At 43.7% G+C, this 144,179-nt stretch overlaps 1 protein-coding gene across 2 annotated transcripts in view; it reads left to right on the top strand.

Moving 5' to 3' along the window:
• Window positions 1-140,538: 140,538 nt before the first annotated feature.
• Window positions 140,539-144,179, top strand: part of LOC141132721 (leukemia inhibitory factor receptor-like) — a 150,127-nt gene continuing 146,486 nt past the window's right edge. For both annotated transcript variants that reach the window (XR_012242959.1, XM_073621483.1), the window contains exon 1: window positions 140,539-140,684. The gene's annotated coding sequence lies outside the window, so the exon portion shown is untranslated. The remainder of the gene's footprint in view (window positions 140,685-144,179) is intronic.

Genomic DNA, 144,179 nt, shown 5'->3' with positions numbered 1-144,179 from the left:
GTAAAAGTGTGCCTATTCCAAAATGCAGATTGTCACTTGCCAAGTCACTTGCCACCATTTGCAGATTGTCACTTGCCACCATTAGCAGATTGTCACTTGCCACATCACTTGCCACCATTTGCAGATTGTCATTTGCCACGTCACTTGCCACGTCACTTGCCACCATTTGCAGATTTTCACTTGCCACATCACTTGCCACCATTTGCAGATTGTCACTTGCCACGTCACTTGCCACCATTAGCAGATTGTCACTTTCCACCATTTTCAGATTGTCACTTGAAATGCCAGCCAGTGCCACCAAATGTGCATTGTCACTGGCCCATTTAGTGAGGAAAGGAAAGCAAGGAGAGTAGAGATGATGTCATTTCTCTGCTCCCCACCGCACCTCTGACATTTAAAAGTGCTGATGTGTGGCGGGCAGTGAGAGATAATGTCATCTCTCTGCTCCCCGCCACACATCGCTCCCACATTGAAGTGGCCCAGCTGTGAAGGCGGAAGAGTGGTGATGGGCGGGTGGAGAGAAATGATGTCATCTCTGCTCGTCCGCCCACTCATCTCTCCTCCACCTCCAATGCGGCCCGCCTCAGCCGCGACCCGCTCGCTCGTCTCTCCTCCACCTCCAATGCCACAGCTGCGACACACTCAGACTCGGGGCTATGGGCTCCACATTCGGGGCTCCAGCCTCGATAGCCACACCCTGGTGACGCCTATGCATGGGCTTATCACTATTTAAAAAAGCAACATGCACAGGAGAAGAGTGTGGAGGGTATGGCAATGAGCAGTATGTGAAAGAAAGGCATGCGGAAGTTATGAAAGCAGGCAGTGTGTTTAGGAGAAGTGTGCGGAGGGTATGATAGTGGGCAGTATGTGCAGAGGAGGAGTGAAGATGGTGTGACAAAGAAATTTCTGCAGGAGAGAATTGAGGAGAGTATGACACAGGGAGGTAAGTGCAGGAGAGAACTGAGGAGAGAATTACCATTGGCAGTATATGCTATAGAGGAATGCTGAGGGTATGCTTTTTTGTTTTTTTAGTTTTTATTTAAACTTGTTTTACAGTATAAAAAATCTTTAAAACATACATATTATTCCACATCATTAATTCTTTATACCTGATCTTCTTCTCTACTATTTAGATCTTCCATATTGAATATATAGTCAATTTTTTAAAACTATTCTTTTATAGTAGGTCTTTCTGGATCTAGACACTTTTTTGGGATTACTCCCTTGGGCGCTTAGGTGCAAGTTCACACGCTCTAAGGTGAGCGCATACACTAAAGGGGGAGCACAAGAGTGGGCACGAGCACGTTACTGTTTTATCATCTGTTTTATCAGCTGCAATGAGCACCAGAAGAATGGAGTAGTTATGAATGGACTTTATGTTGCGATTCTGTGGACACAGAATAATGCATGAATTTGTTTGGCACTAGAGCACTTTCAACACGGGTCACTTTATTTCTATATTGATTGTTGTATATTGAGGCACTTTTATGAAGATTGATGTAAATTACAGATTGTCACTGCAATTATCGCACAGGGTTGCATATTTCTATATTGCATATGATTGCAACATGTGCATAGAGGTGTGTATGCTACACAGGTTGTCATGGGGAGGATCGCAAAGGATTACAATTTTTAATTGTTTATGATCGCAACTTTTAATCGCATAAGATTGCCTTCATTTTATTCACTAGATTTTTCACATAGGAAGGCAATATCTCACCACCACTATTTAACTACAGTCAACAAAATTAGGATTAAGTACGATTACCATATGATTTTATTTGGAAAGAGCAGCATTATATTGGTATAAAACGTTTATTTGGCATGAGCACATGGGACGTGATTAATGCTAGCAGCTGTCCTTTAATCATCTGGATTTTCACATGGTAGCTCAAGACTTTGTTTGTTTTTTAGACGCTCTTAATATTTTATTGAGTTGGTACTCTGTTAACCGTGTTCCTAATTCCCTGTCCCAGTTTTCAATGAATGGAGGTATTCTCGACCATTATATCTGTAATTATTTTATGAATCTGTGCAATGCAGTGTTTAATCGGTATCCAAGAATAACATTGTTTTTTCCATTACATTTAATTTTTCCTCTGATCTTATCAGTTCTGGGAGCCCGCCCACAAAGTGTTTTTAGCTGTGAATATCTCCATTCATTCAATCTTATCAAGTCTCCCCTGTGTTTCAAATCTTGAAGTGAATGTATTTCTCCATTTTTTTTTATAATATCTTTTAACTGAGTGTTTTCAACCCAATCTCCAAATTGTAATTTGTTCCCCGGAATAAAAATATTTGCGATATTAAAGGTGAGTTATATTCCCATTTTGCCAAATGACACATTCTATCCCAAATTCTAAAAACATTCTTAGTTAATGCAGGTGCTGTTTTATTTAACCACTTGCTTACTGGGCATTTAAACCCCCCTCCTGCCCAGACGAATTTTCAGCTTTCAGCGCTGTCGCACTTTGAATGACAAGTGCACGGTCATACAACATTGTATCCAAATGAAATTTTTATAATTTTTTTCCTACAAATAGAGCTTTCTTTTGGTGGTATTTAATCACAGCTGGGATTTTTATTTTTTGCTAAACAAACAAAAAAGATGAAAAATTTTGAAGAAAAAAAATCATGTTTCATAGTTTGTTATAAAATTTTGCAAACAGGTCATTTTTCTCCTTCATTGATATGCGCTGATGAGGCGGCACTGGTGGGCACAGTTAAGGTGGCACTGATGGGCACAGTTAAGGCGGCACTGATTGGCACAGTTAAGGCGGCACTGATGGGCACAGTTAAGGCGGCACTGATGGGCACAGTTAAGGCAGCACTGATGGGGACAGATAAGGCGGTACTGATGGGCACAGATAAGGCGGCACGGATGGGTGGCACAGATAGGTGGCACTGATGGGCACTTATAGGTACCACTGGGGGGGCACTGATGGGTGGCACTGATGGGCAGTGATGGGCGGCACTGATGGGCAGTGATGGGCGGCACTTATGGGCACTGGTAGGTGACACTGATGGGCACTGATAGGTGGCACTGATGTGCAGCACTGTTGTTGTGGCACTGATTGTGGGCACTGATGGGTGGCACTGTGGGCGCTGATGGGTGGTACTGTGAGCACTGGTAGGCGGCACTGCTGGCTATTGCTAAGTGTCACTGGCAGGGGGCACAGATGATCGCTGTGATTGGGACTGATGTTCCTCTCACGGCCGCCGGTGATCGGATTTTTTTTCCTCCTCACGCTGTCAGTGCGAGGAGAAAAAATAGCCGATTACCGGCTCTGTTTACATCACATGATCAGCTGTCATTGGCTTTGCGTCCCGGCAAAGCAGGTCCGCGCTGTTGCCATCATTCGGCAAAAGCGCGGATCTGAAGAGGTTAATATGCTATCTTTATGTGTTACCCATATATTTCTAATTATCTAACCCAATGGGTTAACTATCCCACATTTGGAGGGACTATCCCTCTTTTAAGACCAATTACCTCTGTCCCTCATGCAGCCTCAGTTGTCCCTCATTTTGCTCTGATGTGTGATGAGGAATGTAATGGAAATTTGTAAGTTCTGTACATAATTGTATTCTATTTTGTATGTATTGCACACTGCCCTCACTGTGCACACGGCACTAATAATGTTTTCAGTACATGTTTACATTCTTCCGAGTCCTGATTAGAATTAGCCTGCCTATGTAACGCCCCTTGTTACCATAAATGTACAATTGTAATATTAATGTGATACCTACGTAATCATGTGTATAAAAGCCTTCAATTGCGTCATAATAAAGCAGAACAGTTATTTGGAAAGATGCTGAGCGTATCTTTTGTGTCTGTTCCCTACTGCAGTAGTTATTATTAATTTGGAACCACTAATCAATATGAGGATAGGAGTTGCCTATCATCAAAATGTCCAACTCAGGAATCAGTTCAGTAGCGGGTTGTGCATGACCCCCTGATTGAGTCACAGTGCGATGAAAAAGGCACAGCAAAATACAGCAGGATCTGGGGAAAACACAACTGTGGTTTATTTACAAGGTCTGTATTTACAAAGTGTAGCTATCAAAATGACAATATAAAACAAAAACAGAAAATAAACTCTTGCCCTGCTGGGTGTCTAACACAGGAACCTAACTACCTGTCCTGGAGCAACTTACTGCTGCCCAGGCACATGGCTATCACACAGAATATATCAGAGTCTTTAGTCACACAGACTTACTCTCACCACACAGAGAAGCTGCTCCTCCCCAGTTCCAGGATGAAGCATCTTCCCTTAGCAACCTGGGAGCTTTATAGAGCCCAGAGTACTAGACCTGTTTCAGCCAGGGCCGGTGCTACCACTAGGCAAACTAGGCACACTGCTGCCTAGGGTGCCCGGCCACTGGTGTTCCTACTCTCTTCTCTCTGCAGCAAGCAATTAAGACTCAGCATCAGCAGGCAGCCGCAGCTCCATTAGCACATAGTGTCAGAGGCGCAGCATCGGTGGAGGACTGTGTCTTTGTCCTGACTCCAAAATGAATGGAAGCAAGCAAACATTCATTGATGGGCACTGGTAGGCTGCATTGATGTGTGCAGGTGAGGCTAAATTTGATGGGCGCTGGTGAGGCTGCATTTGATGGGCGCTGGTGAGGCTGCATTTGATGGGGGCTGGTGAGGCTGCATTGATGGGCACTGGTGAGGCTGCATTGATGGGCACTGGTGAAGCTGCATTGATGGGCACTGGTGAGGCTGCATTTGATGGGCACTGGTAGGCTGCATTTGATGGGCGCTGGTAGGCTGCATTTGATGTGCGCTGGTAGGCTGCATTTGATGGGCGCTGGTGAGGCTGCATTGATGGGCGCTGGTGAGGCTGCATTGATGGGCACTGGTGAGGCTGAATTGATGGGCACTGGTGAGGCTGCATTGATGGGCAGTGGTGAGGTTGCATTGATGGGCACTGGTGAGGCTGCATTGATGGGCACTGGTGAGGCTGCATTGATGGGCACTGGTGAGGCTGCATTGATGGGCACTGGTGAGGCTGCATTTGATGGGCGCTGGTAGGCTGCATTTGATGGGAGCTGATGAGCCTGCATTCATGGGCACTGGTGAGGCTGCATTTGAGCGCTGGTGAGCTGCATTTGATTGGTGCTGGTAGGCTGCATTTGATAGGTGCTTCATTAAGAAGGTGGGGTTTACATGGGCAGGGAAAAGGGGGGGATCAGGGTTGGAGCCAAGGGGGGGGGGGGGCGCCAAAATGAGGTTTCTCCTAGGGAGTCAAAAAACCAAGCACCTGCCCTGGTTTCAGCTGAGCTCCTTCACCCCTCGGTGAACCAATCAAGCTCACCACCCCACACAAAAAGAAAAACAATCTGTGTATTGCTTGAATCTGGGACAATTATAACTCCCATCCTGGACACAGCCAGTGACTTTTCCTGGCACCCTGTCACAATCTCTACACAAAATGTACTATTTTACTAAAAAAAAGTGTTATGCTGCAGTAAACTTTCTATCCAATCTCTACAATACTTTATGTGTTATTTTGAGTAGCCAATATAAAGACAAAATAGAGGACAAACAAACACTTGAGTGATTTAGCCAGTCATTTTTTGCGTATTAAATCTTTGTGGTCCTGGTAACCATGGCAGGGACGTGTTCATTGCATACTTGCTGTGTGCTAAATGGTGTCCCTGTTTATTGTTTTAGAGAATTAGGAGATATGACACCCTTCTCTTCCTTAAAAGCAATGAGAAGCTTACTCCTGCGGGGGAATGGTGGTGGTGGTGGGAAGGGAGGGGGGGTTGGCAGTATCTAAAGGGGGGGGGGGGGGGGGCACGGACACTGTTCAGTATGTAATTTGTGTGGTGGAAGTGTGAAAGACCAATGTGTGTATTCTGATTCTGGAGATGGAAGTTTACAAGAAAATGTCCAATGTGTATGCTAGAGGTGGGATCTCACTGGGGAAAGGTCAATGTGTACTGGGGTTGAGAACTCACTGGGGAAAGACCAATGTGTCTGCTGGGGTTGGGATCTTACTGGGGAAAGAGTAGTGTGTGTGTGCTGGGCTTATGATCTCTGGGGTTAGGATCTCACCAGGGAAAGTCCAATGTTTTGCTGGAGTTGAGATCTCACTGGGGAAAGACCAATATGTGTGCTGGGGTTAAGATCTCTGGGGTTAAGATCTCACCAGAGAATGTCCACTGTGTGTGCTGGGGTTGGGATCTCACCGGGGAAAAGCCAACGAGTATGCTGGAGGTGGGATCTCATTGGGAAAAGAGCAATGTTTGTACTGGAGATGTGATCTCACTGGGGAAAGACTAATGTGTATACTGGAGATAGAATAGATCATGTAAATTAGGAAAGGAATGGAGTCATGGTAGCAACATGTATACTCTGATCATCATACCCCCTACATATATAACTAATTACCCTCCCCTATTGGAATCACTGAAATATTACCCACTGTTATTGTTCTTGTTGCAACCTATTATTGTTCTTAATGTCATACTTGTCACCTAGAATTTTTCCTTTTTTTTCTGATAAGATCTGGTCGTGTTTCTATGAATGTAGCACACCTATTTGATGTTCTTGTAACCTTGCTTACCTTTTACTAAATAAAAGAATTTTGGAACAAAAAAAAGAATAGATCAATCTCTATGCTGGAGGTGTACATTGCTCCCAACTGTCCATAATTTGGAAGGTGTGCGTCTCTTGTGCAACCAAATCTCTTTGTTCCTCCTTCTTCCTTGGATGCCACCTTTCTATCTGATGTATAGACCTCTATAAAAAATATTTATTTAGGCACCAAAAGTGTTATACTGTGTTAAAAACTTTCATCTGACCTCTATATGATTGCATTTGTGGTTTTGAAAAGCCTGTATAATGTGAAAATCAGTGGTGAACAGAAACACTAACTGGGCTTACTAACCTTTTTTGCGTATGAATTCTTTATGATCTGTGGCCATGGCAGGGGTGTGGCCTTTGCCTACATAATTTGTTCTAAAAACGTTCCCTCTTTATTATCTTAGAAAGTTTGGAGGCATGGGTGTAGTGTTGCTGGCAAACGTCCAAGAAGATGCAGAATTCCCCCCATGTCAAAACAAAACTCTGATTATCTGCAATGGAAAGTGAAATTGTACTATAAAAAGAAAACTCAGATTCAGGCATTATAATGTTAGGGATATTCATTTGATATGTTTGTTGGCTGCTAGGTTATAATTTTGTGTAAGTTATACTACCCTAAGAAGATACAGTATAATGAATATTGATTTGTTTTCATGTAGGCTCCAGCCATTTCTGAACTCCAAGCAAGCAGCTGAATACACATAGATTGTTCGTAGGTGAAGAAAACATGACATTCTCCCAGGTATGTGTACCACGAAGAACTAATACACTACTTTTTTTTTTTATACTCTCTTTCAAAATAAAAAAAAATTTGAATGCAAAAATAAAAAACAGGGTTACTGAATTAAAATTCACGGAGGTTCAGCCAATAGAATTTTCTTCCAGCGGCAGTCCAAGTTTCAAGTTTGTACTATGATTCAGATTTTTCACATTCGGGGCCAGTGCTACCACTAGGTAAACTATGCAGCCGCCTAAGGCACACTGCCACCTAGAGTGCAGCCATGGCATGTCCTAACAAGACAGAGGCATGTAGAAAAACTGATCTCCTGCAGCTGCTGAATGCCAGCTTCTCCTCCTCTTCCTCCAGCAGGCAATCAGAAGCTGCAGGAGGGAAATGGAGGGGATCAGTTCCTCTATATGCCACCCCTCCTATCTAGGTCCCGCTGCCCTGCCGTGATCTCCCACTGTCCTCTCTCCCAGCCACACTTTGATCACTCCCAGCCCCACTATTTCCTCTCTCCCAGCCCCCCTCCCCTGCAGCTTCCCCCCTCTCCTGCCAGCTGCTGTGGGGGATCTGTCAGGATGGAGAGCGGGGAAGGGGCTGGGAAGGGGCTGGTAAATGTGTAATATACCCAACCCTTCCTTGTGTGACCAATCACTGACTCTTTTTTTTTTTTTCATTCATAACTGGGGTATAGTAAACTGTGTTTACTGTGCCTCAGTTTATAAATGAATAGGAAGCTTCTGTACAGAGTTATTCATGTTCATTCATTCGGTGCTGCTGAGACTCCAGAGATGGAGATTGAGGGCTTTGTCCTCAATCCCCTTTCTTTGTCTCAAAAGTGAAACATCAGAGGTCTGTTTAGACCCCTAATATTTCATCAAAGCCCCTCAACGGGAGTCCTAAAAGGATTTAAAAAATCAAATTGTAAAAAAATTTAGATAAAACAATAAAATGATAAAAAAATAAATAAATAAATAAAATAACAAAAATAAACAACTGCTATCACAAGTGGAGTTAAGCAGGCTAATAATAACTAAAAGACATCAAGAAATCAGTAGGTGTCATCATTTGTAATTCGTTTTTTACCAAAAAATGGGCTACTCAATCTAAAATGCCCGGGATTATTTTTTGTCCCAGTCCGGGCCTTCCCACTGTTCCCCACACACTTCGCTAACGTTTCCGCATACCGCTGTGTGCTGCAGTATTGGATTATGTTAGCTGGATAAAGCAGTTACATGTTTTGTTGTTTTAATATTTTCTATGGTTTTTAAAAATTTTGAAGTTTCATTTTTTTTGGGGGGGGGGGGGGGGGGGGTGGATACCAGTAGCTGGTCTTGCCTGTTCACGTTAGAGCCTACTTTACACATCATGGTCCCCCACCCTTTAGGGCCTGGTCACCCTGGCTCTCACGGTAAATTGCAGGGTTCTACTGGGTGGGCACCAGTTAGTGTGAGCTCCAGGAAGTGGCTCATTTAAGTGTGTCCTTTTTCTTCTTTCAACCTTATTGAAATGTTAAAATTACATTTCATTCATTTTTATGCACCACAGCTCAGTTGCAATGCATAGGAACAGACTGCAGACCAGGGGTCAGCAACCTTTTTCTACTTAAGGGCCGGATTCAATGTATGGGAATGCATGGAGGGCCGCATTCATCTGCTAATAAATGAAGATAATAATAATCCTAACAGTAATGATAACAGTACAGGTTTACCTCACTTTAAGGTGCTTTACTAATACAAAGTAATACAAAGCCAGTACACCCTGAGGGAGCATGTGGCTGGGGATTCGGATTTTACTGCCCCCTCCCCCATCCTGGCACCCAAGAGTGGCTGATGCCAACCCTGCCAGCCAGCATGGTCTCGAGATGGGGTTCGTGTCCCTAGGGAAAATGGGGTTTCTTCCCTTAGGGAACATGGGGTCCCTGTCCTTAGGGGAGATGGGGTTCCCTGTCCCCAGGGAAGAAGGGGTCCCTGTTCCCAGTTGAGAAGGGGGGTCCCTGTCCCCAGGGGTGATGAGGTCCCTGTCCCCAGAGAAGATGGAGTACCTGTCCCCGGGGGTGATAGAGTCCCTGTTCCCAGGGATGATGAGATCCCTGTCCCCAGATGTGATGGGGTCCCTGTCCCCAAGTTAGAAGGGATCCCTGTTTCCAGAGGAGATTGGCTCCCTGTGCCCAGGTGAGAAGGGGTCCCTGTCCCCAGGGGTGATGGGGTCCTTGTCCCCAGGTGAGAAGGGGTCCCTAACAGGGTTCCCCCTATTGCAGTGTCCTCTGTACCCCCATAGCAGTGCCCTCTGTCCCTCTTCACATCACTCCCACAGTATCCTCTGACCCCCTCCCCCACAGCAGTTTCCTGTGCCCCTCAAAGCAGTGTCCTCTGTCCCCTGCACCCCCCCCCCCAATGTAGTGTCCTTTGTACTGTACTGTAAGAAGAGAGTGGCGAAAAGGTCCGCAGGCCTTAGGTTGCCAACCCCTAGAGTCTTTAGATGAGCCCCAGTGAGTTACCAAAAAGTGTACTGTGAACAGGGCACATAGAAAACAATTGCATTGTAGTGCAGGAAAACATATATCTCTGCAAAAGTGTGAATGAGCCCTTACATCAATGTCTTTAGTTGCCCCTTCACATCACAGTCCCCCTTCAGACCAGGTTCATACTGTTGTGGGTAGTTGTGGGTGCGGAACAGTGTGTAAATTGAACCTAATTCCACACCCACAAACACTTGCAGTCACACCCACACTGCATTTTTGGGTGCAGTAAATCACATGGGGTAAAAGCACCATGCAAATTCCCAGCAGCTGCATTTTTAAAAAAAGGTGCAGCAGCCATTTTCCTGCATTTCCCGCAGGTACAGCAGCCCAATGAATAGGCTGCTGTGCCCGCGCAAGCGTGAACTGCAGCAAGTGCATATATGTGAAACTAGCATTACATTACAGCCCCCCATTTACACCACTGCTCTCAGTCCCCCTAGCCTTACACCACAGTCTCCTTCACATCATATTCCCCCCCGCCCCCATCCTTACATCACAGTGCTCCTTCAGATTACCACCCCTGCTTCCCCCTTACACCATAGACCCCCCCCAACTCTAAATCACTCCCACCTTCCATACTGCAGTCCTTTTTTCATATTGCAGACTCCTGTCTCATTCCTGATGGTACTCCCTTTATACCAAAGTCCCCTTCATATCACAGCAACCACCCAGTTAGTCCGGCCTGACCCCTCCCCCCTGCTGAGTGCTCTCATAGCAAGCTGCTTGCTCTGGGGGCACTTGTGTGTGCTCATTTGCCAGCTGCCTCTGTGTGTCTCTATTAGACACACAGAGCACAGCTCGGCGCCGCCCCCCACTACTTCCTCACTGGCTGTGATTGACAGCATCGGAAGCCAGTGGCACGCACTGCTTTGTCTCAGCCAATGAGGAAGCAAAGACTAAGGAGAGTTTCTGCCCTCATGAACATCGCTGGATCGGGCTCAGGTGAGTACAACTGAGCAGGGGTAAGGGACCCAGAGATTTGGTTTCAAAAGAAAAGGGGGCTATGTTGGAACCTATGTTGAATTGTCCTTGGACTCCACTGTAATGGCAGCATGGCATTCTTTTGAAATTTTTGTCTCGGTGTGACGTCCCCCAGACGTGGCGTGGGTACTGCTGGTGCTGGTGGGTATTAATGCTGGCGTGTGTACTGCTGCCTGGCTCCTCTGAGACGCGGAAGTGTGACAGGAAGCATGTGGCAGCAGTAGAGTGCAGAGCCGATGCTTCCTGTATCTGTCACAGGCAGAGTGCATTTCATATCACTCCGCCTGTGAAGAGTCGGAACTACACAGAAAGAAAACATCGGCTCAGTTCTTCACAGTGACAGCTGACTCACACTGCCCGCCGCTGAGTCGCTGACTGATATCGGGACTGATCGCGTGGCACTCTGTCTCTGTGAGGGAGCCGCACAGCACTGGCACAACGCGGCAGTGAACTTTGTGACATCTGAATGATTCTTGGCTGGGGTCGCTGGGCAGGTGGGGCCCTCCAGGCAAATGGGGCCCCCGGGCAACTGCCCAGCATGCCCATGCGAAAAGACGCCCCTGCAGGCGCTACTTACATATGCGTTCGCTTCTGCATGCGAGCTCGACGATACGGGGGTCATTTTTTTTTCTTATTTATTTTACGTTTTACTTTTTATATTTACACTGTTCTTTAAAAAAAAAAAAAAAAAATGTGTCACTTTTATTCCTATTACAAGGAATGTAAACATCCCTTGTAATAGAAAAAAAGCATGACAGGACCTCTTAAATATGAAATCTGTGGTCAAAAAGACCTCAGATCTTATATTTACACTAAAATGAAAAAAAAAAAATGACATTTGAAAAAAAAATTAAAAAAGAATATGTCCCTTTAAGAGCTATGTGCGGGAGTGACATTTTGACATTGCTTCCTTCCTGCAATGGCATGGACCAAGGGTGGGAGCCATCTTCTCCTCACTCGGCAGCCAGCCAAGCAGGGGACAGGATCCAATCGCCTCCGCCGCTGCCGAGGCGATCGGGAGAGTTCGGGGGGCACTCTCCCACCACTGATAAAAGTGATCTTGCGGCGAATGCGCCGCTGAGACCACTTTTATCTGATAGTGGACCGCCCGCTGAAGAAGTGGATACCGGGGGTTATGGCAGCTAGCTGCTGCCATAACAACGATATTCCACTTCAAAGAACTGCCGTATAATGACGGTGGGCGGTCCGTAAGTGGTTAAAAAACTGCTGCGTAAACACTGTGTGACACAAAAAAATGCAATGATCACCATTTTATACTCTAGGGCAGGGGTATCAAACTAGGGGTCCTCCAGCTGTTGTGGAACTTCAGGTCCCATCATGCCTCTGCCTGTGGGAGTCATGCTTGTAACTGTCAGAATTGCAATGCCTCATGGGACTTGTAGTTCCACAACAGCTGAAGGGCCGCCAGTTTGACACCCCTCTAGGGTCTTTGCTAAAAAATATATATGTCACGTTTGGGGGTTCTAAGTACTTTTCTAGCAAAAAATACTAATTTAAACTTGTAAACAAAAAGTTCCAGAAAAAGCTTGGTCAGCAAGTGGATATTATTTGTATTTATTTTTTTCTTTTTTAGCAGAGGTCTTTATTCCTATTTCACATTTCTACAGTCTTTTTCTTCCTGAAAGAAAAAACATAAAATAATGATAGTGTTTTATTATGGTCTTGTGATAGTTTATGTTTTTGAGGTTGTATTCGATATGTGTAAAGAAAGATCACATCAATAATACTTATAAGTATAACATTTAATTAAATATGCAATTTTAAGAAAATATGAAACATGCTATTTCCCATTAGATAGTTAATAATTGGCAATAGTTTTTTTGGAACAAGAAAAGTAAAAGGGGTTTCTGTAACTCTCTTTTAAATCGGCACCCTTACAAACCATCAAAACCACCTAAATTTCATATTTCCCTTTTCCTCTCAATCCATTTTGGCAAATTTTGCAGACAGTTTGGGGAAAATAGAAAATTTCAGTTTCACTTATCCGTACTGTTTGTACATCTGCATGGAGTATAGTGTTGGCCTGGTTACATTGTTATTACTGTGTAAAGTAAAAGTAGACCGCAACCATTGGAAGCAGCTGCTTTCTGATAAATTTTGCATAGAAAATAGCAGCCTAAACAAAATAAACAAACTATGGTGCGTTATTTGAGCTGCAGAGAATCTTGTGACTTCAATTAATAGCTTCTGTGTTCCTTCTGTTGCTCCTTGGGTTACCTACAGGTGTTCAGATTCGGCCATGCAGGGCAAAAAGAACAAAATGAAATAACAAAAGAAAAAATTTGGGAAATGTTAGGCTTTTGGTGGTCCTCTCTTGTTGCCCTAGACTCTGACCCATTGGGCACCTTTTGATAGAATCAATGTTTTCTTGTTGTCCAGCAGGTTTTCACAAAACCTATAGTAGGATCATAAACAGTTGCAACTGATACTCATTCTGAAAGATCATCCTTTTTAGTCTAGTACAGGACAGAACAAGACTCTTTGATATAACGCTACAATCTGGAGTGACTCATGTCTGCTCAGATTATATTACATTTCATTCGTTATCGTTGACCTAATACACCATTAATCTTCTCAGGTGACTGGCTCTAAACAAAGAGGATGCAATAACTGCATACAGTTTTGTGTTTGTGCCTAAGGTGTGCTCTTAGAACCCTTTGAATGGAGTCAGTGTTAAATTGCGTATTTGCGTCCACTGTAATTTTCCTGTATTAAATTGTTCCTTCTGCAGAAAAACAGAACATAAATAGCATAGTCTCCAGACCTGCTTTAATTATTCAGCATCTCAGAATCAGAAGCTTATGGTTAGATAGAGTAGAACTTAGTGATGTGTTTACTTATTGCGTTAGTGAACTGCCGCCATGATTGTTAGTCTCAAAAACACCAAGATACCAGGACATGATAGAAATAAGAAACAAACAAAGTCTTGGTCATTATCATTTAAAGGGAAACTGTAATGGCTTTGATCAGTTTTATTTTAATATATTTGTTGAATGTTTAGTAGGTTAGATACTGATCTTTTAGAATTGTTTATTACTTTTTAAAAATCTTTATTTTACAAATAAACATTTAATACAAAGAGCCTGCTTGCTTTTTGAATGTCTCTCTCTAATTGAAAATCCATATGGATCCATATTATCAGCTAGAGAGAGTGAAGGGGCATGTCCTCGCACTGACTACATTGGCGGGGGAGCGCATGTTGTAAATATAAAAGAATATGGAAAGATCAAACTTAAAGTGGTTGTAAAGGCAGAAGTTTTTATTATCCTAATGTATTCTATGCATTAAGGTAAAAAGCCTTCTGTCTGCTTCAGCCCCCCCAATACTTATGTAGCTGACAGCGGAATACAGTTATCTGGCATTGCAGACTTACTCTCTCTTTTCTTAGACTGTCTCTGTGTTCCTCTAGTGCTAGGCTTGGATTAAATGCTTCATCTTCCTGAGCCAAGCAGAGAGCACTGTAGGAACTGTAGTCTCTTGAACATCCATCCTTGATCTGCAGAACTATCCCTGGACTACATCTCCCAGCAAGCCATCTGCTCCAGGAAAAGAACTCTGGGAGAGGCTTTAAAGGGGTCTGCAAACCACGCCCGGCTCTCTTGCTTCCCGGGTTCCATCAAATAGACACCCATCCGCTGCTGTATGAGAGGACTGCGGCCTACCATGCGGCAACACGGCAATCCCAGCTCCCACCCAGGCGGGACCAACGCTGTTGGTATACGAGGGTCATCACCACAGAGCCACTGTAACTAGCAGGATCAGATGACTCACAGTCTTAGTAGGCAGACTGTCATCTCTGCCCCGTTCTACAGAAGGAAGAATCAACTCGGATTGCTCTTCAGGAGGTTCCTATGCTCCAGTTTGGTGAGAGGGTTTCTGCCCGCAAATTCAAACCCTGCCACCATCATATTTCACAGGACACTGTATATAGACACCTTACACCTGGAATTGCCTTATCATATTTTACAGGACACTGTATACAGACACATTACACCTGGAATTGCTTTAAGAATTACTGCTGGCCAGGCTCAGCTGCTTTGCTTCGACTACATATCACCGTACCACACTCAGAATTCTTGTTCTTTGAGCCCCAACTTACCAGTGAAGATCATTGCAAGGCCTTGCATCCTGGACACTGCTATTCTGTTGCTATTTAAAAGGACACACCACTAATCCCTGTATTACCTCATCTCTCAGGATGATCTCTTAGGATTAAAAGAATAATAGGCCGGCCTGGGGTTCCCCTTTTAGAAGTGGTATTATAGACAGCAACTAGTAGCTTTTCCTAGAGATCCACTCATTCATTGTCTGTTTCTGTGTACATTGATATTCTATATCTGTGATTTCAAACTGTCATTTAATTACCTTAGAGGACCTTTTCAACTGAGTCTTGGCTGTTTATCCAGGACTTAGCTGACTACTTCCCTGTTACAAGACTCTCCTCTTGAATAAGTAAAAACCAGAGAGAGTTAATCAATCTGCATTGTGTCAGTGTGTTATTTAAAAGTATACAGAACATGTCTGAACCTAGAGTGTCAGGACGGCTGGAAAGTTCACAGGGTCAAGATGGCGCAGATGAACATGCAATTCTAAGCAACCCCAAAGCAGGCAGTGCTACACTTATCTAAGCCCCCTCTCTATCCAGCAATGTCCACGAGTGCCTCGGCCGGCCAGGACTCTCCCTCCTGATTGGCTGGGACACAGCAGCGGCATCATTTTCTAGTTTTGGATAGAGTGGAGAGGGATTAGAACACCTGTCAGGTCTTTATTGCTGTCTGTGCCCCCGTTAGGGAGATTCACTCTCTATTTGTCCTGTTTTCCCATAATTATTGAAAGTAAAAGAAAATCCCGAATTTTGGGTTGCCCCAGAAAAGTAATAGAGGGGAAATCTTTCAATGGGACACAGATGGCAAAAAAAAAAAAACTGACAGGGGTTACAGCCCTCCCTTACTTTATCGAAAATGCAAAAAACAAATTGTACCTATAGTTCTATACTTTAACCACTTCTAGCCCACGGACATCATATGACATCCTGGGCTTTGAGCAGATATATCTGAATGATGCCTGTAGTTACAGACATCATTCAGATATTGCCGGTTTCAGCCGGCGAATCTCTACACCATAGGAACGATCATAGCAGCCGTTCCGCCGCTTGATCGTTCCTATGGGAGGCGAGAGGGGACGTCCCCCCCTCCCGCTGCCCTCTGGTGCTTGCTCCGACTCACCGTTATGATCAGTGAGGCGGAGAGTGGATCCGCCGGCGCCGGATGTAGATCATAGAGTCTCTATGATCGTCGGAGGCCGGGCGCGATGTTATGACGTCACGCCCGGCCTCTCCATTCAAAAAAACGGCGCCGCTTCGGCTGGGAAGCGGCGACCGTTTTATTTTTTTTTTTATTTCAGGCTTCCCAGCCTAGTGGTGAGATATGGGGTCTTATTGACCCCATATCTCACTATTAAGAGCACCTGACATGTCATATTGCTATTACAAGGGATGTTTACATTCCTTGTAATAGGAATAAAAGTGATCAATTTTTTTTTTTCAAAAAAGCGTCAAAATAAAAAAAATAAAATATAGATAACAATAAAAAAAAAAAAAAATTTTTTAAGCGCCGCTGTCCCCATGTGCTCGCACGCAGAAGGGAACGCATACGTAAGTCCCGCCCACATATGAAAACGGTGTTCAAACCATACATGTGAGGTATCGCCGTGAACGTTGGAGCGAGAGCAATTATTTTGGCCCTAGACCTCCTCTGTAACTCAAAACATGTAACCAGTAAAAAAATTTCAAGCGTCGCCTATGGGGATTTTTAAGTACCGAACATTGGCGCCATTCCACGAGCGTGTGCAATTTTGAAGCGTGACATGTTAGGTATCTATTTACTCATCGTAACTTCATCTTTCACAAAATGCAAAAACATTGGGCTAACTTTACTGTTTTGTTTTTTTTTTTAAACACAAAAAAACGCGTTCGAAAAATTCCTGCGCAAATACTGTGTGAGATAAAAAGTTGCAACAACCGCCATTGTATTCTCTAGGGTCTTTGCTAAAAAAACATATATAATGTTTGGGGGTTCTATGTAATTTTCTAGCAAAAAAATAATGATTTTTACATGTAGGAGCAAAGTGTCAGAATTGGCCCGGTATTGAAGTGGTTAAAGGAGAAGTACAGCCAAAGCTCACTTGGCTGTACTTCTCCTGTGAATCACAGCAGTGCATTTTGTTCTGCACTCCTGTGACCCATTTTAAGCAGGCTGAAGCTCACCGTCAGCTGATGTCACAGAACCGCTTCATCCAGATGCCTGGAGCGGCACTCGGCTCAGCCTCTCAGCGAGCTGTTGATTTTGACAGAGAAGTCAGGGGCAGAGGAAAAATTATGAGCTCAGTTTTGGATAGATTGAGCTTGAGAAAGTGGTGTGACATGCAGACTGATGATTCTGTTAGTAAACTAGTGATGCGTGAGGAGACTGATGGGGTGAGCTGAGGGGTAGAGAGATAGATTTGGGTGTCATCGGCATGGAAATGCTATTGAAAGCCGTGGGTGGCAATCATCTGTTCCAGGGAGGAGGTGTAGATTGAGAATACAAATGGTCCAAGAACAGAACCTTGGGGCATCCCAATGAAGAAAGGAAGAGGAGAAGAGGGAGTAGAATTGGAAGTAACACTGATGCTGGATTCACACCTATGAGAATTGGATGGGGGTTTTCCCGCGTCCAATTCACATGACAGGAGACTGTGACCGTCTCTCTATGGAGCCGGTTTATATATCTCCAGGTTGGCTGCGGAGCGGATTGCACAGGAGTCTTGTGCGTCTTTGGCTCCATTTCAAGACCAAATTCAGGCAAAAATTTGGCCTGATTCGTACCTGAAACGGAGAACAGGGATGAACTGGACCCCCTGCTGCGAGCCGCATTTGTCGGAGGTGTGAACCCAGCCTGAAGGTGTTACTCCCATGCAAGTGTAAAAATGCATGCCCAGATCAGTGATCAGCATAGAATGCATGAAGGTAAAAATAAAACCTTGTGCCTTTACAACCACTTTGAATACTATTTTGAATTTGTGTTGCTCAGATGCACTTTAGTTCTGTTTTATCGTAAAAAGTAAATGTGAATTGGCCAAGGTGAATTTATTGGGCATATGTCGCAATCTATTTATCAGTGTAATATATAGTAGTACATACAATTTTCAAAGTTACTGATTTAAAAAAAACATCAAGTTTCATTAATATTTTATAAAAAAATGTAACAGTATTATTATACTATAGTGCAATGGGGTTGATTTACTAAAGGCAAATAGACTGTGCACATTGCAAAGTGCAGTTGCACTCTGCAAGTGCGAACAGACAAGCAGCGCCAATCTGAGTGTAGCAATAGAGTAACACATTTAATTTTTCCAGTAATGCACTCACTGAAGGAAGGTTAAATTCTGGCACATCGTGCCCAGTGGCGCCGGTGGTTTCAGGTGTCCCGGCTGGATAAGGAAGGCGCAGGAGGAAGCCGTCATATAGGAAGTCCCTGGTCTCTGGGGAAGGAAGCTGGAACGTGCATGCGTTCGGAGCATGCGTGCTCCTTTATCAGGCTTAACCACTTCCCGTCCGGCCTAAAACAGATTGACGGCCGGGCCGTGGTTCAGTTATCCTGACTGGGCGTCATATGACGTCCAGCAGGATAACATGCCTGCCGCGCGTCCGTGGGGGCGCACATCGCGGTGATCGGTGGGGCGGTGTGTCAGTCTGACACACCGCTCCACCGATCTTAGTAAAGAGCCTCCGGCGGAGGCTCTTTACCACGTGATTAGCCGTGTCCAATTATGGCTGATCACGATGTCAATAGGAAAAGCCGTTGATCGGACAGATGTCAGATGCGAGTAGAGGAGAGCCCCGATCGGCGGCTCTCCTGACGGGGGGGGTCTGCGCTGATTATTTATCAGCGCAGACCCCCCTCGGATGCCCGTACTAGACCACCAGGGAAGCCGCCAGGTCCACCAGGGAAGGGGGCAACATGTGGATGGCCAGGTATGTACCTCATGGCCATCCACATGTGACCAATGTGCCCAGTCTGTGCCCAATCTGTGCCAATCAGTGCCTACAAATGGGCACTGATTGGCACCATTATATTTCAGTGATGCCCAGCAATGCCACCCATTAGTGTCATCAGTGCCACCCATTAGTGTTGGTGCCACCTGTCAGTGCCCATGCGTGCCCACCTATCAGTGCCCATGCGTGCCCACCTATCAGTGCCACCCATAAGTACCCATCAATGGCACCTACGAGTGCCCATCAGTGCCGCCTATGAGTGCCCATCAGTGCCACCTATGAGTGCCCATCAGTGCCGCATACCAGTGCCACCTATCAGTGCCACCTATCAGTGCCGCCTATCAGTGCCCATCATCAGTGCCCGTCAGTGCCACCTTATCAGTGCCACCTCATTGGTGCCACCTCAACGGTGCCCATCAGTGCCGCCGTATCAGTGCCCGTCAGTACAGCCATATCAGTGCCCGTCATTGAAGAAGAAAACATACTTATTTGATAAAATTTTTAACAGAAACAAAGAAAAACTTGTTTTTTTCTAAATTTTCGGTCTTTTTTTATTTGTTGCGCAAAAAATAAAAACCACAGAGGAGATCAAATACCTCCAAAAGAAAGCTCTATTTGTGGGAACAACATTATTAAAAATTTGTTTGGGTACAGTGTTGTATGACCGCGCAATTGTCATTCAAATTGCGACAGCGCTGAAAGCTGAAAATTGGCCTGGGCAGGAAGGTGTCTAAGTGCCTGGTATTGAAGTGGTTAAAGATGTGCCAGCCTTTAACCCTTTAAAGGCTCCTTTTAGTGAGTGCATTACTGGAAAAGTGTAATGTGTTAATCTATGGCTACACTCAGATGCTGCTTTGTTTGTTCTTTTATGTTCTATCCCAGAGTCTCTTCTGCTCTTCAGTGTGCTGCCTCTCCTGTGTTAGCTCCCCATCTGCTGTGGCTACAACCCAGGTCTTATGGACTATCTTGGACTCATTTCTCTCCCCCTTCATGATATTGTTTTAAAGTGTAATTTCCCTCACTGTATTTTCTCATCTGGAACCTGGACCATAGTGTTCCTTGCCCCCAGATTACATCATCATTATTGTTTCAGGTGTCATGGCTTTTGCCTGTTGGGACACCCTAGCGCGACAATTATTGTTTTTTTCATTGTACTCTGCAAGTGCAGTTGCTCCAGAGCTTAGTAAATGAGGTAAAGCTTCACTTTCCAAAGAATACCCAATCACATGCAAGGAAAATTAAAAAAAACAGCATTTTTGCTTGCATATGATTGGATGAAGGAAGTCAGCAGAGCTTCTGCTCATTTACTAAGCTCTGGAGCAACTGCTCTTGCAAAGTGCACAGTCTTTTTGCCTTTAGTAAATCAACCCTAAAGTATAGATCCAGGCAGCACGTTGTTCCTATGATAGACCTTCTACCTTCGTCTCTTATCAAAATGTCATTTTATAGCATTTACTACATTTTTTAAAATCTAAAATGAAAGTTTATATTTTTAGTTTTAGCAGGATAATCCAAAGTAAAATTAGCTGTAGAGAAGTTAAGTCTCCTCCAGTCATGTTTTAGTTTATTTATGAGGTGAAACATTTTAGATCGATGAGGAAACAGTAAACTTGTGTTCCCCTTCAGACCATAAATGTACTTCTAAGAGCAAAATAGATCACATGATGGTTAATAAAAATGATAGTGGACGCCACTATATAAAATCTGTTTATATTTTGCTGAATTGCTAAAGTAGTAAACTTGATGCTCTTCTCTGAATCTGCAGTGTTCTATAAGCATTTGTGTTGTTAAAGGAAATATATAATGTGCTCTGTAAAAATATTTTACTTATAGTCAAGGTTTAAAATAACTTATTTTTTAAAATGTATACAGTCAGCTAAATGTGAATCATTGCGTATGAATACTTTATATTTACCTCTTGCATCCAGCAATGGTTTTTGTGAAGTTATATACAGCATTAAACTTAAGGGCTAAGTTCACCTTTTTGTTTTTCTAAATTCCAGCTCCCCTATGTACCAATATAGCATTTATGTACTTTTTTTGCAAAAATATCAAAGCTTTCCATAAAATCTACAGACACGTACCGCACTGTCCTCCATCCATGATTCCAAACGTATCTATTGCTTCTGTCTTACTTCCTTACAGACTTTAGGTCATGACACAGGAAGGAGTTGATCAGCTGATCTCATTAGCACTCACCCAGCATCATCCACCCACCCATTCCCAGGTGCACATTTTTTAAATGAAATGCAATCAATCAGTGATCACCCTTCTCACTAAATACACAATATACAATCAGATTGCATAACGTATGGCCACCTTTTTGTTTTTCTAAATTCCAGCTCCCCTATGTACCAATATAGCATTCATGTACTTTTTTTGCAAAAATATCAAAGCTTTCCATAAAATCTACAGACACGTACCTTACTGTCCTCCATCCATGATTCCAAACGTATCTTTTGCTTCGGTCTTACTTCCTTACAGACTTTAGGTCATGACACAGGAAGGAGTTGACCAGCTGATCTCATTAGCACACACCCTGCATCATCCACCCTGGTGCACGTTTTTTAAATGAAATGCAATCAATCAGTGATCACCCTTCTCACTAAATACACAATATGCAATAAGATTGCATAGTGTATGGCCATCTTTATACAAGCACATAGAAAGGAGTGGATACACGCAGCAATCGCCCCAAAGAAGCTTCAGAACTTTTTTTTTAGAGCAGAGCTTGGTGCGTTTTTACTACGATTTTGGTGCAGTGCATTTCTGAAATGCAAGAAAACATACAGATGTGAATGGAGCCTCATTGGTGTGATAACACAAGAACAATTTCACTTTCAGGACCCATTCACAATGTTTTTTCACATGCCAAAATGTGTGTTTGCTTCTGTGTTTGGTGTGTTGTTAACAATTAATGCCACTGAAAGCGCAACTAGTAATTTTAGGTGTATTAAGGTGGTCATACACTATACAATCTGATTGTACAATCTCCTTTAGATCTGCCATCAATTATGTAGTGCAAGGGCCTGCCTGATTGGATGCAGAGTGATTGGCTAGATAGGTATTTCCTCCTATTATATACATTTGGTAAATCTAAAAGGGGATTTTACAATCAGATTGTATAGTGTATGGCCACCTTTATACACCTAAAATTACTAGTTGCGCTTTCAGTGCCATTAATTGGTAACGACACACCAAATAAAGAAGCAACACACATTTTGCCATGTGAAAAAATGAGTGGCAAATGCTGCAAAATGCACAGTAAAAAAACACACAACAAAACAAAATGCCAACATGTCCCATAAGCCACATATAGCACAGCCGTGAAATCAGCAGGCTGCCCTATGCGTGTCACAGGAAAAATGAGCCACAAAACATTTGCTCCCACTATGCTAGATGTGAATGGGGCCTGAAAGTGAAATTGGTGCGTTTACACAGAACAATGAGACTCTGTTCACGCCTGTGCATTTCTTTGCATTTCAGAAATGCGCTGCACTAAAAATCGCAGTAAAAAACGCACCAAGCTCCGCTCTAAAAAAAGCTCTGAAGCTTCTTTGGGGTGATTGCTGTGTGTAGGGAAGCCCATTCAGGTGGATGGGCTGCCCAATGTGTGATGAGTGAAAATGCTACAAAACACCTCCCCACCTCGCTAAAAAAAAAAACAAACGCATGTGGGAATGTGAGTTCCTGCAGAGATGTGAATGGGGTTTTACAGCTGAGTGTTTCTGCCCACTCCCTTCTATAGACTTGTATATTGTGTATTTAGTGAGAAGGGTGATCACTTATTGATTGCATTTCATTTAAAAAACGTGCACCTGGGAGTGGGAGGGTGGATGATGCAGGGTGTGGCTAATATGAGGTCAGCTGGTCATCTCCTTCCTGTGTCATGACCTCTAGTCTGTAAGGAAGTAAGACAGAAGCAATAGATATGCTTGGAATCATGAATGGAGCACAGTAAGGTACGTGTCTGTGGATTTTATGGAAAGCTTTGATATTTTTGCAAAAAAGGTACATGAATGCTCTAATGGTACATAGGGGAGCTGGTATGTAAAAAAAAAAAAAAGTGAACTTAGCCTTTAAACTCTACTATGTAGCAAGCACCCTGTATAATCACCTGCTCCAACTACCAAAATCCTTAATTTAGTGCAAAATGTGAAAAACAACAAAGTGCTTAATCTAGAAAAATCTAAAAGTAAAGTCTCATAACAAAATGCAAAAGTCCATTGATCAGTGAAAATTCAATCAATAAAGTGTCACAGTGTTAAGTGGAAAAAGGTATTCTGTGCATTTGAAGAATTCATCAACCAATATTGTGATAATTGTAAATCCTCAATATGAACGTAGAACAACTTCTTAAAAAAGTGCCACCATACTGTGCAGATAATAATCCAAATGTGCCAACAAACGGAGATCCGGCCACTCTGGAATACTTTCTGGAATTTATTGAAATATGGTTTAGTAAAAGCAAATGGCTAATGCCATCGGAATAATCTCCGAAGGTTTCCCCCGACAGAACTCCCACGGAATTCCATTCAAGCGGTCTTGCCTACACACGGTCAAACCAAAGTCCGACCGCCAAGAACGCGGTGACGTACAACACTTACGACGGGACTAGAAAAAGGAAATTTAACCACTTCAGCCCCAGACCATTATGCTGCATAAGGACCAGAGGACTTTTTCCAATTTGGCACTGCGTCGCTTTAACTGCTAATTGCGCGGTCATCAATGCTGTACCCAAACGAAATTTGCGTCCTTTTCTTCCCACAAATAGAGCTTTCTTTTGATGGTATTTGATCACCTCTGCCATTTTTATTTTTTGCGCTATAAACGGAAAAAGACTGAAAATTTTGAAAAAAAATGATATTTTCTACTTTTTGTTTAAAAAAAAATCCAATAAACTCAATTTTAGTCATACATTTAGGCCAAAATGTATTCGGCCACATGTCCTTGGTGAAAAAAATGTCAATAAGCGTATATTTATTGGTTTGCGCAAAAGTTATAGCGTCTACAAACTAGGGTACATTTTCTGGAATTTACACAGCTTTAAGTTTATGACTGCCTATGTCATTTCTTGAGGTGCTAAAATGGCAGGGCAGTACAAAACCCCCCCCAAATGACCCCATTTTAGAAAGTAGACACCCCAAGGAAATTGTTGAGAGGCATGTTGAACCCATTGAATATATTTTTTTTTTATCCCAAGTGATTGAACAATGACAAAAAAAAAAAAAAAATTTACAAAAAGTTGTCACTAAATGATATATTGCTCACACAGGCCATGGGCCTATGTGGAATTGCACCCCAAAATACATTCAGCTGCTTCTCCTGAGTACGGGGATACCACATGTGTGGGACTTTTTGGGAGCCTAGCCGCGTACTGGGCCCCGAAAACCAATCACTGCCTTCAGGATTTCTAAGGGCATACATTTTTGATTTCACTCCTCACTACCTATCACAGTTTTGAAGGCCATAAAATGCCCAGATGGCACAAAACCCCCCCAAATGACCCCATTTTGGAAAGTAGACACCAAAAGCTATTTGCTGAGAGGCATGTTGAGTCCATGGAATATTTTATTTTTTGACACAATTTGCGGGAAAGTGACAATTTTTTTTTTTTTTTTGCACAAAGTTGTCACTAAATGATATATTGCTCAAACATGCCATGGGCATATGTGGAATTACACCCCAAAATACATTCTGCTGCTTCTCCTGAGTATGGGGATACCACATGTTTAGGACTTTTTGGGAGCCTAGCCGCGTACTGGGCCCCGAAAACCAAGTACCGCCTTCAGGATTTCTAAGGGCATACATTTTTGATTTCACTCCTCACTACCTATCACAGTTTTGAAGGCCATAAAATGCCAAGATGGCACAAAACCCCCCCAAATGACTCCATTTTGCAAAGTAGACACCCCAAACTATTTGCTGAGAGGCATGTTGAGTCCATGGAATATTTTATTTTTTGACACAAGTTGCGGGAAAGTGACATTTTTTTTTTTTTTGCACAAAGTTGTCACTAAATGATATATTTCTCACACAGGCCATGGGCATATGTGGAATTGCACCCCAAAATACATTTAGCTGCTTCTCCTGAGTATGGGGATACCACATGTGTGGGACTTTTTGGGAGCCTAGCCGCATACGGGGCCCCGAAAACCAAGCACCGCCTTCAGGATTTCTAAGGGCGTAAAGTTGTGATTTCACTCCTCACTACCTATCACAGTTTTGAAGGCCATAAAATGCCCAGATGGCACAAAACCCCCCCAAATGACCCCATTTTGGAAAGTAGACACCCCAAGCTATTTGCTGAGAGGCATGGTGAGTATTTCGCAGCTCTCATTTGTTTTTGAAAATGAAGAAAGACAAGAAAAATGTATTATTTTTTTCTTTTTTCAATTTTCAAAAGTTTGTGACAAAAAGTGAGGTCTGCAAAATACTCACTATACCTCTCAGCAAATAGCTTGGGGTGTCTATTTTCCAAAATGGGGTCATTTGGGGGGGGGGGGTTGTGCCATCTGGGCATTCCATGGCCTCCGAAACTGTGATAGGCAGTGAAGAGTGAAATCAAAAATTTACGCCCTTAGAAAGCCTGAAGGCGGTGCTTGGTTTTCGGGGTCCCGTACGCGGCTAGGCTCCCAAAAAGTCTCACACATGTGGTATCCCCGTACTTAGGAGAAGCAACAGAATTTATTTTGGGGTGTAATTTCACATATCCCCATGGCATGTTTGAGCAATATATCATTTAGTGACAACTTTGTGCATAAAAAAAAAAAAATTTGTCTTTTTCCCGCAACTTGCGTCACAATATAAAATATTCCATGGACTTGACATGCCTCTCAGCAAATAGCTTGGGGTGTCTACTTTCCAAAATGGGGTCATTTGGGGGGTTTGAACTGTCCTGGAATTTTATGCACAACATTTAGAAGCTTATGTCACACATCACCCACTCTTCTAACCACTTGAAGACAAAGCCCTTTCTGACACTTTTTGTTTACATGAAAAAATTATTTTTTTTTGCAAGAAAATTACTTTGAACCCCCAAACATTATATATTTTTTTAAAGCAAATGCCCTAGAGATTAAAATGGTGGGTGTTTCATTTTTTTTTCACACAGTAATTGCGCAGCGATTTTTCAAATGCATTTTTTGGGGAAAAAACGCACTTTTTTAAATTTTAATGCACTAAAACACACTATATTGCCCAAATGTTTGATGAAATAATAAAGATGATCTTAGGCCGAGTACATGGATACCAAACATGACATGCTTTAAAATTGCGCACAAACGTGCAGTGGCAACAAACTAAATACATTTTTAAAAGCCTTTAAAAGCCTTTACAGGTTACCACTTTAGATTTACAGAGGAGGTCTACTGATAAAATTACTGCCCTCGATCTGACCTTCGCGGTGACACCTCACATGCATGGTGCAATTGCTGTTTACATTTGACGCCAGACCGACGCTTGCGTTAGCCTTTGCGCGAGAGCAGGGGGGGACAGGGGTGCTTTTTTTTTTTTTTTTTCCTTTATTATTTTTTTTTATTTTTTTATTTTATTTTTAAACTGTTCCTTTAATTTTTATGTTTTTAAATCATTTTTATTGTTATCTCAGGGAATGTAAATATCCCCTATGATAGCAATAGGTAGTGACAGGTACTCTTTTTTTTAAAAATTGGGGTCTATTAGACCCTAGATCTCTCCTCTGCCCTCAAAGCATCTGACCACACCAAGATCGGTGTGATAAAATGCTTTCCCAATTTCCCAATGGCGCTGTTTACATCCGGCGAAATCTAAGTCATGAAATGCTCGTAGCTTCCGGTTTCCTAGGCCATAGAGATGTTTGGAGCCACTCTGGTCTCTGATCAGCTCTATGGTCAGCTGGCTGAATCACCGGCTGCATTTTCAGGTTCCCTGTAGGGACAGGAGAGCCAGAGAAAAACATGGAAGAAGGTGGGGGGGGGGCATTCCCTCCCACTGCTTGTAAAAGCAGTCTAGAGGCTAATTAGCCGCTAGGATTGCTTTCACATGAAAGCCGACCGCTGGCTGAAAAGAATGATACCAAGATGATACCTAAACCTGCAGGCATCATTCTGGTATAACCACCCAAAGTCCAGCAACATACCAGTACGTTGCTGGTCCTTGTTGGGCATATATTGTAAACTTTTTTTCATGCAGCCTGTGGGCTGAACGAAAAAAAGATATTGATCGGTGGGTATGCCCACCATTAGAATACCTCCCTTCATCCACCCACTTCTAATGATGGGCATACATGCACCATTTATATACGCCGAAGCATGGGGGCATCCTCCCGCAAAAGGCAGGAGCAAATCGCTCCTCCACCCACTGCTGCCCCCACGCTTCGGCATATATGCTGAAGTATGTAACTGTGGTGGTGAAATCACCTCCGACAGCGCTGGAGTCACGGCTTTATATATCGTGGGAGCAAACGCTGTTGCTGTCAAGATAAATAAATCCGCGCTGCAACTGAATGGCGTACTGTACCTGCTAAGCAAATGATGGTTAACAATAAAACAAAGTAACATTACAGTATAACAGTAAGACTTACCATACCTGCAAAGCAAATACAAAAAAAAACATAGTAAAAAATAAAACATTTAACGCAACCTGTGCCTAAAATATATATATGCTGAAGCATGGGGGCATCCTCCCACAAAAAGCAGGAGCAAATCGCTCCTCCACCCACTGCTGCCCCCACGCTTCGGCATATATGCTGAAGTATGTAACTGTGGTGGTGAAATCACCTCCGATAGCGCTGGAGTCACGGCTTTATGTATCGCGGGAGCAAACGCTGTTGCTGTCAAGATAAATAAATCCGCTCTGCAGCTGAATGGCGTACCTGAAAACAAAAAAGTGGTTAACAATAAAAAAACAAAGTATAAAAAAATTGCATACCTATAAAGCAAACATGATAAAAACATAACAATAAAACATTGCAGTATAGAATACAATAAAAAAGAGCAGAACAATAGAGAGAGAATAGAGAGAACAATAAAACAACTATTTTTGGTTTTTTTATTTTATATTTTTTTGTGTTTTTTTTTTTTTTTTACTTTTTTTTGTTTTGTTTTTTTACACTTTTTTTTGTAACTTTAACTTTTTTAGCTGGTATCAGGTTTAGGTCTCTCAAAATGCGATGGCATCTTGGGAGACCCTGTGAAAGTGTGTCCTAGTCTGTGCAGTGCTGTACCCTACGCTAACACTCCACTAGTGTATGGTAGCTTTCAAAACATTCACCCATGCAAAGACCAGGATTGTTAGGACAGGAGGGACAATAATACCGGGTGTCACACCTAAATTCGCGCTTGCTGCAGACACGACATATTTTTTGGGGGGCTCGTTGGGTAGGGGTACTCGGGAGGACATATTGAAAATGCCTCTCATGCAGCCGGCTTACTGCATTTGGTTGGGGAAGGTGAGGGGGAGCACCGTCTGGATACAGAAGGGCTCTGACGATCTCTTCCTGGATCCAGTCCGTCCTGAAGCTCTGTATAGCACATGAGCATTCAGCAAAGCCAATTGAAATAAATAAACAGACACTTTTTTGTACCAGCGTCTGACCTTATGGGCAACTAGGTACGGCGCCAACAACTGGTCGTTGAGGTCCACCCCTCCCATATTTTGGTTATATTCGTGGACACAGAGGAGTTTCTCCACAACACCAGTCGCCGTAGGAATTTGGACCGTCGTGTCTGCATGAAGGGAGGTAAGAACGAAAACATTCTTATTGTCCCTCCACTTCATAGCGAGCAAGTTATTACACTGCAAGCAGGCTCTCTCCCCCAGCCTAAGACGGGAATCTACAAGCCGCTGGGGAAACCCCCAGCGATTAGGTCGCACGGTGCCACATGCTCCAATCTGTTGATCAAAAAGGTGACTAAAAAGTGGCACACTCGTGTAATAATTGTCCACGTACAAATGGTACCCCTTTCCGAATAAGGGTGACACCAAGTCCCACACTATCTTGCCAGCGCTTCCTATGTAGTCAGGGCAGTTTGTCGGTTCTACGTGACTATCTTTGCCCTCGTAAACCATAAAACTACATGTATAGCCTGTGGCCCTGTCACAGAGCTTATACATCTTGACCCCGTATCTGGCACGCTTGCTGGGAAGGTACTGTTTGAATGACAAGCGGCCAGAAAATTTAATCAGGGACTCATCAACGCAGACAACTTGATGGGGAGTAAACAAGTCTGCAAAACGTTGGTTGAAGTGGTTTACGAGGGGCCGAATTTTGTAGAGCCGATCGTATCCAGGGTCTCCACGAGGACGACAGAGTTCATTGTCGTTGAAGTGCATGAACCACAAAATCTGCTCGTATCGTGCCCTGGCCATGGAGGCAGAGAACACAGGCGCATGGTAAATCAGTGGACCAATATGACCGCAACTTACTCTTTTTATTCAAGCCCATGTTGAGGGAAAGGCCCAGAAAGATCTTAAATTCGGAGACCTAATTGGTCTCCAGTCTCTGGCAAGGGAGGACTGGGGAATAGTGGCGATGTGTTGACCAGCGTATAAATTGCTTTGGTTCACAATAGATCTATAGAGATCTTCGGTGAAAAACAGCAAAAAAAAAATCCAGTGGCATAAAATCAACTGTTTCCACCTGAATTCCGGGTTGGCCAGTGAATGGGGGAAGTACAGGTGCTGCAGAAGTGGTGGGTTCCCAATTCGGATTGGCGAATGCAGCAGGAAGGGCACTATGGGCTCGACGGGCCTGTCTTTGTCTTCTTGGTGGCAGCGGGACACTACTAGTGCTTGCCACCTCACCAGCTTGAACTGCACTTATGGGACTCGCCATGTCACCAAGTGTTACTGCAGTGCTGGATGTACGACCAGGGTGTACTAGGCCACTGGTGCTTGCCAGTTCACCAGAAGGAATAGCGGCACTAGTACTTCTCTGCTCCATACGAGGGAACTGCGGTTCTTGCACTTCAAGGACAGAAGAAGAAGATTGGGGTCTGGTACGCCTGACCTTAGCAGGGACCACAACTCCGTCGTCAGAGCTATCTGTCATGGAGCCGCTGTCCTCTACAGGATCGTATTCTGAGCCTGAATCTGACAGATGAGTGACTTCCTCTTCACTATCTGTCATGCTCAGAAACGTGTAGGCCTCTTCACTAGTGTACCTTCGATTTGCCATTTTGGGCTCTAAATTTAGGGGTACACTAGTGAGACTCACAGGCAAAAAAGCTCCTGACTGTTAGCGACTGTATAAAAACGCTACCAAAAAACTGTTAGCGATCGCAGGGATCAGGCCTGACTCTGCGAACGCTGCAGTTATGTGTGCTTAGTGTTTTGTAAGTGTCAGTGATCGATCGATACTGCACTTGGGTGGGCTGGGCTGGGCCGAGGGGCAAAACGCAGGTGCTAGCAGGTATCTGGGCTGATCCCGCTAACACTGCGTTTTTGGGAACCCTAAACTGCTGGGGAGTATAGATCTGATCGGATCAGATATCGATCCGCTCAGATACTATAGCACTGAGGGAGGTGTATGCTGCGTGCGTGGGTGTTAGTGGTACTGGCGCTAACCTGACGCTGCCTGGGGCGACGCAGACCTTATCTGATCCTAAAAGCGTAACTTATATCACCGCCGGGCAATTAGGGGGTTAAACCTTTATAAGGTAATAAACGGCGGGTGCCCTAAAACTATAATAAACTACAAAAAACAAACTAACCAACCAGCGTCACCCGTAACACTTATACGGTGATCGCTGGTGAAAGGGTTAACTAGGGGGCAATCAGGGGGTTAAAATCTTTAGTTGGTAGTATATGGGGGTCCCTGTCGCTATAAAACACTGACAGCGAACCTATATACTTACCTCCCTAACTAGCGTCACCTGTGTCACTAATACAGCAATCAGAAAAACGATCGCTTAGCGACACTGGCGACGGGGGGTGATCACAGGGTTAACCTTTATTAGGGGGGGGTTAGGGGGGTACCCTGGACCTAAAGGGGGTATCCCAGACCTAAAGGGGGCTAACCTAACTGCCCTAACACTTATAACTGTCACAAACTGACACCAATGCAAAAAAAAAACAAAAAAAACTGCTATTGGTGTCAGTGTGACAGGGGGTACAGGGGGGTGATCGGGGGGTGATCGGGGGGGTGAACGGGGGTGACAAGTGTGCCTGGCGTGTTCTACTGACAGTGTAGTGTTGTGCAGACTTACTTGATGTCTTCTCTCCTCGGCGCCGGACGAAAAGACCGGCTCGAGGAGGGATGACATCACTTCCTGTGCCTCTGTTTACATTACAGAGGCACAGGAAGGATTTTCATTCGCCGGGAGCGATCGGGAGGGGGGGCCACAAATGGATGGCCTCCCCCTCACCTCTCATCGCCCGGGAAGAGATGACGACCGCCTCTGGCACGGGGGGGTCCGATCGGCCCCCCCGCCCGCGGGAAGGCAATCACGCACCAGGTACGTGATTTTGCCTGCCCTTGCCATTCTGCTGACGTACATCAGCGTGAGGCGGTCGTCAAGTGGTTAATAGCCAGTAGCCAATAGCTTCCGTCTCGTACTTGCTTCAGAGCATACGTCATTTTTGGTCCGTCGGAACAGCATACAGACGACGATCGGTTTTCCCGATAGGAATTGGTTCCGTCGGAAATATTTAGAACATCTTCCATTTCTAGGTCCGTCAGAATTTTCTAAAAATAAAAAGTCTGATGAGGCATACACACGATCAGAATAGACGATGAAAAGCTTCCGTCTGACTTTTTCTGTTGGACATTCCGCTTGTGTGTACACGGCTTAACAAGTTTCGGCAACTCTAGCCTTGCTCACAGCACATTTAAGATAGAAAAAAACAAATATATATATATATATATATATATATATATATATATATATATATATATAAAATATACTGTATATACATATACAAAAATATACAAGTGATCAGAGAGTCCCCTCCCATTAATCAATTGGCATCATTCCATTAAAGTAAATTGGAAGCACCGCTGTGAATGTGCAGATTCTGGGTGGGAAATTTTCTCCAAGTATATCACAATTGTTTAAAATTAATGATCTGGACAATTGATCTAGATGAGGGAATACATGGAAAAATAAATACAATGTAATGAAAAATAGAATAGAAAATAAAAAAAAATACACATATTAAATCAATAGACTCACACGTGTCCATTCATGTTCATTACCCGGTTATTACAGCAAAGATTAAAGACTGAAAAGTAAAAAATGAAAAATACACAATGTATATGAGGTATGTAAATATATTCTGTAGATACGATGAATAAATAGATGTAATTAGCGCAGAAACAGATCCACATTGTATCTAAAATTCATTCCCGATGGTATCCTGGTTTGGAGATTGAATATCCACCAGACTTCCCCCCTCTAGGAGTTTGCGGAGGGTATCTGCTGCCCCCCCCCCCCCCCCAGAGGGGGATCTTAATTGTCTCCAAGCCATATAAAACAAATGCAGACATATCACCCAAATGTATATGCTTGAAATGCTTTGACACATTGGAGAGTCCTTTCTCGTTTCTAATAGGACGCTCCTGCGTGTTCTAAGTAGTCACATATGCAACCTATGTACTGGAGTTTACAAGAAGTGCATTCCACAGCATAAATTGCATTGTTAGTCCCACAATTAATAAGATCTCTGATCTTGAATTCCTTGTCATTAGAACTTGTTTTTCCCATACTTGATTTTTTTAAATATTTAGTACAAAATCTGCAGGTATTAACCCCACACACATATGATCCTGTGGTATGGATCCATGTCCCAATGTTGGTGCATGAATCAAACAGACTAGGGGGAAGTATGCCTCCCAGAGTAGCGGCACGACGGCTGGAAAAACGACAGTCAGTTTTCATAACATCGTTACGTTTTCTTGTCTGCAAGTAATACTGGTAAATATTTGTTAATTATGTTTTTGATCTGATTAAATTCCTCCGAATAAGTGGTCACAAAAGTTGTAATTCTATCCCCTTTATTTTTCCCTTGTCGGGCATTTGCCAAAAGATCAAATCTATCCTTCGTAGAAATCGTGTCAATGGCTCTCTCTATATCCCAAGACTTGTAACATCGTTCTCTAAGCCTAGAGGCAACAATGTTAAATTCCCGGTACAATCAATCCTCCTATGGTGTGTTTCAATACTCCACCACCTTAATAACACAGGAGAACTCACCAGATTCCGACGACTACCCACTACAGGCGAGTCATGTAAGGCATGAAAGATACAGCAGAGCCCCCAATCACTTTGACCTTCCTTCTCAGTGTTGGGTAACCAGCAAAGTTATACCCTCTGGATCAACTGAGGGTATAAAATTGGGTATATTGGATTGTACGATATTTTTTATTTTATTTATTTATTGTTTTTAAGGTTGAACTGGATGGACTTGTGTCTTTTTTCAACCTAACTATGTAACTATGTAACTATCTCCATTGGGCCAATTGGCGGTTACATAAGGAAGTAAAAAGGGGCCAATATAGTGTAAAACCTTCTAAAATTTATTGTTAAAAATGATTAAAAATAATTACTAACATTTATAGATGCTAACCTCGCACCAAGGGATATGACCACTTCAATACAATAAAAACACTGCAGTGGTTTCCTCCTCTAACGTTTATGGTGTGTGGGTCATTGCCTGTCTCGCTGGCACCTGTCTCCTATCTCCTGGGTGTACTGAGCTTCACTTTTGGGTGTAGCGAGCATGATGGCATCATATCTGGTCTTGCACCAGTGCGTTTCGTCATCAAGATGTTCTCAAGAGGCGGCAATGGTGCAGTGAAATTAGTTCTCTACAACCTTTGCTAAGTCATTTTACTATTGTGCTGTGAGTTGGCTGTAATTTAATCCACTATTCAAAGGAAAACCTCAGTTGCATGAGGCAGACTAGATAACCTTCCCTCTCTTTCCAGCTCAAGTGACTGTGTAAAAGGATGGCCTCAAAAATGTGTTATAGGAATGACTCTTCCTCCTCTCTGCCCCTACCCCTGCTCTCTGTAAGGTCTCAACCATAGACAGAGAGTCTGAAAGTAATCTACTTTCATGCCATTAACATAAAAGGAATTGAAGTGTTTAGAGATTCAAATTAAAGTGTCTAAGGGTATATGGCATAATCTCATTGCTTCAGTAATGGTGCACTTAGTAAAGACTTTTCCAATGCGATCAGTGAGCACTTTGTATTTGCGTGGCCCTATTATAAGGAATCCAATATTTTTTTTAAATCGCTTAAGTACCAACTTGTATGACTCCGATCAGGAGCGGGTACCTGTCAAAACCAGGTACCCGCCCTTAGAGCTGCCAAATTTTTGACAACATTGTCTGCACTGGTAGATAACTACAAACATTTTCGTTCTTAGATCAAAGGGATGAACTTAGGTATGTAAATGAGGGAAGTTAGTTTAACCACTTAAAGACTAAACCTTTTTCTGACACTTGTTTCTTACAAAGTTAAAATCAATATTGTTTGCTCGAATATTACATATAACCCCCAAACATTATATTTAGATTTATTTTTAGCAGAGACCCTAGAGAATAAAATGGCAATTGTTGCAATATTTTATGTCACACTGTATTTGTGCAGCGGTCTTTCAAACACAATTTTTTGGGAAAAAATGCACTTCAATGAATTAAAAGTAAAACAGTAAAGTTAGCCCAATTTTTTTTCATAACGTGAAAGATGTTATGCTGCAAGAATTGTGAGAGAATTGTGATCTTTATTCTAAGCAAAAAAATTGTGATTCTCATTTTAGCCAGAATCGTGCAGCTCCACCCCCCCCCCAAAAAAAAAGTGGCAATTGTTAATCACTTGAGGACCACCCATCATACATATACTGTGGCAGGGTGGCCGCTCTGTGCCAGATCACATACCTAGTACATGATCTGACACTTCCAGGTCTGGGGCGTCATGATACACAGCGGGAGCTGATCGGTGGGTACGGTGGATTCGATGTCCGCTGGCACCCAGCCGATGCTTCAGTACACAGGCAGAACACGGCAGTCTGCCTATGTAAACAACGCAGATTAATGTTCTGTCAGTACAGAAGGCATTGATCCTGTGTTCCTGTAAAGCAGGAACACCAATCCATGCCTTCCACTAGTAAAAACACCTCCCCCACTACACTGAAACACCAGCTATGCACTCAGTTAACCCTTTGACTGCCCCTGATGTTAACCCCTTCCCAGCCAGTGTCATTAGTACAGTGACAGTGCATATTTTTTAGCGCTGATCACTGTATTAGTGTCACTGGTCCCCAAAAGGTAGACCTAGGAGAAGGAGAGTAGAAGAAAGGAAAGTAGGAGACCTTCCTTACTGACGCCTTTGCCCTCTGTGGGTGTGAGCTAAGTGAGATATGGGGCTAATCTGTCTCTACCTCTGTCTTTTCGGGGGGTGCTTAAAACATTGCATGAGGTCAATTTCAATATTTTGCTTAGTGTACAGTTATTTACTGTCATGAGCATGTATGACTCATGTGCATACATAGTTATATGTGTGCATGTGGCCCTACTGGTGCCCTAGTTATATTACTTGTGTGTGTTATCACGTATTTTTGTTTATTTATAGATCTTTACTCCTTCTCAAACTCTTGAAGAAGCGATTATACCGCAAAACATATCGCGAAAGACTGGTGCAACCTTGAATATAGTTACCCCCCTTATTTTAGAGGGGTAATCTTTTTCAATGATCTAGTCCTTTAAAAGGAGTTCTGTTTGTATTCCTAAATTATATATGGATCTATATTTGTATATAGAAGCTTTTTCATTTTCAATATACTTTTTTCTTTCTTTTTTTTTTTGTAATAAAATATATTCAATTTTAATCTGTGAGTATATCATCTGTACAAGTGGTACCATGAAAGTCCTGATTGCCTCTCTCATTTTAAGCTCTATTTCTATGTTTATGGGACGAAGGGTACTAATTACCAATAACCTTTCATAGCACAATGAATCAGGTCCCTAAATGAATATGTTCTGTACCACCTGGACTGCCATCTGGGTGGATGTGTGTCGTCTGCCCCGGGCTGTTAGGCCGGAGATTAGGCATTTGGCTGCCAGGCTGTGTGAGGGCCTATCCAGAAGTAAGAGGACAGCGCAGGGTTGGGATTGCGGCTTGCAGTCCAACCAGAAGTGACAGTTCTGCTGGCTAGAGAACCTGTCGGGGTAGGAGGTAGAAGGGAAGCTGTCACCACTAACAGACCAACCACCTTTACCAAGGACCACAGTGAGTAACTGAAGCAAGTACAGGAGCAGTATTCTCACCGAATGTACAAGATGGAGAATCGGGAAACTTCAGGCGGTGATCAAGTCAGGGACCCAAGCAGCGGAGGCGATGCTTGCAGAGCAGCCTTGTGTGTGAAGCTAGGGACCGAGGCAGTCAGCGCGGTTGAAGCTTGAAGGTATCCGAAGTGCCAAGCTAGGGACCCAGCAGGGAAGTGTGAGTGACGCTTGAGGGAGATACACCGCAAAAGCCTTGAGAAGCTCACGGGATTCAGAGTCAATGAATCAGAGAGTCCAGTGAGAGACTAGGAGCTCAAGGGTCTGAAGAACTACAAGGAGAAGTTGTAGTAGAGCTGAGAGAACTGTTATGTTCGAATTGTTAAGTACTGTTGCCATAGGAGACAGCAAGCCTGCACATGCAGAAGTGGCACCTTGCTGGGGCCTTTCCCTGTACGGCTGTCCTCCTACTGAAGTCTCAGAGTCTGCCAATTGAGTTTACAACTATCTAAGGGTGTCCTGGCCCTAACTCTCTTTCCCTTAAAATATATAAAAAGGGCTGTCAAAAGAAATAAAACCTCTTTTACATCCAAGAAGTGTCTGGCGCCCAATGACTTACCACCTTTGCACCCACTATGCCTCACAACCCACTACATATTGAAGGATGACATCTATCTTTGGCCTGGAAGGTTCTCATTAGACCAAAAGAGGTAAAAGACTTTGCTACAATAGATCACTAAATTAAAAAAAAAAAAGTTTGAGCCCATGATGCAGTACACAAAAACAAAACACCATAAGTGTGTAGCAGGGTCCCGGGTCTCCAGAGGCTTAATGGTGACCTCAAAAGTTAGGCAGAGCTGACATCCTTCCTTGTAGAGTGGGTTAACAGGCATGGTGGGTGTAATGCAAGATGAAATGATGGGCGCCAGTCACTTTTTGAATGCGAACAAGAGATTTATTGTCTCTTAACGAGAGCGGGTTAGGGCCAGGACACCCTTAGGTAAATGCAATGGTAATTGGCAGACTCCAAGACACTATAGGTAGACAGCTATACAGGGAAAGGCCTCCAGCTGGATGCCACATCTGTATAGGTAGGACCGCTGTCTCCTATGGCAACTTAAATTGTAACAGTCACTAAAGGTAGTCTTCACTCACTAAGCTCCCAGTCTCTCACTATGCTTCCAGATCCCAGTAATCACCGGATCTCCTGAGCTCTTCCACAGCTAACCCGCTGCATACTCCTCAAGTGTCACCCCCGCTAACCCGCTGGGTCCCTGGCTTGGCACTCGCTGAAGCTTTCCCACTTCTTCACCGTCCCCGGCTGGTGAGAAGACTGCTCAGGTACTTGCTTGAGTTTACTCACAGTAGTCTCCGGTAATAAGGTGGATGGTCCCTTTGTGGCAACTTCTTCCCCTTTTACCTCCGATAACAACTGGTTCCCCATCCGGTTGAACCTTCGCAACTCAGTTGGACTCCAATCCTGCAGTCCCAACCCTACGCTGCTTCTCCTGCTCCTGGATAGGCCTCAGGCAGCCTAACAGCCAGGTGTCCCCGGGATAGGCCTCTGGCTTCCGGCCTAGCATCCTGGGGGGAGAGAACTCATAACCACCCAGACAGCCATCCAGGCGGCACAGAACCCAGATCACCTGACTCCACCCAAATAAATAGGCTCTCCCAGCAGGCCAAGGGACTAAAGAAACGCCTGCCAATTGGCTGAGACACCCCATCCATTCATACTCTGACCTTGCTAAGCCCCTGTCACTCTAATGTCACAAGCCACAGTGCCACCTAGAGACAGAAGAGAAAAGGTGCAGCAATTCCAGAATTAGAGAGGAATCAGTGGATCTTTTAACAATTAGCCAGGACAATTACTACCTGGCAAACTAAATTTGGTAGCAACCCTGCCTAAACAACAGGGTGCTATAAGTGAATAAAAAAAAATGCATGTAAACTCTTGGGGTGCATTGGTCCCATCCCAAATAGGAAGGACCCCTACTGGTGTTCCAGTCCAATGAGATCTTTTCTTCAGAGAAAAACAAAAACAAAAGCTAAGTAGTATGTATAATAAAATCTTGTTATACAGAAATCTGAATCTTTGCTATTGTTCTCCTATGGGAGTATGTGATACGTGCGCAACTTTCCCCTCATTTAATTATTGAAATTTAAGGGAAAACCAAACAGCGGGAGATTTTACAGACAAAGACAAGTTAATGACCTTCCATTGTATTCATTCCAAATATCCCAACCATAATCAAAGAGAAAGTTAGATTCAAAACAAGGTTTATTTCTAATTTCTCATAAAACAGGAAGGAAATCTTGGGGCTTTTGCATTTTTAAATTAGTGTTCCAAATATTTGTGCAGATATACAAACAAACAAAATAAAACGAGAAAATACAAAAGTGAAAATCGTCTTAAATAGCACATTTTGAAATTGGCATATCATCCTATTAATACACACCAACCTTGTGTATGTCAGTATAATCTGTAGAATCGGAGAGGGCTAGGGCTCAGTTTGGTTTGGAAAGGAGGGACAGTTTAACCCCTTCCCGCCGACCATACGCAGATATGCGTACTCGGCTTTCCGGGGTTATACCGGGATGATGCACGCAGCTGCAGACATCATCCCGGTACCGTTGTTTACAGCGGGCAATCGGCTACCCGAGTATAACAACCGATGCGGCTAAAAGCCGCTCGGCTGTTATACCGGAGGAGCGGGAAGGGACATCCCCCCCCGCCGCCTCCCGCCGCTCTTACCGGGCCTCCCGTGCGATCGGAAGGCCCGGTGTCCAATCGGCTGCCTTCGGCAGCTGGGGGCGGGCTGGAACGAAGCTGTGGGTGGCTTCGTTCCAGCCTTCTCATTGTAAACGCGGAAGCGACGTCATGACGTCACTTCCCGTTTACTCGGCTGCCAATGGCACCGGTTTTAAAAAAATATACAGTATTCAGAATCGCCGTTTTCGGCGATCTGAATACTTTGAAGTGCAAAGGAGGGATCGGGGGTCTTCTAGACCCCCGATCCCTCCATAAAGAGTACCTGTCACCACCTATTACTGTCACAAGGGATGTTTACATTCCTTGTGGCAGCAATAAAAGTAAAAAAAAAATAATTTTTTTTAAACACAATTTATAAAGTATAAAAATAAATAAAATAAATTAAAAAAATAATTTTTAAAGTGCCCCCGTCCCCGCGAGCTTGTGCAGCGAAGAAAACGCATACGGAAGTCGCGCCCGCATATGTAAACGTGTTCAAATCACACATGTGAGGTATGGCTGCGATCGTCAGAGCGAGAGCAATAATTCTAGCCCTAGATCTCCTCTGTAACTCAAACCTGGTAACCGTAAAAAAAATTTAAAGCGTCGCCTATGGAAATTCATAGGTACCGTAGTTTGTCACCATTCCACGAGTGCGTGCAATTATAAAAGGTGACATGTTTGGTATCTATTTACTCGGCGTAACATCATCTTTCACATTATATAAAAAAATTGGGGTAACTTTACTGTTTGGATTTTTTAAAATTCATGAAAGTGTCCCTTTTTAAAAAATTTGTGTTTAAAACACCGCTGCACAAATACCGTGTGATATAAACTATTGCAACAATCTCCATTTTATTCTCTAGATTCTCTGCTAAAAAATATATATATAATGTTTGGGAACTCTAAGTAATTTTCTAGCAAAATATACGGATTTTAACTTGTAAACACCAAATTTCAAAAATAGGCTTAGTCATGAAAGGGTTAAAAAAGGAATTCTCTGTTTAGAATTTCCACTTTTTCAGTCAAATTTGAGAAAACTTCACTATATGTATGTCATGTGTTGCAACAGCATACCCAACAATAAATACAAAAAAAAATATTCTTACCTATCTAGTTTTTTTGGAGCAGGGCTTTGGTCAGACTGCAAGCTACTCTACACAATTTCAAAGCCAATGTGAAGGTTTGGGACTTTGCATGAGGCACATACTGTGTACTATGTGCCTCCATCTCTGATTCAATTGAATATGGAGAGGGAGTTGGGACTTTGTGTGAGGCAGGTGGCAATCAAGTAAGGTAATACACATAAAGATGGCTAAGCATTGTAATTTATTTGCCATAAAGAGGGTACAAAAAAGCACTCAGTATGAAATATATAGCAAAGCCACTGAATATACAGTATATACAGAGATGGATAAAGTACAGTTCATGAATACATAAAAATAAAATTGTGAGCACATATTCCAAACCGTTCGTATACGTTTATACTCATATAATAGCGAAATAACAGCACATTCCAGTAACCAATGTATGGAGTAAATACTCCTTATGAAAATGAATATAATAGCTATAGTATATACACGGTGCATCTTATCAATGCGCAACGCGTTTCATGTTATGCAAACACTTCATCAGGAGAAGGTGCATCCACTATTCTGCAAGAAATATAAAGTACTATTTTAACACCATGGAGAATCCAGCTTCCTGGGGAATTCGTGTTTGAGTGTTCACCCCGGGTGCAGTGTTGCTTCCTCAGCTCCTGGGACAGACAGCCTACCCTAATGGCCTCTTCTGAATTGCAGTAGCACATACCTCTCTATTCCAGTTCCATGTAATCACTTTAGCCGTAACATCTTCCTCCTTCCTCTTAGGTTGGAGTTTCAACTAGAACCTATTTATATTTCCTGCAAAATAGTGGATGCACCTGCTCCTGATGGAGTGTTTGAGTAACATCTACCTTAAAGGGGTTGTAAACCTTCGTGTTTTTTCACCTTAATGCATACTATGCATTAAGGTGAAAAAACACCTGGCAGTGACCGGTCCCCTAGCACCCCCGTTTTACTTACCTAAACCCTGTACTTCCCTCGGCGGGGACGTGCTCTCCCTCTCTCCAAGGGGTCCTGGCTCTTGATTGGATAGATTGATAGCAGCGCAGCCATTGGCTCCTGCTGCTGTCAATCAAATCCAATGACGCGGGCGCTGGGGGGGCGGGACCCGAGTACGGCATTCATGTCTATGAATGCAAATGCTGGACTCGGGAGCGCGCCCACAAGGTAACCCCCCCAGGAGAACGTTTCTCCTAGGGGGTTATCTGATGCGGGGAGGAGCCGCTGGGGGACCCCAGAAGAGGACGATCGGGGCCACTCTGTGCAAAACGAGCTGCACAGTGGAGGTAAGTATAATATGTTTGTTATTTAAAAAATATAAAAAACAAGGGTTTACAACCCCTTTAAATATGTGTGTAGCACTGCCCCCGTAGGGGTCGCTGCGTATGGTCTTTCCTGGGCTTCCCTCTAGTTATCCTGCAGCCATATTTTCACACTATACCCGCACACTCTTCCGCTCGTTGTCCAATGATAAGTCTAGGGTATTTAGTTTTTTTGTATTTTATTGATAGAACTTGGATAGGAGAAGGGATTAGTGGGATACACCAACTTGAACTATGCACAGATAAGGACAGCTCTCACTTGACCTCATTAAATTAATCCGGATAGCAGACGCACTGCTGGACCACACTATAGCAGTGTGGGAAGATAAGTCCTTTGCTTGCTCTGGAAGCAGACTCAATGCACACTTTTCTTCAGGACACTCAGTAGTATCCTCTTTAGCTGACACCCATTCCACTGACTTCACTAGCCTGAAGGGAAGGCCCTCACAGAACAGGCCCCTAGACGCAGGTCTGTACTCACTGTAACCAGGACAGATCCTTCTAGGCACGTCTCCCTCCTCGTCAGCTCCACTGGAAATCTGGGTTGCACCTTCCTCAATTCTGGCCCTCAGGTCGACCACCTGAGGCTACATGGCAGCCTGTACAAAGGAGGGGCAGTAACCCCTCTTCCTCTGGGACCCCGCTCTCCACCTGAAGACCCTGAGCACATGTGCCCTAGGCATATATACAGTCACCCAGCATGCCCTGAGGCACCTGCTTCTGCCAATGGCCAGGGCTGTAACTACACCTATGCTCCCATTTGTCAGGTTTCCTCCCACTGTCCAATATGCCTCGTCCCTTTTGGACCAGTGTGGAATAGGCAGACATGAGCAGCACCTGAGCACAATGAGCAGACCCTACCAATGGATTACTGCTCCCTGGTAGGCAGAGAACATCTAAATTGACCTAACAGTCTCCCTGGTATGCTGAGAAACCCAAAACTATGCTCACTTTAGCACCTACCTAAGGGGGTGCTACATGTGGATAAGGGAATCTGTTTGTTTTTTTTCGTCAGTGAGTCAGCCAGTGAACCATATATGGCCAGCTTACGAGACTAAAAATACAGAAAAACAAATGCATCTATTTTACCTGCAAATGAAAAGCAGTTTATATACAAATCAAATGTTCCCTATCTGACACCCTGTTACACTTTAACAGGCCATACATTAGTAGATTTCAATTGAACGTTCATACAAACATTCGTATGTTCTCAGTATATTTGATGACTTGATGGATGTCATTTGAAAGTACTTAAAAATGTGTTTGCTTTTAAAATTCATTTTTGGAATGAATGTAATTTTCCAAAGAAAAAAATCACATTCGCTGTCAGAAATTTGTTCGTTCAAGAAACATTTTCGATCCCACTCCTCTGACTTTCTCACTATGGTCAAAATGATTGCTGATTTGACCCCATTAATGATTAGAAAGGGAACGTTCCTAAAATGAAAAACTTCAAAAAAATTCTACTATTTCATGACCAGTTTTACGTAATTGTCTACAAAACATCCACCATGTAATTTTGGCAGACATTGCAGAGCAGAGGTAAGTGTAGCAAAGTAGTGCCTTGGCAATGTCATTTGTTGTTATGGTGAATAGTGTAACTTGCGCGCATCATATCTTAGTTTATATTAAATATAAGTGATCCCGATAGTTATGACTACTATTGGTGTACCACACTTAAAGCCATTTCAATACGGCCAAAACTCATGAAAAACGTTATTACTATAGACCTATATTTAAAAAATCGTGAAATTAACTTATTTTCCTATATTAGGAACATTTAAATCCTATAATCACACCACGTGTTCAACAGTGAAACAAAACATGTGTTATTAATTACAATGTTACTTATGAAAATCAATCCGCAACAATGTAGTGAGCACCCTGAAACATATGTTGCTAGTAACAATGTTACTTGTGACTATCAATTCGCAACAATGTGGTGAACACCATACATATCCAAATTAGTGCTAAAAATGTTTATCAGTGGGACACTTATTCCCCTTGAACATCTTAGATGTAGAAACAATGATGAAAAAAGGCCGATTACCGGATCAGATGGATCTCAGGTTAGTGAGATCAGATGAGCATGTTGCATTAGCCTGCCGGCCTTAGATTATCACCTGGGCGTTTTCCTGGGAGATTTCCTCAGCCACTATGCTCCAATTCACAGGCAGATCTGGGCATTTTCCTGGGAGATTTCCTCAGCCACTGCGCTCCCATACACAGGCAGATCTATCCTCACTGATACAATGTATCCGGTTTCAAAATATTAGTTCATCCATACAGAAGATACACCTCAGTGGGAATAAAACGAAAAGGGCTCCATAGTGCAAATGTGTTTTATAGATTTATTCAAAATCTCTTTCACAGTCACTTTAAAACAATTCTTTCCACTGCAAATGTTCACAGCAACACTCCACTGCACATCAGGAACTACAAATCAAAAAACTCCCAAGTATACACCAAACGGAACTCAGATAAAAAATGGGAACCAGATAAAAATTAGCTAAAAATCAGCATACATGCAGAGCGGGAGCAAACCGGCTGCCTGCATGGAGAAAGACCAGACAAACGTGATGGCGTCACAGCCTCTAGCTCCACCCGACGCGTTTCCCCTAAACAGGCTTCCACTGGGAGCGGAGACATTGCTGTGGTGAGCTGCTTATAATTAGGGATGAGCCGAACACCCCCCCGGTTCGGTTCGCACCAGAACCTGCGAACGGGCCGAAAATTTGCACGAACGTTAGAACCCCATTGACGTCTATGGGACTCGAACGTTTGAAATCAAAAGTGCTCATTTTAAAGGCTAATTTGCATGGTATTGTCCTAAAAAGGGTTTGGGGACCCGGGTCCTACCCCAGGGGACATAAATCAATGCAAAAAAAACTTTTAAAAACGGCCGTGTTTTCGGGAGCAGTGATTTTAATGACGCTTAACCGGTTCCTGACCGTTTCCTGTACATTTACATACCCGTACGTTACTTTGAATTTGCCGCTGTGTGCGCACGCGCACCGCCACCAACGCGCGCGCACGCTTGCCGCGAGCTCCGTGAGTCGGGTCGCGGGTCCCGCGGACTCGATCGCCGCAGGGATACCTGCGATCGCCTCATGGAGAGGACAAACGGGGAGATGCTGATGTAAACAGCATCTCCCTGTTCTGCCTAGTGACAGTGTCACTGATCTCTGCTCCCTGTCATCGGAGCAGAGATCAGTGTAGTGACACACACAGCCCCTCCCCCCTACAGTTAGAAAACACTCCCTAGTACTGATTTAACCCCTCCCTGCCCCCTAGTGGTTAACCCCTTCACTGCCAGTGTCATTTATATAGGAATCAATGCATTTTTATAGCACTAATTGCTGTATAAATGACAAAAATGTGTCAAAAATGTCCGACATGTCCGCCATAACGTCGCAGTCACAATAAAAATCACTGATCGCCGCCATTACTAGTAAAAATTAAAAAAATTAATAAAAATGCCATAAAACTATCCCCTATTTTGTAAACGCTATAACTTTTGTGCAAACAAATCAATAAACGCTTATTGCAATTTTTTTTTACCAAAAATATGTAGAAGAATACATATCGGCCTAAACTGAGGAAAAAAATTTTTTTTTTATATATTTTTTGGGGATATTTATTATAGCAAAATGTAAAAAAGAATGCGTTTTTTTCAAAATTGTCGCTCTTGTTTTGTTTATGGCGCAAAAAATAAAAATTGCAGAGATGATCAGATACCACCAAAAGAAAGCTCTATTTGTGGGAAAAAAAGGACATCAAATTTTGTTTCAGAGCCACGTCGCACGACCGCGCAATTGTCAGTTAAAGCGACGCGTGGTGCCGAATTGCAAAAAGTGCTCTTGAGAGCTAAGGAAGTCCTCCTCTTCCTGCCTCTGTTCTGCCTCAAGTGCCCTGTCCATTATTCCACGCAGCATGTGCTCCAACAGGTGGACAAGGGGGACAGTGTCACTGATGCATGCACTGTCACTGCTCACCATCCTCGTGGCCTCCACAAATGGTGACAGGACAGTGCATGCATCCCTGATCATGGCCCACTGGCATGGGGAAAAAAAACAAGCTCCCCTGACCCTGTCCTGGTGCCGTAGTCGCACAGGTACTCATTGATGGCCCTATGCTGCACGTGCAGCCGCTGCAGCATGGCCAACGTTGAGTTCCACCTGGTGGGCATGTCACAGATTAGGTGGTTCTTGGGCAGGTTAAATTCCTTTTGGAGGTCTGCCAGCCGTCCACTGGCATTATATGACCGGCAGAAATTCACACAGACTTTCCTGGCCTGCCTCAGGACATCCTGTAAGCCCTGGTACCTGCCCAAGAACCGCTGCACCACCAAGTTAAGGACGTGAGCTAAACAGGGCACATGGGTTGTGACAGACCTAGCCGGGAGAGAGACTTTTGGAGGGGACTGTATGCTAGCCTCTTGCCGATCGATCGGGGGCCTTGCATTTGGGGAACGGTGCTCTTTGTGAGCTGTATGCCTGGGGACTCTTGAGGTGGTATTACTGTGGATTCGGGTCCTGGTCCCCCAGGACACACAGACTCTGGGGACCCTGGATTTGCCATATTGGAATAGTGGCTGAATCATAATGCTGGGACAGATACGGTTAGGAGATGCTGATGTAAATTCCAACACCTGTCTATCTATTGTCTGCTAAAATGTGTATTGTATATAAGTCTACTATGGGATCTAAGAGTCATTAGATTCCCATTGTTATTTGTGTTAATTAACTCTGCTATTGTGTGAAGAAGAGTCTATGTTGATTGTGATAATGTTGATTGGATTTTCTGAACTACAAGATGGCCAGTCTGGCCTAACAGTCACGTCTGAATCATCTAGGCTGTCTAAAGGGATTAGTTAATTAGCTCATGTTAATTAGGTTAATTAGGTTACAGCTGTATTGTTAGAGTAATATGAGCAGGAGGTCTGCACCTCCACTCTGAGTGTATAAAAGCCTGTATTTTGTCAATAAAGATAGATTCCTGGTTGAACTTACATACAGCCTGCCTGGTGTTTGTTCTGAGCTATCACAACTGGGTTAGAACGGCACAGAGCTGAAGTTCTAATCCCGGAGCATTGGATGACCGAACCATCAGACGTTGCAATCTGATTCTATAGCTGCAGAGGAGTGTCGGGAGAGTGGAACCGAGCGAGCAAGGGGCTCGTTACATTGGTTGGCAGCCGTGGGATTTGCTCTCCAGTTACTGGGACACTCCAAACCAGCCTGCAGGAGAGCCACGCTGAAAGACTTACTTGAGAGCCGTGGAGGGAATGATGGGATCGTGCTTCCTCGCCGTGAACACATCCAAACCATCACCTGGATCCAAGGTAGCAGGATAGCAGGAGAGGAGAAAAACCATCCACCATGGATTAGGAATTCAGAAGGAGGTTGCGAGAGGAGATACAGCACAGAGGACCAGTATCAGAGCAGGTCCTGCTAGGATGGTTTGATTCTATCCGCTGTGAACTCTGGAAGGAAGCGCTAGCCCGTGAGCAGCGACACCAGGGAAAAGTTCTCCCCTCCATCCATGTGAGGTACTGGTCGCAGTATGAAGTGCGAATGCTATTTTTGGGGGAACAGCCGAACCAGGAGTGGACAGCCGAGTTAAGCAGGCTGATCCGGGCAGAAATGCGGTTGGACAAGAGCTACAGAACCCTCCAGTGGTATGTAGCCCAAGTGTGCCCATGGACAGCGGATGACAGCCCCATGGAAGGCTTTGACTACGATGGCCTGGGATTGTTGTACTGGAAGCTGTTCAGGGACCCTGACTTTGGAAGTGATCGGGAGTGGCGTTTGGAGGAAATAATGGAGCACAGAGAGCGGAGACTGAATGTCTCAGAAGTGCACTGGGCATTGGAAGATTTGGAGTTTCTGGCCGTTCAGGAATGGGAGTTGGAGATTGCCTACAAACAGATGTTAGACTCTGCTCAGCAGCAGGGTGGTGCTCCCTTTGCCTGGGACTATCATGAAATACCAGTTGACAACTCTGAAATCCTGGCTGAAGAGTTGACAATGTGGCAGAGTAACGGTGTACTTTGCCAACCTTCCCCCGCAACTATGCAGGCGGAGGTCTTATGGCGGATGCAGCAAGTGCTGACTGACCTTGATGAACCTGTTTCTGCATTGGATGATCTTGGATGGAGGAATGTGCCTGTCCAGCAGAATGCCAGAGAATCGGCAGTGGAAAATCTGAAGATTGCCGTCCCCAAACCTGAAGTGCTGACAACAGGGCAGAGCTCTGCTAACCTCTGCCCAGCACTGATAGCATCTTCTGGGTTCCATGGAGAGGAGATGGTGAACCTTTATCCCCAGACACCAGTTGCAGAGACAGGGGATTTGATAGACTTTTCTGCTGAGGAAGAACAACCTGGTGAGCCTCCAGCAGAAGAGGAGCTGTTATTAGGGCCAAACTTCACTATGCTCTGTCCAGCACCAACAGAAGTATCTCCAAGATCTCTGCCCTACACCTGCGTCAGTTCCGGAGGCTCAGGGTGAGAAGGAGGTGGTCACTTCCCAGCAGCAGATCAAGATACAGGGGGAGAAGGGAGAGGAGGTGTTTGTCGTCCCTCCCCAACAGTTAGCCGGAGCAGATGATGTGGGGTTTCCAGCAGAAGGGCTGGCAACAGGGCCGAGTACTGCTGGACTTTGCCCTCAACTAACAGAGCATGGATGTCCTGTGAAGGTGGATGGGACTTCAGTCTACACCTGTATACCCCAGGGATGCTGGGCAGTCGGCCCAGATCCCCAACAGCATGACGGAGTGAGCCCAGACACCCTGTCTTCTTTCCAGCGGCAGAAAGGACTCCAGGGGGAAGGGCCAGTCCAGGCCTCTCCCCAGCGGCAGATATGTTCTGTGAGAGAGGCAGAGGTTGGCTGGGTGAGTAATGCTTTGTTTGGAACAATTTGTTTGGGGTACTGTGTGGGTACAGGCATTAGAGGACTGGAACTACTGACTAACTTCGGAGTCAACCCATCTGGGGTCTCCTCCTGTGTTAGTCTCCTGCCAAAAGGGGAGAAATGTGACAGACCTAGCCGGGAGAGAGACTTTTGGAGGGGACTGTATGCTAGCCTCTTACCGATCGATCGGGGGCCCTTGCATTTGGGGGAACGATGCTCTTTGTGAGCTGTATGCCTGGGGACTCTTGAGGTGATATTACTGTGGATTCCGGTCCTGGTCCCCCAGGACACACAGACTCTGGGGACCCTGGATTTGCCATATTGGAATAGTGGCTGATTCATAATGCTGGGACAGATACGGTTAGGAGATGCTGATGTAAATTCCAACACCTGTCTGTCTATTGTCTGCTAAAATGTGTATTGTAAATAAGTCTACTATGGGATCTAAGAGTCATTAGATTCCCATTGTTATTTGTGTTAATTAACTCTGCTATTGTGTGAAGAAGAGTCTATGTTGATTGTGATAATGTTGATTGGATTTTCTGAACTACAAGACGGCCAGTCTGGCCTAACAGTCACGTCTGAATCATCTAGGCTGTCTAAAGGGATTAGTTAATTAGCTCATGTTAATTAGGTTAATTAGGTTACAGCTGTATTGTTAGAGTAATATGAGCAGGAGGTCTGCACCTCCACTCTGAGTGTATAAAAGCCTGTATTTTGTCAATAAAGATAGATTCCTGGTTGAACTTACATACAGCCTGCCTGGTGTTTGTTCTGAGCTATCACAACTGGGTTAGAATGGCACATAGCTGAAGTTCTAATCCCGGAGCATTGGATGACCGAACCATCAGACGTTGCAATCTGATTCTAAAGCTGCAGAGGAGTGTTGGGAGAGTGGAACCGAGCGAGCAAGGGGCTCGTTACATGGGTCATTTGTTCTTGTGGAAGGGCGGAGGGGAGGTTGGTGCCATTGTCGCAAACCACCATTACTCCCTTAAGTTAGCGTGGCGTCAACCACCTCTGAACCTGCCCCTGCAGAGCTGACAGAACCTCTGCCCCAGTGTGGCTCCTGTCCCCCAAGCACACCAGCTCAAGCACCGCATGGCATCTTTTGGCCTGCGTACTTGTGTAGCCCCTTGAACGCCTACGGAGTACCGCTGGTTCCGAGGACAAAGCACAGGAAGAGGCCATGGAGGAAGAAGAAGAGGAGGGGGTGGAGGAGAGAGGTGTGTCAGAATCACTAGTAGTGGCATTTTGGAGGCGTGATGGTGGAACAACCTCCAACACTACTGCACCTTGTCCTGCATCCTTCCCAGTGAAACTTAGGTAACGTCCCTGTCTATGCCTGCTGGACCATGAGTCAGCGGTAATATGCACATTACCGCTGACCGCCCTGTCAAGCAAGGCCAAGACATTGCTTTCCACATGCCGGTAGAGAGCCGGAATCGCCTTCCGTGAGAAAAAGTGGCGTTTGGGAACCTGCCACTGAGGAACCGCACATTCCACAAACTCATGGAAGGGAGCAGAGTCTACCAACTGAAAAGGTAGCAGTTGAAGTGCTAGCAATTTCAACCGCTGGGCATGTGGATGGCTGGGAGCGAACTTCTTTTTGCAGTGCAGCAGCTGGGGCAGGGAAATTTGCCTGGTACAATCTGATGTCGTTGTACCGATAGCAGATTGCCCGCAAGTACTTGGCTGTGACACACCTAATTCTACACCTTCATTCCTCTCAGTGCAGGTCTCAGAGAGGACTGAAGGTATAGTGGGTTTGGGGATCCCAGCTGATGAGGAGTAAGGAGAGGTCCTCTTTGTTTTTTGGTGTGGGTCTTTTAGGTATGCTTGCCAATGAACTGCTTGGCAGGTCAACATATGTCTGTTCAAGCATGTGGTGCCCAAGTGTGAGATGTTTTGGCCACACGAGATACGCTTGAGACATATGTTGCAAATAGCAGCGGTGCCATCTGATGCACTCGTCTCAAAAAAGGCCCGCACCAAAGAACTTTTGGAATAACGCGCAGAGACAGCAGCGCCCTGCACATGCGGAGCTCTGAGGTGTGATGCAGTCAGTGTGCTGCCCTTAGGCTGGCCCCTGGAGGGCATCCTGCCTCGTCGGTGATGTGCCTCCTCCTCCTCCTCTCTCCTATCAGGCACCCACGTTGAGTCACTGACCTCATCACCCCCCCCTCCTCATCACTGGAGCAAACCTGGCAGTATGCTGCAGCAGGGGGAACATGACTGCCAGATTGCTGTCCTTCTTGGGCACCCCCTCTGTCCGTGCTCATTTTACTGCCTTCATCTAGCTTAGTATCATCATCAGAGCCTTCTAAACGCTGGGCATCCTCCTGGAGCATGTACCCAACACTGTGGTCAAACAGTTAGAGGGACTCCTCGAGGACATGGTGGGGCTAGGGAAGGAGTCACTGATGCCATTGAGCTGAGGGAAGAGGCCGCGTTGGCAGCTGCTTTGACAGACAAAGTACCCTGAGCATGGGTGAGAGGATGAGGAGGTGATGACGGCTTGGTCATCCACACGACCAAGTCTTCCGCAAGTTGCGGCTCAACACGGCCAGCTGCCGAAAAAAACGTCAAGCGTGTCCCACGGCCACGTGCTGATGAGGATGCACCGTGTCCACGACCAGCACTGTTGCCTCTAGACACAGAGCCTGCTTGCCCTCTTTTATTGGCTTGTGACTGTCTGCCTCTCCTTGTTGGCCTTCTAGACATACTAATGGCCTGCAGTGAGATGTAGTTGCACTAAGCTGGGATATATATATATATATATATATATATATATATATATATATATATATATATATATATATATGCCTGCCTGTAGTATTATTAGTATGAGAACACCACCAATCTTCTACAGGTAGCTTTAGCTGAACATTGTGCAGAGGTCGCACTACACTAACTTGTAGCATTAGCTGAACACTGTGCAGAGGATGCACTACACTAAAGTTTAAACAATGTAACTGCCTACGGTAGTGATAGGATCAGGAAAACACCAGCAACCTTCTACAGGTAGCTTTAGTTGAACACTGTACAGAGGTCGCAATACACTAACGTGTAAATAATGTAGCTGCCTGCGGTAGTGATAGGATCAGGAAAACAACACCAACCTTCTACAGGTAGCTTTAGCTGAACACTGTTATTGAAAAACAGATGATGATACATAATAAATGCTCATAGTACAGGAGCAAGAGCTCACAGTTCTTCATATTTTTTCATCAGCACAGGAACACCATGAATGGTGTGGCATGGCGGTTTAAAGTGGTAATAAACCCAAAAGCAAACATTTATTATATTGCAATCCACCAATTCTTGGATATGATGGCTACATTAGTTTTCTTTTTTTTCTCTTTTTTTCAACTGGTGATCCAGCCAGTAAGTCTGTTTTTCAGCAGAACAAGCTCTCCTGCAGATTGTATCAGTTAAATGGATAAGACAAACCATTCAACACTGACAAGAGTGCATACAATGATCAGCTTTCATTTATCAATGTAAAACTTTTACCCCAAAAGGAAAAAAACAGTTTGCTGTAGCAGCTTAAAAAGTACTAGCTGGAGTTTGGCGTCAATTTGTTAGTTTATTTACATCCGCTAGTACATTTAACACTACCCCCCTACGACTGACAATGCTACTGTGCTCATTCAACTAGAGTGGGGGCACTCTAATACAGGAGGTATATTACTGGCCGAATCATAAGGTGGAAATAGAGGGGGGGGGGGGAAAGCTTAAAAAAAAAAAAACTAATGCAGCCACCACATAATGATTGCCAAGCTGAAATATGACATGTCTGGTTTTGGGTTTATTACTGCTTTAAACCTGCCTGCAGTCTGTAAACTAACATTTTAAGGCATAATGTCCCATTCCAAGAGAGCGATAATATACAGTTACAACCAAAAATGTAAATGTATTTCATTGGGATTTTATGTGATAGATCACCACAAAGTGGCACATAATTGTGAAGTGGGAGAAAAATGATAAATGGTTTTCAAAATTTTTTTACAAACAAATATGTGAAAAGTGTGGCGTACATTTGTATGGCACCCCCCTGAGTCAATACTTTGTAGAACCACCTTTCACTGCAATTACAGCTGCAGGTCATTTTGGGTATTTCTCTACCAGCTTTGCACATCTACAGAGTGACATTTTTGCCCATTCTTCTTTGCAAAATAGCTCAAGCTCGGTCAGATTGGATGGAGAGCGTCTGTGAACAGCAATTTTCAAGTCTTGCCACAGATTCTCAATTGGATTCGGGTCTGGACTTTGACTGGGCCATTCTTAAGCCTCATACACACGATAGGACTTTGTACAAACTTTCCCGTGGATTTTTGTACAAAGGGCTTTGGCCTTAAACTAATTAAGCATACATACGGCAGGACTTTTTCATCCAACTTTCACCAAATCACGTGGTTTTTTAGCTCTTTACTGCCACCCTTTGGTCAACTTCTGTATCGGCGAGATTTGACACCTGCGAGCCCCTTCGCTGGAGCCAGCACCGAGCTGGCTCGCTCATCGGGAAAGGAAAAATGTGTTTTTTTCCTTTCCCGATAAGCGACAAGCATTGCCGACAGGTGTTTGGTATGAATAAAAAAACGGCATGGGTTCCCCTCCAGGAGCATACCAGGCCTTTAGATCTGGTATGGATTTTATAGGGAACCCACTACACAAAAAAAACGGTGTGGGGGTCCCCCCAAAATCCATACCAGACCCTTATCCGAGCACGCAGCCCGGCCGGTCAGGAAAGCGGGTGGGGACGAGCGAGCCCCCCCCCCTACCGAACCGTACCAGGTCGCATGCCTTCAACATGGGGGGTGAGCGCTTTGGGGCGGGGGGGCCCGCAGGGCCCCCCCGCCCCAAAGCACCTTGTCCACATGTTGATGGACAAGTTGGTTGTCGGGGTCTGCGGGCGGAGGGCTTATTGGAATCCGGGAGCCCCCTTTAATAAGGGGGACCCCAGATCCCGGCCCCCCACCCTATGTGAATGAGTATGGGGTACATCGTACCCCTACCCATTCACCTGGGGGGAAAAAGTGTCAATAAAAAAAACACACTAGACAGGTTTTTAACCTCCCTGGCGGTATGATTATTTCGGATTTTAGGTGCTGAAAGCGGTACAATTATTTTGCATGGAAATTTGGCGTTTTATATTGTAGGCCTGTAATTCTTAACAATAACACACTTAAATCTGTCCAAACCAGAGTCTAGTAGATATCCCGGGTATGATGAAGTTTGAAACACAAAAACATAAATTATAATATAATAAATAAATATAAATAATTAAAAAAAATAATAATATAATAATAGTAAAATACATTTCCCCACGATTCACTATCGCTCAATTCTGCAAGTGTTCTAATTTACTATCGCTGTTTTCTAGCTGGTCTAAAGCCACTTTTGACAGAAAGGGACACTTTTTGGTTGCTATGGACAATCTCCAGTTTCCAGGCAGAAAGAACAGTATATATCATAAAAAAATGCATGCAGGGCATTGGCCAAAGCATTGGGGACAAAAAGGATGTGAAATGATTTCATACAGTACTGTAATCTGTAAGATTACAGTACTGTATGTGTTATGGTTTGTACATTTTTTTGAATTTGCCACCAGGCTCTGCCCCCGTGCGTCACAACGCTCGCAGGGAACGGAGCCTGGCACGGAGAGGCTTCGGAGGAGACAGAGCCCGCAGACACAGCGGGGGATATCGCAGGATCCTCGGGACAAGGTAAGTATACCGCACCAGGATCCTGCAATGTAATCCCAAGTGTGGCTCAGGGTTACCGCTAATGGGACTGAAATTTAACCCCGAGCCACACTCAGGAATACCGTCAGGGAGGCTACAGTAATTTATTAGGCATCTCCAGGGGTCTTCTTCCGACTTCAGGGGGTCTTCTTCCAACTTCTCCGCTCTCTCCGGCCTCTTCTCCCGACTTATATAGCCCCGGGACTGTGATGTCATAAGGGGCAGGGTCACCGGGTATGCCTATATAAGTCGATGCGCACTTTGCACACACCATTACAGCGGGAGAGAGCATCGTGTCAACATCGGAAGAAGAGAAGAGGGAACAAGACGACGGAGAAGACTGGACCATCGCTAGCAAAAGAGCGGCAAAAGAGCAGAAGATAGCGGAGGAGCCCAGCAGAAGAACCGGAGAGCGGGAGAAGAGGCCGGATTTCCTGACCGGCCGGGCTGCGTGCTCGGATAAGGGTCTGGTATGGATTTTGGGGGGACCCCCACGCTGTTTTTTCGGCGTAGGGGGTTCCTCTTAAAATCCATACCAGACCTAAGGGCCTGGCATGCTCCCAGAGGGGAATTCCCTCTCACGCTCACTGCAATAGGAAAATCTGTACAGTACCTTGTCACCGAGAACCAGCACGATGGGATCGCGCTGGAAACATTCTCGCGGGCAGGTACTGTAGTTTGTACAAAAGTCTGATGCTTTTGTGTACACACGATCGGACTTTGCTCCATCGGACTTTTGTTGCTGGAAAGTTTGTCCGTTCGCACAGCCAACAAAAGTCCGATGAAAACAAAAAAAGTTTGTCCGATGGAGCGTACACACGGATGGATGTTGCCCCAAAACAGCTCATTTGCACGTTTGTTGTCAAAAAGTCTGATCGTGTGTACGGGCCTTTACACATGAATATGCTTTGATCAAAACCATTCCATTGTAGCTCTGGCTGTATGTTTAGGGTCATTGTCCTGCTGGAAGGTGAACCTCTGCCCCATTCTCAGGTCTTTTGCAGACTAACAGGTTTTCTTCTATAGCCCCATACACACTATCAGATTTTCTGCTGATTTTTGTCTTCAGATTTACCAAAACCATGTAGTGCAAGGGCGTTGTCCTGTGGACAGATTCTCCCACCTGAGCTGTGGATCTCTGCAGCTTCTCCAGCGTTACCTCTTGGCTGCTTCTCTGATGAATGCTCTCCTTGCCTGTCCTGTCAGTTTAGGTGGACGGCCATATCTTTGTAGGTTTGCAGTTGTGCCATACTCTTTCCATTTTTGGATGATGGATTGAACAGTGCTCTGTGAGATGTTCAAAGCTTGGGATATTTTTATATAACCTAACCCTGCTTTAAACCTTTCCACAATTTTATCCCTGACCTGTCTGGTGTGTTCCTTGGCCTTCATGATGCATTTAGTTCACTAAGGCTCGATTCACACTTATGCATGTTGCTTTTGAGCGTTTTTGGAATTTTTTTTGTCATGCTTGCCACGTTTTTGAGCAGCGTTTTTGTAGCGTTTTTGCCGCGTTTTTGCCACGTTTTGCGTTTTTTTTTTCAGTTTAAAAAAAAAAAATTTTTTTTAATGTAAAAAAAAATGCCAAAAACGCATCAAAAACGCTGCAAAAATGCTGTAAAAACGCTACAAAAACGGTGCACATGCGTTTTTGATGCTGGTCCATTGAATTGTATTAGGCCCCATTCACACTAGCGCGTTTTTTGATGCATTTTGCAGAAATGCACGGGAATTTTTTAACATGGGTTCCTATGGAACATGTTCACATCAATGCTTTTTTGTATCTCAGCGTTTTTGGAAAGGGTCGGGGACTTTTTTTCATGCAAAAAGCAGCGTTTTGCATGTAATGGTTTTCAATGGACAAGCATCAAAAACGCAAGTGCAGCGTTTTTGCAGCGTTTTTGATGCGTTTTTGATGCGTTTTTGGTGCGTTTTTGCAGTTTTTTTTTTTTTTTTTTTTATTTTTTTTTTTTGTAATTTTTTTGTAAGACTGTAAAAAAAAATGAAAAAAAAAAAAAAAAAAAAACGCAAAACGCAAATCGCGGCAAAAACGCGGCAAAAACGCCGCAAAAACGCGGCAAAAACGCGGCTCAAAAACGTGGCAAGCATGAAAAAAAAACCTCCAAAAACGCTCAAAAGCAACATGCATAGGTGTGAATCGAGCCTAACATGCAAAACGCTGCATTTTGCATGAAAAAAAGTCCCTGACCCTTTCCAAAAATGCAGAGGTACAAAAAGGCATTGATGTGAACATGTTCCATAGGAACCCATGTTAAAAAATTCCCATGCATTTCTGCAAAATGCATCAAAAAACGCGCTAGTGTGAATGGAGCCTCAGGTTCTCTAACAAACCTCAGAGGGCTTTACAGAATAGCTGTATTCATACTAAGAATAAATTACACACAGGTGGACTCTGTTTACTAATTAGGTGACTTCTGAAGGCAATTGGTTCCACTAGATTTTAGTTAGGGGTATCAGAGTAAAGGGGCTGAATACAAATGCACGCCACACTTTTTAGATATATTTATTGGTAAAACAAATTGGAAAACAATTTATCATTTTCCTTCCACTTCACAATTATGTGCCACTTTTTGCTGGTCTATCACATAAAATCCCAATAAAATACATTTAGGTTTTTGGTTGTAACATGACAAAATATGGAAAATTTTAAGGGGTATGAATACGTTTTCAAGAAACTGTATGCTCCATTATAGAACCAGAAGCACACACCTGTGCAAGCTCTTAGTTCGGAGACATGTGATCATCATGGCGGCCATTCAGGTTTATCACATGAGGTTTGTTAACAAACAACCTGCAGCTGTCACTGAGCCTCACACACAGAAGCATGGCAACAGCTAAAACCAGCAGGCTACAACTGTCCGTGTAAAACAAAGTGTGAAACTAATTAGTATCATTAAATTTTTATTGAGTTTTTAACAACGAAAAACATAAAAACAAAGTACATAGACCACCAAGTATCTACAAAGGAGGCTCAAAGACCCAGACTTGGACAGCAATGTACGTATTGAATAGAGATTTAATCTCTTTACAAAAAACACCTTCAGATCGGGAGAGTCCCAATTATATTTTTATATAGAGCATATGTATATTACAGCCGCTAAAGTACGCTCTGAAGAGATAGCAATAGATAAACATTTTTATACGGTTCTTTTATCAAAGGCAACACAAGTAATATGACTTTAACAGGCTTTGATATGTCCCCCAGCACACATCCGTGTGGTACTTTTAAGATAAGCATGAGGGCGACATGACATGTATAAACAATATTAAAAATGCCATTTTAGCTTCACATCTATCAATATAAAAATACTTCAGGACTACATGTAATGTTCATCTTTATATCAGTTCTAATATTAACTTGATATATGTGGATTGTTTATTATATATACCTTTTAAGTTTTACTATGATGTATGATTCTGTAAAGATCATGTTGTTTTCCTTATACCTTAATTCTCTCCTTTGATCATTACTGATCATACATCCCATAGTCTCATTCCTTACATGTAGGCGTGTTAAGGAAGGCTCCTAACTTCAGTTTCCTTACTTTTCTCTTAATTTTGATCACGCATTAACATTTACAAAGTTCCAAAAAGTGGAGAAGGAGGTGCAGTTAGCAGACCCGCACATGACCTTCAGGAAGGTTGCAGAGAATGTTAAGATTCTCTACATACAACCACCTTCTGATCACCTGCTGATCACCAAGCCCACCTCCTTTTGATTTTCATTTACTCCTGGAGGGACCTTGCAACCTGATTACCAGAGGAGGCGAACCCTGAGATGCTGTTATTACCCCCATCACTCCTGTACTTTAGCCTCACAGGTATGGTTTTCCACTCTCTGCACCCTTTTGCCATCTAGTTCCCCATCAGCAGATGTTACAAAAGCTTCCTTACGAACTTGCCTAGAACTGGACAACGCTCCATCCCTGTCCTTTACTGGGACTAGGGATGAGCTTCGTGTTCGAGTCGAACACATGTTGGACTCGAACATGTTCGATCGTTCGTCGAATTGCAAATGATATGGGCCGTTCGCGCCAAATTTGTGTGGCGTGTCACGGCCCATAATTCACTGCGGCATCGCAGTACATTGCTGGCTGATGATTGGCCAAGCATGCACTATGACCCGCATGCTTGGCCAATCACAGCGCCGTCGGTAGAGAGAGCTGTAATTGGCCAAAGCCAGGGTGGCTTTGGCCAATTATGGCTCAGGGGGTTTAGAACATGCCCCACACTATATAAGGCTGCCTGCACGGCGGCCCTGTGTAGTGTGTTCCGGCGTGCTTAGAGAGAAAGAGAGACAGTGTCATTTCATTTGAGTTAGCTAGATTAGGCAGGACAGTCAGTGAGTTATCTGCACTTACAGTGTATTGTGTATATATATGCATCCCAGGTTTTGCATATATATATATATATATATATATATATACACTGTAGTCAGTTTAGCTAGATCCGTTCCTGTTATCTTCCTACTGACAGGCAGGCTTGTCTTGTTACAGTATTTACAGCTCCCTGAAGAAAATTGCTGGTGTTCTTTTGATCCTATTAGTACCACAGTCAGGCAGCTAGACTATTTACAGTTAGTGTAGTGCGTCCTCCTCACAGTGTTCAGTTAAAGCTACAGGTTAGTTTAGTGTGACCTCTGCACAGTGTTCAGCTAAAACTACAAGTTAGTGTAGTGCACAGTGTTCAGCTAAAGCTACAAGTTAGGGTAGTACGTCCTCCTCACAGTGTTCAGCTAAAGCTACAAGTTAGGGTAGTGCATTCTCCTCACAGTGTTCAGCTAAAACTACAAGTTAGTGTAGTGCGACCTCTGCACAGTGTTTAGCTAAAGCTACAAGTTAGTGTAGTGAGACCTCTGCATAGTGTTCAGTTAAAGCTACAAGTTAGTGTAGTGCGTCCTCCTCACAGTGTTCAGCTAAAACTACAAGTTAGTGTAGTGCGACCTCTGCACAATGTTCAGCTAAAGCTACAAGTTAGTGTAGTGCGTCCTCACAGTGTTCAGCTAAAACTACAAGTTAGTGTAGTGAGACCTCTGCACAGTGTTCAGCTAAAGCTACAAGTTAGTGTAGTGCGTCCTCCTCACAGTGTTCAGCTAAAGCTACAAGTTAGTTTAGTGTGACCTCTGCACAGTGTTCAGCTAAAGCTACAAGTTAGGGTAGTACGTCCTCCTCACAGTGTTCAGCTAAAGCTACAAGTTAGGGTAGTGCATTCTCCTCACAGTGTTCAGCTAAAACTACAAGTTACTGTAGTGCGTCCTCCTCACAGTGTTCAGCTAAAACTACAAGTTAGTGTAGTGAGACCTCTGCATAGTGTTCAGTTAAAGCTACAAGTTAGTGTAGTGCGTCCTCCTCACAGTGTTCAGCTAAAACTACAAGTTAGTGTAGTGCGACCTCTGCACAATGTTCAGCTAAAGCTACAAGTTAGTGTAGTGCGTCCTCACAGTGTTCAGCTAAAACTACAAGTTAGTGTAGTGAGACCTCTGCACAGTGTTCAGCTAAAGCTACAAGTTAGTGTAGTGCGTCCTCCTCACAGTGTTCAGCTAAAGCTACAAGTTAGTTTAGTGTGACCTCTGCACAGTGTTCAGCTAAAGCTACAAGTTAGGGTAGTGCGTCCTCCTCACAGTGTTCAGCTAAAGCTACAAGTTGGTGTAGTGTGTCCTCCTGACAGTGTTCAGCGAAAACTACAAGTTAGTGTAGTGCGACCTCTGCACAGTGTTCAGCTAAAGCTACAAGTTAGTGCAGTGCGTCCTCCTCACAGTGTTCAGCTAAAACTACAAGTTAGTTTAGTGAGACCTCTGCACAGTGTTCAGCTAAAGCTACAAGTTAGTGTAGTGCGTCCTCCTCACAGTGTTCAGCTAAAGCTACAAGTTTGTTTAGTGTGACCTCTGCACAGTGTTTAGCTAAAGCTACAAGTTAGAGTAGTGCGTCCTCCTCACAATGTTCAGCTAAAGCTACAAGTTGGTGTAGTGTGTCCTCCTCACAGTGTTCAGCGAAAACTACAAGTTAGTGTAGTGATACCTCTGCACAGTGTTCAGCTAAAGCTACAAGTTAGTGTAGTGCGACCTCTGCACAGTGTTCAGCTAAAGCTAAAAGGTAGTGTAGTGCGTCCTCCTCACAGTGTTCAGCTAAAACTACAAGTTAGTGTAGTGCGACCTCTGCACAGTGTTCAGCTAAAGCTACAAGTTGGTGTAGTGCATCCTCCTCACAGTGTTCAGCTAAAACTACAAGTTAGTGTAGTGCGACCTCTGCACAGTGTTCAGCTAAAGCTAAAAGGTAGTATAGTGCGTCCTCCTCACAGTGTTCAGCTAAAACTACAAGTTAGTGTAGTGCGACCTCTGCACAGTGTTCAGCTAAAGCTACAAGTTAGTGTAGTGTGTCCTCCTCACAGTGTTCAGCGAAAACTACAAGTTAGTGTAGTGATACCTCTGCACAGTGTTCAGCTAAAGCTACAAGTTAGTGTAGTGCGACCTCTGCACAGTGTTCAGCTAAAGCTAAAAGGTAGTGTAGTGCGTCCTCCTCACAGTGTTCAGCTAAAACTACAAGTTAGTGTAGTGCGACCTCTGCACAGTGTTCAGCTAAAGCTACAAGTTGGTGTAGTGCATCCTCCTCACAGTGTTCAGCTAAAACTACAAGTTAGTGTAGTGCGACCTCTGCACAGTGTTCAGCTAAAGCTAAAAGGTAGTATAGTGCGTCCTCCTCACAGTGTTCAGCTAAAACTACAAGTTAGTGTAGTGCGACCTCTGCACAGTGTTCAGCTAAAGCTACAAGTTAGTGTAGTGTGTCCTCCTCACAGTGTTCAGCGAAAACTACAAGTTAGTGTAGTGCGACCTCTGCACAGTGTTCAGCTAAAGCTACAAGTTGGTGTAGTGCATCCTCCTCACAGTGTTCAGCTAAAACTACAAGTTAGTGTAGTGCGACCTCTGCACAGTGTTCAGCTAAAGCTAAAAGGTAGTGTAGTGCGTCCTCCTCACAGTGTTCAGCTAAAACTACAAGTTAGTGTAGTGCGACCTCTGCACAGTGTTCAGCTAAAGCTACAAGTTAGTGTAGTGCGTCCTCCTCACAGTGTTCAGCTAAACCTACAAGTTATTTTTTTGTGAGCGCTGCACAGTGTTCAGCTAAAGCTACCTGTAGAAGGTTGGTGGTGTTTTCCTGATCCTATCACTACCGCAGGCAGCTAAATAAACTCCAAGTTATTTTTTGGCGAGCTCTGCACAGTGTTCACCTAAAGCTACCTGTAGAAGGTTGGTGGTGTTTTCCTGATCCTATCACTACCGCAGGCAGCTAAATAAGCTACAAGTTAGTGTAGTGCGAGCTCTGCACAGTGTTCAGCTAAAGCTACCTGTAGAAGGTTGGTGGTGTTTTCCTGATCCTATCACTACCGCAGGCAGCTAAATAAGCTACAAGTTAGTGTAGTGCGAGCTCTGCACAGTGTTCACCTAAAGCTACCTGTAGAAGGTTGGTGGTGTTTTCCTGATCCTATTACTACCGCAGGCCAGGGCTGTGTTTTGGCCTAGGCCGACTAGGCCTAGGGCGGCACTTTGCGGGGGGCGGCAAAATAGGCCGCCCCCCCGCATGAGAGAAAGTCCCCCCACCCGTCTGACTGATTCCCGGCTCCCGCTGCCGGTTCCCGCTGCCGCCTCCCGCACACTTGCAGCCCACGGCGGCCGGCTTTCTGTAGCAGCGCCGCGGTGTATGGGCGTGCTTGGCAGAGGGTGGGGGCGTGTATTTCACGCCCCCTACTCTCTGACAAGCACGCCCATACACCGCGGCGCCGCTACAGAAAGCCGGCCGCCGTGGGCTGCAAGTGTGCGGGAGGAGGCAGCGGGAGCCGGGAATCAGTCAGACGGGTGGGGGGGCTTTCTCTCATGCGGGGGGGGGGCGGCGTGTGTCACTCGCGCCCCCCATATGCAACAGGTGACAGGTGGAGCCTTAAGCTCCACCTACCCTCCCCTGCACTGCTTTCCTGCAGTGAATCTTCTCCTCGGCCCTGGGGCTGTGACGTCAGGAGGAGAGAGAGGAGCATGAGGGAAACCCCCAGGACAGCAGGTACAGTGATTTAATAAAGTATATCAATGTTATGGGCACTGGCAGAATTTGATGGGCACAGTGGCAGCGTTCGATGGGCACAGTGGCAGCGTTCGATGGGCACAGTGGCAGCGTTCGATGGGCACAGTGGCTGCGTTCGATGGGCACAGTGGCTGCGTTCGATGGGCACAGTGGCTGCGTTTGAGGGCACAGTGGCTGCGTTTGAGGGCACAGTGGCTGCGTTTGATGGGCACAGTGGCTGCGTTTGAGGGCACAGTGGCTGCGTTTGATGGGCACAGTGGCTGCGTTTGATGGGCACAGTGACTGCGTTTGATGGGCACAGTGGCTGCATTTGATGGGCACAGTGGCTGCATTTGATGGGGCACAGTGGCTGCATTTGATGGGGCACAGTGGCTGCATTTGATGGGGCACAGTGGCTGCATTTGATGGGGCACAGTGGCTGCGTTTGATGGGGCACAGTGGCTGCGTTTGATGGGCACAGTGGCTGCGTTTGATGGGGCACAGTGGCTGCGTTTGATGGGCACAGTGGCTGCGTTTGATGGGGCACAGTGGCTGCGTTTGATGGGGCACAGTGGCTGCGTTTGATGGGGCACAGTGGCTGCGTTTGATGGGCACAGTGGCTGCGTTTGATGGGCACAGTGACTGCGTTTGATGGGCACAGTGACTGCGTTTGATGGGCACAGTGGCTGCATTTGATGGGCACAGTGGCTGCATTTGATGGGGCACAGTGGCTGCATTTGATGGGGCACAGTGGCTGCATTTGATGGGGCACAGTGGCTGCATTTGATGGGGCACAGTGGCTGCGTTTGATGGGGCACAGTGGCTGCGTTTGATGGGCACAGTGGCTGCGTTTGATGGGGCACAGTGGCTGCGTTTGATGGGGCACAGTGGCTGCGTTTGATGGGGCACAGTGGCTGCGTTTGATGGGGCACAGTGGCTGCGTTTGATGGGGCACAGTGGCTGCGTTTGATGGGGCACAGTGGCTGCAATTGATGGGCACAGTGGCTGCGTTTGATGGGCACAGTGACTGCGTTTGATGGGCACAGTGGCTGCATTTGATGGGCACAGTGGCTGCATTTGATGGGGCACAGTGGCTGCATTTGATGGGGCACAGTGGCTGCGTTTGAGGGCACAGTGGCTGCGTTTGATGGGCACAGTGGCTGCATTTGATGGGCACAGTGGCTGCATTTGATGGGCACAGTGACTGCGTTTGATGGGCACAGTGACTGCATTTGATGGGCACAGTGACTGCGTTTGATGGGCACAGTGACTGCGTTTGATGGGGCACAGTGAGACCCCCCCCCCCCCCCCGTGATAGCATTAAAACTCAGCAGCTAAAAATACTGTAGCTGCTGACTTTTAATATTAGGACACTTACCTGTCCAGGGATCCAGCGATGTCGACACCTCAGCCGATTTTCGGATTGGCTCTCGGGTTTTGCCGCTATCATTCATGGTAAGGGAAACCGACCGGTTCCCTACTGCACATGTGCGAAGCGCGTTGCACTTTCTGAATGGCCCAGCGGAGGAAGGAGGAGGGGGGCAAACTTCAGAGGGGACAGTTCAGTCTCCTGGAAGTGGGGAAGGGTACCTGTCAGAAACAGGTACCCGTTCCCCCCTGAAAGGTGCCAAATGAGCCTAAAGAGGAAGGGGTGTTGTTTACAGATGATAGGGTGGGTCTTAAACAGGAAGGGGTGTGGTCTCGGCAGGATGGGGTGGGTCGTATTTAAATTAGGGGGGTGCATGCGTTTAGTCAGGCCTAGGGCAGCACAAAACCTAAATACACCACTGCCGCAGGCGGCTAAATAAGCTACAAGTTAGTGTAGTGCGAGCTCTGCACAGTGTTCACCTAAAGCTACCTGTAGAAGGTTGGTGGTGTTTTCCTGATCCTATTACTACCGCAGGCAGCTAAATAAGCTACAAGTTAGTGTAGTGCGAGCTCTGCACAGTGTTCAGCTAAAGCTACCTGTAGAAGGTTGGTGGTGTTTTCCTGATCCTATCACTACCGCAGGCAGCTAAATAAGCTACAAGTTAGTGTAGTGCGAGCTCTGCACAGTGTTCACCTAAAGCTACCTGTAGAAGGTTGGTGGTGTTTTCCTGATCCTATCACTACCGCAGGCAGCTAAATAAGCTACAAGTTAGTGTAGTGCGAGCTCTGCACAGTGTTCACCTAAAGCTACCTGTAGAAGGTTGGTGGTGTTTCCTGATCCTATTACTACCACAAGCGGCTAAATAAGCTACAAGTTAGTGTAGTGCGAGCTCTGCACAGTGTTCACCTAAAGCTACCTGTAGAAGGTTGGTGGTGTTTTCCTGATCCTATTACTACTGCAGGCAGCTAAATAAGCTACAAGTTAGTGTAGTGCGAGCTCTGCACAGTGTTCAGCTAAAGCTTCCTGTAGAAGGTTGGTGGTGTTTTCCTGATCCTATCACTACCGCAGGCAGCTAAATAAGCTACAAGTTATTTTTTGGTGAGCTCTGCACAGTGTTCAGCTAAAGCTACCTGTAGAAGGTTGGTGGTGTTCTCATACTACAGGCAGGCAGTTGATTATGCTAGCTGCAGTATCAGTACATATATATATATATATATATATCCCAGCTTAGTGCAGCTACAGGCCCTTAGTATGTCTGGAAGGCCAACAAGGAGAGGCAGACAGTCACAAGCCAATAAAAGAGGGCAAGCAGGCTCTGTGTCTAGAGGCAACAGTGCTGGTCGTGGAGACGGTGCATCCTCATTAGCATGTGGCCGTGGGACACGCTTGGCCTTTTTTTCGGCAGCTGGCCGTGTTGAGCCGCAACATGCGGAAGACTTGGTCGAGTGGATGACCAAGCCATCCTCATCCTCCTCATCCTCTTTCACCCATGCTCTGGGTACTTTGTCTGGCAAAGCAGCGGCCTCTTCCCTCGGCTCAATGTCATCAGTGACTCCTTCCCTAGCCCCACCATGTCCTCCTGAGGAGTCCCTCGAACTGTTTGACCACAGTGTTGGGTACATGCTCCAGGAGGATGCCCAGCATTTGGAAGGCTCTGATGATGATACTGAGCTAGATGAAGGCAGTAACGTGAGCACGGACAGAGGGGGTGCCCAAGAAGGACAGCAATCTGGCAGTCATGCTCCCCCTGCTGCAGCATACTGCCAGGTTTGCTCCAGTGATGAGGAGGGAGGGGATGATGAGGTCACTGACTCAACGTGGGTGCCTGAGAACAAAGAACCAAAGAACAAAGAGGACCTCTCCTTGCTCCTCATCAGCTGAGATCTCCAACCCCACCATACCTTCAGTCCTCTCTGAGACCTGCACTGAGAGGAATGAAGGTGTAGAAATAGGTGTGTCAGAAATAGGTGTGTCACAGCCAAGTACTTGTGGGCAATCTGCTTTCGGTACACCGACGTCAGATTGTACCAGGCAAATTTCCCTGCCCCAGCTGCTGCACCGCCGAAAGAAGTTTGCTCCCAGCCATCCACATGCCCAGCGGTTGAATGCTAGCTCTCAGCTGATGAGGAGCAAGGAGAGGTCCTCTTTGTTCTTTGGTGTGGGTCTTTTAGATACGCTTGCCAACGAACTGCTTGGCAGGTCAACATATGTCTGGTCAAGCATGTGGTGCCCAAGCGGGAGATGTTTTGGCCACGCGAGATACGCTTGAGACATATGTTGCAAATAGCAGCGGTGCGATCTGATGCACTCGTCTCAAAAAAGGCCCACACCAAAGAACTTTTTGAATAACGCGTAGAGACTGCAGCGCCCTGCACATGCAGAGCTTTGGGGTGTGATGCAGTCAGTGTGCTGCCCTTAGGCTGGCCCCTGAAGGGCATCCTGCCTCGTTGGTGATGTGCCTCCTCCTCCTCTCTCCTATCAGGCACCCACGTTGAGTCAGTGACCTCTATATGGGAAAAACATTTCTTCTTTCCACTGATGCTTTATCACCAATCCTTGTTTCACAAAAAAAAACAAATTTTCAAAAAACATTTGTCATTGGGAGAAAAAGTGAGGTGAATCTTCTGAAGAGGAGCACAGACAGCAAAACAAATGTCCCTATGTTTTCCAAAAAGCTTAAAAAAGATTTTTTGGCTGGAGCTAAACACGTTAAAAATGTACCCGTTCAAAATTACAAACAGATTCTACTTAACAACAAACCTACAGTCCCTGTCTTGTTTGCACTGCCTGTATGCTGCTGTTCAGAGTATATAGGGCCTGGTGGCCCCACACCGTTCCTTTTTTTAATTTGGGTGCGGGGTTCCCCTTAATATCTATACGAGACCCTTTAAAAAAGACATTTTGTGCAGGGACTGTTCTAAGCACGGGAAACACGCGCCACTTTACAGGCATACTATAGACACCCCCCAGGTACGAAATTAAAGGAATATTTCACTTTTTTTTTTTTTTACTTTAAGCATCATTAAAATCACCGCTCCCGAAAAAACGGCCATTTTTACAACTTTTTTTTGCATTGATACATGTCCCCTGGGGCAGGACCCGGGTCCCCAAACCCTTTTTAGGACAATACCATGAAAATTAGCCTTTAAAATGAGCACTTTTGATTTCGAACATTCGAGTCCCATAGACGTCAATGGGGTTCTAACGTTCGTGCGAATTTTCGGTCCGTTCGCAGGTTCTGGTGCGAACCGAACCGGGGGGTGTTCGGCTCATCCTTAACCAAGACATATAGGTAAGCTAACCCCACCTATATGTTGGAGGAATGCCTCCTAGTGAATTTCACTGAATGAAACTGATTCATTTAGTATTTTTTGTTGTGATTAGATGTGATTGGCCACAGCTAATCACATGGTACAGATGTGATCACTGTGACCAGTCACAGCTAGCAATACAATTGCACACAATGAATGGCATGATAGGAAGCCATTCATTGTTTATAATTGTAATGTGATTAGTCACAGCAATCACATGGTCTTGGCAGCGGGCCGATACAGTGATCAATGATCCAGTGGACACTGCGGCGCGATCTGGACACAGCCAGTGACAGATCACGACGCAGCATGGTCGCAGGGCCAAGCACAAGATGTGACGAAAGTCCCGCCTGGCCATCAATTTAGAATAGGCCTGGGTGGGGAAGGGGTTAAAGAATATAAAAATGATATGGTAAGCAAATTAATTACAGTTGTAGCCAAGTTAACCAATTCATACTAACGCTCAGTGGCGGCTGGTGCTCAATATTTTGTGAGGGCGGCAAACAAACCTGTCCTCCCCTCCTGCCGGAGATGGATGGCAGCGATCAGTGCCCCCCCCCCACGGGAGACAGACAGCGGCGATCAGTGCCCCCCCCGCGGGAGATGGACGGCGGCGATCAGTGGCCTCCCCATGGGAAGCGGACAGCGGTGATCAGTGCACGGAAGATGCTGCTCCTCGCTCCAGCTTGTCGAGGAAAGAGCCGGGGCCGTTGCTTCTCCTCCCGGCTGAACAGGAAGTGGGTCCTGAGACCCGATTGGCTGGAAGGAGAGACTCTTGACTCTCAGCCAATCAGGTCTCAAGACCTGCTTCCTGAATGGCTGGGAGGAGAAGCAGGAAGACATTAGCAAATAATTCGCTAATGTCACACAACTGGGTGGGCTCGGGGCACGGTGCGGCACCCCGAGCCCACCCTTCTTTGAAAAAAATTTGAGCCTCAGACTCTAATCATTTGCTTAAAAAAAAACCCCCAGTTGAAATCCATGTGTCCGACACCCTGCATGTAGATTAGGGGCCGGGCGCATGGATTGGGGGGAAGACCCCTAATGGACAGGTCGCCACTGCTACCATTGCTAAATGTGATCTGGACATCTAGGTCTCAATCACTCCTGCTCATGAAAAAGTTAAAGAATCATTTTTAATGTACCCAATGTACTGTACAGAACATTCATATTATGTATTCTTGTAATATTTCTTAGTCAATCTATGCAACGTATTCCATAGAGAATGTATTTGTTTCTGCTTACCATATCTAATTGTGAATGTGACAGATAATTTATTAGTAACTTCCTAAACATTTTGATGCTTTGTTCGTAACATTAACATTACTAATTAGTGAAGAAATTGCAGAAGAACGGGACATGGGTAAAGGAAGGAAGCAGGAAACGGCTGTAGTTTCCCGTCTTCTCTTGTTTTTGAGAAGCTAAAACATTGTAAAACCAAGAAGCAAGGATTGGACTTATATATAATATATTTCTGCCCATGTGGCAATATTGTTGGCTTTTACTGCTGAACTCCAGGCTGATTAAAACAAAAAAAAAAAAGATACAACTTTTTATCCATTAGACAATCTTTAAAGAGGAACTCCACTCTTTCAACATTAAATATTGTAGCTGCAGACTTTTAAAAATCAGTCCCTGGAGTCCAGCACTGTCTTCCCGCAGCTGGTTCTTCTCATTGCTGTGGGTCCTCAGCACCGCCATCTTGGATTTGGGAGATGGCTGTGACCTTCTGAAGGATCACAAATGGTTTCCCACTGTGTAAGCAGTGGATCATTTTACTTTTACTGGGATGCTTCAACTTCTTTGTCTAGTCACTAGCTATGATTAGACATGTGCAATTCGTTTTGTTACAAAATGAAATTCAGACAAAATGTTCTTTATTCGGAAATTCAGATGTTATCAAACTTTAAAGCCTTAAACCTTGTTATCTCTTTAGAGTAGTGCACTCCAAAATAATTTATAGGTATATGAGGACCGCAGAGTCATCTGATCAAATATAGGCTGTCACTGGTGGAGGAGATGTCTGGATGATCCACAGTCACTATTGTTGGGGAATATATAGGATGAGGAGGGTGGAAGGGGGTAGTTTAACTTTAGTTATCCTGTAGTTGTCATTTAAAGATCAGGACTCCTTAAGATCAAGTTGGGTCAGGTCACCGGAAATACAGTCGGTAAAGAAAAGAATCACCCCCTTTAAAATATTCACATTTGCAGCCTAAAATGAAGACATCGTTTTTGTTTTATCTAGCTGCATTTACCTCTAACATCCAAGTCAAAGGTATAACACCAAAATGTCAGAAACGTTTTTTAAGAATTCAAAAACAGAATCACTGTTTACCCCCCTTGTGTCAGTATTTTGGTGAACCACCTTTTGCTTTAATTACAGCCTTTAGTCTGTTGGGATATGTCTTTACTAACTTTGCACATCTAGACTTTGCAATATTTGCCCACTCTTTGCAGAACTGCTCAAGTTCAGTTAAGATTTGATGGTGATCGTTTGTGGACTGCAGTCTTCAAATTATTCCACAGATTTTTAATGGGGTTTAAGTCTGGGCTCTGACTAGGCCATGCAAGGACATTCACCCTTTTCTCCTTTAACCACTGTGTGGTAATTTTTGCTGTGTGCTTTGGGTTATTGTCATGTTGGAAGGTAAACCACCTTCCCATTGACAACTTTCTGGCAGAGGGCAGAGGATTTTCCTCAAGAATTTGATGGTAGATGCCCATTTTTCCTTCTATCCTGACAAGTGCTCCAGTGCCTGCTGCAGAGAAACATCCACATAACAGGATATTACCATCTCCATGCTTTACTGTAGGAATGAGGTTATTTGAACGTTGAGCTGTATTGGATTTCCACAAGACATATCATTTGGTGTTGAGGCCAAATAATTCAATTTTAGTCTTATCTGACCACAACACCTTTTTCCATGTGGCCTCAGAATCTTAAAGGTGTGTTTTGGCAAAGCCCAGGGGTGACTGCATGTGGCCTTTAAGGAGTGGAATTTTTTTTTCTTGCAATCCACCCATACAAGCCACATTTGTGGACAATTTGTGATATTGTTGTCACATGCACACAATGACCACTCTGTCATAAATTCCTGCAACTGCCTCAGACCAGTTTCCTCCTGGCTCTTTCATCCAGTTTGGAGCAACGTCCTCATCCAGGGAGGGTCTGTGTTGTACCAAATACCTTCCATTTCTAAATAATAGACTTCACTGTGCTTCTAGGCACTGATAAAGCCTTTGAAAAATGTTTTGTTTCCATCTCCTGGAGATCCCAATGACAGTGCCTTGTCACCCATAGTTGATTGTTTGTTTCAGTTGCACTACCAGGAACTGAAATGCTCCAGGAAAGCCATTTTTATGCTGAGCTAATCAAAATGGCCACAGCTAATCACAGTTGAAAGTCAAATGGCTTTATGTGATTGGTTTTAATTTTATTTAAAAAAAAAATTCTGACATGTTGGTGTTATAACTTTCACTTGGATATTAAATACAGCCAGCTAAAACAAAAACAAAATCTGTGTCTGTCTTCATTTCAGGCTGCAAAGCAACAAAATGTGATTTTAAAGGGGGTAGAAGGAGACTAAAACATTTCCCCTCTATTACCTTTCTGGGGACAACTCAAAATTTGTGATTATCATTTTCAATGATAATGGTAAACAGGACAAATAGAGAGGGTGTATCTCCCTAACGGGGGCAACAAAAACCTAATAGGTGTTTCAATTTAATTTTCAGTACCAATTGCAGTAACCCCGAGCCACACTCGGGATTGCATTGCAGTATCCAGGTACAGATACTTCCCTTGACCCTAGGATCCCGCGATGTACTCCCGCTGTGTCCCCGGCCAGATCCTCCGCCTGATGCATCACTGTTCCTGGTTCCGTTCCCTGCGAGTGTCACGATGTATGGGGGCGAAACCAACGGAAAATTCAAAAAGTACAAAACACAACACGCTCATTACATTGTAATCTGTTAGGATTACATTACTGTATCAAATCATTTGACATCAGGTTTGTCCCTAGTGCTTTGTCCAGTGCCTGGAAACTTGAGAACATCCATTGCATCCAAAAAGTGTCCCTCTATGTCAAAAGCAGTTTATGACCAGCTTGAAAACAGCGATGGTGAAATAGAATCACTTTTAGAATTGAGCGATAGTGATTCGTGGGGAAATTCATCATCAGGCACTGAAAGTGACTACAGCAACGATTCTGTGACTGAGCTCAGTGATGTGCGAACTTGGTGCTCTATTGACTGTGGTACAGATCACTCAGCGCCCCCAAGATTCCCAAATACTGGAGCATCTGGTATAAAAGTAGACGTTGAAGATGACAACCCCTTGGCATACTTACAACTATTTCTGACCGATGAGGTTATTGAAAAAATAGTTACTGAGACAAACCGGTACCAAGAGCAACAATTAGCTACTATGCATCGCAAGTTTCCAAGAAGCAGAAAGTGGGAACCAGTGACCAGAGATGACATTTGGAAATTTCTAGGCCTAATAACACTTCAGGGAGTGGTGGGGAAACCCCTGCAGAAGTGGTATTGGACAACTAACAGATTACTTGCCACTCCATTCTTTGGCACAGTCATGTCAGAGTACAGATTTTCCCTGATCATGAAATATTTACACTTTGAAAACAACGAAGAATTTGATGAAACTACTTACCCTGCACCAAAACTCAAGAAAATTTAGGAAGTATCTCAAATGATTCTAAAGAACTTCCAACAGAGCTATGTGCCATAAAGATATCAGCATAGATGAAAGTCTAATGGACTACAAGGGAGGGCTCAGCTGGGTATAATACATTGCATCAAAGAGAGCACGATTTGGTGTAAAATCCTTCATGCTATGCTACATTTGGAATTCTAAGAAAAATAGATAAATAACTGCGCATCAAAATTAAATAATGTTAACCATCTAAGCTGCAGAGTCCTATATGTGACACAAACACACAGAAATCAAGTGAGAAAAATATTGACTCGCGCTCAAAGCAAAAAACTAACATCTGTATGACTGGAAAAAGAGTACTCAGCCGATAATAAGTAAATATTGTGAAAACATATGATAAATGTGACAAGCTTGATATTAGATTGAAAAATTGATCCCACTTCCCCTAAAAGGAATATATTCAATAGCAAATCAAATTCGTACATAAACCATAAGGGATAGCGGTGTATATAAAGGGTAATGTCTTAATTTGAAGAATAATATGAAAAAAAAAAGGGGGAGGGGAAAGTCCATATACAAAAAACACCCTGCAAGTGCTGTGGTAATGCAAAAAAAAAGGGTCCAAATAAAATGAAATCCCAGACGTGTGGGTCCACCACCGTAAATGAAGTGACTGGCCGCTTACCGGAACCCCATGACCCCCCGTTACAGAGGGTCTAAATGGGCATTGTAGTCATGCTGCTCGGATAACTCTGGAACTGGAATGATGACCGGATTGGAACCTCTCAAACTGTATTGGGGCTGTATAGCGAATGGATCTGTCTCCATGTGTTCATCTCTTACATTTGGAATTCTGTCCTATACACTGGGAAAGGAACACAATTCAATCCAAAATACAGCAACATCTTTTGTTCTTACATTGCTAAATCAGGGCTATTGCGTAACAACTGACAACTTTTACACGCCTCCTGAACTTTATGAGTTTCTTCTGCAAAACAAAACAGATGCTTATGGAACCATTAGGGCTAACTGGTGTGACATTCCGCCAATGTTTGGCAATAAGAAGCTCAAGACTGGAGAAATGGTTGCCTGACAGAAAGGCAAAATGATGGCACTGCGATGGAGTGACAAGAAAGATGTGTGCCTAATGACTACAGTTCATAATACCTCCACTGTTATGGCACGCACGAAAGGCGGGAAAGAAATCATGAAGCCACAAGTAGTGATAGACTACAATAACCCCATGGGAGGTGTTGACAGAGCCAACCAAGCAATGACATTCTACCCAGCAATGAGGAAACAGCAAAAGAAGTACTACAAGAAGATCTTCAGGCACCTTCTTGAGCAATGCTTGTGGAATGCCTACATTCTGCTCAAAAAAAAGAGTGACAAGCCTGTGATTTATTCTGACTTCATTTGGAAAGTTGCCAAACGGATCTTTGTGAACCACCAAACACCGTCAATGGTTGTGAATAGAGCTGGATGTTGTTCTGTTGGTGTTGTCATCCCAGAACGCCTGACTGATCGTCACTTCATGGACTACATCCCACCAACCGAGAAAAAGTCAGCATCTACAAGGATGTGCGTGGTTTGTTGCTTGAAGCGAGATGACAGTGGAAAGAAAATCCGAAAGGAAACCAGGTTCCATTGTCCTGATTGTGACGTCGGACTTTGTGCAGCCCCATGTTTCAAAATGTATCATACCCGGATGTTTACTAAACCAATATGCAGTGTCTAGTATTATAGTGACTACTAATATTGCACCCTTGTTTGGACTCATTTCATTGTTTTTGATTTGATTACATTATTGAATATAATTTATTATTATTATATTATTATTTGTTAAAATTATTTATAGTTATTTATCATATTATAATTTATGGTTTCGTATTTCAAATTTTCATACCCAGGATGTCTACTAGACAGATGGACAGATTTAAGTGAGTTACTCGTAAGAATTACTGGCCTACAATATAAAACTAATTTCTTATGCAATGTACCGATTTGACATTCAAAAATCAGACATAATCATACCGCCGGGGAGGTTAAATCATCTCAAGTGCTGCCTTCTGCATTGCAAAAAAGAAAATTCTTTGGAACATCCAAAGAATCACATGTATGCTGCCATGTTGATGTCAGGAAATCTCTTTACCAGTAGCACAGGTTCTACCTCACTTCATGTCTGATAAAATGTTGTCCCACCCCAGAACAGGAAGTGGGGAAAGATCTCTCAAACAGAGCCGCGGATAGCAGTACAACCTTAAAGGGATTCTAATCTTTCCCTATTTTATCCAAAACTAGAACGACATTTTTTCAAAATGATTTTCAAATATAGAAAAAACTGCAGTATGTAGAATTTTTTCCAGAATTGGACTGTAAAGACTAAAATTACTTTTCAGCTAATGGAGGCTTGATGTCTATTTGACTCCATGATGTTGACTTGCCAACCCTCCAGAGGTCTGATCAATAGACCCCTCATGTGATATAGTGAAAACTCAGGAGATTTACAGTAAATGAAGAACCGCCGAGACATAACTTCTTCCGTTCCTACTCCTCCTCTGAGTTCTCAGTAAATTCTTGATCACAGTGCGATATTCTGGGCACCAGTCCATTAGAAGAAGGAAACTGGGAATACTAAAGCCTGTGACAATTGGAAAATAAAGCTAATGAGAAGTCCTGGTGACAAGGAAATATAGAAAAGGAAATGTACATTAAAGAACAAATAGAGGCATGGTCATGAAGTACGGTACATATAATATTTATATAGCTACAACTGACACATAACATGATTCACCCTGTATTACTTATTCTTCAGGTTTCCTGTCCTCATATTTCCTTATATCCACAAAACCCATCTTCCATTTAAAAAACAACTGGTTTTAAAGTGAACCTGTACTCCATATTAAACTTTCAGAAGTAACTCCTCCTGCACCACACTACATTACCCAGATGCTCTTAGTTTAGATCCTTAGCCATGCAAATGCTAAACGCATCAAAATTATGTATCCCAGTCTTGTGGGGCAAAACTCGCGCCCCCTCAATCAAAGTTTGGTTTTAACGAATCAACAAAATTGCTGAGATGGAAGAACTTATAACCATTGCACATGATAACCTCTCCAAACACACCACCCTCTGGTCCTGTTGGTCTCCTACCTCTGACTATACCCAAACTATGTGCCCACGCACGACTGAGCCAGCTACGTACCCTGCTTCTTAGATGACCAAGCATTTGGGATAACTGAGGTTGCATGGGCCGAAGATCAGGGTCAGCTAGGAGGCACAGCCCATCCCCCCCCCCCATCTCGACCTATCTCTCTCTTACTCCCTTTCTGCAAATTAAAGAGGTCTTTGGCAGACCTGTCCTTTTTGAAGGATTTTGCAAATTAGAGAGGTCTTTGGTAGACCCGCGGTCTTTGGTAGACCTGTCCTCTGGAAGGACTTTATACATTTTAAATGAGTAGTGCTACATTCTTTTTGTGAAGGAGAAAAAGTTTTGGTGTTAACAAGGCAACTACCACCAGGGCCCACAACTCTGTCTTGCTTTTCTTATATATCTCATAAGAGTATAAGATGATTTATGGTATGAACTGAAACTGCAAGGTAAGGCAGTCTTTCTTTCTCTGTAATTGTGATAATGGGTCAGTTGCAGGGAAAGGATCGCCTACCACCTCCAAACCGTGGGAAGAATTGTAAAGATTATGTAGCTAGAGTATGTGAAACTAATTATGAGTTTATTAACCCCTGGGTATCTAACTTAGCTGGGTGGACAGAAAGTATGCACAGTAGTGACCCATTCCCTCGAGAAGGAGATAATGATGAATTTCATTCATAGATATGGTGTAGGGATTATGTCTGGGAGAACAAGAAAGCCTCCCCATGGTATTCCATGTCCAACTTAGTAGGACACAGAATACATGAGAAAAGAGGAGAACTGGTTAAAATATGCCCCTTATTGGTTTCAGAGAAATAGTAAGAAACAAAAGGATCAGGCAGATAATAAGAGATCAGACCCAACTGCCCCTCCCCTACCATTCAACCCTCCACCATACACAAAAGAATGTATAGGTAGGCATAAAAAGTGCAGTTTTATTAGAGAAATTTGCTAATATTTTTGTCTACGGGCTGCAGTTGGCTAAGTGTAAAAGTTATGTTTGTTGTGTAGAGGTGTGTGAGATCCATGGATTATGTCATGTCGTGTCAGTTGTATTAATATGCCTAAAGTGCTGTGTGAACAAAACAGTTGATAACACTGATTGAGTATTGGTTGCATGATTTGTTTTTTGTTTGTTATGTATGTTTTAAAGTGATGTAACATTACCACAAGTACAATTACAAGACTAAAAATGTTTATGTCTGACTTACAATCGTGAACAATTTGATCTATATAATTTGGGTAAAAATTTACTTAAAATTGTAACAATCGTGTGCAATGTGTAGTCATTTTGCACTGTGGTAAAATTAATATGGAAAAGAAAACGTAAAATTATATATTTGCTTATTCTAAAAGAAAAGTTAATCTAAAAACTGTGAGCTAAAAAACGGTAATTTAAACACTTGCTGGGGTGGCTAAGCATGTGGTCATTGGAGCCACACCCAATGCAGTTAATAAAATTGATAAAAAAATAAGTAAAGTAATAAACTGACGAGCGGGACAACCTTGTGGACCATACCTCTACCTTTCAACCCTTTTTCTTCTTTCTCTTTCCTTTTCTCCACCTTACGATTAAAGCTCATTATCAGAATTTATTTGACCTATATACACTCTACCTGTAAACAACATGTATAGTAGGTATAAATCATTTAAATACCTACAAAAGTAACTAAGGAAATTATATATATCTTTAATTTAGGTTTACGTGAACCCAATGTTTAATATTTGAAATTTCATGATATTTACCTATATAAATCCTACTGTAAAACAATGAGCTTACTTTATAGATCCTTGTAAACTTACTTTATGTATCTTTATAACATTGTATACTCAATAAACTTCTTTTGACAAGGAAAAAAAAAAAATAAGTAAAGTGATGTTAAAAGCCTTTTTCCCTGCCGATTAAAGATTAACCGCTTGCCGACCAGCCTCCACAGTCGTACTGTGGCAACATGGCTCTGCTGCACGAATCGCCGTTATATTACGTCGCTTCCTTTTTTGGACACTAGGGGTGCGCCCGCTGCTCACCCCCGGAGCTGATGCGAGTGCTCAGTGGTCGCGATGACCACTGGGCTCCCACGATCGTTCGTGACATGGCGAGAACCGGGATCTCTGTGTGTTAACACAGAGATCCCGGTTCTCTGAGGGGAGAAGAGACTGATCGTGTGTTCATACAAAGTATGAAGACTGATCTTTCTCTTCCCTAGCTAGTCCCATCCCCCCTTCAGTTAGAACACACACTAGGGAACACAATTAACCCCTTGATCGCCCCTTAGACTTAACCCCTTCACTTCCAGTGACATTTTTACAGTAATCAATGCATTTTTATAGCACTGATCACTGTATAAATGCCAATGGTCCCAAAAATGTGGCAAAATTGTCCGATGTGTCCGCCATAATGTCGTAGTCATGAAAAAAGTCGCAGATCGGCGCCATTACTAGTAAAAAAAAAATAACAAAAATGCTATAAATCTATCCCCAATTTTGTAGACGATATAACTTTTGCGCAAACCAATTAATACACGCTTATTGCAATTTCTTTTTACCAAAAATATGTGAAGAATACATATCGGCCTAAACTGAGGAAAGAAAATCGTTTTTTATATATTTTTGGGGGATATTTTTTATAGCAAAAAGTAAAAAATAATGCGTTTTTTTCAAAATTGACGCTTTTTTTTGTTCAAAGAAATTGTCAGTTAGAGTGACGCGGTGCCGAATCGCAAAAAATGGCCCGGTCATTCAGCAGCCAAATCTTCCGGGGCTGAAGCGGTTAAAAATAAGGAATGCTGTTTTATAGACAAATAAGGTAATAAGGGCAGAGACAGTCAACAGAAGACACCACATCCCATATTCAAATATATGTGGGAAGGCAAATTTGCTAGGGGAGCGATTTGGAACATGTACCCCAGGGACTTTTAAGGTGCTATTTAAATAAACAATATAATCGAGAGTCGGTAGATCTGTACAATCATTTTATAAAAAATCTATAATTTTATTAGAAAAGTCATGGATTAAAAACTGTCTCCAACACATGAGACATCATCATAAAAATGTCATACAAAAATAATAAATCCACAAAAAAGCACATTAAAGGCACAACAAAATAGAGCTACTTAATTGATTCCGTGACAATTTGCCGCTCGACATGTTTTGCTCTAATACGAGCTTCTTCAGGAGTTTTATGGCAAAAATTGTAGTAGGCTTTAAACAGTGAAAAAATAATAACAGTAAATACATATATCATCATAAAAATTAAGACATATTGGTTGACGATACATGGTATTAACCAAATAATGTTTAATTCAGATGATCACAAAAGGATTGTACAGAGATAATCATTCATTATATAACAAATATATATAGAAAGAAAACATGTTTTTTTGCTTTATAAATCTTACCAGGCTATAATGCACCAGCAATACATAGAACTTGAGATAGCTGATAAACTGCTACCGATTTTCCAACGTATGGGCTCTCATATGTAAGGGGTTCCCTTGTCTTGATGTGACCACAGGGGAATATAAAGTTTTAATGTAGTCCTTAAATAATACAAAATAAATTGACAGTTAGCCAAAGCATGAATACAAAATGCATTCAACTTGGTCCATAAGTTATATGGGAATTCATTACCTTAAATAGAATCAATTTAATAAAGGCTTGAAAACGAAACAGCCTCCCAGCAAGTGCAGACAATAATGACCAGGGTAGATCGATATGTAGTGGAATGGCCACTAGTGGGGACTATGATTGGTTGTGCAGAGGGAGAGATCCCCTCTCAGCAACAATTTCTAAAAAAGAAGGAAAAAAAATATATAGAAAGAGTAATTAAAACGGCTTTGTAGATGCAGTTGTTGTCAAGAATGACAGGGCTGCAGATACAACACTTACTTGTAAAGCGTCAATTCGGCGTCTGGGCTTGAGAACAAACCGTGCCCACTTTGTGAAGAGGCGCCGGTAGCAGAGCAGTGTGCGGTGTGTTGTCCCGCCTTTATATATCCCCCATCCCGGTGGCGTCTGACCTCACCGCCGGGATGCGGACGTTCATTGAGAATGCCTGCGTTGCAGCACAATGGGGGAACGTGGTGAAGTCATCCCGACGTCAGCGACGTTTGTAATGTCTTGTGCGCATGCACATAACACCGACAGCCTGTAGAGCATGTAGGCGCCTGCGGCGCCATCTTAGAGAGGGGCAAAAGGATGGCAAACCGATCACTGTCAGTACAATGGATTTATCTTGGATCTGTTGTTGTTTATCCTCTCCAATAACATCTTTCTATTTGGGGGCTCCCACTACCTCCAGATACAGGGGGTGGCTATGGGGACCAAATGTGCCCCCTCTTATGCCAACCTGTATCTGGGGGGGTGGGAGTGTGAACTTTTTTCCAGAGATGACATGCAAAAATATATGGAACAAATCCCCCTATGGAGAAGATTTATCAACGATATCTTCTTCATATGGGTGGGCACTAAGGACCTACTTCTGTCCTTTTTGGAGAGTTTAAAGATCAACAGGTTCAATCTTAAATTTACATTTGAATGCAGCCAGTCAAATCTAACTTTTTTGGACACTCAAATTGTAGTTAATTCAGATGGGAGTGTCGGAACAACGTTATATCGCAAGCCATCTGCAGGGAACTCCCTGCTCCATGCCACAAGCTCCCACCCAGCTTCCTTCATCACCAGTGTGCCCTATGGACAATATCTGCGAGTCAGGCTCAACTGTAGTGATGATTCCGATTTTGAAAAGGAAGCCAACAAGCTACGTTTGTGTTTTCTCAACCGTGGATATAGCAAAAAAATGCCTTAAAAAGGCATATGTAAGAGCAAAAAATCAGAATAGAGCTTCCCTTATACATAATATAAGATCTAAGAATGCTAACCCTGGAGTTAGACTCATCACTACTTTCTCTAGTCAACATAAACAAATACGAGAAATCCTAGGAAAATATTGGTACCTGCTGATGGGGGATGAAAAGGTGGCCAAGCATCTAAACTCCTATCCGGAGATTACCTTTAAACAATCTCTTTTCTTGAGGGACTCTTTGGTTCATAGCCACTATGAAAGCCATACCAAAATTGTTAGGGAGGCATACAAGAGTAGTAGACCGTGCCACCAATGTAACTATTGCAGATACATTTTGGCGACACGAAGCCTACTGTTACCCAATGGGCGCCTGTTCAAACCTAGATTTGCAGCAACATGTCAATCCATAGGCACAGTGTATATTATGCTATATGAATGTGGAATGTTCTACATTGGGAAGACAAAGAGACCATTTTTTTGTCGAATAAGGGATCATGTCTCCCTAATACAAAAAAGAAAATGGAGACCCCTATTAGCCGCCATGTTGGCTTACAGCACAATTTTGACAGCAACTGTTTACACTTTTTTGCTTTAGAACACATCCCTCCTGGAGACAGAGGAGGAAATTATGACAAGCTACTCCTTCAAAAGGAAGTACGAACATGACTACATTACTACATGAATTGTCAGCCCTCAGATATCCAGGCATGAACGATGCATTCAGCTTTAAACCATTCCTGTAGTAAATTTCCTTCTTTTAGTTCTTCTGCATTTCTTTCCTTTTTCTCTTTTTTCTCTCTTTTCGGTCGCTGAATCTATGTATATTCATTTTCAGTATTCAGATAAGTTGGCATCTTTACGATGCATTAACTGTATATAATTATATATGTTTTGATATAAGTGTAATGAATTTCCACTGAGTCGGTGCTATCTATCTTACGGGCTGGCTGTGTAACCACACATGCACATATATGCTTTAACCACTTCCCGACCGCCGCACGACGATGTACGTCCTAAGTTTGAACGGGGATATCGTTGTTATGGCAGCAGCTAGCTGCCATAACCCCAGTATCCCCGTTTTCGTGCGGCGGCCGGCTTTCAGATAAAAGTGGTCCCTGCGGCGGATTTGCCGCGAGATCACTTTTATCGGTGGCGGGAGAGGGGCCCCCCCTCCCGCCGCGATCCGGTGCCCTCCGCCGCTTACCGGAGCCGTCGGTAGCGGCGGAGGCGATCGCGTCCTGTGCCGTGGTGTGTCTGGAGACGAGCGAGGCCAAGATGGCGCTCACTCGTCTCCATGACACTGCTGGGCGGAAGCGACGTCAAAACGTCACTTCCGTCCACGCCTCTTAAAGGCATATTTTTTCAAATGTCATTTTTCTAAATGACTTTTTTTTTTTTTATTGCATTTTAGTGTAAATATGAGATCTGAGGTCTTTTTGACCCCAGATCTCATATTTAAGAGGTCCTGCCATGCTTTTTTTCTATTACAAGGGATGTTTACATTCCTTGTAATAGGAATAAAAGTGACACAATTTTTTATTTTTTTTAAACAGTGTAAAAATAAATAAAATATTGTAAAATAAATAATAAAAATAAAAAAAAAATTTTTTAAACCCCCCTGTCCCGACAAGCTCGCGCGCAGAAGTGAACGCATACGCGAGTAGCGCCCGCATATGAAACGGTGGTCAAACCACACATGTGAGGTATCACTGCAACCGGTAGAGTGAGAGCAATAATTCTAGCCCTAGACCTCCTCTGTAGCGCAAAATATGCAACCTGTAGAATTTTTTAAACGTCGCCTATGGAGATTTTTGAGGGTAAAAGTTTGACGCCATTCCACGAGCGGGCGCAATTTTCAAGCATGACATGTTGGGTATAAATTTACTTGGCGTAACATTATAGTTCACAATATAAAAAAAATTGGGATAACTTTACTGTTGTTTTATTTTTTTATTCAAAAAAGTGAATTTTTTCCAAAAAAAGTGCGCTTATAAGACCGCTGCGCAAATACAGTGCAAAAAAAAGTATTGCAATGACCGCCATTGTATTCTCTAGGGTGTTAGAAGAAAAACCATATATAATGTTTGGGGGTTCTAAGTAATTTTCTAGCAGAAAAACCTGTTTTAAACTTGTAAAAACCTAAAATCCAAAACGAGGCTGGTCCTTAAGTGGTTAATCCATTTAAATTGGTCACCATCTGGGTTTTTCTTATTGGGCCACCCTTGTCTATTCAGGCCACACAGACGCCCGGGGCACCCATATTTGGGAAGTGAACAACCAATCGCTCCCAAAGTGGGAGCCCTAGAGAATTGAGTCCGATTGTGGCACATGGGGGTTTCCATATTAAGTAATCGCTAACATTGAGCCTGTAATAAGCCTTCTGATGATGTGTCCTAGAGGACATATATGTATTAGTGCATCTGCAGTTAGGCCCGGTGTCCCATTGTGGACAGTGATCGGTTTGCCATCCTTTTGCCCCTCTCTAAGATGGTGCCGTAGGCGCCTACATGCTTAACAGGCTATCAGTGTTATGCGCATGCGCACTAGACATTACGAACGTCGCTGACGTCGGGATGACGTCGCCACGTTCCCCCATTGTGCTGCAACGCAGGCATTCTCAATGAACGTCCGCATCCCGGTGGTGAGGTCAGACGCCGCCGGGATGGGGGATATATAAAGGCAGGACAACACACCGCACACTGCTCTGCTACCGGCGCCTCTTCACAAGGTGGGCACGGTTTGTTCTCAAGCCCAGACGCCGAATTGACGCTTTACAAGTAAGTGTTGTATCTGCAGCCCTGTCATTCTTGACAACAGCTGCATCTACAAAGCCGTTTTAATTACTCTTTCTATATATTTTTTTTCCTTCTTTTTTAGAAATTGTTGCTGAGAGGGGATCTCTCCCTCTGCACAACCAATCATAGTCCCCACTAGTGGCCATTCCACTACATATCGATCTACCCTGGTCATTATTGTCTGCACTTGCTTGGGAGGCTGTTTCGTTTTCAAGCCTTTATTAAATTGGTTCTATTTAAGGTAATGAATTCCCATATAACTTATGGACCAAGTTGAATGCATTTTGCATTCATGCTTTGGCTAACTGTCAATTTATTTTGTATTATTTAAGGACTACATTAAAACTTTATATTCCCCTGTGGTCACATCAAGACAAGGGAACCCCTTACATATGAGAGGCCATACGTTGGAAAATCGGTAGCAGTTTATCAGCTGTCTCAAGTTCTATGTATTGCTGGTGCATTATAGCCTGGTAAGATTTATAAAGCAGAAAAACTCTTAACATGTTTTCTTTCTATATTTATTTGTTATATAATGAATGATTATCTCTGTACAATCCTTTTGTGATCATCTGAATTAAACATTATTTGGTGAATACCATGTATCGTCAACCAATATGTCTTAATTTTTATGATGATGTATGTATGTACTGTTATTATTTTTTCACTGTTTAGAGTCTACTACAATTTTTGCCATAAAACTCCTGAAGAAGCTTGTATTAGAGCGAAACATGTTGAGCGGCAAATTGTCACTAAATCAATTAAGTAGCTCTATTTTGTTGTGCCTTTAATGTGCTTTTTTGTGGATTTATTATTTTTGTATGACATTTTTATGATGATGTCTCATTTGTTGGAGACATAGGTTTTTAATCCATGACTTTTCTAATAAAATTATAGATTTTTTATAAAATGATTGTACAGATCTACCGACTCTCGATTATATTGTTTATTTAAATAGCACCTTAAAAGTCCCTGGAGTACATGTTCCAAACCCCTCCCCTAGCAAATTTGCCTTCCCACATATAATGCTGTTTTATAGTTTAAGGAACAACGACCCCCTCCCTTTCTTTGACACAGGTTAAATTGCATTGCTTGTGTGTGTGTGTGTGTGTGTACCCAGCTGTAGTGTCATGCAGCAGTCATGCAAATTGAGTGAGCTGAGTGAGTAATGTACAAATATGTGTATTAAACTGTAATCTTTGTTTTCATAACAGTTTTGAAGAGTTTTCCAATGTGTTATGGTGAAGTATAACTTTCTTGTAGAGATGGGAACTTATAAAAATGTTTGTTTTTTGAGCTGCTCAATTTTTTTTTTAACCATGGTGAACAATAGTTTTTTTTTATAGTAAAGGTATACCATACATAAAATCCACATGGTAAAAATTAGTTTGACGTCAAACTTTTTTTATATTGGAAAAAGCGCACTGGTAAAACAAATAAGAAAGACTTTCTTTATGGAATGTAATGTAATGTATGTTTGTGTTTTCATATGCTAATGTACTTGTTACAGGTATATAACCAATGGTTTATTTTGTTTCTAGGCAAAAAATGGAATGTTTATCACTAAATTTTATCAGTGTTTTATCCTTCAGATTCGATAATTGGGTTTCATGACTTTCAGAACAAAAGGAAATCACAGCTTCCATAGACAACTTTATACAAGATTGGTTTTCTTTTTCCTGGTTTGTCGGGGTTCACATATGAATGTTTTAGGTGTTACATAACTGTTTCCCACTCCCAAAGATCAGCCATGCTGATACATGCAGTTCCAAGGCTTTAAAGGGTAAAGGACTGATGTTACTTTTGTATACGAGGCTTAAGACTGCCTAAACCCCCCTGCTGTTATTGTAATTAGTTACACGCCCATCCATGCCTGGCTGTTCAAGCTCCACTCATTGCCTCAGGCTAAGGTATGTTAATGTCCCTAGCAGTACATCTGTGTGTCCCCAAGTGTATTTCAAGCACTGTTTCCTGCCCAGTGTCCCCATGCAACTCTATTTGCTCCTATAGTTTACCGTTTGTCTGTTTTTACGTGGGTATTTGTTAATACAGGTCTGGCCTCGTATTGTATGGTTTTGGGTGAGTCTGGAGAAGAGTTGTGCAGGAAGATTACTAACCCAAAAAACACACTCTCTGAGCATGCCCAGAAAAATCCAACTGCTGTTCACACACAAAAAGCACAAAAAAAAAACCCAAAGTCCCTGAACATGCCCAGACCAACATAAATGCATTTCATACACCAAAAGCCACAGCAAAAAAACAAAGTCCCTGAGCATGCCCAGAACAACCCAAATGCAGCTAGCACAAAATAAGCCACCCTCTGTCCAAAAGTAAGCACATCATCCAGCATGCTACAAAATTACAGATGGGACAAACATCCCCCAGTCCAGTGTGGCAAAAAAAGAGCCTAACATGGGCAAAAGTTATACAACAAAATCCATTGCAGTCTATGGGAACTGACTTGTTAATTTTCCGAGTCCCCACTTGGCTGGTTTATATTCTAGTTATTGGCCTTAAAATGGGTATGGGGCCCACCCAGGTCACACCCTGAGGGACAGATATCAATGTCACCAATTTGGACAACCCCAAAAACTAAACAAGGAGAAGTACCTTTAAAAATGCAAAATTGCTTAAAAGCTAGTAACTTGGGGGGAGGGGGCTTACTCTGCCTGTAAAGTCTGTAGTATGTATCCAAATCGCTGCTTCAAGGTGTATGGCTTTAGAGAAAACTTACAAATCTAGATCGCAGCTGCAAGATTTTAACCCAAAAAAAAAAATAGCCTGCCCCCCAATACATACAAGGTCATTTGAGTCTGTTAAGGCTTAAAATGAGAACCCCCACAGGAAAAATACCACCCCAAACTAAAAAAAATTGTGCCCCTCCCACACACTAACAAACCCCTAGCCAAACACACAGCAAGCCAGCCCATGAAAGGGGGGTGGATGCTTGGGGGCAAGAGGGGCTCGGGCACCCCAAAAGTCAACCACCTTGTCCCCGTATTCAGGGGGACAAGGGCCTCTTCCACACAAACCTAGGCTGGGATTGTGTGGAAAACCCTTTTAAACTAGTGGGTACAAGGTGCTTTGTGGTTGGTACTGGGCTGAGCCCAACATGCCCCAAAGGCAACCAGCTATGTTGAGTGCATGTGGCCTTGTATGGTTCAGGAAGGGGTTGGGTGATCGCTCTTCTCGCCCCTTTCCTAGCTGGCCCTGTTGTATGCTCCGAAAAAAGGATGTGGTTTGGATTGGTGAAGGCAACTCACAGCCTTTGAGAATAGAGTGGGGTGTGGAGTTCCCCTCCACACAGTTAGCCCATGGAAATCCAAGGGGTTAGAGGGGGGAGACAAGAGCATTGGAGAATGGAGTGTGGAGTTCCCCTTTAAAAGCAAAAGCTAGCCCAAGGAAATCATATGCATTAGAGGGGAAAGGTTAAATGCCCTTTTAGGAGGAGCTAGAGGAGCGGGAGTCTTTTTACAAAAAGATGCCTGTCACATGTTGGCAACGTAACATGCTAACATGACCTGTGTGCAAATCTCCTTAAAAAAATACATAAAGGTGAACCAGCGTAAAAAAAGTGTCAAGTTTAAAGGTGCGCCCGTTCAACCCATGCATTTGCATGTATGTTGCTTCACATTTACTAAGATTTTGGCCATGCAGTGAACAAACGCATGTGAACTAGTGCAACAGCCGCTTGCGCATGCGCAGCGCTTACATTGATCTCACGCAGTTCTAAACGTACTTGCGGGCCCAGCAGGCTTTCTCTGAAAAAGTTACTTTCTCATTCTATTTTGGGCATATTTGTTACTTGGGCAGTTGTTACTAAACTTCCTCACATCACCCCATAATATTGGCACCTCTATCTTCTGTCAATATTGATTTGGAGATGTCATGTGCCATGTCCATAGTGGCACACAGATTGCATTCTCCAGTGCGCCGAGATCGCTATAGTAAATGGGGGATTCGCGCTCTGTTACCGGCACACCATTCTGTAAATATAGAAATGTGTGTTGTGCCTCACCGTGTGCCTCTACTGATGGCGCACGGCTTTCGTAAATCACCCCCATGGGGTCTGTTTGACCCCTGATCTCTCCGTAAAGAGGACCTGTCATCCTTATTTCTATTACAAGGGATGTTTGCATTCCTTGTAATAGAAATAAAAGTGATAAAAAAAAAAACGAAGGGACAGTGTAAAAAAAACTAATAAAAAATTAAAAGAAAAATAAATAATAATAAAAAAAAAATTAAAGCTCCCCCATCCCTCCGTGCTCACACGCAGAAGCGAATGCATACGTAAGTCACACATATGTAAACGGTATTCAAACCACACATGTGAGGTACTGCAAACATTATGCCCTGTAAACACGATCGGACATTGATCGGACATTCCGACAACAAAATCCATGGGATTTTTTTTCGACGGATTTTGGGCCAAACTTGTCTTGCATACACACGGCCGCACAAAGTTGTCGGAAAATCCGATCGTTCTGACATAGTGACGTAAAACACGTACGTCGGGACTATAAACAGGGCAGTAGCCAATAGCTTTCATCTCTCAATTTATTCTGAGCATGCGTGGCACTTTGTGCGTCAGATTTGTCTACACACGATTGGAATTTAAACGATCGGATTTTGTTGTGGGAAAATTTTATATCCTGCTCTCAAACATTGTGTGTCGGAAATTCAGACGGAAAAAGTCAGTTGGAGCCCACACACGATCGGAATTTCCGACAACACAATCCGATCGCACTTTTTCCATAGGAAAATCCGATCGTGTGTACAGGGCAATAGAGCGAGAGCAATAATTCTAGCACTAGACCTCCTCTGTAACTCTAAGCAGGTAACCTGTAAAGGATTTTAAAGTGTCGCCTATGGAGATGTTACAATAAGTATCGTAGTTTTGTCACCATTCCACTAGCGTGCGCAATTTTAGAGCGAGACATGTTAGGCATCCATCATCTTTCACATTATACAAAAAAAGTTGGGGTAACAATTGCGTTTATTGTTAATTCATGATAGTGTATTTAAAAAAAAATAAAAATAAAAATTGCGTTTGCAAAATCGCTTTGCAAATATGTCAATTTTCTAGCAAAAAAAACAGATTTAAACACTAGAAAAAGCCTGGTCTTCAAGTGATTAAATCAAAGTTCACCTAAACCTATAATACATAAACCTATAAAAATAACATAAAATACGCACTCATTAAAAATAAACTAACTTTCTCATTAGATTGTATCACAAAAGCGCTTTAAATCTGAATGCAGGGAAGAGACTGGAAGAGGCTGTAAAGAATAAACAAGGGAAACAAAGCCTTATCTTGGTGTAAAGCAAGGTCATGTGTGACTTTATCTAGTCCTTGAAATGATATCAAGGAACTTTCATTGTAAACATCATTGTCCTGCGTACAGCGCTTAAAGGGAAATGATGGTATTGTGATTCCATCTTTAAGGATGGACGGGGTCTTGTGAATCAGTAGGGCACGTTTGAGTAAAAAATCGACCTCCGGAAGATTTTACCCTCTTCCTGACCAGAGCGTTTTTTGCTATTCGGCACTGCACTACTTTAACTGGCAATCGTGCAGTCATGCAACACTGTGCACAAATACAATTTTTACCATTTTTTTCACATAAATAGAACTTTCGTTTGGTAGTATTTGATCACCCCTGGGATTTTTAGCGATATAAACAAACAAAAAAAGATCATTTTTAAGTATTTTTTACTTTATGGTATAAAACATATCCAATGAAAAATTTTTAAAAAATCTTCATGAATTTAGGCCAAAATGTATTCTGCTACATGTCTTTGGTTAAAAAAAAAAAAAAAAAAAAAAATCAATAAGTGTATATTATTTGATTTGCGTAAAAATTATAGTGTCTGGTATAGATACTGGAATTTTTATTTATTTAATTTTTTTGTTATACTAGTAATGACAGTGATCAGCGACCTATAGTGAGACTGTGATAGTGTGGTGGGAAATCTAACACTACCTGATGTTGGCTGGGGGGTACACTAACTGACCCTGACATCAATAGTGACACTAATACAGTGATTAGTGCTAATAGTATACACTGTACTAATGACACTGGCTGGGAAGGGGTAAACATCTAGGGGTGATCAAGGGGTTAAATGTGTCACTAGTAATGTGTAATGTGTGTGTTATGTGGTGCTTTTACTAAGTGATCTTGCTGGGTTTTTATCTCTGCTTTGCAGGGAATAAAAAACAGCAAGATATCCTGTCAGTGTTCGGAACTCTGTGTTGTTTACAACACAGAGCTCTTATCCGTGAATGACAGAGCCGATCAGCGGGTCCTGGCGAGCAATCGTTGGCTAAGACTACCTGATCGGCTTGTGCTGTAACAAATCACAGCACAGCTGGGGCGGTAGTCGCACACCCCCTACCCGGAAGCGCTGATCATGTACCAGATACGTGATCCAGCGCAGAGAGGCAAACCTGCAGCAGTATATCTGCATGGGGCAGTTGGGAAGTGGTTAAAGTATACCTAAAGACAAAACTTTTTTTTAGTTTTGGATAAAGTGGAGAGGGATTAGAACCCATATCAGGTTTTTTTGCTGCCTGTGTCTCTATTAAGGAGATTCATCCTCTCTATTTGTCCTATTTACCTTTATCATTGAAAGTAAAAGTAAAGAAAATCCCAAATTTTGGGTTGTCCCCAGAAAAGTAATAGAGGGGAAATCTTTTAATGAAGACACGAGTTCTTGTGACCTGGTAAATTCCCTTAATTTGTAGGGATTTCCTTTCACTTCCTGTTTGGCTATCGGACAGGAAGTGAAAGGACATCTCTGCAATGGGACAAGCTGGCCATAGATGGATCAAAAAATCAGCAGGCTCAGCAGGAACCAGCTGTGATTTCAAACCATGTGTTGCCGTCACTTTAGATTGACTTCTGGCAAATGAGAATGCTGCAAAACTTTTGTTGATCTGTATTTGATTTTCAGTGCGTTCTTGTCCGCTCGTTTCTGATTTTCAGCTTGCTCTTCTCAGGCCTTTCTGATTTTCAGTGCGTTCTGTTAGTTCATTCTGACCAGCCGACCGTTTTGAAGCCATGTTGCCGGTATGTACTCATCGTAGATTTCGTGCTGTGCAGTGGGTTGGGGTTCTTACTTTGACCCAAGCCCAGTCCATGAACAGAGTGAGCAGGAGTTAATGGACCAAGAATTGGTTGCTCCAGTGTGACCAATTCCCTCATATGCCTTTGTTGCGGGAAATCCGTGAGAATAACCCTGATGATTTCAGGAATTATCTCCAGATGACGGACCCCATTTTTCACCGTTTGTTGGCTTTGCTGTCCCCTTATATTACAAAGCAGGACACCTGCACGCGGCAAGCCATCACTCCCGAGCAGAGGCTCATCACCACGTTGCGGTACTTGGTGACAGGGAGAAATCTGCAGGACATCAAGTTCTCGACAGGCATCTCCCCCCAGGCTCTGGGGATCATTATTCCAGAGACTTGTTCTGCCATCATTCAGGTCCTGCAAAAGGACTATAATAAGTTAAGATTTCTCCTTTAACATCACATTCTATGTATTTAATGTTTGCTAATGTATTGTATTTCTTTCATCATTCCCTAATTACCATGATTGTAATATGCTGTGAATGTCCTCTTTATTCTCATGCATGCTGGACGTTTTTAAAGATCCTTTTTTGTCCTTCATGCATATTTGCCTTCACTAACCTCCCCAGCATGCTATCCTGGGCCCATACACACCTAGCCTAGTCACTTAACAATGTATTTTGTCAGCTACATAGTAGTGCTTTACCCTAAACACCCCCTAAAATGTGTACAAATGTTATTTGTGTGCTTAAATTCAGTCAGAGTGCCAGAGGCTTTTTTGGGGTCCCAAAATCATTTGGAACCCTCCCTTCCCCCAACCGCTAAGTCAGCCAATACCAATCCTCTATCTGCTGACTTTGCCAAACCCATACACCTTACCTCTTTTGTTGTCATATTTATGGATGCATTCACGAAAGCATGAAGGGGCCTGCCTGAAAACTTTCAAATGGTACTGTTTAAAGTTTTTTTCTCTTATTATCTTGATAGGTAATTGCAAAATGTAAAAATGTGCTTCAATTTGTACAGTGTGTATGTATATTTTTGTATTATGACACTTCTTACCTGTCCAGTGGGCTGCCAATAGTGTAAGTAAGGAGGGGCTGGCCAAAGTAACACACATTATTTATGCATTCAGCTCTCAATGAAGTGGAGACAGTTACCTGTCCAAAACATCTCCCCCTCCCCTAAAATTTTTACAATGGACCATCAGAGGGGGTGAGGAATCTGATAAGTGGACCTTAGATTTTTTTCTTTAGATACTCCTTCAAATAAATGTTATACTGATGTTGGCCAAGAATGTTTGTGTCTAATCTGCTTGCAATGTTATGTGCTTCCCAATTTGCCCAGTGGTGGGACTTTCCCAACTGCGGAAGGGCAATAGATGGGAAACACGTCCACATAGTCCCACCCCCCAACTCGGGGTCATACTATTACAACTATAAGGGGTTTAATAGTATTGTGATGTTGTCGGTGGTGTCGGCGACATATGAGTTTCTCTATGTGGACGTGGGGAAGAATGGCCAGATGTCGGATGGTGGAGTCATCGCCCAGACCGAGTTCTACGGACGGCTCCAGAGTGGTGGCTTGGAATTGCCACCTCTGGAAGACAACGTGGCTGGTCTGCCGTTCATCTTTGTTGTTGATGAAGTGCTTGGTCTGGGTGACCACCTGATGCGGCCGTTCCTGATGAGAACCCTCACCCCAGACCAGAGGGTTTTTAACTACCGGCTAGCCAGAGCCAGAAGAGTGGTGGAGAATGCTTTCAGGATAATGGCCAGCCGGTTCCGCCTATCAACATGGCGGAATATAAACTTAACCATATAATCCTTGCATGCTGCATTCTCAACAACTTTTTAAGGAGAAATTCTATGAACTATGTGGCCTCAGTTGAGCCTGAGGCCGGAATTCAAGACCAAACCCCGACGGCGCTTAAAGCTGGCCATCCTGGCTTGCCCCTCCCCCCCAAGTGCCTGCGAGGTCCGTCTAAAATATATGGAGTACTTTGCGGGTAGGGGGGCCATTGATGTGCCAAAAAATGTTTAAGAAACATTTTTTTAATAAATTTGTATTTTAAATTGAAAAATATTTCCTTTGATTTACTGCTTGTGTTTCTTTTAGCTGTCTCATAGGTTATCCAATGGGCTTTTCCTTTTGGCCATTTTCTTCAATAGTGCAAACGTAATTTATTTGACACATGAGGTGACAATCTCTTCTTCAGCTAACTATTTTGTTGTGGGTCTGCTACACACAGACCTTGTTTTTGTTGTTAATGTATGCAATGCATTAATGATAGAAATATTTGTAATTTTCAGCACCATGAATTCATTTTTTGAAGTGACGAAAATGGCCTGATTGTTGCAAATTATAAACCACTGTGGGTGTTATTTACTAAAGGAAAATCCACTTTGCACTACAAGTGCACTTGAAAGTGCACTGAAACTGCACTGAAAGTGCACTTGTAGTGCAAAGTGGACTTTCCTTTAGTAAATAACCCCCATTGTCACTGTAAACACCAACTTACTCAAAAAACTGCTATTGAGCATTGAAAGAAGAAGCCACACATTGTTGAGTATTAAAATTTTTACTCTGTGCACATTCACATGTGCGTTTAGAAAAGGGTTTTTGAACAAACCAACACGAACCTGAAAGTTGCCATTTTAAACTGTACAACAGTAAAGAAAAGCACATGGAGCAGCATTCAAGTAATAATAATAATAGGAACACACAACAACTACTTACTTTTTTGAAGAACTCTCTTGATCCTTCTGTACTGATCATGCTTCTCCAATTTCAGGTCTGACCAGCGTTTCCTCAATTGATCTTGGATCGTCATACCCCAAAATTCCTGTGCAGACTTTTCACAACTTTAGTCATGATCTTGGCCTTTCTCACATTTGGGTTGCTGTACGGTCCATACTTCCCATCATGGTCAGCCCTCTTCAAGATGTCCACCATCTCCACCATCTCTACAAAGGCCATATTTGAGGCCTTAAATATCCTTCTGGATCGGGGCGTTTCTGGCTCCGGGCTTTCCTCCTCGTTGCTGCTCTCTGCATGCACCTGTTGTCTCTCCGCCATGTGCTCTCCCACTGCGCCAAAAGAGAAGGGGCTGGGAATATACTAGAAAGAAGGTCAGGGGCAGGTGGAGTGTAACGCATGCGCAGTGTATATAAAGCAGAACACGCGTGCGTCGTACGTACAATCTGTGAGCGGAGGAAGGAGTAGCGGAAGCGTCGATCGTTCTAATGAAGGTACAATTTTAACTTGGGGCATCAGTGGCCTATACTGCTTCTAGATTAAGGCCTATATTGGGACAAGATTATGTGAGTTTAGCCTGACATTAGGGTTTGTCTTATGATGGGTCTTGCAGAATGTCACGGACCTGGCCGAAGCAGAGGCTGTTGGAGAGGACTGTATGCAAGCCTGTTGCCCACCGATTATGGGCCCTAGCATTTGAGGTGAATGAGAAATCCAGTCTGAACTGTATTAATCGGACTCAGTCATGTATATATTGTATGGGGACTCCTTACTGTAGATTTGTGTCCCTGAAGAGGGAGGGGGGGTTCCTCCAGCAGCCCCCTGCTGATAAGACTGATTCATTCTGTTGGGACGCATCCTGTGAGGAGATGCTGGTGTTATCAACATGTGTTTATGTTAATTGAGAGAGCTGATCACATTAGCCACCAGCACTGGCTAATAGATGAATGGTCTAGGCTGAGGAGGGGGGAGATTGTTGTTTGTATTGTTAATTGTATTAATGTGTGAAGCTCGGTGCCCACAAGACTGTCATCTGGTCTGGGTACATTTTGTAGTAAATTAGGTCATGTTAATTAGGTTAGCTTTGAGTCATCCCTGCTGTATAAAGGTCTGTGAGATCTCAAAATAAAGGTAGTTCTGATGTACTCCAAGACTGGTGTTGTCTAGTTCTTGGGGTTCCTATAGCCAGATCCATTGGACTCGTGTTCCAGAACTTAGGAAGCGGTATATGACGGAAGCACTCAAGCGGAGTGTGGGGCGTTCCGTGACATTGGTGGCAAGCAGCGGGAAAGCTTCCTGAAGTCTGAAGTCTGGGACATCCAAACCTCCAACTGGATCCAAGATCAGCATAGCAGACTTCAGTCACCCCAGCGGAGATATGGACCTGGCATCAGAATTCCCGGGGCTGCTGCGGATCATCCTTTCAACGTACACCAGGACTGTGTCTGAGTATGAATACCTGGAGCTCAGGCAGCTGATTCGGGTGGAGCTCTGGATTGCAGCCCTCCGTCTCGCTGGTATAAAACAGGGCAAGTGCTTTCCAACCCAAGAGCAACGGGCCAGTGACCAACGGGCATTGCGGATGGCATTCCTGGGAGAGCAGCCCCAGGAGCAATGGGTGACTGAGTTGGACAGGTTGGTCCAGCAGGAGATAGAGCTGGACAATCGTTATCGGGCTCTGCAATGGCACGCAGAGGAGGGATATTTAGGGGAGACAACAGAATGCTCTCCGGAGGGATATGACTTTGGCGGCCCTGGATTGCTGTGGGAGAACCTTACAGATCTTTTTATGTTTGGCGATGAGGGGGAACCTGACCTTGAGGACATGAGGGACTATAGAGAGTCTATGCTCGGTCTTGCAGGGGTCTCAGAGCTCAAACCTGATCTGGACCATTTGCTAAGGAAGGAACAGCATCTGGAAAGGGCATACAGGAAACTGCTAGAACAAGTTCAGCAGCATGCCAGAGAATCGGCAGTGAAAAATCCGGAGATTGCCGTCCCCAAACCTGAAGTGCTGACAACAGGGCAGAGCTCTGCTAACCTCTGTCCAGAAATGATAACATCTTCTGGGTTCCATGGACAGGAGATGGTGAACCTCTATTCCCAGACATCAGTTGCAGAGACATGGGATTTGATAGACTTTTCTGCTGAGGAAGAACAACCTGATGAGCCTCCAGCAGAAGAGCTGCTATCATTGCCAAAGTTCACTGTGTTCTGCCCAGCACCAACAGTGGCTTCGGCCTTCCTGAGAGAAGAGGTAGTCGGCCTTTCTCCCACAACACTGACAGGGACATGTGATTTTCTGCCAGCAGCATCTATGGAGTTAAAACAAACTTCTCCAGCTGAAGATCTGGTAACTGAGGTCCAAGACCTCTGTCCCACACTTTTACCAATTCCAGAGACTGGGGATTTAATAGACGTTTCTGTAGAGGAGGAACCACCTGGCAAACCCCCAGCAGAAGTGCTGGCAACCGGACAGAGGGTCCAAGACCTCTGCCCCACACCTGCAGCAATTGTGGAGGCCCAAGGTGAGGAGGTGGCAGTCTATTGCGAGCTGCAGATCAGGATCCAAGGAGAGAATGCAGTCATCACCTCACAACTGCAGCTTGATCTGGTGTTGGTTGATGGGGCTTCAGTCCCCACCTGTATACCCCAGGGATGCTGGGCAGTCGGCCCAGATCCCCAACAGCAGGATGGAGTGAGCCCAGTCCCCCTGTCTTCTCTCCAGCGGCAGAAAGGATTCCAGGGAGAAGGGCCAGTCTGGGCCTCTCCCCAGCGGCAGATATGTTCTCTGAGAGAGGCAGAGGATGGCTGGGTGAGTAATACACTGTTTGGAATAATTTGTTTGGGGTACTGTGTGGGTACAGGCAGTAGAGGACTGGAACTATGGACTAACTTCGGAGTCAACCCGTCTGGGGTCTTCTCCTGTGTTAGTCTCCTGCCGAAAGGGGAGAAATGTCACGGACCTGGCCGGAGCAGAGGCTGTTGGAGAGGACTGTATGCAAGCCTGTTGCCCACCGATTATGGGCCCTAGCATTTGAGGTGAATGAGAAATCCAGTCTGAACTGTATTAATCGGACTCAGTCATGTATATATTGTATGGGGACTCCTTACTGTAGATTTGTGTCCCTGAAGAGGGAGGGGGGGTTCCTCCAGCAGCCCCCTGCTGATAAGACTGATTCATTCTGTTGGGACGCATCCTGTGAGGAGATGCTGGTGTTATCAACATGTGTTTATGTTAATTGAGAGAGCTGATCACATTAGCCACCAGCACTGGCTAATAGACGAATGGTCTAGGCTGAGGAGGGGGGAGATTGTTGTTTGTATTGTTAATTGTATTAATGTGTGAAGCTCGGTGCCCACAAGACTGTCATCTGGTCTGGGTACACTTTGTAGTAAATTAGGTCATGTTAATTAGGTTAGCTTTGAGTCATCCCTGCTGTATAAAGGTCTGTGAGATCTCAAAATAAAGGTAGTTCTGATGTGCTCCAAGACTGGTGTTGTCTAGTTCTTGGGGTTCCTATAGCCAGATCCATTGGACTCGTGTTCCAGAACTTAGGAAGCGGTATATGACGGAAGCACTCAAGCGGAGTGTGGGGCGTTCCGTGACACAGATAAAATGGATCAATTCAACGATCATGATTTCCTCCCCCAAGTCATTAATTTGTACAGAGAGCTGCCCTGTCTGTGGCAGACAAAACACCCCTTTTATACAAATCGACTAAAGAGGAAGGCAGCACTGGATAAATTGCTGGAATTTGTGAAGCCGCAGATCCCCACGGCAGACTATTTGAAGTGCAAAATTGGTGGCCTGAGGAGCACTTATAATAGGGAGCACAAGAAGGTCCAGGATTCCCAGAGATCAGGAGCAGCAGCAGATGACATTTATGTCCCCATTCTGTGGTACTATGACAGACTGCGGTTTCTGTCAGACCAGACTGAAATCAGGCCATCACTCTTAACCCTTCCTTCCACAATTCCTTCCACTCTTCCTTCCACCCCAGCTGAGGCTTCCGACGTCCAACCTGGGCCTTCCACCCAGGAACAAGATGTGGAGGAGCTCAGCTTGAGTCAGGTATAACATTGTTATACAGATTTCTCAAAATTGTGTGTGATTGATGAACAATAAACTAAAACTATGTCCCTTTTTCATACACAGGGAAGCCTCAGCCAAGAGTAGGCTGTGGAAAGTGGCAGCCAGGAGGTGGCAGGGGAAAGTGGCAGCCAGGAGGTAGCGGGGGTAAGTGCCCCCAGGAAGTGGCCGGGCCCAATACCCTGACCGAATCCCAGGTCCCTCCCCTCCACCTTCAACAAAAAAGGCCCAGGAAGGGGAGGAGCGTGGAGGAGTCAGCACTTGGGTTAATTGCGGCCCTCAGAACCCCCCATTCTTCTTGAGGCCTATGCCTGCATGACTGCCAACAAAATGCAGGAAATGGAGGTGGGCCAATGTCTCATTTGTGAGGTAGTGATATATATGGCCCTAAATAAGGGGTTGAGGGGCAAACTCACAAGCAAAACCCACCTGTGTGAGTTGGACCATCCTCCTCTTCCTCCTCCACCTCCCCCACCTCCTGCCACAACTCCAACACCAGAGCTACAGCCTGGAAGCAAGCGTGGAAGGAAGACAAGAGAGTGATGGCCTGGGTTCAGTCTGGTCTGGCAAAAGATGTAGGCTGTTTTAAGACCACAGCCTGGGGACATATATGTCACCTGCTGCTGTTCCTGATCTCTCTGAGTCCTGGACCGGATTGTGCTCGCTATTAAATGGACTCCTCAGGCTACCAATTTTGCATGTCAAATAGTTGATGTGTGTCCTGGGGTACAAAGGCTTTCACCAGTTTATCCAGCATTGCCTTCCTCTTTATTTTGTTATGACCCCTTAATAAATGTCTATTTTTTTTTCTAAAATCATTAGCTATGTGTTATAATTAAAAAAGGACAGTTTGTTTGTGAGTAGGCAGGTACATTTCAAAAATACAATGTTAAATTAACAAGGGACACCAACAACAACCAACCTCCTTGAGGTTAAAAAATACAAGATAATAATGGTGTTGTGGTAACTTGACACACAAAACGACAAAAAATATTATGGAGATCACTAGAAAAAAAAAAAAAAAAAACGGGAGATCTTGATTAAAAAAAAAAAAGGAGATCACTATAAACAAAAATTATAAACATTATTCTGGAGATCTGGCGAAAAAAATAAAAATGATTATTCATGAGATCACAAGAAATAATAAAGATATCAGTTTGTGAGAACTCTGTGTGAATATCATCAGCAAAACAACTTCATAATTCTAGCATTAGAAAGAAGAGAATGCGCTGCATTAAAAGATTTAAAAATGTGCAGTGTGACGAATGTGCTATCTCCATTACGAGCGCTAGTTTTACCAGACCGAGCGCTTCCGTCTCATACTTGATTCAGAGCATGCGTGGAATTTTGTGCGTCAGAATTGTGTACACATGCTCGGAATTTATGAGAACGGATTTTGTTGTCGGAAAATTTGAGATCCAGCTCTCAAATTTTTGTTGTCGGAAATTCGGACAAAAAATTTCCGATGGAGCCTACACACGGTCGGAATTACCGACAACAAGCTCCCATCGATCTAACTAATTTAGATTAGTGACCACACGTATATACAGTATATAATAAACCAAGTGGTTAAAGCCACCCATTAACAGCAAAATAATGACAATGATTAAATAAAAAAAAAGTTTTATAATGTCAAATCAACTGTCCATATTTCATAAAATAATTGCGTGAAGTGAAAAACATAAATCTTCAATTGGGACAAATCCAGTGCCAAGCTTCACTATGCCACCAATCCACCGCTGTGTGTCTTGCCTGCTCACCTCCAATTTTTGACTTTTAAAGGTCAAATGTGCATTATTAGGTGCTGGTTGCGGATCTGCCCTCTGGCTGTTAGTGCTAATTTCCCAGCGTATGTCCCTTTAGGAGACTGGATCATGCTACCTCCAATCACAGTACAGCTTGGACACAGAATATAAGAACTCTCATTGTGCAACATACAAGTAAATTCTTCACCATTTATTATTAATTGAAATGCACTCACAAACAAAACAAAGCTTTGAGCAGTGTATAGTTATATAAAAAAAAGCTTCTGTCACCACACTGGTTTTGCGTCTAAATTAGTCACGTGACCAGTGAGGCAAAACGTCAGCGGAGTCGGGGACGTAACTTCTGGTTAGCTGTAAAACCGGAAGTTTGGTGATTGCCACTACAGGAAACCGGAAGTGTGGTGGGAGCTGCTACACACAGCGGTGGATTGGTGGCATAGTGGAGCTTGGCACTGGATTTGTCACGATTGAAGATGTGTTCCTCAACTTGTTCCTCGACTATGCTTCTGCTTGATCCCTAACTGCTATACCTGCTATCTTGGTGGGGCAATCCTGAGGACAGCAACCTGGTACTAACACGCATCAATACTGATGTCCGCCATCAGGAGCTCTGGTGACTACTAGTAAATGTTTGGCCAGGGTGACCTGCTTGTGCACAACACAGGAAACAAAGGCTCAGTCTAGGGGATGTCTTTTTGTGGATTTTATTTGCAGAAACTTGAACAGGAGGGGATTTAAAGTGAAAGTAAAGTCCACTTTTTAACTTTTACCTACTGGTAAGCCCTATAATAAGGCTTACCTGTAGGTACAGTCAATATCTCCTAAACTTGCACTGTTTAGGAGATATTCACATGAGATGCAGTCAGCGACGTCACTGGCGAAGGGACGGCATACCTGTGCCATACCTTCACAGCTCATGACAGTGCTCCCACTCGCATGCAGAGGAATGACATCATCATGGCCCCTGCCATTCATACAGCTGCAAATTTTTTTTTTTTTTATTTCTTTAACTGCAGCACCTTTCTTTAACTCAGCCTGCAGAGTTTGACAGGTAGCACCGCCTGTCAAACTCGCCTATTGATTTCAATGGGGCCACTCTGCATCTGCAAGCCAAACTCGCTCGCAGTAGCAGCATAGTCCAACAATGTAAAAATACCATTCAGCAGTGTAAAAAAAAAAAAAGCAAGGAGGCGGCATGCCTGTCAGCTGCTGCTTTACCTCTCGTTGAAATGCAATCCACCACAGATCACTTTTCAGAGGGCAGTAACCATTACCACAAATGTGAAAGAAACTTGAAACACATCATCCATTTCACACTCACCACCAACCAGGTCACTCCCCAGCCACTTCCCATGTTAGCCACCTCCCTTCAACTTATATCACAGGTGACCATTTCTCAACCTGCAGATGACAGACCCTACTCCAAAAGATATCAATCCCAGTTACTCCCCCCCACCCGCTGATTGATATCCCTCCATGACCACCTCACATCCTCCTGCTGACAGACCTCTCTCCTCATCCTGTCCCCACACACCCTCTCACCTGCTGACCTGTGGATGGGGGAATCACTCCCTCCCGCAGTGTTATTGTGTTCTGCCAGTGGGGAGCCTTCCCTACCCACACAATACAATGATCAGTGTTGCTAACTATAGCTGGAGCACTGATTGTTTTGGGAAAAACCTGATAGGCTGGTTGTGCTCAAGTTGATTAATAGATTGATTTGTGTACAACCAGCTAGCCCATACACACTATAGGCTGGTCAATCCATGTATGGCCCGCTTAACCACTACGCAGTACATAAACATACCTTCCACAAACCTTTACATTTTTCCTTCCCAGATTCCTTCATCCTCCTCACCTGTACATAGTGCCTGCTGTCATACACCCCACAATTCTCTCCTGTACATACTGCCCACTGTCACACACTTCTCTCCTGTACATAGTGCCCACTGTCATACACTCCACACTCCTCTCCTGTACATATTGCTCACTGTCATACCCTCCACACTCCTCTCCTGTACATACTGCTCACTGTCATACATTTCTCTCCTGTACATACTGCCCGCTGTCATACCCTCCACATTCCTCTCCTGTGCATATTGCCCACTGTCATACCCTCCACACTCCTCTCCTGTACATATTGCCTGCTGTCATACCCTCCACATTCCTCTCCTGTGCATACTGCCCACTGTCATACCCTCCACACTCCTCTCCTGTACATATTGCCTGCTGTCATACCCTCCACATTCCTCTCCTGTACATACTGCCCACTGTCATATCCTCCTTACTCTTCTCCTGTACATACTGCCCACTGTCTTGCCCTCCACACTCGTCTCCTGTACATAATGCTCAGTATCATACCCTCCACACTTCTCTGCTGTACATATTGTCCACTTTCATAAACTCCTCTACTGTACATAGTGCCGGTTGTCATACCCTCCACACTCCTCTCCTGTGCATACTGCCCACTCTCATACCATCCACACTCCTCTCCTGTACATACTGCTCACTGTCATACCCACCACACTCCATTCCTGTACATACCAGCCACTGTCATACCCTCCACACTCCTCTCCTGTACATACTGCCCCCATCATACCCTCCACATTCCTCTCCTGTACATACTGCCAACTGTCTTTCTCTCCACACTCCTCTCCTGTACATACCGCCCCCATAATACCTTCCACACTCCTCTCCTGTACATAGTGTCCCCATAATACCCTCCACACTCCTCTCCTGTACATCCTGTCCAACTGTCATACCTTCCACACTCCTTTCCTGTACATACTTCCCACAGTCACCCCCTCCACACTCCTCTCCTGTACATACTGCCCACTGTCACCCCCTCCACACTCCTCTCCTGTACATACTGCCCACTGTCATCTCCACACTCTTCTCTTGTACATACTGTCCACTGGCATACCCTCCACACTCCTCTCCTGTACATAGTGCCCACTGTCATCCCTCCATACTCCTCTGCTGTGCATACTGCCCACTGTCATACCCTGCACACTCATCTCCTGTACATAGTGCCCACTTCCATACCCTTCACACTCCTCTCCTGTACATAGTGCCCACTGTTATACCCTCCACATTCCTCTCCCTTATCTGCACATACATCCCACTTTTATATCATCAATACTCCTCCCCTATGCCTCTTACCCACAAAAACAATTCTTTCAAATTATATTGAATATCCTCAATGTTACCAGCTCTAGAATTGGCACATTTTTGTTAGCTCAACTAAAGGAAATCCTCTCAGCCCTCATATTTGTTCTGCCCATTATTAGTACTGATTACTATTGTGATGTATAGAGGAACATAGGGGGTGTCATCTACTCTAAATATACCACTGGTAAAAAAAGTGTCCCTGAAAATATTTTTGAAATGTTGGCAACTAAGCACTTGGGCACTGCCCAAGGGCCACCGGGTTAGTAGGGGGCCCCATGAGAGGCTCCTGGGATCCTGTGATATTAAAGCGGTAGTAAACTTTGCTAACATTACTACTTTTTAGAGGCCCTGAGGTAGGTTATGCCATAATGTACAATTATGCACAGCATATTGGCAGATTAGGGTATACTTACCTGTCAGACTGAGCCCTCCAGCGGTGCACTGTGATCAATCTGGCGGGTCCCAGGCACTTCCATCTTCACCCGGTCTTCCTTCCGGGTTCTGTGCCTTTGGTCACTTGCCTTGGCCGGGCTGCATGGTGTCACTCCCACGCATGCTCATGCACATCCTCTCTCTCTCATACCCCCCCCCCTCTCTCTCTCATCCTCCCCCCCCTTACCCCTCACCCCTCTCTCATCCCCTTTCTCTGTCTATCATCCTCCCTCTCTCTATTTAATTTAATTTGTTAGAATAAAAAATTGTTTGCATTTTTATTTATTTATGTATTTGTTTTTTATAAAAAGCCCCACCAAAATCCTCAGCACCAGGCCCAAGATGTTCTTAATCCGGCTCTGAGGGCAGTCATAAGTAAATGTACAACTCCAATCATTTGTACCCTCCATGTTTGTGATATTCAAAGTGTTCCGCAGGAGAGCAATGTGTGATGCAATTTTATTCCTGGTTAGCGTGCTTGCAGAGAACACAGAGCAACCAGTGAAGGTATCAGTTCCTACATTTCACTGTGAAGGGTAAGTACAATAACTGCACAGTGTACTGATTAAGTATCCAATCCAGCAAAACAACAAACACTTGTTGCATCATGTAAACCACAACATATTTAGCATACCATACATAGTCCGCTGCTTCAGTGTTTTCAGATCTTTTTATCTGATGTTACAATTTTATACTGGAGTATAATTACAAGCATTTCATACATGTCAAAGGCTTTTGTTGAAAATTACATTAAGCTTTTGCAGAGTCAATATTTGCAATGTTGACCCTTCTTTTTCAAGACCTTTGCCGTTCACCCTGGCATGCTGTCAATCAACTTCTGGGCCACATCCTCACTGATGGAAGCCCATTCTTGCATAATCAATGTTTGGAGGTTGTCAGAATTTGTGGGGGGTTTTTTTGTTTACTTGTGGTTGAACTTGTGGTTGAGGATTGACCACAAGTTTTCAATGGGATTAAGGTCTGGGGAGTTTCTTGGCAATGGACCCCACATTTCGATGTTTTGTTGCCCAGGCCACTTAGTTATCACTTTTGCCTTATGGCAAGGTGCTCCATCATGCTGGAAAAGGCATTGTTCGTCACCAAACTGTTCTTGGATGGTTGGGAGAAGTTGCTCTTCTCATGGCTGTTTTCTTAGGCAAAATTTTGAGTGAGCCCACTCCCTTGGCTGAGAAGCAACCACACACATGAATGGTCTCAGAATGCTTTACTGTTGCTATGATACAGGACTGATGGTAGTGCTCACCTTTTCTTCTTCAGACAAGGTTTTTTCTGGATGCCTCAAACAATCGGAAAGGGGATTCATCAGAGAAAATTACCTTACCTCGGTCCTCAGAAGTCCAATCTCTGTACCTTTTGCAGAATATCAGTCTGTCCCTGATGTTTTTACTGGAGAGAAGTGGCTTCTTTGCTGCCCTTCTTGACACCAGGCCATCCTTCAAAAGTCTTTTCACTGTATGTGCAGATACACTCATATCTGCCTGCTGCCATCCTGAGCAAGCTCTGCACTGGTGAAGCAACTGTAGGAGACGGTCCTGGCACTTGCTGGACTTTTTGGGGAACCTTGAAGCCTTCTTCACAAATGCAGTGGAAATATTTTTTTATGTTTCATTTTCATGGCAAAGAGGGATTTTGCATACTTTAGTATATGCAAACTGCCATCATAAAAACTGAGGCAGCAGACTTTGTGAAAATTAAAATTTGTGTCATAGTACCTTAAACCTCTGCCACAGGCTAATAGATTCAGTAGGCCAGACAGACTGTTTGTTGGCAGGTGCAATTAGCTTGCCTGCCACTACATGGCTCTGTTGCCATTATGGCATGGTAAAGGGGAACGCTATAAGCAGGTTTTAACTCTCCTTATAGAGAAGTACCTCCTCTAGTGATGTAGTCAGTGAAGTTAGTGCCCATATAAATGCCAGCTGTGGGAGGGGTCCAAGGTAGACAGGGCATGGGAGCAGGACACCCCAGAGCTGCTGAGATGTGGTCCTACCCATAGTGTCCTTTGCAGGGCTGAATTCCCAGGCAATGCAGTACAGATCATATGAGGAAGAGCTGTAGCTGACCTTTCTCCCCTGACCTTCTCCTGTGGGTCCTGTAGAGGGGAGCATAAGGTCTTGTGGACCTTGACAGAGTCTTCATGTGTGAATAATGGTGGAAGCCTGAGAATAAGACTATCATCTGGAAATGTGCTTGACTAGGCAGAGCTAAAGAAGGGACACTGGGAAAAGACTGGTATACTAGTGGAAGCACCTTGTTCCCCCTGACCATCGCCTGCTGGTCATGTGACTTGGTGAATTTAGTATACATGGGAAAGAAGTGGAGGGAAGATGACTTAAAAGACATGTACTTCTTGCTGTAATAGGTAAGGTTAGTAGAAAGACCTGATACTTATGCAGCGTACACACGAGCTGACTTTTCGTCCGGACTGGTCCGAAGGACCGAGTCCGGCGGACAATCTGATCGTGTGTGGGCTTCATCGGACCTTCCAGTCGAAAATCTGACGGACTTTAGATTTGAAACATGCTTCAAATCTTTCCGACGGACTCGAGTCCAGTCGAAAAATCCGCTTGTCTGTATGCTAGTCCGACGGACGAAAACCCACGCTAGGGCAGCTATTGGCTACTGGCTATCAACTTCCTTATTTTAGTCCGGTCATACATCATCACGTACAAATCCGTTGGACTTTGGTGTGATCGTCTGTAGGCAAGTCCGTTCGTTCAAAAGTCCGTCGGAAGTCTGTCGAAATTCCGTCAAGAGTCTGACGAAAGTCCGCCGGAATGGCCGTCGGACTTTTGTTGCCGTAAAGTCCGCTCGTGTGTACGCGGCCTTAGGATGTCCTCCTGCTCTACTGTACACTAAGTACGACCCCCCTTTTCACCTTCTTCCATACTGACCCCCCCACTATCTTTTCCCCCATTCCCTTTTTTTCTGCATTAGTATCGCTCCACAAATGGTATAGACTTAACAATGTTTCCACATAACCCCTGGATTTCCTACACCCATATATTGGTTACTTGCTTTGTACTTGTGATATGGTCCCTTCTTTTTCACTCGGCTTGTCCCTTTCCTCTTACCGTAGTGTTATTATGCTTCCACTCTAGTACCACCCAGTAGATTCTTATTGACCTTTGCAATTGTTGTTGAGAATCTCTTGATATGTTCATACCTCTCTGCTTATGTATGTGTGCAAACTAAACCCCTGTTTTTAACACAAAGGATTATTTGGTTGTTTGCAGGCTGGCTGGTGAGTTGAGCTGGGAATTCTTTGGTTTTGTTTGACAGGTGTGGCTTTTCTATGTGCTCCTTGCTGCAAAGCCCAGTTATAGATGGGGCAGTGGCCATTTGTTTGTACTGTTGGAATACTGATGAGGGGACGTACTGGACACCTTTGCTACCATTGTGCTATATGCTGGGTGTCCAGTATGCCCCTGTGCCTTTAAAGAGGGTTGGCTCCCTCCAGGCTTACCTGCCCTCTATCTACAGTGCCTTTAAAAAGTATTCATATCCCTTGAAATTTTCCACATTTTGTCATTTTTTTTGGGTTCTTATGGGTTTCTTGTGAGTTGGGGACCTTGGATTGTAAGCTCCTTGAGGGTAGGGACCGATGTGAGTGTGTGATGTATGTGTGGAGCGCTGCGTAAATTGACAGCACTATATGGGTACCTTAAATAAATAGGGATAATTGTAGACACGCACCCACACTCACTCAGGTTGAACTGGATGGACTGGTGTCTTTACAGTATTCAACCTTACTAACCATGTAACTATGTAACTACTATGTTACAACCAAAAACGTAAATGTATTTTATTGGGATTTTATGTGATAGACCAACACAAAGTGACACATAATTGTGAAGTGGTAGGGAAATGATAAATAGTTTTCAATTTTTTTTACAAATAAATATCTGATAAGTGTGGTGTGCATTTGTATTCAGCCCCCTTTACTCTGACACCCCTAATTAAAATCTAGTGGATCCAATTGCCTTCAGAAGTCACCTAATTAGTAAATAGAGTCCACCTGTGTGTAATTTAATCTCAGTATAAATACAGCTGTTCTGTGAAGCCCTCAGAGGTTTGTTGAGAACCTTAGTGAACAAACAGCATCATGAAGGCCCAGAAACACACCAGACAGGTCAGTGATAAGGTTGTGGAGAAGTTTAAAGCAGGGTTAGGTTATAAAAAAAATATTCCAAACTTTGAACATCTCACGGAGAACTGTTCAATCCATCATCCGAAAATGGAAAGAGTATGGCACAACTGCAAACCTACCATGACATGGCCATCCACCTAAACTGACAGGCCGGGCAAGGAAAGCATTAATCAGAGAAGCAGCCAAGAAGCCCATGGTAACTCTGGAGGAGCTGCAGAGATCCACAGCTCAGGTAGGAGAATCTGTCCACAGGACAACTATTAGTAGTTCACTTCACAAATCTGGCCTTTATGGAAGAGTGGCAAGAAGAAAGCCATTGTTGAAAGAAAGCCATAAGAAGTTCCCTTTGCCATTTGCAAGGAGCCATGTGAGGGACACAGCAAACATGTCGAAGAAGGTGCTCTGATCACATGAGACCAAAATTGAACTTTTTGACCAAAAAGCAAAACGCTATGTGTGGTGGAAAACTAACACTGCACAACACCCTGAACACAACATCTAAACCGTGAAACATGGTGGTGGCAACATCATGTTGTGGGGATGCTTTTCTTTAGCAGGGACAGGGAAGCTGGTCAGAGCTGATAGGAAGATGGATGGAGCCAAATACAGGACAATCTTAGAAGAGTCTGCAAAAGACTTGAGACTGGGGCAGAGGTTCACCTTCCAGCATGACAACGAATGGTTTAGATTAAAGCATATTCATATGTTAGAGTGGCCCAGTTAAAGTCCAGACCAAAATCCAATTGAGAATCTGTGGCAAGACTTGAAAATTGATGTTCATAGAGGCTCTCCATCCAATCTGACAGAGCTTGAGCTATTTTGCAAAGAAGAATGAGCAAAAATGTCACTCTCTAGATGTGCAATGCTGAGACATACCTAAAAAGACTCGCAGCTGTAATTGCAGTGAAAGATGATTCTACAAAGTATTGACTCAGGAGTGCTGAATACAAATGAACGCCACACTTTTCACATATTTATTTGTAAAAAAAATTGAAAACCATTTATCATTTCCCTTCCACTTCCCAGTTATGTGCCACTTTGTGTTAGTTTATCACATAAAATCCCAATAAAATGCATTTATGTTTTTGGTTGTAACATGACAAAATGTGGAAAGTTAAAGGGGTATTAATACTTTTTCAAGGCACTGTATCCATTAGAATGTATGTGATTCCACTGTGGAGGCTCCCAAAATTTGCAGAGTTAGGACTGCAGATAATACTGGGGTGCTGTGAAGTGGCTCTGCAGCTTACGCATATATTTGCAAGTATTTTTTTTTTTTAATAAATATTTTCTTTTACAATCGCTTTAATGGCTTGACCATGAATATCACTCCTGGGAAAAAGAACGCACCCTAGCTAACTACAAAATTATATACACCATAATGTACCATAAGAGTTGCAGTTCATAAAAAAATACACCAGAGCAAACCCTGAGGTGAGGGCTGACACCATAACTTGTTTCAAACATCTAACAGTTCAACCCTAACCACTGGCAGTCTGGATAACAAAGGTAGATGTTCCGTCAGATTAGGCGACCCATCAGAATGTGTAACGGAAGTGACATTTTGTCACCGCCATCTTGCTACACCCGCACCTGTCCACAGTAAGGATACATGGAGAAGGGTCAAGCGGACATCTTGTTACACCCACCGTAGTTTTGCATTTTACACTTATTTATACCAGTAAACTGAGGTTATATAGTGAAAAATAGTACTTAGAACTCCGTCTGACTGTTTAGATGTTGAATTTTAAAAGCAGCGGCAAGCCTGAAAATCTCATAGGTTTGCTAATTGGACAGAAGTTTGCTGCTTTTAAAATTCAACATCTAAACATTCAGATATAGTTCTAAGTACTGTATTTCACTATATAACCACAGTTTACTTTTATAAATAAGTGTAAAATGCAAAATTCCGGTAGGTGTAACAAGATGTCAACTTGCCCCCATATCACTGTATCCTTACTGTGGACGGGTGCGGGGTGTAGCAAGATGGCGGCGATGAAACTTCACTTCCGTTACACATTCTGACGGGTTGCCTAATCTGGCAGAACACCAGCACTCTACTAATCACAGGATCACAGGTTGATGTGTAGTTTTAGTGCATGTTGCGCTAGACATGCCCATTTATTTTCAACCAACCAGAAAACACACTTTTCTCATTTTTTTGTTTTTGACTGCATGTGTTGAAGGTCAAAAGTGTGTGTGTATGAGTGTTGGGGTGCCCTTGGAAATGAATGGCACCGCAGTGTGCATACATAGTAAGCGTAAATGTGGTCTAAAGGCTTCTTCCACAAATTGAGAACCCTGTTTCCAGTGGGGTCTAAAGTAGGAGTAAACCCCCATGTATGATTTTTAATTTTAAAATGTTTCTATTGATTTTATATGAGAAACAGTGTATAAGAAATTATACATGAATATTGAACGTACAAAAATCATAGACCATAACAATACCATGTTGTGGGGATGCTTTTCTTCAGCAGGGACAGGGAAGCTGGTCAGAGTTGATAGGAAGATGGATGGAGCCAAATACAGGACAATCTTAGAAGAGTCTGCAAATGACTTGAGACTGGGGCAGAGGTTCACCTTCCAGCATGACAACGAATGGTTTAGATTAAAGCATATTCATATGTTAGAATGGCCCAGTTAAAGTCCAGACCAAAATCCAATTGAGAATCTGTGACAAGGTTTGACAATTGTTGTTCATAGAGGCTCTCCATCCAATCTGACAGAGCTTGAGCTATTTTGTAAAGAAGAATGGGCAAAAATGTCACTCTCTAGATGTGCAAAGCTGGTAGAGACATCCCCAAAAAGACTTGCAGCTGTAATTGCAGTGAAAGGTGGTTCTACAAAGTACTGACTCAGGGGGGCTGAATACAAATTCACGCCACAATTTTCACATATTTATTTGTAAATAAAATTGAAAACCATTTATTATTTCCCTTCCACTTCCCAGTTATGTGCCACTTTGTGTTAGTCTATCACATAAAATCCCAATAAAATGCATTTACGTTTTTGGTTGTAACATGACAAAATGTGGAAAGTTAAAGGGGTATTAATACTTTTTCAAGGCACTGTATCCATTAGAATGCATGTGATTCCACTGTGGAGGCTCCCAAAATTTGCAGAGTTAGGACTGCAGATAATACTGGGGTGCTGTGAAGTGGCTCTGCAGCTTACGCATATATTTGCAAGTATTTTTTTTTTAAAACATTTTCCTTTACAATCGCTTTAATGACTTGACCATGAATATCACTCCTGGGAAAAAGAACTCTCCCTAGCTAACTACAAAATTATATACACCATAATGTACCATAAGAGTTACAGTTCATTGAAAAATTACACCAGAGCACACCCTGAGGTGAGGGCCGACACCATAACTTGTTTCAAACATCTAACAGTTCAACCCTTACCACTGGCAGTCTGGATAACAAAGGTAGATGTTCCGTCAGATTAGGCGACCCGTCAGAATGTGTAACGGAAGTGATGTTTTGTCGCCGCCATCTTGCTACACCCGCACCCGTCCATAGTAAGGATACAGGGAGAAGGGGTCAACGGACATCTTGTTGCACCCACCGTAGTTTTGCATTTTACACTTATTTATAACAGTAAACTGAGGTTATATAGTGAAAAATAGTACTTAGAACTCCATCTGACTGTTTAGATGTTAAATTTTAAAAGAAGCGGCAAGCCTGAAAATCTCATAGGTTTGCTAATCGGACAGAAGTTTGCTGCTTTTAAAATTCAACATCTAAACATTCAGATATAGTTCTAAGTACTGTATTTCACTATATAACCACAGTTTACTGTTATAAATAAGTGTAAAATGCAAAACTCCGGTAGGTGTAACAAGATGTCAGCTTGCCCCCATATCACTGTATCCTTACTGTGGACGGCTCCATCACACATTTTCCATCGGAATTTCCGACACACAAAGTTTGAGAGCTTGCTATAAAATTTTCCGACAAGAAAATCCGTTGTCGGAAATTCCGATCGTGTGTACACAAATCCGATGGACAAAGTGCCACGCATGCTCAGAATAAATTAAGAGACGAAAGCTATTGGCTACTGCCCTGTTTATAGTTCCCAACGTACGTGTTTTACGTCACCGTGTTCAGAACGATGGGATTTTCCGACAACTTTGTGCGACCGTGTGTATGCAAGACAAGTTTGAGCCAACATCCGTCGGAAACAAAAAATTGGATTTTGTTGTCGGAATGTCCGATCAATGTCCGACCGTGTGTACGGGGCATTAGAGTCTGCAAAAGACTTGATACTGGGGCGAAGGTTCACCTTCTAGCAACGACCCTAAACATACAGCCAGAGATACAATGAACGGTTTAGGTCAAAGCATATTTATGTGTTAGAATTGCCCAGTAAAAGTCCAGACCTAAATCCAATTAAGAATCTGCGGCAAGACTTGAAAATTGCTGTTCACAGACGCTCTCCATCCAATTTGACAGAGCTTAAGCTATTTTGCAAAGAAGAATGGGCAAAAATGTCACTTTCTAGATGTACAAAGCTGGTAGAGACATCCCCAAAAAGACTTGCAGCTGTAATTGCAGTTTAAGGTGGTTCTACAAAGTATTGATTTTCAAGGCATTGTAGGTACTGTAAATATCTCCTAAATGTACACCATTTAGCAGATATTTATTTTAGATGCAGCCGGTGATGTCACCAGCGCATGCGCTCTGAAGGAATGTCATACCCGTGCCGTTCCTTCAGAGCCGTGCCGTAAATAGTGACTCCCATGCGCATGCACATAGCTGGCTCTGCCAATCAGATAGCTGAAGCCCACAAACCTGGAACGAAGACCAGGTGAAGATGGAAATGCCTTCATCGGTGAAAGTGTGCTGCTGGAGTGCTTCTATTTCAGGTAAGTCTGTTATAATGTGCTAGTACGCGTTTCAGGTGTTTTTTGGGTAGCCGTTGAGTTGGCATTACTGTGCTACTTTCTCTTCTAATTTTTTAAAGAGAAATTTGACCCCCCATTATTCCCCTTCCCTCTATATAGTTGGGTTATCCACAAAAAGATACTCACACACATGCCTTTCATCAGGGGGACCGGCTGACTCTTCCTGGTTTTCACAGCCGGCAAATGATGCAGCACAACACATGCGCAGTTAAATATCCTGTGGCTGCCTGGGATGCATGACATAGGTAACCCAGGAGGCTGTGGGTACTGCATATGTCATTCTGCAAGAACTGCAAGGATGTGTTCAAAGGAAAAGGTTAAAAAATAAATAAAAAAAGTTCAGATTGTAAGAGTGGAAGGGGAGAAATGTGGAATGAAAGAAATTTGGTGGGAAAGGTGAAGTTCCTCTTTAAATATTGTCTTTTCTCTTTACCCGTGGCCAACTTATATGTGGGCTATGTCCATTTAAGGCCCATGGACGTCCACATACTTGTGGATGAAACATTTGGTGGTTTAACCATGCGACTTAAGGCCTGTACACACGATACGAAAATTGGAAGTAAAATTTCGTCCGACTAGCGATCTTTTCGGATCGTTAGTATGATGCTTTTGACAGCCGATTCCAGTTTTTTGTCAGACAAAAGCTGTATCTGCAGACTATAAAATTTATAGTTTATAAATCTGATCATGTGTACGAGGCTTTAGCCCGTTGACCAGCAGATGACCAGAGTAGATGACTTTCTTGAAAACTCTTCTTGTCAACGTTTTGTCCACACTCCTGAAGCATGGAGATATGGACATACTGTATATCCTGTCTAACCTGTGATATCAAAAGGAATTTGGGCTGTACCGAGAAAGTTGAAAGGCAGCTATTTGGATGAGTATGTCTATGTGGTTAACATACTTGCTAATTATCCACATACAGTATACAGTATACCGTATTTATCGGCGTATAACACGCACCGGCGTATAACACGCACCCCAATTTAGGAGGGAATTTTAAGGAAAAAAAAACTTTTAGGTGGGAAGTTGAAGGGAAAAAAAACTTACATTTAAATGCCCATCATTGCAGCCTTCTCAGTGCAGCCTTGCCCCAGTGCAGCCTTGCCAGTGCAGCCATGTCAGTGCAGCCATGTCAGTGCAGCCTTGTCAGTGCAGCCTTGTCAGTCCAGCCTTGCCCCAGTGCAGCGTTGCAGCTCGCTGAGCTTCAAAATCGCCGACCGCGATTTGAATATGGCGCCGCCGGCGCCGAAATACACAGAGCCGGTCCTCGGCTCTTCTCGGCGGCTCTCATTCACTTTCGGCTCCACTCGGGATGGGCGTGACGGTGAGCGGAGCTATCCGAACCTAGCCGAGTACACTCGGCTAGGTTCGGGCGGCGCTCGAGTGAAGCCGAAAGTGGCCGAGAAGAGCCGAGGACCGGCACTGTGTATTTCGGCGCCGGCGGCGCCATTTTCAAATCGCGGTCAGTGATTTTTTAGATCTGACAGTGGGGGATCGTAGGGGATCGGCGTATAACACGCACCCGCGATTTTCCCCTGATTTTAAGGGGAAAAAAGTGCGTGTTATACACCGATAAATACGGTATGCTAATTGCAAGACATCATGCTAAGCAACATGGCTAAAGTGAAGGCCACTTAACAATTGTACAGGTGTACTATGTGCATTGTTTGGTATTGAGGAATGATATTTGGATATAAAGTTCTAGTATCTCAATGTATCTTATATTGATGTCTGGACTTCCTATAATGCATTCATCCAATTAACTGAAGCATTGAACATACTTTAAAATGTAACTCTACTTTTGTACTTTTGTTGAGAAAAAAACATTCCCCTCTGGGTGATCTATGTACATTGCAAGGATTATAACAACCTTTGTTGCAGATTCCTACCTTTTGCTATTCTGAAGAAATCCATGTATGTTCCTCTGTGCTGAGTGTGTCAAATGGGAGTGGTTTCATAATTATCTATCAGGTGTGCACCTGCACAGCACTAATGAGGAAATCTGCTGGGCCTGCTTCCCTTTAGACGTGTTCCTACAGGTAGTATCTCACCAAAAATGACATTTTTGTTGCAGGGGATGCCTGAAATCTGACTTGTAGCTTAGGCAGACTTCTGGGAAAATTGGTGAGCCAATCACACAAGCAAGAAATTATGTTTTTGATGGGCGTTCTGTACACATTCTGTGTACAGAAACAACTCCGGGTAGCCATATTGCATTTCATTTACAGAAATTGACAGCAGCTGCAGATTGAAAAGGAAAGGTAATTTTTAATAAAGTTCGATTACATTATGACTCGTGTCGCAATTGTATACGCCATTTTTTTTCCTTTATCTGCTATTTTTTTCCCCGCGAAAGTGGAGTTACCCTTTAAATGTATATTTTAAAGCCTTTGTAGAAGGCTACATATCAGTTTGATCAGAGTGAAACAGCGTATAGAGCATATCCATGTGTTAAGCCAGGTGTATCCATTACCAGATCCAATGACACTGGATATAGGAGCTACAGTATAGTCGACTGGTGGTAACCATGAATTTGCATATTAAATAGCTGTGTTTTCAGCCACTCAGGTTTGTGGCGTTATAAGCCTGATCCTTTATTATTTTCATTAGATGTAAACCTTTTCTGGATTAAAAATGGTAGGTACTCATACATAGACTGAAATACCTTTCACTTGTGTGTTTTTTGACAACGTTAGTTTTGACAGAAAAAATGTGTTTTGTTTTGGATCGATTTGTTAAGTTACTAACTTAGTTTCATTGCATTTGAAACAAAATTTGCTTAGTTTAGTTTCATTTATTCGTTTTCGTCCGGTTTCAGATTTTTCTGATGGATTCAAAGTGTTAGAATACAAATGCAAAATATAGAATTTAGTTTTGGAAAAAAAAAAAAAGTTTTGGAAGACGGCTATATTCTTTCTATTCTAATCTAGTCTATTCTTTTATTTTCTATTCTATTTCATCATTTTTTTTATTTTATTCTATTCTTTTATTTTCTATCCTATTCTGTTTTATTCTATTTGAAATTTGAATTTTGGAAGATGTCTACATTCTATATTCTTTCTATAGTCTATATTCTTTCTATTTTATTCTATTCAAAATTTGAAATTGAAACTTCAGATGACAGCTATACAGCTATATTCTTTCTATTTTATCCTAAATTGAAATTTGAATTTTAGAAGATGGCTATATTCTCTCTATTCTATTATTTTCTATTCTATTCTTTTATTTTCTATTCTATTCTTTTATTTTCTACTCTAGTCCTTTATTTTTCTATTCTTTTCTATTGTTTTATTTTCTATTCTATTGTTTTATTTACTATTTTTTCAGTTTTATTCTAATCTAGTCAAAATTCAAATTTCAGAAGACAGCTAAACTCTGTCTTTTTTATTTTATTTTATTCGAAATTTGAATTTCAGAATACGGCTATATTCTTTTTATTTTATTCTATTCAAAACTCGGAAGACCGCTATATTCTTTCTATTTTATTCTATTCAAAATTTGAATTTCAGAAGGCCGCTATATTCTTTCTAATTTATTCTATTCTATCCAAATGTGAACATCGGAAGACTGCTATATTCTATTTTATTCTATTATAATCTATTCTATTCTTTTTTTCTATTCTATTCTTTTCTATTCTGTTTTGGTTAATTCTTTTCTATTTTATTCTATTATTTTTTATTGTATTCTGTTTTAGTCTATTCTACTCTTTTATATTCTATTCTTTTTTATATTCTATTCTATAAAGCAGCCTAAGTAGGAATAATATTATTTCACTTTTATACCATACTGTATTTATTGCAATTTTCCATTTTTAAGTCGAAATAATTGTCAAGGTCAGATTAATTTTCTACTTTGAATTCGGATAATTCGTTTTGTTATAATTTATTTAGGATTCGTTAAAATTCATTACAATTATGATTTGGAAATTCTGATACATCTGAACCTCCAAATAACAAAAAAGTTGTCAGAATTTCGATTCGTAACTAAATGAATTGCACATGTCTATTTAAAAGCATGGGAGTGTATTTTGATAGCAAGGCTTCTAATTAATTCCCTTGTTATCTGGCGCCTCGACTACTGCATTGGCCTACCTCTACACAAGCTCTTCCCCTTTTAGTCTACCATGTATGCTGCTGACAGATATATCAACCTTAGCAACCGCTCAATGTCCTCCACCCCCCCCAACCCTAACCCCCCCAATCAATCCATTGGCTTTCACCTACCCATTGATAGTCATTGGTGTGACTACTTTTTGGCTTCAAACCAACATCAATTCTTACACTTGCACATTTTGTACACTTGCACAAAGTCAGACCTTCTGTAGGATTAGAGTCAGGTGCATTTAAAGAGGAAGTAAACTTGTTTTTTCTTCAAATGGCTGACAGGCAAGGTATTTATGACAGAAGAGACCCTATTGGTCTCGTTTACCATAAATGCATCCTTATGTCTGTCAGATATCACGCATGCGTAGCTTTGCAAACATTTACAGCCTTAGTCTGTCCCCGAGCCATGCCGCAGTGATGTGACATCCATGCACATGCACAGGAGTGTCGTCATCACAGCCTGGCCTGTCAAGTGGCCGAAGGAACGGGACCTGAATGGAAGACCGAGCGAATATGGAAGCGCCGGGGGCCCGCCGGATCAGTCCAAGCGCTGTGCTGAGACACCATATGACAGGTAAGTCTGCCATAATGTACTAATATGCTGTGCATACTATTACATTATGGCATAACCCAGCTGGGGGGCCTTGAAAAAAAACAGTCATTACTGAAACAGAAACAGCTGTGTAGGAGGCTTAAAACTGGGTGAGGAACAGCCAAAGTCTGCTACTAAGGTGAGATTGTGGAAGACAGTTTTATGTCACAGGTAAAACACTATGGCAAGATTGAGCACAGCAACAAGACACAAGGTAGTTTTACTGCATCAGCAAGGTCTCTCCCAGGCCAAGATTTCAAAGCAGACTGGGGTTTCAAGATGTTCTGTTCAAGCTCTTTTGAAGAAGCACAAAGAAATTGGCAACATTGAGGACCATAGACACAGTGGTCAGCCAAGGAAACTTAATGCAGGAAATGAAAGACACATTATGCTTACTTCCCTTAACATCAGAAGTGCCATCAGCACAGAACAGGGTATGATTGGTCCCAAATTTATTCTGCAGCAGGACAATTACCCCAAACATATAGCCAATGTAATTAAGACCCCACAGATCTCTGATTTCATCATCGTGTCTGGGATTACATGAAGAGACAGAAGGATTTGAGGAAGCCTACATCCACAGAAGATCTGTGGTTAGTTCTCCGGGATGTTTGGAACAACCTATCTGCCGAGTTCCTTCAAAAACTGTGTGCAAGTGTACCTAGAAGAAATTTTGCTGTTTTGAAGGCAAAGGGTGGTCACACCAAATATTGATATGATTTGGAATTCTCTTCTTTTCATTTACTTTCCATTTTGTTAATTGATAAAAGTAAACTATTAACACTTCAATTTCTGAAAGCATTCTTAATTTACAGCATTTTTCACACCTGCCTAAAATTTTTGCACAGTAGTGTATATCCAAATTTTTTACGATAGGAAAGAGGGACACCTTTTAGAACGTATTCAGGCAGATAACACACCCCTGCCATGCCCCCAATTAAGCACACCATAAATAATGAATATGCAAAAATGACTGAGTACAGCCACAAGTGATTCTTTTCAACGTACCTTTCCTTACAGTGCCTTTTAAACCAGCGTATAGTCAAATAATGGTACCATGGGTCGCTGTGACCAATCACAACAGATCACATGACATTTGCACACAATGGATGGCTTTCTTACTTGCTGTCCATTGTGTACTATTGTGTTGAGCTCTGTGATTGGTCACAGCGATCACATAGTACAGACAGGGCCAATCACAGCCCATTTGTACCATGTGATTAGCTGAGGCCAATCACAAAATTAAACACTGAATGAACCCATTTCATTCAGTAAAAATGGTTGCTGATAACAGTGAAAAAAAAATCTTGATTACTTTCCAAGAGTATGGTAACACTGTACTGCTCTGGTTGCAGTATGTAAAAAAAAAAAAAAAATTGTAGAAAGAAATTTTAAACAAATGTAATAAAAAATAAATAAAAATTAAAAAAAAGTATTTATATTGTTTTTACATACTGTAACCAGTCAGTGTCCCTGATCACCGCCACAACAGTTATATGATGATTATGTTCTGCACTGGTGACTGTATGTAAGAAAACATTTTTTATTTTTTTAAAATGTCTTTATTTTCCAATAAATTGTGCCAAAAAAATTACAACTTCAAAAAACTCACCATGCCTCTTACGCCGTAAGGTAACGAACTGACCCGTTTCATCATCGCGACATCAGATGAAGTTGTGATGACGAAATGCGTCTGAACGTGACCTTGCGGCGACCGAAAGTGACGTTTTGCGTTCCACAGCCAGGAAGAGACAACCGGAAGTAAGCGGTGGATGCTGGCGTCTTAGTATTGGTGCCTGTCATGTTAAATCCTGTGCTGCGAGTAACGCTACAGTGTGTAGCATTGGATACTGCTGGATTGTATTAAAGTGTGTCCGTGGAAATCGTAATAAAAGGATTTTAAACAGAATTACGCTATTTGGAGCCCTTTCTTTCCCTTATCCGAGCACACGGTGGAGATGATTTGCAGTACTGACATTATCCAGGAAGGAGGATGACGGTCATTTAAAAACATTCCAACGCTTGATGTTTTTAACTCTCTGGTGAGAGTGAACCCTTAGGGGGAGTGTGATGCACGGTTTGAGGATCTCTGGTGTGAGGTGCACTTCAACAGATTCCACATTTATACCACCATTTGTGTCTTTTGGACTGGCTATCACCCTCTGCTATACACCTTTTCTCATATGTCAATATTGTATGAAAGCTGGTCATAACAATTAATGATAGTAGCGCTGCTATGGTATATATACAGTATCTCACAAAAGTTGGTATACCCCTCACATTTTTGTAAATATTTTATTATATCTTTTCATGTGACAACACTGAAGAAATGACACTTTGCTACAATGTAAAGTAGTGAGTGTACAGCTTGTATAATATTGTAAATTTGCTGTCCCCTCAAAATAACTCAACACACAGCCATTAATGTCTAAACTGCTGGCAACAAAAGTGAATACACCCCTAAGTAAAAATGTCCAAATTGGGCCCAAAGTGTCAATATTTTATGTGGCCACCATTATTTTCCAGCACTGCCTTAACCCTCTTGGGCATGGAGTTCACCAGAGCTTCACAGGTTGCCACTAGAGTCCTTTTCCACTCCTCCATGACGACATCATGAAGCTGCTGCGCTCCTTCACCTTCTGTTTAAGGATGCCCCACAGATGCTCAATAGGGTTTAGGTCTGGAGACATGCTTGGCCAGTTCATCCTCTTTACCCTCAGCTTCTTTAGCAAGGCAGTGGACATCTTGGAGGTGTGTTTTAGGGTCATTATCATGTTGGAATACTGCCCTGCAGCCCAGTCTCTGAAGGGAGAGGATCATGCTCTGCTTCAGTATGTCACAGTACATGTTGGCATTCATGGTTCCCTCAATGAACTGTAGCTCCCCAGTGCCGGCAGCACTCATACAGCCCCAGACCATGACACTCCCACCACCATGCTTGACTGTAGGCAAGACACAGTTGTCTTTGTACTCCTCATCTGGTTGCCGCCACACACGCTTGACACCATTTGAACCAAATAGGTTTATCTTTTCTCATCAGACCACAGGGCATGGTTCCAGTAATCCATGTCCTTAGTCTGCTTGTCTTCAGCAAACTGTTTGCAGGCTTTCTCGTGTATCATCTTTAGAAGAGACTTCCTTCTGGGACCACAGCCATGCAGACCAATTTGATGCAGTGTGCGGCGTATGGTCTGAGCACTGACAGGCTGACCCCCCCACCCCTTCAACCTCTGCAGTAAATGCTGGCTGCACTCATACATCCATTTCCCAAAGACAACCTCTGGATATGACGCTGAGCATGTGCACTCAACTTCTTTGATCGACCATGGCGAGGCCTGTTCTGAGTGGAACCTGTCCTGTTAAACCGCTGTATGGTCTTGGCTACTGTGCTGCAGCTCAGTTTCAGGGTCTTGGCAATCTTATAGCCTAGGCCATCTTTATGTAGAGCAGCAGTTTTTCATATCCTCAGAAAGCTCTTTGCTATGAGGTGCCATGTTGAACTTCCAGTGACCAGTATAAGAGAGCGATAACACCAAATTTAACACACCTGCTGCCCATTTACACCTGAGTAACACTAACGAGTCACATGACACCGGGGAGAGAAAATGGCTAATTAGGGGTGTACTCACTTTTGTTGCCAGCGGTTTAGACATTAATGGCTGTGTGTTGAGTTGTTTTGAGGGGACAGCAAATTTACACTGTTATACAAGCTGTACACTCACTACTTTACATTGTAGCAAAGTGTTATTTCTTCAGTGTCATCACATGAAAAGATATAATAAAATATTTATAAAAATGTGAGGGGTGTACTCACTTTCGTGAGATACTGTATGTACCCATTGAGGTGCCTGTGGACATTTACTATTTTTTATTTATACAGTTTACAAATTTAACCGGCTGATATCTTTTGGAAATATTGGAAATATTTATATGTTTTCAAGTTGAAGGTTCCAAAAGTGCGGAGGTAGTGGATGTAGGCCTGTTTTCACTTTTTATATACAGTATAATGCTACACTGTGCCCAAACAAATTTTTTATCATTTTGTTGCCACAAATAGAGCTTTCGTTTGGTGGTATTTGATCACCTCTGGGGTTTTTATTTTTTGCTAAACAAATAAAAAAAGACTGAAAATTTTGGGAAAAAAAATTTTTTTCTTTGTTTCTGTTATAAATTTTGTAAATGAGTAAGTTTTTTTCTCCTTCACTGATGGGCACTGCTGACCATGTGGTAAAGAGTCTCTGTCAGAGGCTCTTTACAGAGATCAGTGTTGTGGTGTGTCAGACTGGCACACAGCACCACCAATCGCCGCTCTGCGCCAGCCAGACTCACTTGCTTGTGGGACATCCACAAGCAATAAAGTAAGAGGTAGGCAACAATTTAGCAAATATGTGGGTGGGTGCAGTGTGGTGCGGCAGCAGAAAAATATTCAGAATCCAAGTGCGGAGAACAGCAATATATTGTAACTGAAGTTAGGCGATACAGAACAGGCCTGGCAGGAAGGCAACCTGACCAGTAGCACTCACAGCATTAAACAGTGATGTGTAGTAGAAGCAGGCCTCAGGTGTGCCGACAGACTCTGTCTCGAGGGGTTGAAGACCTGTCTGGTCTGTACCCAAGTGGGGAGACTTCCAGAAAGGATGGCATGTCCCTGAACTTTCCCTACTCCTCAGAAACCTCTCCCTGACGCTAAGCATTTTTCATGTCAAACAGGTGACCTGTCCCTGCACTAGCCACATGCAAAATGCATGCCAAGCCTGGGAGCCAGGGTCCTAAATATTCTGCCTTACCCAAGATTGCTGCCTGTGGACACATGGGGTGCCAGCATCTAGTCAGATAGCTGCCCCCTGTGACCCTGGAAACCATAGAGGAACTAAATTCCTGTTGACTTCCACTCCCTCTGCAATGCCGCTGCAGTTGAATGCCACCTGCAGTGGAGAAAGCAGACTGCACTTGCCTGCATACAGACCCACAAACACCAAGGGTAAATGGGCCTGAAACACTCAGATGACAGCCTGAAATGCTTTGCGGCTGAAGCTTGCATCAGCAGAGGCCCGAAGAACCACCTGGTAAAACTTTGAAAAAGTATGAACAGCAACCAGGCTCCAGTCTTGCAAACCTGCAAAACAGATGCTTTATGCTGAAAGTTCCAAGAAACCCCTTCTGATAGGGAAGGGAAAAACCCACTTCTTCAGGGTGTAAGGAAGAGCAAGCAGGATGTCACTAATTGGGACCTTCAAAGAGGTTTTTCTGAAGGGAGATGCAGCTAGGTACTGTAGATTCTAACTGCTCTGACCACATCCAGGCAGTTGGGTTAAAATCTCCTTGGCATGTTTCAGGACAGGACAAAGGGAAGGATGGATGGATAAGGCAGAAACTTGTCACTTCAGAGTACTATGAGCCAGCCAGATGCTGATCCAGACCAGACTGAAGGAAGGCCAGAATGCAAGGAATAGAATATTGCCATGGGGGTTGAGGTGCCTGCTCACTTACTACCCTGTTTCCCCGAAAATAAGACCTAGCGTGGTTGTCGGTGGTGGCTGCAATATAAGCCCTACCCCCCAAATAAGCCCTACCCTTTTTCCCCAAAAATAAGCCCTACCCTGAAAAGAAGACCTACAAGGACTTTAACTAGGGCTTTTTTGGGGGGTAGATCTTATATTGCAGCCATTACCGACAATCACGCTAGGTCTTATTTTCGGGGAAACAGGGTAGCAGCAAATAAAAAAATTTTGGTTTTGCACAGCAAGGTATGGAAAACAATGGTGTGTAGGAAAGATTGGAATGTAAATATAGGCATCTTGGATGTCCACTGATGCCAGAAACTCCCTGGTCTAATGATGACAGATCTTGCAAACTCAATTTTGAATCTGGGGACTTGCAGTTATCCGTTTAGGGATTTTAGGTCCAAATCAGGTGAAAGCCTCCATTCAATAATGGGACTGTGAACAGATTCAAGTAAAATCCCTTGAACCTCTCCTCTGCAGGAAATGGGATTACCACTTCTTGAGCCTAAAGTTACATAGTTACATAGTAGGTAAAGTTGAAAAAAGACACACGTCCATCAAGTCCAACCTATGCATGTGAAAGTGCCCAAGTGACCACTCACAGTGGTCAACAAAACTGCCTGTCTTTAAGGTGAAGCTATTCTATTTTGTAGAAATTAGGTTTCGGGACATCCCTGATCCAGATTTGCACAATGCCAGCAGGTGTCCCCCCACTCCGGAGATTGAGAGTGCCCTTTCATTGTGAGGAGAGCTTCTGTGTAGGGTTGGTGGGTTTTGGGATCCAAGGCAACAGCAGCAATTGCAAAGGTTGCCTTTGATGGGGTATCAAAGTGCTTTAAAGTGTTTGTAAACCCTTACATATACCCAGTGAAGTAATCGGAGATGAAATCCTTCTTCATAAGTTGTATCTGTCTATCTTCAGTCCTCTCTTCTCTACATCCATTTAAAATGCTGAATTTGCAAAGCTTGCCTGAAAGTTAAGAAAAAAGGGGCGTAGAGCTAAAATTACACTTTGCTCAGTGAGGAGCGTTCTGGATTGAAGGGAAGAGGCACACCCCCCTTCACACAGCACACAGGAACACAGCAGAGGCTGTCAACCAGCTGGAGAGCCTTTCAGGTTCCTGGAAGCGATCAAACTTCATCCATCACGGTTGGTATACCCCCCAAAAGGATCTTAAGGACCTGGGTGCCATAGCAATGGACCATTGTCATGTACCTGTATATCGCCCTGAGGCTTACTACACTTGTTGAATCACCATACCAAAGTCAGTGCCGAACGGAGTATCCAGTGCCTGAAGCACGGCACTAGACCCCGCTGCTGTGGGGTCTGGAGCAGTCCCTGAGACATTTTCCACTCGTCATGTTACAACCAAAAACATAAATGTATTTTATTGGGATTTTATGTCTACTTGCATTTTGCGAGTGAAAAATTATTTCTGGCGAGCGCAGGCTGCCTCTGAGCGTGGGGGCGTGCACTGCCGGCAGGCGGGGTTGAATGGGAGCTGTTCTCCCAGTGATCACCCCCTGGGGGAAGAGCGAGCTGGCTGGATCACAGAGCGGGGATTGCCCGCTGTAACAGCTTACATTGGAATTGCCGTCCGCTCGCAGTCACACACAGCCCCGCCTCCTGAGCCGGCCCCTTTGACACACAGAACACGCCGGATCAGTAGGCAGGGCTGTGTGTGACCGCGAGTGTACGGCAATCCTAATGTAAGCTGTTACGGCGGGCAATCCCCACTCTGTGATGATCTGTCCGCCCTCTCTCTTCCTCTGCACAGATCACGCTGCAATGATGGGCGCAGGCAAGGCTGCAATGATGGGCACAGGTGAGGCTGCAATGATGGGCACAGGTCACGCTGCAATGATGGGCACAGGTCACGCAGCAATGATGAGCACATGTAAGGCTGCATTGGTGGGCACTGTTCACACTGCCATGATGGGCACAGGTGAGGCTTCATTGGTGGGCACCGGTCACACTGCAATGAAGGGCACAGGTGAGGCTGCATTGGTGGGCACAAGTCCCTCTGCAATGATGGGCACAGGCGAGTCTGCAATGATGGCACAGGTTACGCTGCAATGATGGGCACAGGTGAGGCTGCAATGATGGGCACAGGCAAGGCTGCAATGATGGGCACAGGTCACGATGCAATGATGGGCACAGGCAAGGCTGCAATGATAGGCACAGGTCACGCTGCAATGATGAACACAGGCGAAGCTGCAATGATGGGCACAGGTCAGGCTGCAATGATGGGCACAGGTCACGCTGCAATGATGGGCACAGGCAAGGCTGCAATGATAGGCACAGGTCACGCTGCAATGATGAACACAGGCGAAGCTGCATTGATGGGCACTGGTCATGCTGCATTGATGGGCACAGGTGAGGCTGCGTTGATGGGCACTGGTGAGGCTGTATTGATGGGCACAGGTGAGGCTGCGTTTATGGGCACTGATAAAGTTGTTGTTCATATTTATTTTTGTAACTTAATTCTGCATAAAACTTTTAAGTGTCATTTCATGAGATAATTTACAAGGGCGTGTTTAGGGGCTGAATTAGGGGCAGGCAGGGTAGGGGTTTTGTGGGGAAACCGTGGGGAGTAACCCTTAAGGCCTGGCTAGTAGCTCAGGACTTGAAATTTTGAGTCATAGACCAACACAAAGTGGCACATAATTGTGAAGTGGCAGGAAAATTATAAATGGTTTTCACATTCTTTTACAAATAAATATCTGAAAAGTGTGGCGTGCATTTCTATTCAGCCCGATTTACATTGATACCCCTAACTAAAATCTAGTGGAACCAAATGCCTTCAGTAGTCACCTAGATAGTAAATAGAGTCCACCTATGTGTAATTTAATCTCAGTATAAATTTTCAGGGCTGGGCTCAGCCCTTCCTTCTCAGAGCTGGCCGCTCAATTGTCGGCTAATTGCCAGCTCCTATCTCTCCACAGTTACTCAGCCGTTGATGATATCCTGCTTGTCAGTCCTACCTACATAAGCTGTTCATCCCAGTGGATCTCTGCCTTCGACTTGGTCAACATCCAAGAGATTATGTTTAGCCACTTGCTTATGGGGCACTTAAACCCCCCTCCTGTCCAGATCAATTTTCAGCTTTCAGCGCTGTCGCACTTTGAATGACAATTGCCCGATCATACAACACTGTACTCAAATGAAATTTTTATAATTTTTTATAATTTTTTTTCCCACAAATAGAGCTTTCTTTTGGTGGTATTTGATCACTTCTGCGGTTTTTATTTTTTGTTAAAAAAATTTAAAAAGACCGAATTTAAAAATATATATATATATATTTTTATATTTTGTTATTAAATTTTGCACACAGGTAATTTTTCTCCTTCATTGATGTACGCTGATGAGGCTGCACTGATGGGCACCGATGGGCGGCGCAATGGGCTGCACTGATGGGCAATGATGGGCTGCACTGATGGGCACCGATAAGGCGGCACTGGTGGGCACTGATAGGCGGCACTGGTGTGCACTGAGAGGTGACACTGAGAGGTGGCACTGATGGGTGGCACTGAAGGGCATTGATAGGTAGCACTGGTGGGCACTGAGAAGTGGCGCTAATAGGTGGCACTGATAGCTGGAACTGATAGCTGGCAGTGATGGGCACTGATAGGTGGCAGTGATGGGCACTGATGGGTGGAAATAATGGGCACTGATCGGCACTGGTAGGTTACACTGATAGGCAGCACTGCTAGGTGGCACTCATGGGCATTGATAGGTGGCACTGGTGGGAACTGTGGGCACTGGCAGGTGGCAATGGCAGGTGGCACTGGCATGAGGTACTGATTGGCACAGATGATTGGCACAGATGAGGGTAATGAATGGCATCTTCTTCGGGACTGATGTCCCTTGCACACAAGCCGGTGATCAGCTTTTTTTCTCCTCACGCTGTCAGCGTGAGGAGAAAAAAAAACGATTACCAAGCTTTTGTTTACACACGTGATCAGCTGCCATTGGCTGACAGCTGATCACGTGGTAAGGGGACGGGATCGGTTCCTTACTCGGATCTGTGATCACCCAAGTCTCGGTGACTCTGTGATCAGGGGGCGCGCAGGGAGCATGCACAGGAAATTCAGGTCCACGCTGTAGCCGTCATTCGGCTTTGGCCCAGATGTCAAGAGTTAAAGACTTGCTTTGCTGACATCCTCCTGGCTCCAGATCCTGCTTGCTGTTCCACTACATTGATGCCTGACTTCTGGCTTGGCTGACTATCTGTTCTGGTTACTGAACTTTGGCTATGTTTTGACTACGTTTGTTCTTTTTACTTTAATTACTAAACAAGTGTGAATTAACTGTACTTCGGTCTCGGTCTGATTTCATGGTTTCTGACAGTAGGCAAGGGCCATTAATTCAGAAGATGCAGTCAATTCACTTGTTGGCGATATTTTTTCAAGATTGGGTGAACTGGATCACCGCATGGATCAGTTTGTCATGGCGTTACAAACGCTCCTGAGTCGCACGGCTCACGTGAAATCTCCCACTGTGGCCACCCCGGTACATGTTGCAGGCCGTCCTTGTGCTGCTCCAGTCTCTGTGCAGGCACCTGCCTCGAGTATTACCTCTATAAGAGGTATGTCTGGTTCCGCTCTGCTTCCCCAGCGATTTGGGGGTGATCCAGTCCAATGCCGAAGGTTTCTAAACCAGGTTGAGATATACTTTGAGATGCTGCTCTAGGCGTTTCCCACGGACAGAAGCAAAGTAGTTTTTGTGATATCTTTGTTTTCTGAGAGAGCCTTGGCCTGGGCAAACCCTCTATGGGAGACACAAAAACCTGTTGTCTTGAGCTACCTTGAGATTGTGGCTTTGTTTAAAAGGGTATTTGACGTTCCCGCACGCTCCGCTTCTGCTGCCATGTGCCTCATGTCCATCAAACAGAGTACGAGAACTGTTGCCGACTATGCTATTCAATTCCGTACTCTGGAAGCAGAGGTTGCATGGAACAATGAGGCCCTCGTGGCTGCTTTTTCTCATGGTCTCTAGGATACCATCAAGGATGAGATAGCAGCCCGAGATATACCCACTGAGCTGGAGAAGTTGATCACGTTTGCCATCCTCATTGACTCCAGACTCAGAGAAAGACTCTCTTTTAAGGAGCGCTTGCGGAAGCCTCCTGTACGTTTGTCTCCGAGCTTTGCAGTCCCACCCATGCCTCCCTCACCTCCCATGCCTCTTGGTACCGAGTCGGTCAGTGAAGATGAACCCATGCACTTGGGTTTCACATGTCTCTGCGGATGAGAGAACCTTTTGGAGGAGGGAGAGATTGTGCCTTTAATGTGACCAGGCAGGTCACTTTTTGAAGTCTTGTCTTACCCGTCCAGGGAACGCCAGAACTCCTGAGAAACCTTGTGACCGCTGCTTTGTCCCAGAGAGTCTCTGTACTGCCGTGCTCCAGACTTACCATTCTCCCAAGGCTGCTGGTACCCTGGAAAGAATCAACTCTTTTGGGCCATTTCCCAACAATTCTGGTGGCCTAGTCTAAGTGCTGAAGTAACCGGCTTCATAGCTGCCTGTTCCGTGTGTGCTCAGAGTAAGGCTCCACGACATCTTCCAGTGGGCCTCCTACAACCCATACCCAATGGAGAGAGGCCCTGGACTCACCACGCTATGGATTTTATTGTGGAGTTACCTGACTCCCAGGACAACATAGTTATCCTTATAGTGGTTGACCGGTTCTCAAAAATGTCTCATTATATTCCACTTAAGAAGTTGCCCACTTCTAAGGAACTGGCTTCCATTTTTGCTCGGGAGATCTTTCGCTTACATGGGCTACCCAAGATGATTGTCTCGGACAGGGGTAGTCAGTTTGTGTCCTGTTGTTGGCGAGCCTTTTGTGCACAGTTGGGAATTCAGCTTGCCTTTGCCTCTGTGTATCACCCATAGTCTAATGGGGCCGCAGAACAAGCCAATCAGTCCTTGGAGCAATTCCTACGTTGCTATATTTCTGACCATCATAACAACTGGTCAGACCTATTACCGTGGGCAGAGTTTGCTCACAATAGTGCCTTGAATTCTGCTTCCCGATTGCCCCCGTTTATGGCAAATTATGGATTCCAACCTTCCATGTTGCCTGACTCATTTGTTCCGCCAAGTATTCCTGCGTTAGAGGAGCATCTCCGTGGTCTTTGTTCCACTTGGGCACAAATCCAGGAGGCTTTGCAACATGCTAATGATAGGTACAGACCCCATGCTGACCGCAGACGCCTGCCTGTGCCTTCCTACCAGGTTGGGGATAGGGTCTGGCTGTCATCTCGCAACCTCTGACTTCGTATTCCCTCACTGAAGTTCACACCTCTATTTATTGTGCCTTTCTGTATTCTTCGCAGGATTAAACGAGTGGCTTACACATTAGACCTTCCTTCTAATATGCGTATTTCGAATGTATTTCATGTCTCCTTATTAAAACATTTGGTCTGCAACCGTTTTACCACCTCAGTGCCACGTCCTCACCCTGTACAGTTTGAGAACCATGAGGAGTAAGAAGTACAGTCCATTGTTGACTCCCGTAGGTTCCGTGGGCGCATACAGTACCTGGAAGGGGTATGGTCCGGAGGAACGCTCTTGGGTCTCATCCTTGGACGTAAATGCCCGTCCTCCTCCGTGATTTCCATAGACGTTTTCCCCTCAAGCCTGGTGGCCCTCCGAGGGGGAAGGGTCGTTGAGGAGGGGGTACTGTCAGGGCTGAGCTCAGCCCTTCCTTCTCAGAGCTGGCTGCTCAGCTATTAACTAATTGCCAGATCCTATCTCTCCACAGTTACTCAGCTGTTGATGATATCCTGCTCGTCAGATCTCTGCCTTCGCCTTGGTCAACATTAGGGATGAGCTGAACACCCCCTGATTCAGTTCTCACCAGAACATACCGAACAGGCAAAAAATTCGGAAGAACACACGAACACCATTGAAGTCTATGGGACACGAACATGAAAAATCAAAAGTGCTCATTTTAAAGGCTTATATGCAAATTATTGTCATAAAAAGTGTTTGGGGACCCGGGTCCTGCCCCAGGTATCGATGCTAAATTTTTTTCTAAAAACAGACGTTTTTTCGGGAGCAGTGATGTTTTTTAATGCTTAAAGTGAAACAATAAAAATGAAATATTTAAATATCGTGCCTGCGGGGTGTCTATAGTATGCCTGTAAAGTGGCACATTTTCCCCCTGTTTAGAACAATACCACAGCAAAATTACATTTCTAAAGGAATAATTGCCTTTTAAAACTGATCATGGCTGTAATGAATTGTCAGGTCTCAGCAATATAGCTAAAATTCATTGAAAAAAAGGGCATGGGTCCCCCCCCCCCAGTCCATTAGCAGGCCCTTTGGGTCTGGTATGAATATTAAGGGGAACCCTGAACAACATTTTTTTTTTTAAATTGCATGGGGGTCCACCCAAAATCCATACCAGGCCCTTCAGGTCTGATATGGAAATCAAGGGGAAGCCTGCGCCAAATTTAAAAAACAAATGGCGTAGGGGTCCCCCCAAAATCCATACCAGACCCTTCAGGTCTGGTATGGATTTTAAGGGGAACCCTGCCCTAAAATTTAAAAACAAAATGGCGTAGGGGTCCCCCCAAAATCCATACCAGACCCTTACCGGAGCATGCAACCTGGCAGGCGGAAGTAAAAGAGGGGGGGGGAGAGAGCGCCCCACCCTCCTGAAACGTACCAGGCCACAAGCCCACAAAGCACCTTGTCCCCATGCTGATGGAGACAATGGCCTCATCCCCACAACCCTTGTCAAGCTGTCTCTTGTCTTTTTTACCATTTTTGACACTTTTTTGTGAAATGGTAGGGGTACAATGTACCTCATTATCAATTCACATAGAGGGTCCGGGATCTGGGGGTCCCCTTGTTAAATTGGTAATGGGGTACATTGTACCCCTACCATTTCACAAAAAAGTGTCAAAAATGGTAAAAAAGACAAGAGACAGTTTGGCAAGGGTTGTGGGGATGAGGCCCTTGTCTCCATCAGCATGGGGACAAGGTGCTTTGGGGGGCTACCCCAAAGCACCCTCTCAATATTGAGTGCATGTAGCCTGGTATGTTTCAGGAGGGTGGGGCGCTCTCTCTCCCCCCGCTCTTTTACTATGGCCTGCCAGATTGCGTGCTCGGATAAGGGTCTGGTATGGATTTTGGGGGGACCCCTACACCATTTTTTTTCATTTTTGAAATTCAATTTTTGGTTCGGGGGTTCACTTTAATATTCAGACCAGACCCAAAGGGCCTGGTAATAGACTGGGGGGGGGGGGGACCCATGCTCTTTTTTTCAATTAGTTTTATCCATATTGCCGAGACCCAGTGTTAATTTTGGCAGCAAATTTCAATTTAGTTTTAGTCTTAGGACTAAAATGGCATTTTAGTTTTAGTCCCATTTTAGTCTTCTGCAATTGTTTTAGTTTTAGTCGAATTTAGTCGACTAAATCTCCAGTACATTTTAGTCGATTAAAACTAATTTTAGTCTTCTAAAATCGAATGGGTGTAATTAAATTGTAATGAATTAATTAACATTTCTCCACAATTTCCAAACTCATTATATACTGCTGGAGTGAAAAATCTCATCTGTTATTATTTAAGGTATTAAGGTATGAACATGCACTGCAGACCAGTGTTAATTTTGAAGTCAAATTTCAATTTAGTTTTAATATTAGTCTTTTGACTAAAATGCCATTTTAGTTTTAGTCCCATTTTAGTCTTTTGACTAAAATGCCATTTTAGTTTTAGTCATATTTAAGTCATCTCAATTGTTTTAGTTTTAGTCGTATTTTAGTCGACTAAAATAGTATTCATTTAGTCGACTAAAATGTTTTAGTCGTTTAGTAGACAAAATGAACACTGCCGAGACCCGACAATTCATTACAGCCGCGATCAGTTTTAAATGACAATTTTTCCTTTAGAAATATCATTTTGTGAAGGGACTATTCTAAACACGCTCCACTTTACAGGCATACCATAGACACCCCCCAGGCACAATATTTAAAGGAATATTTCATTTTTATTGTTTCACTTTAAGCATTAAAAAAAATCACTGCTCCCCAAACACTTTTTATGACAATAACTTGCATATAAGCCTTTAAAATTAGCACTTTTGATTTTTCATGTTAGTGTCCCATAGACTTTAACGGTGTTCCGGCAGCTTTTGAATTTGCCCCAAACACTGCATATTGGTCGGTGTTCGCAGAACATCCGAACAACCAAAGTTCGGTCTGAACTTATGCTCGGGCCGAACCGTTGGTCCATCCCTAGTCAACATCACAAGAGACTATCTCCTGCGTTCCTCTTTAAAGACTTGCTTTGCTGATATCCCTTCTGGCTCCAGATCCTGCTTGTTGTTCCACTACATTGATCCCTGACTTCTGGCTTGGCTGACTATCCATTCCAGTTACTGAACATTGGCTATGTTTTGACTATGTTTGTTCTTTTTACTTTTATTATTAACCACCTCAATACAGTGCACTTACACCCCCTTCCTGCCCAGACCAATTTTCAGCTTTCAGCGCTCTCACACTTTGAATGACAATTACTCAGTCGTGCAACACTGTACCCATATGTAATTTGCGTCCTTTTTTTCACACAAATAGAGCTTTCTTTTGGTGGTATTTAATCACTAGTGGGTTTTTTATTTTTTGTGCTATAAATAAAAAAGACCGTAAATTTTGTGAAAAAATGCCTTTTTCTTTGTTTCTGTCATAAAATTTAGCAAATTAGTAATTTTTCTTCATAAATTTTGGCCAAAATTTACACTGCTACATAGCTTTGGTAAAAATAACCCAAATTAGTGTAAATTATTTGATCTTTGTGAAAGTTATAGAGTCTACAAACTATGGTGCCAATCACTGAAAATTGATCACATCTGATCACACAGATGTAGTGATGGTCTATCTCATTTCTTGGTACACTAACAAGTCAGAAAAGTACAAATACCCCCTAAATGACCCCTTTTTAGAAAGTAGACATTCCAAGGTATAAAGTAGGTAGCATGGTGAATTTTAAGTTGTAATTTTTTCCCACAATTCTTTGCAAAATGAAGATTTTTTATTTTTTTTTTTTTATTTTTTTACAAAATTGTCATATTAACAGGTTATTTCTCTCACAGAGCATATGCATACAACAAATTACACCCCAAAATACATTCTGCTACTCTTCCTGAGTATGGCGATACCACATGTGTGAGACTTTTACACAGCCTGGCCACATACAAAGGCCGAACATTGAAGTAGCATCTTCATGCGTTCTACGAGCCTAAATGACACATCTCATTTCTCAACCACCATTTACACTTTTGAAGGCCCTGGAGCACCAGGACAATAGAATTGCCCCCAAACTGACCCCATTTTGGAAAGCAAACACCCCAACGTATAATCTATGAGGCATAATGAGTCTTTTGAACGGTTCATTTTTTTCCAGAAGTTTTTGGAAAATGTGGAAAAAAATGAAAACACATTTTTTTTTTACACAAAGTTGTCCATTTATCAGATATTTCCAACACATAGCATGTACGTAGCAAAGATGACACCCCAAAATACATTCTGCTACTCCTCCTGAGTATGGCGATACCACATGTGTGAGACTCTTATACAGCCTGGCCACATACAAAGGCCCAACATTGAAGTAGCATCTCCATGCGTTCTACGAGCATAAATGTCACATCTCAGTTCTCAACCACCTATTACACTTTTGAAGGCCCTGGAGCACCAGGACAATGGAATTGCCCCCAAAATGACCCCATTTTGGAAAGCAAACACCCCAACATATAATCTATGAGGCATAATGAGTCTTTTGAACGGTTCTTTTTTTCCAGAAGTTTTTGGAAAATGTGGAAAAAAATGAAAACGCATTTTTTTTTACACAAAGTTGTCCATTTATCAGATATTTCCAACACATAGCATGTACGTAGCAAAGATGACACCCCAAAATACATTCTGCTACTCCTCCTGAGTATGGCGATACCACATGTGTGAGACTTTTACACAGCCTGGCCACATACAAAGGCCCAACATTGAAGTAGCACCATCAGGCGATCTACGAGCATAAATGACACATCTCATTGCTCAACCACCTATTGCATTTTTGAAGGCCCTGGAGCACCAGGACAATGGAATTGCCCCCAAAATGACCCCATTTTGGAAAGCAAACACCCCAACATATAATCTATGAGGCATAATGAGTCTTTTGAACAGTTCATTTTTTTCCAGAAGTTTTTGGAAAATGTGGAAAAAAATGAAAACGCATTTTTTTTTTTACACAAAGTTGTCTATTTATCAGATATTTCCAACACATAGCATGTACGTAGCAAAGATGACACCCCAAAATACATTCTGCTACTCCTCCTGAGTATAGCGATACCACATGTGTGAGACTTTTACACAGCCTGGCCACATACAAAGGCCCAACATTGAAGTAGCACCATCAGGCGATCTACGAGCATAAATGACACATCTCATTGCTCAACCACCTATTGCATTTTTGAAGGCCCTGGAGCACCAGGACAATGGAATTGCCCCCAAAATGACCCCATTTTGGAAAGCAAACACACCAACATATAATCTATGAGGCATAATGAGTCTTTTGAACGGTTCATTTTTTTCCAGAAGTTTTTGGAAAATGTGGAAAAAAATGAAAACGCATTTTTTTTTTACACAAAGTTGTCTATTTATCAGATATTTCCAACACATAGCATGTACGTAGCAAAGATGACACCCCAAAATACATTCTGCTACTCCTCCTGAGTATAGCGATACCACATGTGTGAGACTTTTACACAGCGTGGCCACATACAAAGGCCCAACATTGAAGTAGCACCATCAGGCGATCTACGAGCATAAATGACACATCTCATTTCTCAACCACCTATTGCATTTTTGAAGGCCCTGGAGCACCAGGACAATGGAATTGCCCCCAAAATGACCCCATTTTGGAAAGCAAACACCCCAACATATAATCTATGAGGCATAATGAGTCTTTTGAACGGTTCTTTTTTTTCCAGAAGTTTTTGGAAAATGTGGAAAAAAATTAAAACACATTTTTTTTTACACAAAGTTGTCTATTTATCAGATATTTCCAACACATAGCATGTACGTAGCAAAGATGACACCCCAAAATACATTCTGCTACTCCTCCTGAGTATAGCGATACCACATGTGTGAGACTTTTACACAGCGTGGCCACATACAAAGGCCCAACATTGAAGTAGCACCATCAGGCGATCTACGAGCATAAATGACACATCTCATTTCTCAACCACCTATTGCATTTTTGAAGGCCCTGGAGCACCAGGACAATGGAATTGCACCCAAAATGACCCCATTTTGGAAAGCAAACACCCCAACGTATAATCTATGAGGCATAATGAGTCTTTTGAACGGTTAATTTTTTTCCAAAAGTTTTTGGAAAATGTGGAAAAAAATGAAAACGCATTTTTTTTTACACAAAGTTGTCTATTTATCAGATATTTCCAACACATAGCATGTACGTAGCAAAGATGACACCCCAAAATACATTCTGCTACTCCTCCTGAGTATGGCGATACCACATGTGTGAGACTTTTACACAGCCTGGCCACATACAGAGGCCCAACATCAAAGTAGCACCATCAGGCGTTCTAGGAGCATAAATGACATATATAATTTCCTGGCAACCTATCATTTTTGAAAACCCTTCATATTTCTAACACATAGCATGCACATACCAAGAATTACAATCCAAAATAAATTCTATTGCAGAAAGGGTAAAAAAAAAGCATTACCTGTGCTTTTAGTAGTATCCACAGAGGAGAGCACTGGTCCAGGCAGCAGGCAGGGAGGTGCTTAGCGACAGCAATATTAACTATCCAGGCAGCAGGCAGGAATATTGTCTATAGTCGGCACAGCACAGTCCATAGAAATTGTCCAGGCAGAGACAGCCAGCACAGCCATAATATTGGTCCTGGTACACTGTTAACTGCAGACACTCATTATTGTACCGTGACAGGCATGGGCATGGTGGCAGTAAGTCAGCAGCAGGCTGATCAGGTAAGACCTGTGCACAGGGGCACAGGGGTAGAGGCTTCGACCCACCCAAATCTCTATGAAGCCTCCGGACTCCAGACCCTAATTCCGAAACCCGGAGAAAACAAAAATAATTGTTTTCTCCAACCGGAAAAACAATTCTGGAGCCCCTCACATATGTGAGACCCCTGTGTACTACAGTAGCAGGGCAACAGATCAGTCCAAGCGGTAGGCAAAAGCATAGTCCATAAAACAGGCCAGGGTCGGTTCACATGTAAGCAGTCCAAGCGGTAGGCAGTAGAGTAGTTGATAAAACAGGCCAGGGTCAGTTCACGTGGAGGCAGTCCAAACGGTAGGCAGAGGCATAGTCACAAAACAGGCCAGGGTCAGTTCACATGAAAGCAGTCCAAACGGTAGGCAAAGGCATAGTCAAAAAACAGGCCAGGGTCAGCTCACATGGAAGGCAGTGGCATGGTTATTTGGGAAAGAATGGAAAATGGTCAGCACAGATGATGAAAATGGGGAAATGGTTAAAAATATGGGCTAATATTTTATGGATGTGTGATAAATTTGGAAGCATTCACCTATGCAAAGGCCAGGTTGGGAGGGACACTGGGGACAATGGTAGCTGGTATCTCTTCTAAATCCTCTTTTGGTGCACACGCGACATTTTTTTTGCCGTCTTCGGCCTGCTTCAGATGGTGGAATGCTGAAGAGGAAGTGGCGCTCATGGAGTCGGCAAACAGCCTCAGAGCGAAGGTCTTCTTGGGGGGGTCTTTGGTGATAGATGAGGGACGTGACAACTTCTTCTATGAATTTTAGGAAGGGGGCGGGGCTTTCAATGGATTTGGTGTAGACTACGTAGGAATTGTAAATGGCCAAATGGATGAGATAAATTGCTACCTTCTTATACCAGAATCGGGACCTCCTGATTGACAAATAGGGCTGAATCATTTGATCGTTAAAATCTACCCCCCCCCCCATGTAGAGATTATAATCTTGGACACATGTTGGCTTTTCAATGGGACCTTGTCTTCTTTGTACCACAATTGCAGTGTCTTCATGGATGGTGGACATCATGTGCACGTCCCTCTTATCCTTCCACCTCAAGGCCAGCACTTTGTTGCATCTCAATGATGCTCTTTCCCCCCTTCGCAGCTTTTTGTTCACTAAAGATTGTGGGAAGCCCTTTCTATTTTTTCTGGAGGTTCCACAGGCCAGGGTTTTTGCGATGTATAAGTGTTTGAAAAGGGGCAGGCTGGTGTAAAAGTTGTCAACGTAAATGTGATATCCTTTGTTTAGAAGTGGGTATGCCAGGTCCCATACAATCTTTCCAGTTGTGCCCATGTAGGCCGGGCACTCAGGGGGCTGGAGCTGGGAATCTTTTCCTTCATATATGCGGAATGCATACAAATATCCCGTGGCTCTCTCACATAGCTTGTATAACTTTACTCCGTATCTGGCCCTTTTGCTAGGAATATACTGCTTTACCTAGCCGGCCTGAAAAGGGTACCAGGGACTCATCGACACAAATTTTCTGATCGGGGACATAGAGTTCTGCAAATTGTTGAGAAAAGAAATTTATCAGTGGGCGAATCTTGTATAACTTGTCGTAATTTGGATGATTGTGGGGAGGGCACTGGGTGTTGTCGCTGAAGTGAAGAAAGCGCATTATCATCTTGTATCGGGACCTGGACATTAGGGCAGAATAAATGGGCATATTGTGGATGGGGTGGGTGGACCAATAGGCATGTCCTTCATTTTTTTTTGTAATCCCCATTAGGGTGAGGCCCATAAACATTTTGAACTCCTCCAAATTCAGATCTCTCCACTCAAAAGGACGGGCATAGGATGATTGGGGGTTGTTGGCAATATATTGCTGGGCATACAAATTTGTCTGGTCCACAATAAATTGCAGCATAGTGTCGGGCAAAAACATATGAAAGAAATCAATCTCTGAGAAATTTTGGGTGTTGGTCTGCACACCTGGCAGTGCTGTGAACGGGGGAATAATTGGCGATGCCGAGTTGGAAGGCAGCCATATTGGGTTGGCAAGACCATCTGGCATGTATGTAGAGGCCCTGGCTCTTGGGGGGTGTGACACTCCAGTAGTTGGATTGGAATTTCCTGTGCTGGTACTCAGGTGTGATGTGGCAGGACTGGTACTGGGTCTGGGCATTTGTTCCTGGGGCCTATCGCCGGCGGCAGCGCTGGTACTGGGCAATTGTTCCCGGGGCCAAATTGGAATCTGATGAGAACTCCCCGTTGCTCTCATCGGTCATGGAGAGGATCTGGAATGCCTCCTCACTGCTGAATACTCTTTTGGACATGATGCGGTGTGACAGGTGGCAGGTGACGATCACTGATGGGCTGTGCGATAGGTGGCAGCTGATGTTCACTGATCGGTGATGACGGTGTGACAGGCGATGGTCACTGATGAGTGACAGGCCACGGACACTTTCTGGTGATGGGTGACGGTCACTAAAAGGTGACAGGTGATCGGTAATGGCTGACGGTCACTGATGGGTGACAGGTGATGGGTAACGGGTGATGGCTGGCGGTCACTGATGGGTGACGGGTGATGGCTGGCGGTCACTGATGGGTGACGGGTGATGGCTGACGGGTGACAGGTGCACCGCTGATGGTCACTGATTTGTGACGGGTGACAAGAGCACCGCTGGCGGTCACTGATGGGTGACGGGTGATGGCTGGCGGTCACTGATGGGTGACGGCTGGCGGTCACTGATGGGTGACGGGTGACGGCTGGCGGTCACTGATGGGTGACGGGTGACGGCTGGCGGTCACTGATGGGTGACGGGTGACGGCTGCCGGTCACTGATGGGTGATGGGTGACGGCTGCCGGTCACTGATGGGTGACGGGTGATGGCTGACGGGTGACAGGTGCACCGCTGATGGTCACTGATTTGTGACGGGTGACAGGAGCACCACTGGCGGTCACTGATGGGTGACGGGTGATGGCTGGCGGTTACTGATGGGTGACGGCTGGCGGTCACTGATGGGTGATGGGTGACGGCTGGCGGTCACTGATGGGTGACGGGTGACGGCTGGCGGTCACTGATGGGTGACGGTGATGGCTGACGGGTGACAGGTGCACCGCTGATGGTCACCGATTTGTGACGGGTGACAGGTGCACCGCTGATGGTCACTGATTTGTGACTGGTGACAGGTGCACTGCTGACGGTCACTGATGGCAGTCCCTTATGTGACAGGTGCACTTTATTGGGTGACACTGGTGACTGTTGGGTGACAGATGACAATTGGGGGGGGGCGATGGGACAGGTGTGGTGTTGGTGCAGACACTACAGAACACAGATCGGTAACTCACTGCTTCTGGCTCTTCTCTCCTCACACTGGAAACGGTGTGTGAGGAGAGAAGAGCTGGTAACAGCTAGTAACCGCTCTGTGTTTACATTTATGATCGGCTGTGAATGGATCACAGCCGATCACGTGGGTAAACAGCCAGCCAATGGCTGTTTACCGGCGTCGGTGACGAGTAGTGTTCCCGGGAACACTCCGTCACCGACGTGCACGCGCAGCGCGCTCGCGATCGCGCGCATGCGCCATGCACAATGGGGTGGACCTATCTGTGATCGGCCGTGACTTCATCACGGCCGATCACGTGGTAAACAGCCATGTCCAATGGCTGTTCACCCCCCTCGGTGGCGAGCGGTGTCTCCGTGACACCCCGCCACCGAAGGAACAGGGATGCGCGCGCACGATCGCGCGCATTCACTGTTTAAATGGGAGGACGTCATATGACGCCCTCCCGCAACGAGAGCCGCGCCGCCTGGCCGTCAATTGACGGCCGGCGGTTAAACAAGTGTGATTTAACTGTACTTCTGTCTAAGTCTGATTTAATGATTTCTGACATAAATGCAGCTGTTCTGTGAAGCCCTCAGAGGTTTGTTAGAGAACCTTTGTGAACAAACAGCATCATGAAGGCCAAGGAACACACTAGACAGGTCAGGGGTAGAATTGTGGAGAAGTTTAATGCAGGGTTAAGTTATAAAAAAAATCCCAAGCTTTAAATATCTCACAGAGCACTGTTCAATCCATCATCCGAAAATGGAAAGAGTATGGCACAACTGCAAACCTACCAAGACATGGCCGTCCACCTAAACTGACAGGCTGGGCAAGGAGAGCATTAATCAGAGAAGCAGCCAAGAGACCCATGGTAACTCTGGAGGAGCTGCAGAGATCCACAGCTCAGGTGGAACAACTATTATGCCGCGTACACACGAGCGGACTTTACGGCGGACTTTGCCCGGCGGACTGGATTTCGTCGGACAATTCGATGTGTGTGGGCTCCAGCGGACTTTGTTTTCTCAAAAGTTGGACGGACTTAGATTTTAAACTTGTTTAAAATTTATCCGTTGAAATCGAGTCCGGTCGAAAAGTCCGCTCGTCTGTATGCTAGTTCGACGGACAAAAAGGCACGCTAGGGCAGCTATTGGCTACTGGCTATGAACTTCCTTGTTTTAGTCCGGTCGTACGTCATCACGTACGAATTCGACGGACTTTGGTGGATTGTGTGTAGGCAAGTCCGTTCATTCACAAAGTCCGTCGGAAAGTACGTCGAAAAATCCGCCGGGCAAAGTCCGCCGTAAAGTCCGACCGTGTGTACGCGGCATTAGTCATGCACTCCGCAAATCTGGCCTTTATGGAAGAGTGGCAAGAAAGCCATTGTTGAAAGGAAGCCATAAGAAGTCCCATTTGCAGTTTGCGAGAAGCCATGTGGGGGACACAGCAAACATGTGGAAGAAGGTGCTCTGGTCAGATGAGACCAAAATTGAACTTTTTGGCGTAAAGGAAAACCCTGTGTGTGGTGGAAAATAACACTGTACATCACCCTGAACACACCATCCCCACTGTGAAACATGGTGGTGGCAGCACCATGTTGTGGGGATGCTTTTCTTCAGCAGGGGAGCTGGTCAGAGTTGATGGGAAGATGGATGGAGCCAAAAACCAGGGAAATCTAAGACCCCATGCACACTATTAGATTTTCTGCAGATTTTTGTCTTTAGATTTACCAAAATCATGTAGTGTAAGGGTCTGTCTGATTGCATACAAATTGAAACTCTTAAAGTTTGACCTCATATTATATGGTTTTGGTATAACCGAGGACAAAAATCTGCAGAAAATCTAATAGTGTGTATGGGGTCTTAGAAGAAAACCTGTTAGAGTCTGCAAAAGACTTGAGACTGGGGCAGAGGTTCAAATTCCAGCATGACAACGACTCCAAACATACAGCCAGAGCTACAATGGAATGGTTTAGATCAAAGCATATTCATGTGTTAGAATGGGCCAGTTAACCACTTAAGCCCCGGACCATTTGGCTTGCCAAAGACCAGAGCACTTTTTGCGATTCGGCACTGCGTCGCTTTAACTGACAATTGCGCGGTCGTGCAACGTGGCTCCCAAACAAAATTGACGTCCTTTTTTTCCCACAAATAGAGCTTTCTTTTGGTGGTATTTGATCACCTCTGCGGTTTTTATTTTTTGCGCTATAAACAACCTAATAGCGACAATTTTGAAAAAAAGCATTATTTTTTTACTTTTTGCTTTAATAAATATCCCCAAAAAATATATAAAAAACATTTTTTTCCTCAGTTTAGGCCGATATGTATTCATCTACATATTTTTGGTAAAAAAAAAAAAATCGCAATAAGCGTATATTGATTGGTTTGCACAAAAGTTATAGCGTCTACAAAATAGGGGATAGTTTTATGGCATTTTTATTGATAATTTTTTTTTACTAGTAATGGTGGCGATCAGTGATTTTTATTGTGACTGAGACATTATGGCGGACACATCGGACAATTTTGACACATTTTTGGGACCACTGTCATTAATACAGAGATCAATGCTAAAAAAATTGCATTGATTACTGTAAAAATGTCACTGGCAGTGAAGGGGTTAACCACTAGATGGCGCTGTAGGGGTTAAGTGTGTCCTAGGGAGTGATTCTAACTGTGGGGGGGATGGGCTGTGTGTGACACGTCACTGACCACCGCTCCCGATTACAGGGAGCAGAGATCAGTGACAGTGTCATTAGGCAGAACGGGGAGATGCTTGTCTACATTAGCATCTCCCTGTCCTTCCTCACTGTGAGATGATCGCGGATATCCCCGCGGACATCCAGTCCGCGGGACCCGCAATCATGGTCACGGAGCTCCCGGTGTGCGCCCGCAAGCTGCCTCTTAAAGGGCAATGTACAGGTACATTCATCTGCCTGTACGTGCCCTTCTGCCGCAGTGTATCTGCATGAGGCGGTCGGGAAGCGGTTAAAGTCCAGACCTAAATCCAATTGAGAATCTGTGGCAAGACTTGAAAATTGCTGTTCACAGACGCTCTCCATCCAATCTGACAGAGCTTGAGTGATTTTGCAAAGAAGAATGAGCAAAAATGTCACTCTCTAGATGTGCAAAGCTGGTAGAGACATCCCCAAAAAGACTTGCAGCTGTAATTGCAGTGAAAGGTGGTTCTACAAAGTATTGACTCAGGGGGGCTGAATACAAATGCACGCCACACTTTTCACATATTTATTTGTAAACATTTTTGAAAACCATTTATCATCTTCCTTCCACTTCACAATTATGTGCCACTTTGTGTTCGTCTAATACATAAAATCCCAATAAAATACATTTATGTTTTTGGTTGTAACAAAACGTGGAAAATGTCCAGGGGTATGAATAGTTTTTCAAGGCACAGTATACACACAGTACACACTGTATACACACAATATACACACACAGTACACACTGTATACACACAATATACACCCTGTATACACACAATACACACACACACAGCCCAGCCTGCTCTCCTGGTCTCCTCCCTGTAGTGGGCGGGGCGCAGTGATCCCCGGTCAGTGACGTCACCGTCTCCCTTGCTGTGGTCAGGGATGAGGACAATGTAGAGATCCCGGAGTGACTCATCTCCCCCTCACCCTGCGGACATCTCCACCGACTGACAGCGGAGCGCCGTGCCATGTGAGTCACAGGGGACCGGGGGGGACCGGGGCTGCATGATCCCGGGGGAGGCCCGGCGGTGCTGGATGGGGATCGGCGTACGTTGTGCTGGGAATGTGTACAGGATTCACCGACCACGGGGGACTGATCAGTGGCTGCATCGTATACACCGACCCGGGACCACCGAGCTGTCCCGGTCCTCAGCACTGATTACCGCTCACCCCTTCCCTGATCACAATGTCTTTATGGGTCTTATACTGTGATTGGTACATTGTATGTAGATTGTCAGCTCCTGGGATCACTCATCTGTCCCTGCAATGAACGGGCCACTCATTTCTACCTCCTCACCCCGATCTCTGCTTTCTTCAGCTGCCTATCTATTTATTTTTTACATCTTTGGATACATTGTTTGTAGAATGTCAGATCCCAGGACGGTCAGATCTCTTTTTATAAACTTGCTTTTAATTATTATTATTATTAAATATTTTGTTTTGCATTTATTGTTTGCAGAATATCACATATCCTCCTCAGTACTGACCCCTGATTTCTAATTGACCCCTTTTCTATATCAACTCTGTTTTTATAAACTTGCTTTATTATTATTATTATTATTATTTTACATTTGATACATTGTTTGTAGAATGTTAGATTCCAGGATATTACATCTGTCCCCTGATCCTCAGTACTGAGACCCCCTGATCTCTAACTGAGCCCCTTCTATATCCACTCTGTTTTTATAAACTTTTTTTTTTTTTTTTTTTTTTATAATATTATTATTATTATTTTACATTTATTCATATATTGTAGAATATAAGATCCCAGATCTGTCCCTGATCCTCAGTACTGACCCCAATCTCTGACCCCCTTCTTCTAAATCAACTGTTTTTATAAACTTGTTTTTTTTTAACATTTATTGATACATTGTAAAGCTGGCCATACACCATACAGTTTTCTTATTCAATTTTCTTTAGATTTACCTTCAACTGTGTAGTGCGAGGGCCTGCTTGATTGCATACAAATTGAAAGTGTTTAGGTTTGACCTCAGATTATATGGTTTGGGTAAATCTAAAGGAAAGTTGTACGAGAAAATTGTATAATGTATGGCCAGCTTTAGGAAAATGTCAGCTCCCCAAAGACAGTCCCAGGATCCTAGATCTGCCCCTTGTATTTTTTCATCCCTGATAGATAGATGTATTAAACTAATCCCTTATTTCTTACTGACCCCTTTCTGCATTTATTCTGTCTCTATAGGTTTTTTGTTTTTTTTTTTACTACTATTGATACATTGATACATCTCCAAGGACAGTTCCAGGTTCACAGATCTCTCCCTGTTGACGCCAATTCTTCCCTAAGGCTGGATTCACACCTATGGCATTTTTAGTGCATTTTACAGATTTGTACTACAGAACATATTCCATAGGAAACCATTTTAATTGGACTGTAGTGCAAAAAGCACTAAAAATGCATAGGTGTGAATCCAGCCTAACAACTGGTTCGCCACTGCTGATTTCTGTGTTTTGGATGCGATTTTGAATATGTGTTTACATGCCTTTTTGATGCATTTCCATGCATTCCAGTGCATTTTTTTTTTTTTTTTTTAATTTTGACACTTGAAAAAATCTCAAGGCAATGTCCATTCCGGTGTGTTGTTGTTTTTTTTTTTTTTTTTTGGGTTCATTTACATGTATTCTAATGTGTTTACATGCATTTTACAGCATTCCAGATATTTTCAATACAGAAAATGCAGCAGGTTCTACTTTTGTAGACTGCACTGTTGTGAACTATGGCCATTGGAATCCATGGTAAACGCCATGCATGTGTTTTTCATGCAGATTAAAAATACACCTAACTGAATCTAATGTGAACCAGGTTTCTGTCTTCATAAGCTGACTAGGTTTCATTTTTTTTTTTTAACTGCAAAGAATGCAAAAATCTGGTGCAGCTCTGCATAGAAACCAATCAGCTTCCAGGTTTTATTGTCAACGCTTAATTGAACAAGCTAAAGTTAGAAGCTGATTGGTTTCAATGCACAGCTGCACCAGATTTTTTGTAATATCCAGATTCGGTTTTAGTTCTTTTTGCATTTTGCAAATTTGCACTACAGAACGTGTTCCATAGGAAACCATGTTATATGGACTGTACTGCAAATCTGCAAAATGCAAAAAAGCACTAGAAATACCATAGGTGTGAATCCAGCCTTATAGCCCCTGTTTCTCAATACCGACCTCTTATTTCTTACCCCCCCCCCCCCTCTATATACTCTGCTTTTATAAGCTTTTTTTATTATTATTATTATTTATTTATGTATTTTCATGTAAGATGCCAGATCTCCAAGGACAGACCCAGGATCACAGATTAGTTTGGTTTTAAAACTGGCCATTTATTTCAAACTGCCCCTCTCTTCCCAACAGATCTTCATTTAAAATTTTATTTTTATTTACCTTTTTTATTTATTTTTTGTATTTATTTTAATATGTTATTGTCTATTTTTGAAAATACCAAATTATATTTTGATATAATAAAGACATCCTTTCAGGGACTGTAAGGGCCCGGAGGTATTGCAGGTCTGGACTGAGTGTGATGGGATTGCTAGACTTTCTTAGCTGCAGACTGTCCCTGGGAATGACGTTACAATGTGACAAGTTATGTAGACACTTTCCCATACATTGGGGACTCCACCATGGTTGTTGTTTCCCTCCCCCTGATTGTACTGATGTTTTTATCTTGATGTCATTGTTCTGTATATGTGCAGTGCTGTGTACTTGTTGATGGATTGTTATTACTCTTGTTTTGTGACATTTATGCCAAGTGCTCCCAGGGACGATGGTGTGTTTAGAAATGGATAAAAATCCTCTTGATCCGCAGTCTCATGTTATAGGAATAATTGCCAACTGTCTGATATAAGAAATGTGTTTGTGGAAATTATTGCCTCTGGAAATCTTCCTGGTGAACGTTATTGGCCAGAAACGTCATAGAAATGTTCTGTGTGCTAGAATCTAGTTATTTAAGACTTTGTTTACACTGGGATGTGTGTGTTTATAAACCTTTATTTCTAAATGTGTATAAATGTATGTAATGATTTTTCAGTGGTATAAGGCTAGATTCACACTTGTGCATCTGCTTTTTTTTTTTTTCTTTTTTTTTTTTTATGCATTTTTCATGCTCTGCAATTGAAGTGTACACGGTCAAAAAATCATGCATAGGTGTGAATAGGCCCCATTGACATTAATGGAATTCCTCTTTATTGCACAACAAATCACATAGGTGTGAATGAGGACTAAGGCTGCGTTTGCACCTGTGAAATTTATTGTGCATTGCCTGACGAATATTAATTCTGAACAAAAGGGTTACAATGGAGCTCATTCACACTTGTGCACTGCAAAAAATAGTACAGGTTTGTGGCAGCCCTTGGCGCCCCTCTGAAAAGCGATTCACAGAGGAGCACAGTTGACAGATGGCTGGGAGGCAATATGTTTCCTCCTTGCTGCGCATTTTATCCCTGAAAAACCCACTGCA

The sequence above is a fragment of the Aquarana catesbeiana genome, linkage group LG01 (assembly GCF_042186555.1).
Source record: "Aquarana catesbeiana isolate 2022-GZ linkage group LG01, ASM4218655v1, whole genome shotgun sequence".
Lineage (NCBI taxonomy): Eukaryota > Metazoa > Chordata > Amphibia > Anura > Ranidae > Aquarana > Aquarana catesbeiana.
Note: the sequence above shows the minus strand (reverse complement) of the source record. Positions and strands in the feature narration are given on the sequence as shown.